The sequence below is a fragment of the Vipera ursinii genome, assembly GCF_947247035.1.
Source record: "Vipera ursinii genome assembly, chromosome: 6".
NCBI lineage: Eukaryota > Metazoa > Chordata > Lepidosauria > Squamata > Viperidae > Vipera > Vipera ursinii.
In genome coordinates this window covers 52,735,242-52,879,420 of record NC_139515.1, presented here as the reverse complement: position 1 = coordinate 52,879,420, position 144,179 = coordinate 52,735,242, and positions in this window count along the sequence as shown.

Sequence of the window (144,179 nt, the reverse complement as noted above, 5' to 3'; positions counted from 1 at the left end):
ACCAACACCTTGAACCTCACCCGAAAGACAACTGGTAACCAATGCAGCTCGCGGAGCAAAGGTGTAACATGGGAGTACCGGGAAACTCCCAAGACAACTCTCGCGGCCGCATTCTGTACCAGTTGGAGCCTCCGAGTGGTCTTCAAGGGAAGCCCCATGTAGAGAGCATTACAGTAGTCAAGGCGAGAGGTCACGAGCGCATGAGTGACCGTACACAGGGCATCCCGGTTCAGATAGGGCCGCAACTGGCGCACCAGGCGAACCTGGGCGAAAGCCCCCCTAGTCACGGCCACTATATGATCTTCCAGGGTAAGCCGTGAATCTAGGAGGACTCCCAAGTTGCGAGCCCTATCCACGGGGGGTAAGAGCTCACCCCCCATAGAAAGAGATGGAACATTTTGAATGTCCCGGGATGCCGGAATGCACAGCCACTCAGTCTTGTCAGGGTTGAGTTGAAGTCTGTTCCTCCCCATCCAGACCCGAACCGCCTCCAGGCAACGGGACATCACGGCGAGGGCATCACTGGGGTGGTTTGGGGTCGAAAAGAAAAGTTGGGTATCATCGGCATACTGATGATACCCAACTCCAAAACCACGAATGATCTCACCCAGCGGTTTCATATAGATGTTGAACAGGAGAGGCGAGAGAACCGACCCCTGAGGAACTCCACAAACGAGAGACCTAGGGGCCGATCTCTGCCCCCCTGCCAACACCGACTGCGAGCGTCCCAGGAGATAGGAGGAGAACCACTGAAGAACTGTGCCTCCCACTCCCAATCCCCTGAGACGCCGCAGCAAGATACCATGGTCGATGGTATCGAAAGCCGCTGAGAGGTCTAATAGGACTAGGACAGAGGAATATCCCCTATCCCGCGCCCTCCAGAGATCATTCACCAGAGCGACCAATGCCGTCTCCGTGCTGTACCCGGGCCTGAAACCCGATTGGTAGGGGTCCAGATAATCCGCTTCATCCAGGACCAGAGGGAGCTGATGCGCCACCACACTCTCAACAACCTTCGCAAGAAAGCGAAGGTTGGAGACTGGACGAAAGTTGTTCAAAACGGCTGGGTCCAGGGCAGGCTTCTTGAGGAGAGGTCTCACCACCGCCTCCTTCAAGACGGTGGGGAAATAACCCTCACTCAGAGAAGCAGATATAACCGCCTGGAGCCAGCCTCGTGTCCTCTCCCTAGCTGCATAAACCAGCCAGGAAGGGCACGGGTCCAACAAACATGTGGAGGAGCTCAGCCTCCTCATAATCCTGTCCACTTCATCAGGGGTCACAGAATCAAACTCTTCCCAGATAACATTGACAAGACTGCCCGTGTCCTGATCGCCTGACTCTGCCCAGCTGGAGTCCAAACCGGTCCGAATCCGAGCGATTTTATCCGACAGATGTTGACTAAATTCCTCGGCACGACCTTGCAAGGGATCCTCCCTCACCTCCTGATTAAGAAGTGAGCGAGTCACCCTAAACAAGGCGGCCGGGCGATTATCTGCGGACGCGATGAGGGTGGAGAAGTAATTACACCTCGCCACCCTCATCGCTGCGAGATAAGACCTAATATAGGTTCTTAACCGCAACCGGTCGGGTTCGGATCGGCTAGACCTCCAGCAGCTCTCTAGGCCCCGTTTCCGACGCTTCATCTCCCGGAGCTCCGCGGAAAACCATGGAGCTCGCTGGGATCTGCGCCGGGTCAGGGGCCGCAAGGGTACAACCCAGTCAAGTGCCTCAGCGGCTGCCCTTTCCCAGGCTTCCACTAAGGCATCAGCCGAGCTGTGAGCAGTGGAGTATATGTTTATAATCTTAAACATATCTAATTGGTGGTAAATGTGGCTAATTTCACTGCAACTTACATAGAGGTTATTAAATTTATTTGACTGTAATGGGAGAAAGATCAATTTTAATTCATTTGCAAGCTACAGCCTGTTTTTCATTGGGTGTTCAAATTCAGTCAGAATAAGTCCTTTATCCAACTCCTAGATCTGAGAAGCAGAAGACCAAAATTCAGCTACAGAAGACAACAAATTCAGCTAGTCTTTGACTTATGGCCACAATTGAGCCAATTTTTTTTGTTTCTAAGCAAGACAGTTGTTAAGTTACTTTTGCTGCATTTTACGACCATTCTTGCCACAGTTGTTAACTGAGTCACTGCAGTTGCTAAATTAGTAACATGATAGTTAAGTGACTCCACCTTCCCCATTGACTTTGCTTGTCAGAAGGTCACAAAAGGTGATCACATGACCCTGGGACACTGCAACAGTCATAAATATGAGTCGGTTTCCAAGCATCTGAATTTTGATCACATCATGGTGATGCTGCAACAGTCATAAGTATAGAAAAAGTCTTAGGTCACTTTTTCAGTGCCGCTGTAATTGTGAATGGTCACTAAATGAACTGTTGTAAGTCAAGGACCACTTATAGTTAATGAGCTCACTTCATATAACTTATTATGGTACCAGACAATAGCCAAATGCCTTAAGTTGTACAGTTGTAGGGGAAGAAAATGCTGGCCATTCTAACTATAATGAGGATATTTAATTCCGAACTATCTAAAGGCTGAGTACAACAGCTTCATACAGATTTTAAACAATGTGAGGGATAAAATATAAGCCTTCAAACCCCATATCTTAATAATGAGGACTCAGACAGAGTTCCTGGAATGCTACTATTAAAAACATAGTCTGTAATGTAGAGATGGAGCCAACCAAATGCCATTCTGCCAACTTCCCACTTACTGAGATTATTGGGATCAGAGGAAAAGGTCTTCCAAATCCTCACTTGATGGGGTAGCTCCTATTCTGGCTACAACTATGATGCCTGTGTCCACATAGATCTAGGTGACATTCTCTTCAAATTATTCATCATTTTTTCCCCTAGGAAATTAGAACTGCTCTGTTAGATTATATTTTCATGAGTTAATAGAAGGGATAAATTTATGATGTATGTCTCCCTTATTGCCATGTAGTACAGGGGTCCCCAACCCCTGGTCCATGGACTGGTACCAGGCCACAGCATGCCAGCAACCTATCTGCACAAACAAACAAAGCCCCATCCGTGGAATGCAGGCAGCACACAAAACCATGCACTCTCCAGTCCATGGAAAAATCTTTCTCCACGGAACCAGTCCCTGGTGCCCAAAAGGTTGGGGACCTCTGATGCAGTAAGTACAGTGGTTCCTAGCTCTTCATATATTAAGTCACACACAACACATTGTCAAGCAACCTCTTCTCTTCTTGCTTTGATTTGGAAAGGATGACTGGAAAGTTAATATTAAAGATAATAGTAACAATAAAAGTTAGTATCTGAATAATGAATAGTAATTTACTGATGTAGGGAAATAATTTAATGTACTGTTGTACCAAAGTGCTTAATGGCAGAAATGCAAATATTGTTGTAAAAGTACTTTCATTTTCCCAGAATAAAAGTTAATGTTGTCATTTAGCTCTGAGAATCAAACAACCACAATCAAACAGCAGAAGATCAATGGAACCCTGCAAGCTACAAGAGAAAGAAATTAGAATCCACATCACTTCATGTATTTTTAAAGGGGTTCTTTTCTATTATTCTTTATAAATGGCTGCTCAGTAAAAGAGGTACAAAATATAAGGAAATAAATGCTTCCTTGTAAAAGAATTACAACGAGTTTCCAGACAGATTCTATGCAATAATGCTTTATACTGTACTACTTGCTTCAAGTATATTAAGGCTACTTCTCTCCTTAGATTCAAAGAATTCTTACCTTCCATTCATCCAGTCTAAGTGATTCTTCTACTTTGCATGTTATGCAATGTTATCCTTGCATAAGATCTTTGGTGCATTACATGGCTGGTGATGCTATCCTATTGTTATATGAGGGCCAAAAAGCATGAAATCCTCTCAAATAATCAGGCAAGAGTTACCAGGATTCTTAAAAAAGAGTAATTGGTTGGCTTTCCAATGATGCAACAAGAGCAGAGAAATAACATTTTACTGCCCTAACCACAACAAGGTAATATGTAAGAAAAGCTCTAAGTCAGATTTCATTCAGGTTAACTCTGTGTCTTTTTCCAGCTGAGTTGTAGGCATCTCTTATACTGTTTAATCACCTATGTAGAGCAGGTATGTCAAACTCGCGACTTCACATGATGTTGCGTGATGTATTGTGACTTTTTCCCCATTGCTGGCAATTGGGTGGGTGTGCTGTCGGCGTGATGCATCCGGCCCACAGGCCGGCAGTTTGACATGCCTGACCTAGAGTTTCTCTGGAAACTAGGGGGCCTTTTGGAATCCATGTATATAGAGAGTCCACACAGGCATGATCCAGACCAAGGTCAAAGTAAACAAGTGTTCATTAAAGCCTCAGTCAAACTGGGTTCCAGAGTGCCAGGAACAACCCCAGATTCCCTCTGAAGTTATTAAATGCCCAGGGCAGATCATTGGAATAGTTTCTGCCTCCCAGAAAGGAGGTGAACTACCAGAAACAATGGAGCATGATCCATGGCAAAGGATTAAGGATAACTTTTTCCAACTCCAGATCACACTGCCATCAGCCCAAGTTAAAAGCCCGGTCTAATATATGGTCTCCTCCCTCTCTTCCTCCTTCCATTTTTCTTTTTAAAAAAACTTTATTTTTTTTTAAATGTATATAAAATATCTAATTTTAGTCCCACTCATTTTTGTAAATATATCTCATAATAAGCCTTTTTCAATCATGCTACAGCTATTTTTGTTTTTTTTCATGTTCTTTTTGAAATGCAAGACTCTTACATTTCAAAATCATAGAGTTGCTCAGAGCAAGAAACCAATTTAAAGCATCCAGGCAGGTGCTTGAGCGTTTCTAATGAAGGAGAATTACCCTCTTCTCAGGTAATTGGTTCCAACGTTTGAACAATTTAAATAGATAGAATTTTTCTTTTCTAACTTTCAATTGGAATCTGCCTTCCATTATTCTGCATTCTGCACTTTAGAATGAAAGAGAACAGGTCTTGACCTTACTTCAGGTATTTGAAAAACATTATGATACCCATCTCAGTTATTTTTCCCCCAAGGCTAAACAAGCCCAGCTCTTTCAATCTCTCTTCACAATGCTTAGTTACTGATAATCCCTCTGATTTGAGCCTGTTCCAGTTTTTCTGAAGCTTTCTTGAAATGTGAGCTCGGATCTAGGTATGATAATCAAGATGATCAAAGCAAAATGAAACGGAATTACACCCCATGATTTGCTTATTATTATTATTATTATTATTATTCCATCTATGCTGCCTAAAACTGTTTATCTTTTTTTGTAGCCGCACCATTGCTACTTCTCATTTAATTTGGAATCAATGGTTATTCCAAATTAGGTCTTTGGGTTTTATTTAGAAAAGAGATGTCTGGAATATCAAGTTATGTCTTAATCTGTTTGCAAACAAAGGAAATATATATAGTGGATTCTCGGTAAAATAAGCTGGTGAAAAGCTAAGGTTACAGCCTGGGATAGGTTCAAAAGCATGCAAATGGAAATATATAAATAGTACCACTTTGATGGTTCCATCTGCCTCAACATATAGTTATACTGGCCACATGACCACAGAAGCAACTTCAGACAATGCTGACTCCCTCAGCTAAGAAGCAGAGAGGAACACTGCACCCTAGAATCAGACACAACTAGACAAACATTTCCTTTTTTACGTGGAAGTAAGCCCCACACACAAAGTAAGCTCCAGCTTGATTTTCGAGAATGGGCCTAATATAAGCTCCCCCCTGAAAGTAAGCCCTAGTTTGGGGAGAGGCACACACCTAAAATCAAGCTAGGGTGGGGGTAGGGGGATAAAGCTGCCCCACGCACCCAGTACCCGCTTACTTTATGGGTAGACCACCACAGCCAGTCCTCACATGTCCCAACACTTGTCAAGCCATGAGGCTTGTCATGCCAGTGCTGCCACTCACCACAGGAGGTTGCACAGCACTTTGGGCCACTTCCACTACTTGCAGTAGGACGTAGCATGGTGCTTCATGCTGTTGCTGCTGCTTACGGCAAGAAGCCACATGGTGCTTCAGGCTGTTTCTGCTGCTCACGGCAGGATGCTACATGACTCTTTAGGCCATTTCTGTTGCTCATGGCAGGAGGCCGCATGGTGCTTCACGCCTTTGCCATTGCTAGCAGCAGGACTCTGCATGGCCTCCTGCCACAAGTGGCAGCAATGGCCTGAAGCACCATGAGGCTTCTTGCTAGGAGCAGCAGCAACAGCATGAAGCACTATGCGGCCTCCTGTCATGAGTAGCAGCAATGGCGCAATGCCCCACATGGCATCTATCCGCAAATGGCGGCAAGCAGCCACTGAAGAAGTCAAGCAGCGGCACAACAGGTGTCAGGGTGTGGGAGGCCTGGGTGTGGTAATCCTAAGGTAAGACACACACACACCCCAAAATAAGACCTAATGCCTCTTTTGGAGGCAAAAAATATATAAGACTGGGTCTTATTTTCAGGGAAACATGATAGTAGACCAAGTGACAATATTGCTCCCACTTCTTGATCTAGCTTAAAATAATAAAGTAAACATAATGAAAATGATTTTTTCACAACATCATAAACAAAAGTGTGGTAGTCACAGAGCTTCTTTAATTCTACAATGTTATTGTGCAATTCAAATTTCTTCTAATAAATGGATTAGGATCTGTAATAAATATATTCCTGTTTTTCACAGAATCCTGAAAAAGATACTGTGGAACTGTTTCCTTTGCTTACATCAACAACAATTAAATTCAGCAAGGGAAACTTGATGTACTTCCTTCTGTTGAAAAATGACACACAGTTAATATTTGTGCCCATAACATTCACATCATCACGTCTCTTGGCTACAAACCTCTGCAAATTCTGTGGCAATGTGTCTTTTATTATGTATAAAGCAGAGGCTTTGACTCAAGTGATTCTGTAGGTGGAAATTAAGAAATCCTTCATGTATCAAACTTTGTGAATAATGGTTCTATACAATTAATATTAAGACCACTTTGCTAATGCTTTTAGTTTAATCAATCATTATAGAGAAAACATTAGCTAACTTTAGTTCCTGGCTTGAAAGTTTAAAATACCATTTCTGATATAATGTGAATCATTTCATTTCGTTTTGATGAGTGGGTGTATTGTGGATGGCATAATGCATTTTCATTTTTTTTCTTACTGAATCCATTTTTATCTGGCTAACACAGTAAAATGTTCATATAGTTGCCCTTGTCAGCACTGCTTTCAGGCTCATTATTTCTGAATAACCAGAATGCAGTGAATGTTAGGAGAGTTGTCACCCTTTCAATGTACAGATAATTCCCTTGTACTAAAACAGAATATAAAGCAATAAGTTTCAACTGACCTAAAAAGGATGAGTATCATTTTGTGAAGACATTAGAATCTGATAGTTCTTGTGATTGATATCCACCATTCTTTTTCCAATGACAATAGTCATTGTCAATAATCAGAGGAATGGGGATCTATGTGCTTAAAAAAATGTGCATAGAAATCAGAATGCTTAATACATTGTCATTGTATTTAATCCCTGGAAATAGACTAAATTAATCATTTTGTGAATGTACAGATCTTCCTTATGACACTCATTTTATATTGTCTTAATTTTATATTTAGCCACTGGGCCAGAAAAGCTTGGATCAGGGTGAGCATCAGTGTATAACCTGACACTGAAAATTAATAATTATACATTCTGGCATGAAGCAGACATGTAGAGAAACTGGGCAAAGGAACTGATATGCATTAATTTTATTAAATGTTTATTGAAATATTTGTGGGTCAACAAAAATCATATTCACTGACATCAGATGGTAAAATAAAACATATAGCATAAGCGATGGAACTTTAAGGATGGTACTAAGCATGTTAAACTGAGTCTTAGACTGTATTTGACAGAGTTCCTTAAGCCTATATATTGTCTTATTTTAGAGTAAAGCTTGGATAAAGGTTGATTAACCATTTAACCTGCTTTGTCACTAATAGCCAGATCAAAGTAGACTACCTGGCTATGTACCTCAGCCATACAGAAACATGTGTAGTGAACCTCTTACATTAAGGAATGTCAGCAGTATGACTACAGATATGAAACAAGAATATGTAAGAACATGTTGCTTACACAATCATCATAATATAGACAATGAACTGAAGATTGCAAGCCAGACTGAGATCTGGCTTCCATGTTTCCTGATGAAAACCCTGATGCCTTGAACTTTAAAAATAATATGGCTGTGCATGTGCAGAAGCACCCGCAAGAACTGTAGCTGAAAACATGGACTTTCACAGCATTTGTATGTAGATTAAATGGTGGAGATGTTGTGGAGTTCAGAATTATCCTTAGCCACAATAATATATTTCATTAAAAACTCTGGGTAACTAGGTTAATATGAGTGACTATAAAAGCCTAGGCATTTTTCAGTTTTGCAGTTTTAAAATAAACAATCAGGCTTTCATACTATGATTTAAAATAGAAGATCTTTAGTCATTCTAACATTCACTTCAATAGTATTTCTGTCATTTAAATGTATTTTCTATATATGTTGGTTATAAAATCTAGGGGTACAAGCATTGAAGTGAGTATATTGTGATGATGCTTATGTGTTCTCTTTTAAACATTACCAAAGTTCTGACTCCAGAAATATCTCAGCAAGAATCTGTGAAATTTTGCATGGTCTGAGATATTTGCTATACCTTGACAATTCAGATTATAGTGTTAACATTAATTTGCCAAGTCTTATAGATACAAACATGTCTCCAATCCCTGGCTGCACAAACAAGTGAAGTCCCATCTGCACGCAGGCAGTATGTGAAATCACACCCCCTCTGTTCCATGGAAAAGCCTGTCTCCACAGAACCGGTCCCTGGTGCTTGAAAAGGTTGGGGGCCACTGATTTATAAGACTTGGATGCTTCCCATCTCTTATTTAGGAGCTCGCAAATACATCTGAGTAATGATGGAAGCATACCATTACTTTGTCCCTTTTATTTCTATCCATATTACGTAAAATTGTTATATTTACTCATGGGATCAAAAACACTGATCATGCAGACAAAGAAAGTTATGGCTGTTCTTCAGAAGCCGACAGTGAAGGGAGTGAATGCATTTAACCATTTTCACCTTAAAATGTCTTTCAACATGGATGGTGTTACGTATGGATGTAAATTACTTGGAGACAGTTGTAAATGAGTAACTGCTGTGTCCATTTAAACTCCAGACTGCCTGTCTGCAGAATTGTTAGTTTGTGTTTTGGGTGCGAATAACTGCTTGAATTCCATTGGTCACCACCTATCGGCGGTCCATATTAATAGAAGCTAAGCGGCAGTTAGTGCTGCTTCTGTGTTAACCAAATAAACGTGTTGTTACTTTCTCCTTCACCTCGTCAATGCCTCAAAGATCCCAGTACTTAACAGTGGTGATGAAGGTGGGATGTGCTGCTAAGGAAGACAGAGCCAAGAGTCACTAGAGGTAAGACCAGGCATCAGTGCCCTGGTAGGAACCACGTTCCCCCCTCTGCCAGCCAGAAAGCCACACTGGAGGCACCCACATCCCTAGGATCAACACAAGAAGCCCTTAGCAGCACAAGGCATTGAGAGGTCAGTAACAGCTAACCATGGCCAAGGTCAGGAAGCTGTTGGAGTTCGACGTGTTGCACCCAGAGAGGTAGAGCTCATACGTTTCACAAGTTGAGAACTATCTAAGAGCAAACCAAGTTAGTGAAGGTGGCTTAAAGGCTGCAACACTAATTTGCATGTGTGACCAGGTGATGTTCGATATAGCTGAAAACTTAGTTGCTCCAGCTACACTAGAGTCGGTCGCCTACCCTGAGCTCAAGAAAAAGCTCAAGGAGCATTTTGAGCCTAAGCTCTTCGTCATTGTATGGAGACACACATTTGAACAAAGGGAGCAGCAACCAGGAAAGTCTGCTGCTGAATTTGTGGCCACGCTACAACAAGCGTCTAGGCTCTGCAACTTCACAGACCTAGAAGAGAGGCTGGTATGTGGTTTGCAGAACAGGAACCTTCAGCAGAAGCTGTTTGCAAAGGAGACCTTGACGTTGCAGGATGCTCTGAAAGAGGTAATGGCAGAAGAAGCTGCTGGGGGAGCCGTCAAAGCCTTATGGCCCTCCAAGAACATTCCAAGCCCAGCAACCATCCACCATGAGGACTCAGAAAGAGCCAATGACCCAGACAGGGACAATGAGATCGACCGGCTGCAGAAGCTATCAGAAAGAGGGCGGCAGTCACTTGACAAGGCAGAGCCCTTTCCTAGCCATGCGGGCTGTGGGGCCAGGCATTGGTACTCAGAGTGTTTATTTATTTATTTATTTATTTATTTATTTATTTATTTATTTATTTATTTATTTATTTTTATACCGCCCTTCTCCCGAAGGACTCAGGGCGGTGTACAGGGCAATACAATAAAATACAATATTGTTCTGTACCAGCCTGCTACTGGCCCTGCAGAAAAGGCAGGGACAACCCCTTTACAAACGGCAAGAGGCTGGAATAAAGCCTGCCAAATTTATTAACATAAAACAGACACCAACCATGAAACAGGAGCTATGAAACAGGAACTATCCAAGCGGTTGCCTTCAGCAAAACAGCCCTCCCACACATTCCCCTTAAATACAGCTCAGGGCGTGGCCTCTCTCTGCCTCCTTCTGAGGTGCCCCATTGCCTTCCTCTGTTTACTCCTGATTGCCTGCCTCCTGTGTCAGGCGTCCTTGAACAGGGCCAGCTGTGGGTCATCTTCATCCATGCTGTCAGGCTCACACAGCTAGGTCTCCACCAGGTGGGAGGGGCCTGGCTGAGGGCTCTGCGGACCCTCAAAGCCATCATCAGCAAGCTCTTCAACAACCCCCTCCTCCTCCTCTGAATCGTCCGACCCAACTGCCAAACCCACAGGCTGACCCTGAATCACAACAAATATATAAAAATTAAAAGGAATATTAAATACAACAGCCCAATTCAATAAATTAATACAAAGCGTTAAAATACCCCTAAACCCATCAGACCAGGCCAGCTTGTTCAGATAAATATGTTTTTAGGTCACGTCGGAAGGAGCGAAGGTCGGGAGCCGTCCGGAGCTCCACCGGTAAATGGTTGTAAAGGTCTGGCGCGCCCACAGAGAACACCCTCCCCCTGGGGGCCACCAGTCGACACTCTTTGACTGATGGCACCCTAAGGAGGCCCTCTCTGTGGGAGTGCACTGGACAAAGGGAAGTTGATGCCGGCAGCAGGTGCTCCCGTAAGTAACCCAGACCCATGCCATTTAGGGCTTCATAGGTCGTAACCAGCACCTTGAATCTTACCCGGAGGACAACCGGAAGCCAATGCAGCTCACGGAGTAGAGGTGTTACATGGGAGTATCAGGAAGCCCCCACCACCACTCGCGCGGCTGCATTCTGCACCAGCTGGAGCCTCCGAGTAGTCCTCAAGGGCAGCCCCATGTAGAGAGCATCCATGGATGCTGAGATGGTTCATTTTGCTTGCCGCTTATAGTTACAGTCTAATTCACAAACCGGGCAGGGAAATGGGCCATGCTGACGTGCTCAGCAGACTGCCCCTGCAAAACTAGGGCCAAATCCTGCACCTGCTGTGTGCATCCTGGCAATCCAGGGCTTGCCAGAGTCTCCCCTTCATGCTGGGGATGTGGCTGCTGAGGCAGCCTCTGACAAAACACTCACTCGCAATTTGAACTGGGTGCTCAAGGGGTGGCCAGAAGCTAGTCTGGGGGCAAACTTTCACAGCTTCAGCAGAAGAAATGATGAGCTGTCAGCTCACAAAGGCTGCATTCTTTGGGGTAGTCTCGTCATAGTTCCAAACTCCTTTAGGAATAGGGTCTTAGAATCTCTGTGTGAGGGACATCCTGGAATAGTCAGGATGAAGGCACTCATGAGAAGCTACCTGTGGTGGCCAGGGTTGGATAAGGATATTGAGGTCCAAGTACAAAGTTGACATGTTTGCCTACAATCTAGACCTGAAATGCCTCAAGCCCCAGTACATTGCTGGGAAACCACACAAACCCCATGGTCTCAAATTTATTTATTTATTTTAATTTTAATTAAATTTTTATACCGCCCTATTCCCGAAGGACTCAGGGTGGTTTACAGGGCAGAATAAAATACAATATAAAAATAATATAGAATTAAAATACATTAAATTAATTAAGCCCAATTAAAACATTTAAAAAGCTAAAACCTCTTCAGTCCAGGCCTGATAGATCGAAAAACCAGGTTTTCAGGTCCCGGCGAAACGAATACAGATCAGGGGCGGTCCTAAGTTCCACGGGTAGATCATTCCAGAGAGCAGGCACGCCCACAGAGAACGCTCTTCCCCTAGGAATAACCCGCCGGCATTCCCTAACCGGCAGTATCCTGAGAAGGCCCTCTCTGTGGGAACGCATGGGACGAAGGGAGCTTGATGCCGGCAGCAACATAGACTTTGCGGGACCATTCCAGGGACAACTGTTCCTCATTGCCATGGACAGTCACTCTAAGTGGTTAGAGGTCACACCTGTCCCTACTATGACTACTGCCAGGACCATCCAGGAACTGCACAAAATCTTTGCCACACATGGGTTACCCGATGTAATAGTATCTGACAATGGGGCTCAATTTACCACTGTGGAATTGCAGTCCTTTTTAAGGGCTAACAAGATCAGGCATGCCACTTCAGTCCCCTTTCACCCGACTTCGAATGGCCAAGTGGAACACATGGTCCGAACGACCAAAGAGTCACTAAATAGAATCATGACCGGTGATTGGCAGCATCAGCTGGCAGACTTTTTACTCTGCCAATGCACGACACCCTGCACTTCTATGGGCAGAAGCCCAGCAGAACTCAGATGGGGATGGTGCTTAACCACCAAGCTGGACCGATTGCATCCAGACCAAGTTGCCTTGGACACAGCACAGCCAAAGCCCCCTTAGAACTTGCAAGTAGGTGACCAGGTTTGGGCATGGAACTATGGTCAAGGGGCATCATGGGTGGTAGCTGTGGTTTGTAAGGTATCAGGACCATTCTCTTATAAAGTGGTCCTGGAAGATGGTAGAGTGCTATGCCGGCACATCGACCGATTACGCTGGAGGCTAGTGAACCAGTCGCTGGCTCATAACATAGTTGAGAGCCAAAATCAGGAACAGGATGACAGTGGCCTTGCATTGGAGTCTCAAAGTGCTGGTGAGACTTCCAGAGGCATGAACGGTGTACTAGCGGAAAGCGAATCACCCCTGCAGAAAGAGACTGCACCCACTGAGCAAAAATGGCAGACGACCCTGACTTACAGCTCAGCAGAAACTGTTCCACTAATGGACATTGGCTCAGGTCTACCCAGCCAGACCAGCCAAAGGGACATGGGTCTACCCATAGCGAACGGGTCCCAGAGTCCCGGTCCACCCAGCCAGGCAAGACAACTGGCAGACCAGGAATCACCAGCAGTTCTGAGATGTTCGGAGTGGTCGCAGAAGCCACCAAAGTATTTAATAAAAATAATAAGTTGGAAGGGACCTTGGAGGTCATCTAGTCCAACCCCTTGCTCAGGCAGGAAACCCTATACCATTTCAGGCAAATGGCTGTCCAGTCTCTTCTTAAAAATTTCCAGTGTTGGAGCATTCACCACTTCTGGAGGCAGGTTGTTCCACTGGTTAATTGTTCTAACTGTCAGGAAGTTTCTCCTTAGTTCTAGGTTGCTTCCCTCCTTGACTAGTTTCCATCCATTGCTTCTTGTCCTGCTTTCAGGTGCTTTGGAGAATAGCTTGACTCCCTCTTCTTTGTGGCAGCCCCTGAGATATTGGAACACTGCTATCATGTCACCCCTCACCCTTCTCTTTGTTAAACTACACATACCCAATTCCAGCAACCTTTCCCTATATGTTTTAGCCTCCAGTCCCCCAATCATCTTTGTTGCTCTTCTCTGTACCCTTTCTAGAGTCTCAACATCTTTTTTACATCATGGTGACCAAAACTGGATGCAGTATTCCAGGTGTGGCCTTACCAAAGCATTGTAAAGTGGTATTAGTACTTCACTTGATCTTGATCCTATCCCTCTGTTAATGCAGCCTAGCATTATGTTGGCTTTTTTGGCAGCTGCAGCACACTGCTGGCTCATATTGAAGTGATTGTCTACTAGGACTCTGAGATCCCTCTCACAGTTACTAGTATTGAGCAAGGTACCACCTATACTATACCTGTGCATTTGATTTTTCCTGCCTAAATGTAGAACCTTACTTTTTTCACAATTGAATTTCATTTTGTTAGATAGTGCCCAGTGTTCAAGTCTGTCCAGATCCTCCTGTATCTTAAGCCTATCTTCTGGAGTATTGGCTATTCCTGCCAGCTTGGTGTCATCTGCAAATTTGATGAGTTCCCCATCTATCCCCTCATCCAAATTGTTGATGAAGATGTTGAAGAGCACTGGGCCCAGAACAGAGCCCTGGGGCACCCCACTACACACTTCCTTCCATGTAGATGCAGTTCCATTGAGGACCACACGCTGAGTATGCCCTGTCAGCCAGCTATGAATCCATCTGGTGGTGATGCTATCTAACCCACATTTTTCTATCTTATCAAGTAGTAGGTTGTGATCTACTTTATCAAATGCCTTACTGAAGTCCAAGTAAATTATATCTACAGCATTCCTCTGGTCCACTAATTTTGTCACTTGGTCAAAGAATGTAATAAGATTTGTCTGGCATGATCTGTTTTTGACAAACCCATGTTGACTTTTAGTGATGACTTTGTTTGCATCAAGGTGTTCGCTGATTTGTTGTTTGATTTTCTTTTCCAGAATCTTCCCAGGTATTGAGGTCAGGCTGATAGGTCTGTAGTTTCCTGGATCTATTTTTTCCCCTTTTTTGAATATGGGAACTACATCAGCTCTCTTCCAGTCCTCTGGTAGTTCCCCAGTGCTCCAGGATCTTTGAAAAATATAGTTCAGTGGTTCTGAGATCACGTCTGCCAGTTCCTTGAGAACTTTGGGGTGTAATCCATCTGGTCCTGGTGATTTGGACTCGTCTAGGCTAGATAGGTGTTTGTAGGACTATGTTCAATACTTGAAATTGTGAGCTATGTAGGGGGAAGGGGTGTTATGTATGGATGTAAATTACTTGGAGACAGTTATAAATGGTTAACTGCTGTGTTCGTTTAAACTCCAGACTGCCTGTCTGCAGAATTGTTAGTTTGTGTTTTGGGCGGGAATAACTGCTTGAATTCCATTGGCCGCCGCCTATCGGTGGTCAGTATAAATAGAAGCTAAGCGGCAGTTAGTGCTGCTTCTGTGTTAACCAAATAAACGTGTTGTTACTTACACCTTCGCCTCGTCAATGCCTCAAAGATCCCAGTACTTAACAGATGTCATGTATACGGAATAACTGCTTAGTCCAGTCATTCACAGTAGCCAAGTAGATGCCACAAGCAGAGGAAGGAGCTATGCCTCTCTCCTATTATTGTTCCTCTGTGACTGACATTTGGAAGCAAGTGCTGCTTCCCCAGCAATAATAATGAGCCTTCAAGATGAATAGAACTTGATAATCTTCCATGAATTTAGCCAATTCCATTAGTTAATGAACATCACTAGGTCTTGAATTGCCTGGGTTAATTATGCACTGTGGACTATGAACTGCATGTGTTAATTATGTACTCTGTCAAAAGTCTTCTCTTTCCGCTGTTTGAAACTTACCGTTCAACCAGCTATATTAGATGACCTATGACTCAAGTGTTTTCAGAGAGGAAATTTGTCTCCATTTGCTTTCTCTGTGCTGTTTATGATTTTGTATATTTCTCTACTTTAGTTACCTTTTTTAATAAACCAAAGACTAGCCTTTTCTCATACAGCAATTGTTTGAGCCCCCTGATTCTTTGGGTTCTCTTTTTATGCACTTCTACTTCCATTTATCTTTCGAGAATATAATGGAAACTGAACATAATATTTAAGAAACAGGCGTGTCATAGCTTTCTAAAGGAGAATTACAATGTGGGTAGTACTATTTTCAACATCTTTCCTAATCAGTCCCAGCATGGAAATTGCCTTTTTCACAGTTGCCACATTTTTTTCTGGTTAGTTACAGACAGCTTATATTTTATTAGTTTAGATATAAAGTTGTGGGAGTGAAGGGGCCTTTGTCTCCATATATGTCACTTTACATTTACTTAAACTGAACAACATTTGCAAGCTGGTTGATTATTCCCCCAATTCAAGAAGATCTCATGATACCTCTACACAATTACTTTTGACAATTATCAGCCTAAATAATTTAGCATCAACTACAAGTTTGCCTAACTGGTTATCTTTAAGTCACCATATGATGTGATGGCGCCTTCTATATTTTCTTAAATGGTTGTGTTCTTCTTTATAAATTGTAGGAGGAGTCATGTTAATCTATGATAGACAGAAAATAGAGGAATCTGGCTGCCTCTCTTCAGACTTTTTTTAAAAAAAGGTATAGCCTTTTATGAACTGCAACAATTTTAATCAGATGCATGAGTGACTAACCAATGTAGGAAAGTCATTCCATGCATCTGATGAAATGAGCTGTAGTTCACAGAAACCTATGACTTTTATTAAAATTTGTTACTGTGAAAAAGTGCTGCAAGACTCTTCATCTTTATACAGTAATTGCTTTAATAAGACTTGGTTGAATGTCATGTGATTAGCAGGGGCAATGCAAGTAAACATACTGTTCATTATTTTTTCTTTAATGTGGCTTCAGTACCGATACTAATTTTAGTAAATAATAATGTAATGCAAGACAAAATACATTTTCCTTTGTTTGATACCTTTTATTCATCAGAGTTGAATATATATATATGTATTCATATATTTATAAATAAATATATATATTTATTCATCAGAGGTGAACATATATATGTTTTCTGAGGTTTTCACGGGTGTTTGTATGTGGAGGATCTTTGGTCATTCGGGTTTTTTCCCACGTGGGGAAAAAACCCGAATGACCAAAGATCCATATATATTATTATATATTATTTATTTATTTTAATTCCATTTATATCCCGCCCTTCTCCGAAGACTCAGGGCGGCTTACAAGCTTAGCAGTAGCCTTCATTCTATGTATATGCCTGCTTATTAGGGCTTTCACACACACCCCAAGCGGCATTATTAATATATATATATATATATATATATATATATATATATATATATATATATATATATATATATATATATATAATTAGCTTTGCTAAAAATGAAATGTATAATTGATCTATTTTAAATAAGAAAAAAGGACCATTCTTTAACCTGAGAACAAAATATTAGTAAATCACAATGATATATTGCTATCAGTGTGAAATTTCTTCACAGCATTACTTTGATCTGTCTGACTTCAAAGCAGAGACTTTCATTTTAATTTAAAAGTGGAATAATTCAAAAAGTTGTTGTCCCAGTTTCTTTGAAAGATATGTCAAGAATCTAAAAAGAGATCTATTGAAAAACTCGCAAAGGAAGTTATTTTTAGAATCCAGAATGTCATAAGGAAAGGAAAGCAATTCTTTCAAAACCACAAAGAGAAAGGATTCACTATCTTCAGTATAATGCTGCTTAGCAACACATATGGTCTTATCATCTTTAGTTTTTCAAATTCCTTCGTCCAGATAGTGTTGATTAATCAACAATTTAGAGGCTTATAACTACCAGACTTGCTGCTTTCCAGTTTCAGCCTACGCTGGGTCAAATTTATAATGAAAATAAATAAAGCTACTTCCATGGCCTTGCTGTATCTCTGGAGTGGACATAGACACCTACAGTATTGTCCAATGGCCTTATTTAAAATAACCTGGGCTTTTTGGAAATTATATATAAAAATATCTGTCCCAAAGATGATATATTTGTGAATCAGTCTGTGATAAAATCACTTGTATTCCCACATAGCAGTACATATTATGGATGAATCCACTGAAGTGATTAAAGCTATGGTTTGTTACATTATGTGTGATACCTTTGAATCTGTAAGTGTGAAGAAGTGGACAGGATCTTTGTACCACGATATCAGCCATTTGTCAGTTGGATGCCTGCCCAATTTGATTTATGTGAGCCACCAAGGAAAGAAGAGATATCTGCATTTGAGGGATTGCAAATACCTCTTTTAAAGGAAAAGGTTGTACCAACCATTGGTATGCTCCCTCCTGAAGGTGTCCCTTGATCCAGAAGTCCAGACCATTTTATTTCAGTCACCAACTTTCTGGAAAAGATTATTTATTTATTTTTTGTATAGATTTCATTAGTTTTTATAGGATTAGGAATAAGGTGGGGTCAGGGTTAGGGTTGGGATTTGGCTTAGGGTTAGGGTTAGGATTAGGGTTGGGGTTGGGTTGGGGTTTTTCCAAATAACATTCTCAATATTTAGCAAACAGCATAATGTCTGGGTCCATGTGTTTAACAAACAATAATAGATATAGTTAATTATCATAAACAATATGTTAATTAATCACTCAATAGCCTTCTTCTTGCTAACATATATTCAAAATTACATATCACATTCCTTTCTCTCTAACTTGTTTTTCTAGCCATTGATAAAAATTGTCGCATGTTCTAAAATACACTGAGTCTTCTTTCTCTTTAATCTTTAAAGTCAATCTATCCATTTCTTCACATTCTAGAATTTTCTTAATTAGTACTTCTTCAGCTGGTAAGTTTTCATTTTTCCAATGTTGGGCAAATACCTTTCTTGCTGCTGTTAGTATGTGCAGTATTAAATATCTGCAATCTTTCTCATAATTAGCTCCTATTATTCCTAACAAAAATAATTCTGCTTTAAAGTCTATTTGTTTTTTAGTCATTTTCTCCAACCATAAATGTATTTTAACCCCAAATCTTTTTGCTTTAGGGCACGTCCACCAGTTATGATAATAAGTACCTGGTCTTCATTTGCATTTCCAACAGTTGTTTGAAGTATTTTTAAACATTTTTGCTAATTTCACTGGCATCATATGCCATCTGTAAAACATTTTATATAAGTTTTCTTTATATACCACTGCTTTATCTAAATTTTAACTAATTTAATATTTCTTTCCCATAACTTTTGCCAATCTTCTAGTTTTACTGTATGTTATATCCAAAGTTCTTTGCCCATGTTATCATTGTTTGTTTTACTTGTTCTTCCTCCATCTTTAAGAAATCTATAGAGTTTCTTAATCAACTTTCATCTGTTTTTAGCAGTATCTGATCAAATTCTGTCTGTTATTTATAAAATCTCATTGTTCTAGCATCTTTTTCATATCTTGTTTGAATTTGCAGATATGGCCACCATGCTAGATCAATACCTTGTTCTTGTAAATCTTGTCTGTCTTCAATTTTACTTCATTGTCCAAAACATCTTTATAAGTCACATCTTTATCGTAATTAATTAAATTTTGGTAAGCAAAAGCTTCCATTGTTGAAAGCCATTCAGGTATCTTAATATAATTTTTTTCTTTTCTTTTTTCCCATTCTGAAAGAAGTGCATTCCTTATAAAATGGTTTTGAAAGTATCTATGTATTTTATTCTTCCCATACCACAGAAAGGCATGCCAACCAATCTGTAGGCCAGGTTCACCTCTTTCAAAAAATACTCTATGATTGTCAAAGAATTCCATTGCTTTAAATGGTGTGTCCAGTCTTTTCGTATCCCAGTAAATTAAAATCCCTTCTGGAATCAGCCATCTAAAGTTAACTCCTTTTTCAATTAATTTCCTCATTAGAAACTGGTATTCTCTTTGGGATTCTCTTATTCTCCTAGGAATTTGTTTGAGGACTACAATTTCTTTTTCTTTGTATTTCAAAGGTTCATCTCTTACTCTTCTCTAAATCTTGTCTCTTGTAGATCTTTTAAGAAATCTAACATGTACTTCCCTGGGAACTTTATTTCTTCTAGCATAGTTTGAGTTGACTCAATATATCTGGTCTAATTCTCCTTCCATTTGCAGTTTCCCAGTTCCTAATGCATCTGCCAATAATTTGTTTATCACGCCTAGGAGATCCTTTTCCTTATCTTCCATTATAATTAAAATCTTAAAAAAGTATGAGGCTTTTTCCATCTCTATCCCAGCTATCGAGCCTTCTAGTTCTTCTAGTTATTGAGGAGGTGGCGGATAGGAGTTATCTACAAAGGATTCTAAAAGAACTGAATTTTCTGAATCACTTGCAGCTAGGCTCCAGATCTGCATGGGATTGAAATGGTCATTTTTATAAATTACTTAAGGTGGAACTTGGATGGAAGATAACAATAACAATAACAATAACAACAGCAACAACAACAATAATATGTGATAACAACTTGACATGGGCATGACTTAAGATGGGAACCACCAAGAAAGAAACGGAAGGCTTAATACTGACTGCTCAAGAACAAGCACTACAAACTAATGCCATGAAAGCAAAGATACAAAAATCTACTGACAATCCAAATTGCTGACTTTGCAACAACAAAGTTGAAACTGTTTCATATTTAATATGTGAGTGCAGCAAGATCACGCAAACTGATTACAAAGCTAGACATGACCGAGTTGCTAAACTAATCCAGTGGGCATTGTGTAAAAAACATGACTTGCCTATGTCTGAAAAGTCGTGGGAACATAGGGTGGAAAAAGTTGTCGAGAATGAGAGGGTGAAGATCTTGTGGGACTTCTGAATACAGACAGATCACCATTTGGAACACAACATGCCAGATATCGCAGTCGTAGAGAACCGAAGTGTACAGTTGATTGATATCGCTGTACCAGGAGATGTGAGAGTCGAAGAAAAAGAACTGGAAAAAATTACGAAATACAATGACCTGGCCATCGAAACTGCGCAATTATGGATGAAACATGTAACAGTGATACCCATTGTCATCAGGGCACTGGGAAGTATGTCCAAAAACTTTGCAAAATACTTCAAGAAATTGCAGCTTCCTGCAATAACTCCAGCAAAGCTACAAAAAACTCTGCTACTCGGAATATCTTACATTTTAAGGAGATACCTGGTTGATACCTAGGATGCTGGCAGCAACCCGTGTCAACCATTAGTGCCAGTCAATTTGAGTGTTCACTTGACTGAGGTTCATGTTTAAATAATAATAATAATAATAATAATAATAATAATAATAATAATAATAATAAGAAGAAGAAGAAGAAGAAGAAGAAGAAGAAGAAGAAGAAGAAGAAGAAGAAGAAGAAGAAGAAGAAGAAGAAGAAGAAGAAGAAGAAGAAGAAGAAGAAGAAGTTGGAAGGGGCCTTGGAGGTCATCTAGTCCAACCCCCTGCTCAGGCAGGAAACCCTATACCATTTCAGACAAATGGCTGTCCAGTCTCTTTTTAAAAACTTCCAGTGTTGGAGCATTCACTGCTTCTGGAGGCAGGTTGTTCCACTGGTTAATTGTTCTAACTGTCAGGAAGTTTCTCCTTAGTTCTAGGTTGCTTCTCTCCTTGATTAGTTTCCATCTGTTGCTTCTTGTCCTGCCTACAGGTGCTTTGGAAAGTAGCTTGACTCCCTCTTCTTTGTGGCAGCCCCTTAGATATTGAAACACTGCTATCATGTCCCCCCTTGTCCTTCCCTTCATTAAACTAGACATTCCAGCAGCCGTTGCTTATATGTTTTAGCCTCCAGTCCCCTAATCATCTTTTTTTGCTCTTCTCTGTTCTCTTTCTAGAGTCCCAACATCTTTTTTATATCGTGGTGATGAAAGTGGTGGCCTTACCATGTGTGGCCTTACCAAGGCATTGTAAAGTGGTGTTAATATTTCATGTGATCTTGATTCTATCCCTCTGTTAATGTAGCCTAGCACTGTGTTGGCTTTTTTGGCAGTTACAGCACACTACTGCCTCATATTTAAGCAATTGTCCACTAGGACTCCAAGATCCCTCTCACAGTTACTACTACTGAGCAAGGTGCCACCTATACTATACCTGTGCATTTGGTTTTTCTTGCCTAAATGTAAAACCTTACTTTTTTTTACCATTGACTTTTATTTTGTTAGATACCTCCCAGTGTTCAAGTCAGTGAAGATCCTTCTGTATCTTAAGCATATCTTCTGGAGTGTTGGCTATTCCTGCCAGCTTGGTGTCGTCTGCAAATTTGATGAGTTCCCCATCTATCCCCTCATCCAAATCATTGATGAAGATGTTGAAGAGCACTGGGCCTAGAACAGAGCCCTGGGGCACCCCACTACACACTTCCCTCCCTGTAGATGCAGTTTCATTGAGGACCACATGCTGAGTACGCCCTGTCAGCCAGCTCTGAATCCATCTGGTAGTGATGCTGTCTAACCCACATTTTTCTATCTTATCAAGTAGTAGGTTGTGGTCTACTTTATCAAATGCCTTACTGAAGTCCAAGTAAATTATATCCACAGCATTCCTCTGGTCCACTAATTTTGTCACTTGGTCAAAGAATGCAAAATGGAGAAAGTGCTCTTGGTCTTGCCTGACCTCTCAATGCCATTCAGTCTCTTTTACTGTATTAAGGTATACTGAAGGCCATCTTTCAGACACTGTATTACATTTCTTCCAATCCTTCTGATCAAGCTGGTCCAGTTTGTGATAGTGTAGAATGAAAGTTTGACACTGATTTGAAGACACATACACACACATTATAGATCCAAAAACAATATTTATGAAGTTTGGAGATTTGATTTTGTTCTTTGTTAAATTCATTTATTGTTTGCATACCTACCAAAAAGCCTGTGATTTGTTCCCTAGTATTAACAGTTTACCTTATTTGGATTTTTAGAACAGTGGAGTTGTTTTTGTGGGCTCCTTGGCATTCTCTGAGCTTGATTGTTTTCTTGCAGATGTTTCATACCCAAACTAGGTAACATCAGCATGATGACGTTACCATGTTTGGATAATGAAATGTCTGCAAGAAAACAACCAAGCTGAGAGAGCATCAAAGACCACTCACTTCAACCCTTAGTTACAAATATTCTCTTTTATTGGAATTGTTATTATTTTAAAAGTTACATACCTAAACAATCTACTTCTTAAATAAATATGAATCTGCATTAAACAGCAGTAATGATAATATATACCCTCATTACATCCCTGTTTTGTCACTATGCACTTTAATCTTGTAAAAGGTGCTCTCATAAATGACAACCATGACTTGGATAATACATTAGAGTCATCATGCACTTGACTGACAATGAGAATCAAGTCTGTGTAGCCATAGCCTTGTCTAAAGCCACATAGGTCTTCCAAGTTTGGGAGATTTACAAGAGATTCTTGTATTGGCTGTAAGCACGCTCTGCACAAGGACCTTTCTCTTTATGAACAGAAGGTTGATTCCTTGATAGTTTTTACATTGTATTTTACTATCCTTTTAAAATGCAGGCACAATGTCAGTGGGTCTTTGTATCCATACCATTGAGATTAGGCTGTGAATATAATTGCATACTAGAGAGCCCCTGCTTCCACAATAACTCAACTGGGTTCTTCAGATTTGCGATTTTTGCACTGTTTGATAGCTTTAGCAATCTCTGTTTTGCTTGGCACAGATTCACATAGAAAGTAGTCCTGGATCATCCAGTTCCTGATCCAATGCCACTGATGAATCATAATCTGAGAACAATAATAATTTAATAATAAGACTATTAAATCCGTATGCCACTGAACTCTCAATGATTCTTCACAACAATAAAGCAAAGAAATTAAAGTAAAATCAGTAAAAGATAAAAGATGGCAGGTTGTTTCTGTCACTGAGCTAATGGTATCTGCAAATTCAGATTATTTCTGTCTATTAATAGAACATAATTATAATCCCGTAATTCAGAAGGTTCAACAGGAGTTAGAGACAATAAACTAAAAGGTTTTCATCACTAGATGGTATTAGATGGTATTACTAAATAAATATTTGCCATACATGCATATTATAAATTCTAATAATTATACAGAAAATGACATACAATAATACAATATTGTATTGTATTAGAACATTAGACAAAGAGACATAGTTTTACTTATGACTGAAAACTATTAAATATTTATCTATGTGATATTTACTTTATCAATTAGCCTAATACATCAAATGATCCTATTAGTTAGAAATTCAGCTGCCAAGTTCTTTAGCCACTTGGACACTTACAGAGGCAAAATCGTAGTTTTATATAGTACTGTAATATTTATATGCCTATACTAAAGATGTGAAACAGACACAACAACAATTTGCACCAAATATAAGAATACTAGTGTTGTGTAGTGGGTTTCTTGCAAGTAGGAGGCAAGACAAGAGAGTTCAAACATGAATATTGCTTTATTGTAGAACAGGAACAGAACTGAACACAGAGGCTTCTACGCAGCTACTTATATGGTTGGCCACTAGGTGGTGGCCAATAGGTTTAAAGGAACCTATTTCCACCCCAGACCCAACCAATGATCGTCCTGGAGACTGCATGTCTGGGCAGCCAGCAACCGTTACACAGACATCCTAATTAAGCAATCTCAAGCAGCATTCAAAGACACGTGAAAACAGTTCAAGTAAAAGGCCCAATACATTACAACTAGCATCAATAATTTACTGTTCAGGGATTCAGGTAACAAAGGCACTAAGCAATTTTACACTTGGCTGGAACATAATGTGTCTAGAGTGATTTCACTAAAGAAGAAACAATTATTTCTTTTAATGAAATCTCGTAAGTCTGTTGGTCAGTTTGCTCTAATCTCTCTAGATACAAAATGTTTAGAAGCCTTGAACAGTTTCTGACCATTAGAATTTAAAATTTCTTTAATAAATTCTAATAAAGTCAGGAATGTTACTAAGAGAATTATTTGGGGAATTTGGAAATGAAGAATTATTCCAGATATCTGTTTTTGAAAAGGCTATATACCATCTACCTGCTTTTGATGTAGACTAATTAAAAAGACTCAATATTATAAAATGTCATAAAATCTATATCAGAAGGGAACAATTTTAATGATGCAAATGATATAATTTCAATAAATGATAGAATCATTTGTCATTTACTTTAATTCCAAGTTAGAAACTTTTACATATAATGTGTATAGTGTGTAGTCTCTTTTTTCTTTTCTATATTTAATTGTCAAGGTCACAATTTCTTTTCCTCTTATATATATATATATCCCATATCTTATGTCAGAAGCAAAAAAGTACTTTTAGGAACACTGCAATTTGTGGTTACTTATTTCTTTTTTCTTAACGATTTATCTTAAATTTTATAAGTGAACATTTCCAATAAACGTGTTTTGAAAAGCAATTACATTTTTGAGAAAGGAGAATCAAAAATATAACTTCAAAACAATTGGCCAAAATTATTAGAGGTTTTCAGTTATGGTTAGAACCATATAATTTGACAACAAATATATTATTCCTATATTAGCCAGTTAATCACAGCACGGTGTATAACATATATGTCCTGATTAAAATTAGATTCCTGGCATTCTTCTTTTCTCTTCACTCTGACTTTAATGGAGCCTTTCCAGTGAACAGGATTTTATTCAGAAATACCTTTCCAAACATTAAAGTTATTTAATTTCAGATACAATTTCTCAATGCTACAGAAATCTATACCTCTAGTCCTTGGATGTACACAGGAAAAATATACATCTCGTACATAACCTCTTTGGAATAGTTGTCTGGTTCAACATGTCTGAAGCCCCTTTCCTTGGAAACCTATTCCAGATTTTAAGATAAATGAAGTGGAAATAAAGGAACAGACTGACAGGTATCTTCCTGTTTCCCTTCTGCCACTATTTAAGCTGTTGAATGAATTCTGCAAGAGGATCTGGTTAGTTTGAAGTGTAAAGTTATTTTTAATTTGAAATACTCTGTTCCTTGCAGACAAAATAGGGGAATGCCCACCCTCTTTCTCAAATGCATCTTAAGGAAAATATTTTTGTTTTGTGTGCCTGCTGCAAAATAATTTTTGACTTAAGAATTGGATACCATAAGTGGCCTCATAAGACTGGACAAACAGAACAAGGCATTCAGAAAAGGATGCAATTTTGGGAGCATTTATTACTTATTCTTGCTCTTTTTTTACAAACAATTGGTATGTTACTATTTTGTAACTTTCCAATAAACATTTTTGACAGCTATGATCTCATATTTGCCATATGGAAAAAATAATCTATAATAACTTTTCTAATACTGTTTTTTTTAGTTAACACATGAAATCAATGCCCTTCAAAAAATAGATCAAAGTCAAGGTGGGAAATGAATTTTCTAGTAAAAAAAATTGAGTTTAATTTCTTCATCCATTGCTCATATAAAGATCATATTCTATTCATTTTTACAATCCTTAAAATCCCTAAAACGGTATCTAGTTGTGAGTTCTAAGCCTAAAATTACAGAATGGGAATGGCTATTCCAGTGAATAAATCTTTACTCCTAGGTGTTTAGACTTGAAAACAGATACCAGTGAAATTGGGGGAAATTTCATCCAATCTGAATATCCATAGGTTAGTCTTTTCATTTCAAATTCTGTAGTGAGCAAAGAAAACAGATAAAAAAGTCAGATCACAAGTACAGTAATCACAAATGCATGATGATTTAGTCTTTTTTTCTGCAAAATCTACATGCATGATTAAGATGTAATAGAGTGCCAAAAAAATAGGATCACATGTTTAAATTAACACCAAATTCTACTAGGTCCCTTGTGTGTTAAAATTTCTAATTTTTTAATATTTTTTTATCCATAGCTATTTTGAATATAGCTAGGAGTAAAAAAATACCATAGTGAATGATGTAATAGAAATAATGCACATACATATCTAGACCTTTTATTACAATTGGTAGGGCTTCCACACAGGAGTTACAGAACTATGGATGATCAGTACATGACAGCATATAATTTTTTCTTTATATACTATCTAATCATCTTTTCAATTTTTACAGGCCAGATATAGGAGTCTTACAATTAATTATGTTACTGTAGTAGGTGGAAACACTAAATATATTTTGTGTCATTCAATGTCAATTTTCATTATGCTGATACACCATATACACTGAGAATACACTTCTGGTTAAGCATTCTTTGAGTTGAAATCTGATCATAATGGAAAGCTCATCAGATTAGAAGTTCCAAAATACAAATTTATGTCATTTCTACAGAAAAAAGGTTCCTATTAAGTAAAAAGATTGGAGAAGGGCCCCAGCCATCAACCAAAGAACAAGAACCATAAATTGTTTCTCATTCAAGAACTTCAGGAAGTAAAAACTATATTAGCCTGAATTACAAATAAATGCAAAACTTATTCTTAGCTGTAAACAAATGTTACCCTGTTTTTCCATGCCAGATGTCCATTTGGTTGTGGGAACATGGAAGTATTCACACTACTATAAATTTTAAAATAGCAATCAACCACAACACAAAGTCTACTGAAGTTGTGTGTTCTGAAGAAGTAAAGCAAAACAAAATTATGGCAAATATGTCTCAGGAAAGAAATATATTTAAATTAAATCATTCCCATTTTAAAGTGAATCATAAAATACACATTAGAGTAATTGTTCCATGTGGAAAAACAAATGTGAGAATCCAGGTCCAGATGAAGGCAATAAACCGAGAAATATTATTGCCTTTTCAGAATAGTAATTTTGCAAATGTTTAGTAGAAGGGGAATAAAACACAATGTTGAGACCTGAAAAAAATAAAGATAAGAAGAAAAGTAATTGAAAGAAAATGCATTATGGAAAACCAATCACATTTCTCCAAATATTTTTTTTTTCCTTCAGGCAGATTAGAGGATCACAATAGAAGAAAATAACATCTAATCTCCACAAAAGAAACAATTTAAAGGTCATAAAACCTATTCTATATTAATGTGTCAAGATAAAATATATGGTAAGGATAATGTGAGAATCTAAACATTTCCCAATGATGTAATCTGAAGGAATATGTAAAGACAAGACACAGAATGGGTTGCTGCATTACTTTTTCATTTCATTGAGAACTACTTGCTAATTATAATCACCTAAAAAGGCTGCTCTAGTAAATTATTTTTATTTATTTGGAACATAGGCATTCATCACTGGACAACACATTTTTTCAAACCTTTGCTTCCTGAAAAACTTTGGTGATTATGATAGAGCCTTCAAACAAACAAAAATATAATTTCAGAATGACTGTACCATGTAGGAATCTTGAGAAATTAACTTTTAATAACTATAGTGTATTTAATTGCATAATGCTGCATGAATTCAACAAGGCTAAAAGTGTTTTGCTACTGATTTTCATTTGTACTCAGTGTCCAATAAAATTCACTGCAGTGTCCAGCAACAGTTAGCCAATAGTGATGGATTCCAGTTGCTCTGATACTGTTTTTCCATAGTGGCCATATGCTGTGAAAACTTTCACCGTATTTGTCATTGACTTTCTTTTAAATTTTCAGGAAAGCAGACTAAATGTAAATGCAGAAAATGAGTCTCCAGTAACATGTTGCACCTCATGGTCTTAGATGCTGTAAGAAATTTGTCAACCAGCTGAATGTAGTTTGATGCTCTGTAGTTGCCAAGAAAATTCTCAATGACATCTGTGAATGCTTTCCAGGTGATTTTCTCTGATGCCACTAACAGATCTTTGAACTGCTTATCATTGTTGATATATCTGATCTGTGGACCAACAAAACTGTTTTCCTTAATCTTGGCATCAATTGTTCTTGTAAACATCAAATAATGAAAACCTTCACCTTCCTTGTTTATCACTTTCACATTTTTCACATTTGAGTTTTACATGAAGGGGATGCAAAAATATCTTTGTTGGATCAATAAACATGTGCTATGTTTTTCTGTTCTGTTCTGTTCTGGAAGCAAATTCTTTCAGAGTTGCCATTTCTTTTTAATGTAATATGACTCTCTTGCATGACTGTCCCGGGTACAGCACGGAGATGGCATTGGTCGCGCTGGTGAATGATCTCTGGCGGGCCCGAGATAGAGGTTATTCCTCTGTCCTGGTCCTATTAGATCTCTCAGCGGCTTTTGATACCATCGACCATGGTATCTTACTGGGTTGTCTTGAGGGGTTGGGAGTGGGAGGCACCGTTCTGCAGTGGTTCTCCTCCTACCTCTTGGGCTGTTCGTAGACGGTGTTAGCAGGGGGGCAGAGGTCAAGCCCTAGGCCCCTTAGTTGTGGAGTGCCTCAGGGGTCGGTGCTCTCGCCCCTCCTGTTCAACATCTATATGAAGCTGCTGGGAGAGATCATCCATGGCTTCGGGGTGAAGTATCATCAATATGCTGATGATACCCAGCTTTTCATCTCCACCCCGAACCAACCCAGTGATGTCCTCGATGTGATGTCCCGTTGCCTGGAAGCGGTACAGATTTGGATGGGAAAGAACAGGCTTCGGCTCAACCCGGCCAAGACTGAGTGGCTTTACATACCGTCATCTCGTTTAGTCCAAGAGGTTCCATCTTTGATTATAGGAGGAGAGATGTTACCTCCCGTTGATAGAGCATGCAATCTGGGCATCCTCCTAGATTCACGACTCAGTTTTGAAGATCATATTGGAGTCGTAGCTAGGGGGGCATTTGCCCAGATTTGCCTAGTATACCAATTGCGCCCCTTTCTGGACCGAGATGCCCTACGTACAGTCACCCACGCACTCGTTACCTCCCGTATGGACTACTGCAATGCTCTCTACATGGGGCTGCCCTTGAAAACCACCCGGAGGCTTCAGCTGGTGCAGAATGCGGCTGCACGGGTAGTGATGGGAGCTCCCCGATACTCCCATATAACACCTCTGCTCCATGAGCTGCATTGGTTACCGGTTGCCCTCCGGGTGAGATTTAAGGTGCTGGTACTTACCTTTAAAGCCCTACATGGCTTAGGCCCGGGATACTTGCAGGACCATCTGCTACCGGGAATGAATTCCCATCGCCCAGTACACTCACACAGAGAAGGCCTCCTCAGGGTACCGTCGGCTAGACAATGTCGGCTGGCGAACCCCAGGGGAAGGGCCTTCTCTGTGGGACCGCCAGTCCTATGGAATCAGCTCCCCCCTGAGCTTCGGATGGCCCAAGATCTCCAGTCCTTTCGCCGCGGCCTCAAAACACTCCTTTTCCACCTGGCTGACCTGGACTGACAGGCATTTTAATTATGTTTACAATTTTTAATTTATTTTTAATTTTAATTTATTGCACAGATAACTTTAATTTTAATTTTATCTTAATTTCTGTACTTATTATATGTTATTGTTGTTAGCCGCCCTGAGTCCTTCGGGAGATAGGGCGGGATATAAGTCCCATTAATAAATAAATAAATAAATGCAACATCAGTACTAGATGTATCTGAACTGCATTCCAAGTAGCACAGCTACTACTTTTAGGTCTCCACAGAAATTCCAGTTGTACTTGGATGTGCTTCAACCACAGCTCCATGTTTTCATATGTTTCTTTCATGTGTGCACCATAGCCAAGAGGTACTGAAGGGTATACATTGCCATTGTGTAAAAGCAAAAGATTTCTATAAAACAGTACATGATTGGTTAAATTAAAGGTTATTTCCATGTTTAGCTGTTCATCTTTGCTGTCTAGTGAAACACCATTTACTAGGACTCAGATTGTATTACCAGTTAACCATTAATGACATTTCAGGAAGCATACAAAATATATAAGTGGGTGGCATACAGTTTAGATGAACAATTTCTGGTGCTAAGTGTGACATTTGTTAAGTGAATTTTACCCCATTTTATGACCTTTCCTGCTACATTTATTAAGTGAATCATTGGCAGTTGTTAAATTAGGAACATGGTTGTTAAATGAATATGGCTTCCCTATTGACTTTGCTTGTCAGAAAGTCACAGAAGGTGATCACATGACCCCAGGACACCGCAGCCATCATAAATATGAACCAGTTGCCAAGTATCCAAATTTTGTTTCACGAGACCATGAGGATGCTGTAATGGTCTTAAGTGTGAAAAAAAGGTTATAAGTAACTTTTTCAGTTCTGTTGTAACTTTGAACAGTCACTAAATAAACTCTAAATGACTATCAGTATTAGGAAATGCATGTATCACAGGTTTAATGTATGAAAGTACATGCCAATATTTGTACTGCTTTCACCATTAGGTTATTAAAACACAAGTCATATTTCCCCATACAAAATTATACATTGTTATTTTACTTATTCCTGGTTCGGGCTACACATTTTCTCCAGTTTCTTGATGTCTAACTGGATTTTCAAATTCATGTCTTCAGAAAAGGATGAATTATTGGGATGTCCAAGATATGTCATATCAATGACATACAGTATGTACATTGAGTTCACTTAATTTATCCTGGAGCCTTTGTATAAAGTTCAAAAACATTGAGTTTAGGTGAAGTTCTTATTTTAGAATCTCCATTGCTTTTGCATTTAGCTCAGATGCTGACTGCAACTGAAGAATAATTGATGAGTTATGGATCTCTCAAGGTTTATAATGATTCATTTACAAATTGTTGCAAACTGGGATGAGTGAATGTTAATAGCTTCTCTCCTGTAATAATATGACCATTTCAAAAAAAAATATGTCATGTTACCTTTAAAGCACTTGAACAATATGTGCTGATAGGTGATTTAAAATATTGCAATTTAACACAAATGTCAAGCTGATTAATTCAAGACAAGCTATATTAGGTACTGAAATAGATGGAGTAGCCAGAGTAATTAGAGTCATGCAAGATATAATTCATCTCTGATGAAGTATTTAGTCATTTAGAACCTTTCTTTCACATAATGCACATAAAAAAATGAAAGCACATTTTTAAAACCTGTGTTCCTGAATTATCAAACAAAGAAATAAAAAAACCCACCCCAAACTAAAAACTAGAAAACCTTGATGATATTTAACAGTTTGGTTGACATTTGTATTTTTCATGATTATCCTTGAAGATAAAGATAGACGATTTATAGATGATAGGTAACAACAACAACAATTCAACAACAACAACTGAGCCTTGGTGGAGCAGTGGGCTAATGCCTCCTTAAGTAACACCAGCTGCCTGCAATTAGTGCAGGTTCGAGTCCCACCAGGCTCAAGGTAGACTCAGCCTTCCATCCTTCTGAGGTAGGTAAAATGAGGACCCAGATTGTTGGGGACAATTAAGCTGACTTTGTAATAATGCCGCTTGGGTGTGTGTGTGTGTGTGAAAACCCTAATAAGCAGGCATATACATAGAATGAAGGCTATTGCTAAGCACATTGAGTTGTCCTTTAGATTGTAAGCCGCCCTGAGTCTTCGGAGAAGGGCGGGATATAAATGGGATTAAAATAAATAAAATAAAAAATAAAATAAAATTCTGGCTGCACAAGCCAAGCCTTAAGAACAATGCATACCAAGTCAAAACTGAGAGGACAGTAACAGACAGTAAGTGCTGCCTGTGCAAAGAAGCTGAAGAAATAGTGGACCACCTGGTTAGCTGCTGCAAGAAGATTGCACAGACTGACTGCAAGCAACAGCAGTAGCAACAATGATGCATTGGATGATCTGCAAGAAATATCATTTGCCTGCACACAAGAACTGGTGGAACCAGAAAATAGATAAGGTCATAGAATATGAAGAAACTAAATTTCTCTGAGAATTTAGAATTCAAATACATAGGCACTTGCTACATAACACCCTAGACTTAACAACTGTTAATAAGAAAGACAAGAAAGTATGGATAATGGACATGGCTATATCTGGAGAAGATAACAAAATACAAAGATCTGCAAACAGAAATAGAACGACTGTGGCAAGCAAGCAGTTAGTACCAAGAGCAGTGGTGGGATTCAAATATGTGAACAACCAGTTCTCTGTGTGGATGCTGCTTCCAGAAGTCCATTCTGGGCCTGGGCAACAAAAAATTAGCTGCCGGTTCTGCCGAAGTGGTGCGAACTGGTGGATCCCACCACTGACCAATAGTAATAGGTGCCTTGGGTGCAATCCCAAAACAACTGGAACATCCTTTGAACACCATCGGCATTGACGAATTCACCATCAGTCAATTGCAAAAGGCAGTTTTACTTGGAACAGCTTACATCCTGTGACATATTTGTAACACCATCAAACATCCACATCTGCCTATCCCAGGTCCTTGGTAAGGACTCGATAGGTAGACAAAAATGCCAAATCCAGTCTGAACATCTGGCTGATTGTGCAATTATTATTAATGATGATGATGATGGTGATAGATAATAGAATATCTCCTCTCTGAAGCTATAACTATAAACCCTAATTCCAGCCTAATTCACAACATCTGAACACATAAGAAACTCACCTGCCACATAATAGCATCTTTCACTATTGTCTAGTAAGGCAATGCTACTGGGGACAACAGTGTTGTTTCCTATAAAGCAAGTATCTTCTTAGTACCCATTGGATGGAAAGAAGGGAGATAATTTGCTTTCTCCAAAATTCTTTCACCTTGTTATTTCTCTCTGAGCAAGGTTAGCTGAATAGTTTATTGAGTAGTTTATTGCCTGCTCCATCTATCATGCTTCTTTCATAAAACTATACCTTTAAAGGGAATTGGATTTCTGCATAGGTTTTGACATATTTGAACACTGATAGTTATTTCCTTGTTGCATATTTCCTATAATGAACTACGTATTACAGCTTGTGCTATAAAATATGTTACATTCAAACATCTCTGCCACAATCAAGACCTTAAAAGCTTTCACTCCAATTAAAATAAAAGAAATTTTATCAGTAAAGTGCCTCAGGAAAAGAATTAAAAATATTGTTTCCTGAGAACATTTAGGAAATATTCTCTTGCACATCTTCATATAGAACCAACATGAAATGAGATATAATGAAATCAAGAATTCAAGCTGCAGCCCGTCACTGAAGTTTCTTTTGCTTTCTAGAAGATGTAGGGAGCCTTTGCTATTTTTGTGACTTCTCTCAACCCTGTTAACCTGGCTTTTATTAAGGAGCTTGTTTGGAATGGCAAGACTATACAAGCGATAAAAGACAATGTGTTGCTGCTATTTGAAGTGAGATGGATGTTTGCTTAAATCCCTACTAATCTTTCCCTCCAACCCCCAAGGTATCTCAGGTTACCTTGTGAGAATTATCTATACAGAAGAGAAGGAATGCAGAGAATGTAAACATGCAACCATCTCCAATCGACAGGATGAGGATAAATGACTTTTATTCATAAGGAACATTTGTATCCAGCTCACCCAAAGACTACCAACTTTTTGATATGGCTGCTGAATATCCTACATAACAAGAAATATTTTCTATCTGAGCAGCCCTTGATTTTGTAAATAGTCAGAGAGATGGTTTGTTCTGCTTTTTTTCTGGTTTGAAATTTGGGTGGTAGAAAAATCTGGAGTAGAGGCTATATACTAGGGTACAGTTTACATTCAACAATTAGATAATAGCCACAGGAGTCCCTTCCTTAATACATGCCCCTCATATTAGCATTTGGGGAGGGAGACAAAATTCAGTAACTCCCTAGACTGGCTGATTCTTCTCTCCTCTTGCTATTAAAATCTGCCTTAGATTTATACAATGGCTTCAAGTGCCAATGAGCAGAAAAGGAAATGTATTAGGGAGGAACCACTACAACTCCCAAACTTATCTTCTGAACTGAAGGATGATGATGACAACAAAGATGATATGATTGTAGCTTGTTCTTGAAAACTGCTGAGTGTGAAATGTCTCTTTAATTATCCTCTTCTGAAATTTAAATTAACACTATCACTTAGTGCCATATAGAAGCTATCCTTAACTAGCTCTAAACTGCCTAAATAGCTTAAATGCAATAATGCTGAAAATTTTGGACAAAGCTATTAAATGTTAAACTAGATAAATAAATATTTCCTTAAAGTATATTGAATGCATAGGAAGTAGGGACTCAAACGAGTCTCAGTGAAGGGAATAGCAAATAGATTGGAAGCTAAGAACACTACTACTGGGAATTATAAATATTTTCAGAATGGCCCAGTGACATCAGCAAATGTAATACACATTTTATGGAAACAATATTCTCACATACTGTGCCAAATATTAATAGAAAGGTTTACAAAGTATTTCATGCACACTTTTAGGCAAATAACAAAGCTAGTTTTTAATCTACAATTCTTAACAGTTCATTTGATATAGTGTAAATTCTGCTTCTCTTCACCCATTTAGAAATTATTTCGGTAGACTTTCATTTGCCATAATTTATTATTTTTTTTAGAAAATTAGACCAATAGCAGGTCAATTTGTTGCTTGTCCAAGATAGCTATGATTGCTTCAGTTACTAGATACATATATTATCCTAAAAAGGACTCTAAAATATATGTCATTGAAATCTTTTGTTAAAAAATATTAGGAGATTCTATTTTATACTGCATTTATTTTTATGAACATTCAAAAGAAAGAGTCTTCAAAATCTAAGTATGTTTCATTGCAGTCACTGACTAATATTGAAGTAATAAAATACCAATACAGCACATCTCTATATTCATGGAGATAGTCAAGAGTAATGTAAACTGCCAACTGTCAAAGAATTGACTTCTACCAAACAGAATAAGGTGTTCCACTGTAATGTAGTCTACTGTTAATAGAAATCATATCTTGTAAACTACAGATATAGCATTGTTCTAATGTTTTTGCCCAACAATTGTTGATGTACATAAATTAATCTGGATGCTATAAGTGTAAGAATAATATAATGGGCAAAGGCCAATTGTCAGAAAAGTCAGAATGGCAGTCAAACAGTATGCTCAAAAGCTTACTCCTATGTTCATGCATGTAATGTTGATTGATGTACAAAACATGCCTCTGTACTGATACAACTGCTGTCCTGACTTTTTAGACCCTCACAGAAGGTGCATGATTAATAGCTGTAGGAATCATAGTAGAGTTCAATGAGAACTAATAATTCAGTGGAACTCACACTGCAACCACAGTTCTGGAAAAGAGATATTTCTGAATTTACCCTCAAGAACTGCTGATACTAAGAATTATATATCTTGCATGAGATGCTTTGGTAGTATAAAACCATTCTTATGGTTTCCCAGCTTAGCTCATATACTGTCAAAGTTTTATTAATTTCATTTTGGAATTCCATGTCCAAGATCATTCATTTTAGCTTTACCAAGGATGCTTCATAACCAAAGATATCTATAGGGTAGTACTGCAATTTAACTGGATTCCAGTTCTAGGAAGTTCAATAGAAGTCAGCCATAATTAGAAGAGTTATGTATTTTGTTAGAACATTTAGCTTTAACCAATTGAAACTTGGTACTTGTTCATATTCTGGTCTCTATTTTTTTACCTTTTTTATGGAATGGTGCATTAAGCATATCATGAAACATTCCTTTAAAAATGGGATGAATCGTGTAAAATAAGTAAAATCAATGAATGGGTATAGCTGTGCCTTATAAAGAGCCTTGGTGGAGCAGTGGGCTAATGCCTCCTTAAGTAACACCAGCTGCCTGCAATTAGTGCAGGTTCGAATCCCACCAGGCTCAAGGTTGACTCAGCCTTCCATCCTTCCGAGGTAGGTAAAATGAGGACCCAGATTGTTGGGGGCAATTAAGCTGACTTTGTAATAATGCCGCTTGGGGGGTGTATGAAAGCCCTAATAAGCAGGCATATACATAGAATGAAGGCTACTGCTAAGCTTGTAAGCCGCCCTGAGTCTTCAGAGAAGAGCGGGATATAAATGGAATTAAAATAAAATAAATAAAAAATAAAATAAAAGTAAAGGAGTTGGATCTGTGATTTAGGACATACATGGTTTTACAAACTGTCTGTTGAACTCTAATATTAGTCAGATATGTTCTTTCACAATACTGTATGCACTAGGAAAAAATAAAAATTAGCAAGGTAGTTGCTAATTCTAAGCACTAATGATTTTAATGCTACTGGAAGATATTCTACACTGGAGCAGAAGAGTAGAGTAGAAGAGACAAGAAGGATAATTGAATGGGCTTTTAAGGATGTTCACTTTGTAATATATACTATATGCAGAATTTCCCTACTACTTAATGGTTGTAGGAAACATACACATCCTCAAATTGACAAAAGACAAAAGTGTCTATTTGTCTCATTTATGTTATATGTAGGGATGCAGTGGCTCAGTGGGCTAGGACGCTGAGCTTGTTGATCAGAAGGTTGGCAGTTTGGCGGGTCGAATCCCGAGTGCCACATAGCAGAGTGAGCACCTGTTACTCGTCCCAGGTTCTGCCCACCTAGCAATTCGAAAGCATGTAAAAATGCAAGTAGAAAAATAGGGACCACTACGGTGGGAAGGTAACAGCATTCCGTGCACCTTTGGCATCTAGTCATGCCGGCCACATGACCATGGAGATGTCCTCGGACAAACGCTGGCTCTTTGGCTTTGAAACGGAGATGAGCACCGGCCCCTAGAGTCAGAAACAACTAGCACGCATGTGCGGGGGAACCTTTACCTTTTTACCTTATGTTATATATAGCCAATAGAATAAAATAATCAGTTTTTATATTCTGCATGTGCAGTTCAAGGAATTGGCAATACATCAATAAAAGAAAATTGTATGATTCAGTCACTGATATTTCTGTTTAAAAGGGTCTTGAGGAGAAAGACTGAATTCTACTTGAAACCACAAAAAGTACTGGCATTAAGAGTAGTGTATAATAGAGAGAAAGTTGGTTCAGTTATTGGATTTGATATTAGACAGCTTCATATATCATCTTAAACATTCCTTTGATCGTTGTGATCCTCAGTAATATAATATTTGGAAAATTGTTGTAGCATAATATTCAAGAGATTTCCATCCTCACAGAGGATAAATTTTTCACCAATATTTTATTATTGAAGTTTTCTTATTTTAAATTATGAATATGACAGTTAAGCAATTAAAATATAGGAACATTATAAACAATAAATGTCTATGGGATGATCATGGAAATACTGCAACTTACATCAGATATGTGTGTATTGCCATATTGGTATTACAATTTACCTATGGACACCCCTCTAACTGCCAGCCATAATTTGATTTAATTCATCTGTCAAGAAAAATCATTAAAATCATTAAAATTAACTTTCTTTCTCCCACCATTCACACAACCAGGTACAAAACATTTAAGTATAAATATATAAAGTATTTTAGTAAAAAAAAAATATCAAAGTCTGTTCTTAGATGAAGTTAACAGACAATAGTGAACATGATAATATGACATCCTTTGCAAACAACTGACTTTAAAAAAAATCATTTGTTAGAATGTGTAGTAATGCTCAGGTTACGTTTGAGTAAATCACACTTTAAAGGCCAACAGAACTGAGTTCCATTTTGTGCTTCCATGTTTATTAATTGTTTCAGCTGAGTAAATTTTGTAAAATGAACTGAAGGAGCTCAAGAAGGGCCCAAAAGAAAATTAAGCTATTGTTTGATTTCATAGACAAATTGGGATACCCATGTTCACAAACTGTCTGTTGAACTCTAAGATTCTTCACTATTCAGATGTAAAGCTGCAATTCTCTCCACAACATTGAATGCACTAGGACAGACATGTCAAACACAAGGCCCGGGGGCCGGATCCGGCCCATGAAGTGGTTTCATGTGGCCCGCGAAGCCATCCTGGAAACAGTGAGGGAACGGCCCCCCACTGCCTTGGCCCTGGCCCAGAGACCCTCCTTCTGCCAGAGACCCTCAGGTCTGTCCCACTCCTGCCCAGGCCCCCATAGGCACCCTTGATGCAAACGATGTAGAGCTGGCCACGCCCACCCAGTAGGCCATATGCACTCTAGCCACACCCACCCAGTAGGCCACGCCCACCTGGCCATACCCACCCGGCCCCTTGAGGGCAACCGCAATGCTGATGCGGCCCTCAATGAAATTGAGTTTGACACCCCTGCACTAGGAAAAATTTAAAATTAGGAAGGTAGTTGCTAATTCTTAATTCTTTTCAACTGAGTTATTACGAGTGACCATAGGAGGCATCTGTATTTAATTCTATAGAACAAAGTATGCCCCATATTTATGCATGTGTTTCTGTTCTTCCTTGTATTGTCTCTCTATGTTTTGGGGTATATCTGTGCAGCAGAAAGCCTTGAACAAACCATTTAAGGTCCACTCTGGATCATATGCCCAGGATGAAGAATGGACAAAGGGTGAATTGAGGAGACCTGGAGCAATTCCTTCTGTCTGTACATATGGGTGAGCAGAAATGTCTCAAGACATGCAGTCCTGCAGATAACCAGACCATCTGCCGTGAAGATAAGACAAAATACTGAGAAAGTAAGAGAAGTTAACAGCAAATTGTCAAAATGGGAAATCAGAACTCATCCCTTCAGCTTCCAGCCTCTTCCTTTCCAAATGAGATCTATTAATTTGAAACATGGCTGGCAGTGCAGTGCTTTGGAGCATACAAGAGCACAAATGTTGCCCACTTCCCTGTACAATTCAGCTGCATCTTTTCCTGGGGTAATTCAAATTCATACAATTACAGTATGCTTGATGTTGGTAATGAATAAAAACTACATTAAAAGCAATCCTTTTTACAACTCTTCCTAAAGATCACTTTTAATGAAAATAATTAAGATGCGCACATACTTACAAGATAACTTTTGTTTTATAAAGTGGCTTTTCCGTTAAGCAATATTAACTTGATTCATTTGGAATAAGTAAAATTTATAAACTGTTTATAATTCTTTACTTGCTTTTTTTTCTAGCAGAATACCGTATCATTTCCCAGATAACTGTTGCTTCTCTTTTGTTCTTTTCTCTGTCCAGATAAGATAGCAACTGCTCCTATTCACTGATTAGAATCAGATTCCACCTTAAATACAGTCCTCTCTTGCAAACATGTTTTCACAGAATATGTTTGAAAGGGTTTCTAGAGAGATGTACTGTATTTTCCAAGAAGTGCATATGGAGATAGCAAAATTCCCATGAGAGCTGTGCAGGACATATAATAAGCACCTATATGTTTGAATCAGTCTTCAACTGACATGTATTTCACATATTTACCATAAATTAACTTTCAGAGTTATTTTAAGGAGCTGCTTCCTAAATGCTTTTTTTTTCTGCTGTCCCTTTTACTTACTAAGAGTCACTACATGTAATTATGGATAATAAAATGAGTCAGTAGTTGCTGGGTGCGGGTAGGATTATTTTTAAATCAGACCTACTGATTTATGGAAATGCAGTAAGTGGGTGCACAAGGGAGGAGACATTTTCTCCCACGGGAACTTTTGTAATGTAACTTCAGCTGAAATTATCTTAAACTTAGTGGCTCTCATGGGGTGAGGAGGTAGCTGTCTTTTTATAGCTCTAGAGAGATTGCCTTTGGTACAACCTCACAGGGCATGAAAATTTGCAAAGATAACACAGGACTGTGCAATTATTGGCTTCAAAAACAGGATGCCTGAATCAGACATTCCATATACCAGCTGGGCCAAGATGAGAATATTAGGATGTTCTTGCCCACATAAAGTGAGAAAGAAAGTTAAAATTAGGGAAGAGTCAAGTTGCCTGAGGTTACAAAACACCAAGAAGTTCACATAAGGTTGCTATTGAAGGAATCATCAAAGTCAATTCTATGAGTCAACCAATAATAGAATCTGAACTCAAAAGAATCAGATATGAATGAAATTAATATGAAAAGTTGAATTATTCAGGAAAATAAAAAAGATTAAGTTTTCTGGATTTAAAAAATTGAAATAGCTTGCTAAAAACTTTCCCAATAAGGTTGTTAATTTAATATGCAACTTCCCACAGTAAAATTTCTGCTTAGCTTAAGTAATGTTCACTATTACTTTTCTTAGAAATAACTTTTTAAATGCTGTGATTGGATGATGGCTAAAAAGTGAAATTTAATCCAAACATACAGAGTAGGGCTACCAAATCTGGATTGCAAAAATCCATCTGGCTTTGAAGAGATACAGAAAACATCCTTGTGCCATCTAATGATCATCTGCAGACAGCAAATCACTGGAAGCTGCTCAAATATGGCTTCATCTTGCCTGAATTCGTTCATTTGACATTAGACTATTTTTCCAGAGCCACATCTCATTTTTCTAGGTAGATGCAGTCAGGAAGCATCATCCAATCAACTGTAAGTGAAACATTGATTTATCAGTCAGGAATAAGAGAAATGAGTGAGTTATTTAGATTAAAGGAATTACCCTTATTTGAAGGATCAAGTGGAAAACCTAGTAATATACTTGAAAGAGATTTTATTGGCACCCATTTGTATCCATGCCAAAATGTATGCTGACATGGCACAAGCTTTATCTTTTTGTACGTGCATCACAACTTCACATGGAAATACGTGAAAGCATTTCTCTTGGGTCATCACAATTTACAGCACATTCCAGCACATGTTTATGGGAGATCTGGCTTTTTCCTTTTACCGTATTTTCCGGCATATAAGACAACTTTTTAACCCATGAAAATCACCTCAAAAGTTGGGGGGTCGTCTTATACGCCCAGTTGTCTTATACACCGGAAAATCAGTGGGTGGCGTCTGGCGGGAGCCGGCAGGGCAGTCCTGCACATGTGCGCACTTCCTGGCTGCTCCTTAGCAGCTGGGGAGTGCGCACGTGTGCAGGACTGCCCTGCCGGCTCCCGCCCGACGCTGTTACCTCTTGAGGCAGCTGCTGCCTCAAGAGGGAAGAGCCGGCTCCCGTCTGACGCTCTTCCCGCTTCAGGCAGCAGCTGCCTCAAGAGGGAAGAGCGTCGGACGGGAGCCGGCAGGAAAGTCCTGCACACGCGCGCGCACGCAGGACTTCCCTGCCGGCTCCCGTCCGACGCTGTTCCCTCTTGAGGCAGCTACTGCCTCAAGAGGGAAGAGCCGGCTCCCGTCCGACGCTCTTCCCTCTTGAGGCAGCAGCTGCCTCAGAGGGAAGAGTGTCGGACGGGAGCCGGCAGGGAAGTCCTGCTCCCGTCCGACGCTGCGCTTCCGCTGGGCGGTGCTGGCTGAGACGAGCCAGCAGGCAGCCGCCGTGAGCGCGGCGCTGAGGAGCAGCGGCAGGATGGCCAGCAGCCCCATGCGCAGCAGCAGCCGTCGGCTCAGCAACAGGTCCGAGTGCAGGAACCGCACCGCCAGGCTGCCCAGGAAAAGCAGCCACACCGAGAGGCTGCACGCCCAGTCCAGCTCCATGAGGGGCAGGGCGGGAAGCTGGCTGGGAAGAGGGACCGGGAGCCCGGGCCGAGCGCGCCTCGGCCGACGGTGAGAGGGAAGCGGCACATGAAAAAGAGGCTGTGGGCGGAGCTGCCCCGCCCTGCACCGAATGGGAGAAGTTCAAGGCCTTGGGGGGAAGCAGGAGGGGCACCGGCCATGGCGGGGTGGCGGCTGCCCTCCGGCACTGCCTGCCGCCCAGGAAACGCTGCGCCTCGGGGGCCGGCAGAAGCGCGGGAGCAGCGGGAGGGCCGGCGGGGCCAGTCGGGCCTTCGCCTCCTCTGCAACGGACAGGGAGGGCAGGGCATATAAGTATTTTCTGGCGTATAAGACAAAAAACCTTGAAAAACTTCTTAAAAGTAGGGGGTCGTCTTATACGCCGGGTCATCTTATACACCGGAAAATACGGTACATGAAGGCTTATTTGTCCTAGTGCTGCACATTGCAAAAGGTTTATATTCTGTAATTCTCTAGTCCATCATTGATTTAAAATCCTAAAGAAATATTTTACTTTATCATTTTAAGGATTTACATTTCCAAAGATGCCACAGTAATTACACTAAGTGAAAGTATTAGCAAAGTTGTGATGCCATGAAGTACAGTTCTGCAAATATTTACTGTATTAATGCAAGAGAAGCACAATATCTCAGAACTAGAGAAACCACAGGGGCGGTAAGTATGAAAATGTGACCATTAAGAAAAAAACTGTATGAAAATTGTATGAGTTTTCATAGGGATTTTAAAAAACAACAACAACAACAACACACACACACACACACAAGTACCAGAAACTGATACAAAAAGGAAGCAAAAATGGGAAAAGAACCTAAGCAAAATAGAATTGATAGATTAACCCATTCCTAATAGGAAAACTTTCTATTGCATGTGCTTACCCTGTAGACTGAATAATATTCTCACAACCACAAGACCTGAGGAAACACATAAGAATTAAAGATGATTGATTAGGGTCTGAGGGTATACTGTCATTTTTGTTTGTTTGTTTGGTGGCAATCCAATAGCCTGTAAATGAAAGTTCCAATGCTATCAACAAATTGGTTGAAATGTTTAGTTTCACCTAGCTGGTGAGGAGGTAGTCTGTCTCCATTTGGGGGGTCATTTATACTGTTTGCTAAGGGCTGAATTATGGATCACTATTCCTTGACTGCTACTCAGTTAATTCAATTTCTATAGCTGCCCATGTCAGTCAATGACTCTGATTAGTTTACTATTCAAAAAATATTTATTTTATTTTATTTATTTTAATTCCATTTATATCCCGCCCTTCTCCGAAGACTCAGGGCGGCTTACAAGCTTAGCAGTATATATATATTACAATTAGTATATATAGTATATATAGTATATATTACAATTAAATATATTAATTATAGTATTATAGTATATATTATTATAGTATTAGTATATATAGTATATATTACAATTAAAATACTAGAAACATTTTAAAACAATAAAAATAATAAAATATTTTTGATTATAATAGTTTTATTGATTTATTATGAAATTTATATGTGGCCTGTCTCAGCAAGAAGTGACTCTAGGCAGCTTACAACAAGTAAAAGGAACAGAAAACACATTAAAATATTACAATAATAACTATAACATTAAAATTAACCTAAAAATTGACAAGGATGTGGAAGCAGAAACTTTTTTTAATCCATTAGCCACCTTCAGTATGATTCATCCCCATCTGGGCCTGGGCCAATTGGCAGAGGTTATTCCCATTTCTAGTTCAGTAGTAAGTAATTTTTGTCCATTTTTATTCTAATAGTTTGTGGAAAGTCAGTTTGGTGCAATGGTTAAGACATCAGACTAGAAACCAGGAGACCGTGAGTTCTGGTCCTGCCTTAGGCACAAAGCCAATTGGGCCAGTCACTTTCTTTCAGCCCTTGGAAAGAGCCAGTGGCAAATAACTTCTGAAACTCTTGCCAAGGAGACTGCTGGGACTTCTCCAGTCTCCAAGAATCAGACATAATTGAATGGAAGGAAAAACAAAAATCCAAATAGTTTACAGATTCTGTAAACTATTTGAAGAATGGCATGCTCATATAGACTGGTTTTGTACTTTTTTTTCCTGATAGCATTCTTAAGATACTCTCATACTATCATGTTTCCTTGAAAGTAAGACCGATCCCAAAAATAAGTCCTAGCTTGATTTGGGGATGGGGGGGGCTAATATAAGCCCTACCACAAAAATAAACCCTAATTTTGGGGCACAGCACACACCTAAAATCAAGCTAGGGTGGGGGTGGGGGTGGAGCTGTCCAACGCACCCACACCCACTTACGTTGCTGCCACGTCTCTCCTCGCTGGCCCACTTCTGCGGCATCTTCTGCAGCCAGGCCTGCATTTCTCAGTCACAGGCCTTTCCAGAAGGCCACTGCAGCCGAGAACCAAGCTATGGGTTTAATCCATAGCTGAGTGCTGCAACCTGTAAACAGGTTGCAGCTGAGTGCTGCAACCTGTAAACATCTTTTAAAGGGACAAGTATATGTTACTTCAGTTGGATGTTTCATCAAATTTATCAATTATAAAGGACTTTATCATGCTCTTTATATTCAGAGTCTAAGGATAGGACTGGCAACTTGAAAATAAAGCAGTGGTGCTTTGGAAATTGCCCTAGTGCATGATTAGTCTTGTGTCTTCAAAATGTATTGGAATTCCAGCTCCCAGAGTTTTAGGCAGATGAAGAGAATCCATAAATACTACCCCTCCCCCTTAAATAGCCTTCAGTCATAGTGGGGACTTGATATAAAGACTCTTAATAAGCATGTGGATGAGAGAAGTTCAAAGCATTTTTTTTCACTGTTCAATAAATTGAATACAAGTATGCAAACACCAGGATTGCTCAGTTTTTCCAGGCTGGGCTTGAACTTGGAGTAGCATGACAGAAACCACATTGTAAAAAATAGTAGGCCAAGCCAGGACAAACTGTCAATCTGATTTGACTTATAGCAACTTTAACTTAAATTTTAGATATATTAAATGTAATACTGAATAGTTTTCTCTTTTGTCATATTCAAATTCAGGAACAGTTAGCAAATTTGGAAGACTCTGAATGTTTGAATGCTTTACATTGCCATGATGTGGGTACTAAATTGAGAGCCAGCTATTATTAGAGTTAATCAATTGTATCAACAACTAATCATTACCCAGCTTCAAAACTGAGCTGCAGAGTAAACAGTCTGTTGCATAATTGGAATGGTAAGAGAAAGAAGAAGCAGAAACAAAACTACTATGTATATAAAACGGGAATTGCCTCTTCTTGACAAAGGAAAAACAAATACTTTAGTGACCTTTTCTTTTTTTATTTGTTTTAGTGTACAAAAAAATTGTATTTAGTCCTGCTATGTTGTACAACTGAGAGGGTAAGCTGAGCTCAAGTCTAAAGCTTAATCAAACCACAGCAAGTTGAGTATTCAGGAACTTTTGCCAAGGTCTTATCAGTGAGGCTGACATCTGGGGTCTACAGTATGTAGCTTTCTACAAAACCTAACCTGTCTAGACATTCCTTCCATGCATGTGCTGAATATACAGGAAAAAACCATAACTTTATCCTCTGACCCCTTGTGGCTTGGAGCTGTTATCTACTTAAGGAAAGGACATATGTAGGCATTCCTTTACAGCAGACATGTCAAACACAAGGCCCGGGGGCCGGATCCGGCCGGCAAAGTGGTTTCATGTGGCCCGCGAAGCCATCCTGGAAACAGTGAGGGAATGGCCCCCACTGCCTTGGCTCTGGCCCAGATGCCCTCCTTCTGCCAGAGACCCTCAGATCTGTCCCATTCCTGCCCAGGCCCCTATAGGCACCCTTAATGCGAACGATGTAGAGCTGGCCATGCCCACCCAGTAGGCCATATGCACTCTAGCCACGCCTGCCCAGTAGGCCACGCCCACCCTGGCCACGCCCACCTGGCCCCTTGAGGGCAACCGCAATGCTAATGCGGCCCTCAATGAAATTGAGTTTGACACCCCTGCTTTACAGAGATGAATAGTGGAATATATAGTAGCATCAAATTATGGAAACTGATCATCTTTATAGAAATCGTTAGGCTACATATGCTTGAAATAAATAGGGGTTGGTCAATAACCTTGGATAGCAGGAAGGATGTCATTGTGAAAATAAACTGAAAATGTGGTTGATAAAGAGTCTTGAAATAAAGAAGAAATGAACTTAAAGATAAGGACGTGACTTGATCAGTACATAAAAAACTGTCTTCAACTGGCTGTTTTATTTCTTGACCTTTTTTAAAATACTGCCTCATAATCTCTCTAATGTTTTCAAGTAATCTAATTTAATAAGTATCAAAGAATAATAGAATAGAATAGAACTGGAAGGGACCTTGGAGGTTTTCTAGTCCAGCCCCCTGCTCAAGTAGGAGGACCTATACCATCTCAGACAAGTGACTGTCTAGCTTCTTCTTAAAAATCTCCAGTGATGGAGCACCCACGATTTCTGGGGGCAAGCTGTTCCATTGTCCTCACTGTCAGGAAGTTCCTGCTTAATTCCAGGTTGCTTCTCTCTTTGATCAGTTTCCAACCATTGTTTCTTGTCTTGCCCTCTGGTGATTTGGTGAATAACATGACCCCCTCTTCTTTGTGGCAGCCCCTGGAATACTGCTATTGTGTTTCCCTTATTTCTTCTTTTCTTTAGGCTAGCCAAACCCAAGTCCTGCAGCTGTTCTTTGTATGTTTTAGTTTCCAGGCCTTTAATCATCTTAGTTGCTCTTCTCTAAATTTTTTCCAAACTCTCAACATCTTTTTCATGATATGGTGACCAAAATTGGCTCCAGTATTCCAAGTGTGGTCTTACTAGGGTTTTATAAAGTGGTACTAAAACTTTGTGTGATCTTGATTCTATACCTCTGTTTATACAACCCAGGATTGTATTAGCTTTTTTGGCGGCTGCTGCACACTGCTGGCTCAAAGTCAAGTGATCGTCCACTTAGGACTGCAAAGTCCTTCTCACACTTACTGTTTTTAAGCCAGGCCTTGCCCAATCTGTACTTGTATCTTTGATTTTTCCTGCCGAAATGTAAAACTTTGCTTTTCTCCACATTGAAACTCATTTTGTTGGATAGGGCCCATTGTTCAAGTGTGTCAAGATCTTTTATAATAATAATAATAATAATAATAATAATAATAATAATAATAATAATAATAACAACAACAACAACAACATGTTTTTGGGAAAAAGGGATGTTAGAAAATAGAAATTTTGTAATATTGACTACAATGCTAGTTATCTTTCAAGTGACCTTGACCAACACAAGGTAATCACCTCCTTATCGCCACAAGACTCTGTAAACAAGAACATTTAGCAAAGGCAAATTGGGTCTTCTAAAGTAATCCAGAAACAATTATGGGATAATGTCATTGAAGTAACAATTGGCATTAGCCCCTAGTTTTAAATAGGTCACCATGACCAAACTGCTCACTGGAAGGAATAGTAAAACTTAAAACAGTTTGGATAACACAGTGTGAAGGAAAATATCATTGGAAAAAGATCCTGATACTTGGAAAATATGAGGGAAATTAAGAAAACCCCTGATAGAAGAAGTAAAGAAGGAGTAATAGATAGGAAAATAATGGTAAAATCCTGCCCGCAAGACCAAAAAGAGTCAGTGTAAGTGAATGAATGAACATGTGCAGCAAATATTTTAAGAATTTTTTAAAAAATTAAAATATTTTAAATATTTCTAGATGCTGTCTAAGAAGGCAGGATCACTGTCAACCCCTTGTCTGCATTCCATGTGTGTGCTTGTTTTTTTATGGTTGAAAAATAGTTTCTACTAAGCTTATCAATCTGCTAATAATATATAGATCCCACCTTAATTATCAGACCAAATATTGAACTTCACTATCTCCTTGGGATTGTAGAAATCAAGAAAAGGGATATTTGAGAAAAGTGTTCTGAGTGCAGAAGGAAGGATTTCAATTTTTGATCTCCATAGAGTGGCTTCAAAAATGAACCAATGCATCTCCAATTACTTGAAGGTGAATGTAGGATGGCATAGGGAAAAAGAATGCTGAGCTTGTCAATCTGTCTACAGTGAAAGTGAAAATTCATAGTAAAATGCACATTCTGGTAGGAATACCCTTTTAATTGTTCACTGAGATATAGCGGCACCTTGCTTTGAAACTCATTGAATTTGGTACTCAACACATTTTGATGCAAAATTTTATCCCAGTACTCATCATTTGTTTGATTCTCAATGCACAAGCTAGAATTTGTCTGTGTCAGCTGCCTTATGATTCACTACATTATTCCTTATGGGAAAAATTTCTTTGGTAGTCATCATTTTGGAAGTCATCATAACTCCTGGAACCAATTAGCAATGAGTATTGAGGTGCCTCTGTATGTAGACTGGGACCTCTGCAACCATTCACCTCTAATGACAGAAAAATCCTTCCTGTTTCTTTTAAATTAATTATGAATAGCTTGTGATTCTAGAATAAAAGTGTTCCCTAGAATAAGAGGGCTGAATGTTGGTGTTATAACTGCCAAATATCAGTTGTTCAGTTTCTTGCAATTTTTATTATAAAATACATGATAAAGAAGCTTACGATAGACAGTACATAAAAAAAGGATGAGAATTGTAAATCTTTCCAAAATTGGAGGCCAGGATGGGGGTGGGGTGGAGGGGACTCTCAGTATGGGTGATTTTATCGCTGCCCCACCCATTACAGACATTTTCCTCTCTGCCATTAGCATTAGCAATTCTTGGCAACTGAAGCTTCAACTCTGAGCCATAAACTAATTGGAAAAGAGCAGTTCTGTGTCCTGATTTGATTGAACCACCTATTTCTCAAATCTGTTTGACGACTGCCCAACATTAGATATTTCTGTCTGCTTAATGGTGATTAATTATTAGCCGGTATCTCCAGTATCCATCAAGTATTTTATTGCTGCTTTTTAAAGCACATGTGTCAGTATTACAGTTTTTCTGCAAGACTCTACAAAAGCTACCAAAGCGTGAGCAAGTAATCTGCATTTAGGGTGGGAGTAGATGTACTATAATGATTATTATACAACACATAAGTGGATAATTTTCTTTCATTAACTGACAGGTTTGCCACAGAAATGAATACAAATAGAAATCTAGCAAATCTAAGAATAATAATTTAAAAAACACTGAGTTTTGGATAGGATTAATAGTCATCCTATTCACTATTTTTGAAATTTCTAACTCTGCTTTTTTTAAAGAAAAAACAAAAAATTCTTTGCTATTGCAATTCTCATGAAATGTAATGCAAATGTTTTCATCATTTGTACAATAATGCATTTATTTTCCAGTAAATAAATGGAGAAGAAGATTCTGAAACAATTGACAAGAGATTCTGTCATGGCTACTCCAAGTACATCTCTGTCCAAGGAGGAGAAAGAGATCAGGGGCAAGGTAGCACACAAGAGCAGAAAGGCCAGATCCTACAATGTCAGATCTGAGCCCTGGAGCTAAGGCAAAACTAAACCCTGTCATTCTGACTGAGCTGTCATGAGATCGGTGGACCATCTGACCAAAAGATTATTGACAATGATATATTGAAATCCACAAGGGCAAAGTGATGGAGCATGCCACACAGCATCTTGACAGTAATTGTCTACTCAGGAGTAAGCTGTTACTCTCAAATAATTGTTTATGTAATCCAGCTGAGTGGTATTAGATATGTTCAAATGGAAACTAAAAGCTTCCATCATAAAAGGCTCTTCTGGTAAGTAACAGCTTCAATAACATCCCTGAGTAATATGTTCTGTGCTTTATTTATTTATCTCTATGCCACCATCTCAATGATGCAGTGACTCTGGGAAGCTTACAATACAATAAAAAGTTAAAAAGTGATAAAAACAGGTAAAATTAGGGGGGGAAGGAATAGAGAAGTTAAACATTAAAAATCAACGTGCAGGTAGGAATCTTCTCTAACCCATCAGCCCACTCCTAATGTAGCAGACCTGTTTTGGGGCCCCAGGTCAAGCAGCAGAGCCACATTTTGAGTCTCCTGGAAGGCCAGGAGTATAGGGGTGGACCTCACCTCCAACAGGAGAATATTCCAGAGGTCAGAGGCCACAGCAGAAAAGGCTTTGCTCCTGGACCTTGCCAGCTGAAATCCTTTGTCTGACTGATCCAAAGTAGGTCCTTTCCACTGAAAAGAGTGGGGTGGGTTAGTCCCATTAGGGTGAGATGGTTCCTTGCATACCCTGGACCCATGCAATAAATAAAGTTAATGACCAACACTTTTGAACCCAGAAGAAAGTGGCAGTCACTTCAACTCACGTAACAGTGGTATCACATGTGCCATCCAGAACTGTCCTTGCCACTGTGTTCTGTACCAGTTGTAGTTTCCAAATACTCGTCAAGGATAACCCCATGTAGTGCATGTTGCAATAATCCAACTGGGAGATGAGTGGCTGTGGAAAATCACCTTAAATTCAGGTTTTGCCTGATTACCTGGAAATCCTGTCCTTAACCAATATTTAATGATGCCATGTTGCTTATTCTCTGTTGCTGGTATAAAATTGTGATTGCACATGCCCTGACTTGGAAAAAAATAAGTGTTAACAGAAGAAGAGATACAATTGTATGACTATTAGTTTGCTTATTATTACATTGCTATCCTGTCTTTCCATTTGGAAACTCAAGGTGGCATATATCACTTTATTTTATCCCTACAACTATAAGACCATACAGCATATTTGACTGAGAGTTAGCAACTGGCCCAATTAGTTTCATAGTCAAGCAGGAAGTTAAATTTACACCTTCAGCAGAATTCTTTATCAGAATAAATTTTTCTCTACCATTATAACTGACTCTGGCAGATAAGTTCCCAATTTATTTTCTCTGGGAGGTTATTTAGATCCTTCTATTCGTAAACTAGGGACGCAGTGGCTCAGTGGGTTAGGATGCTGAGCTTGTTGATCAGAAGGTCGGCAGTTTGGCTGGTCGAATCCCAAGTGCCGCATAGCAGAGTGAGTGCCTGTTAATCATCCCACTTCTGCCAACCTCGCAATTCGAAAGCACGTAAAAATGCAAGTAGAAAAATAGGGACCACTACGGTGGGAAGGTAACAGCATTCCATGCGCCTTTGGCATCTAGTCATGCCGGCCACATGACCACGGAGAAGTCCTCGGACGAACGCTGGCTCTTCGGCTTTGAAATGGAGATGAGCACCGGCCCCTAGAGTTGGAAATGACTAGCACGCATGTGCGGGGGGAACCTTTACCTTTACCTATTCGTAAACTAGAAAATCTCTACTTCAATACCTAGCATTTGCTCTTCAAAACAACCATCACCTTTCATTTTTATATAGTACTGAAAATATTACTGTTGACTAATATAAAGTCTAACTTCAGTCAAACAACTAAATGCCTGATGAGAATATTACTATCTGGGCATGTCCATAATGTTTTCTTGCATCAATATGGACTTGATTTGGCATTGTATTCTTTTGAGATTTTTTAAAATTTTCTCAGTCTAATTAAAAACTTGATAATCTCATACTTTGGTATTGCTTCCTCTTTTCTGAGGTTAACCAAGGTCATACAAACATAGACTCTTGTGAATTTTTGCCAAGTAATGAAAGAAGCTGAAATTGCAATGCAAGTAATCATAATGAGGGTCTAACTCATCAAGATCTAATATTTTATGATCATGATAAGAAATGTTTGCCACAGAAGGTTTATTGTGCAGTTTTTAAAGTAAAGATCAATGTGGAAGACAATAACACTTTGCTGTGAGATCTGTCTGCTGCATCACAAACAGTTTGGCATTATCTACCACAGCATGTGATTATACTATTAAAAGAGCAACTACCTTTCCTGCAGACTTTAAAGTCTTTGTGCCCAGATGGATTATGATTAGCTTTTAAGGCACGCCTGCTATGTCCTGAGAAGACAGAAAACAAATCTAGATTGGTAATCTTGAAATAAGATTTTATTTGTCTCCTTGTTTAAAAAAATAGGAATTTAATTGGACTAGATTGTTGTGTTAGTGGCAGAATAAAAATGATACTAGGTAACTGGTATCATTTAATCTTTTTTTGTAAGCTACACAATTTACACCAATCTTTAACATTATTTTCATCATGTCTGTGGGCGCGCTGGATTTGTGGAACTGTTTGCCGGTTGAGCTCCGGATGGCGCCCGACCTTCGCTCCTTCCGACGCGATCTGAAGACCTACTTGTTCGAACAAGCCGGCCTGGCCTGATGGATGATGGGTTTGGATTTTAACATTGTTTTAATGTATTTTAATTCATTGTTGTTAGTTTCTGGGCATCCTGTTTAATCTCTTTTAATGTTTGTATTCTTGTATTTTTATATGTTTGCCCTGTTCACCGCCCTGAGTCCTTCGGGAGAAGGGCGGTATACAAATATTATTATTATTATTATTATTATTATTATTATTATTATTATTATTATTATTATTATTATTATTATTATTATTATGTCTTTACAACTATCTTCTATAGGAGCAATAAAACTAGAAGGAATTAGGAATACCTTCCAAACTTTCATTTTAGATGTATTATTCTTTGAGAGTGATAAATTGAAAAGTTAAAAGAAGATTTCAAAAATAAATCCTGAACTGAAAAAAGTTTTCTATAATCTGGAAAGACAGACTTCCTATTATTTTTTTGAGACTATTTTTTCTGTTCTTTATTTTCTGTTTTTACTATTCTTCTATATACATAATCTCCGTGAATTTATGCAGAATTGACTTGGGAGGCTGGTGTGTGGTGTAGTTGGTTCACATGGTATGGTAGGATGGAGGGTTTGTTGTCACTGTGTGTTGGGGGGAGAGAGCACGGGGGGGGAGGCTCAGCTAATCTCAATGTACACATGTTGTACTTTGACAATAAAGGTTTATTATTATTGTTATTTTCTCTTGTACTCAGAGTTCATTTCCCAGTTCACTCGTGGCTTACAGCATCTTCTAGGCTCATCTAATTATTATTCTGTCAAGTAACAAGTATGAGGACAGGTTTTACATCTTTTCAATGAAGAATATATGATGTTCTGAAGATACTAGTGGAAAAATGGCCATAGTGATGCTTCCTGAATAAGGATGGAGCAGATATTGACGGGAAAATTGCTTGGAAAAAAATTAATGGTAGACCAAAAAGGGGATTATTAAAAGAAATATACATGCAAATAGGTACTAATTTGGGGACTTATGCAAGTTATTTATAAATATACATACACACTATATGCATTTCCAAATTCACAAAATGATGCAGTAAAAGTCCAGAAATGAATTTATGTCATGAATGTGAAAAAATATTTTCAGAAAGACTCACCAATCCTTATTCCATAGTTCTGTTTCAATTGGGAAGAAGTTACTCTAAACTGCTTCTGAATAAGCCAAGACAAATGTGTGGAATTGGTGTAAGAAATAGATGCCGTTATTTTAACATTTTTGATGAAATTTCGTATTCATAGTGTAATATAGGAGAAGCTATTCTGGATATTTTAATTCAGTTCAGCTAAACCCAGGAGAAGGCTTAATTAAGACCATTGGAGAGGAACTGTTGTGAAATAGATAAAGGCTGGGCGAGGTAAAGGTCCAAGAGCCTGCCTTTAATTAGACAGAACTAGCCCTACTATTAGGCAAAATGAAGCAATTGCCTTTGGAATCCCATAAAGGGGAACACAATTACTTCCAAATGTTACATGTGAATCACTATCCAAGGGGCAGACAACTTTATTTTGGCTGGTGCAATCATACTTTTACAACTATTATTACTTCCAGTTTCCAATTACTCTGCAGAGGTCTTGGCAGTGATGTGGAGATGACATTGAAGGAATCAGGGCTGAACATTTTGTCTCCTTTTTCAGGCTGTGTGTGTGTGGAGGGAAGAGATGTTTTTTTTAAAAAAAGTAGAATAAGTATTTTCCCAATAGCAGTGGTTTAACATACCTATTATAGTGATTTTAAAAATGTAAAAAATCATACCATCAAAATTTTGACCAAATTTCAACAATATAATCTTGATAGTTTTTTTAGAGCCACTTGTGGCCTATGAGAAACAAAGTTAAAATCTAAGCTATTTTCTTTAATAAATAATAGAGTTTAAACGGAAGCCAAGTTATTTTTCCTGAGTTCCCTAAGTTACATAAAAATTCAATTATCTATTCTAATCTATTTCTACACCTGAAATGGGGAAATGACTAGCCCTCATGTCATTCACTTTAAACTCCAAAACTGCTGGGTCAGCCCAGTGGTTAATCTTTAATTAAATAGAATTCATATTCCAAAAAAACTTGAAGTCATGGATAAACATTATAGCCTCTTAAAAGAAGCATGTTATCTGTTATTTTGATTTGTTCTACTTTCCTGAAAATTCTTACAAGGATATACGTACAAAAGCACTTATTTCCAGCATTATGTTTCAAATAACATAACATTAAAAACAACTCCTCCTCATAGTATTATAAAAGTTGCTACAGAAAAGTGGAAAGACACCCACACTTCTATATTTTTCATCTTTCAATTAATTCTCCCCCTTCTTCTCAGTTTACTGCTTATGAACTACCAGAGTAATTAGTTGTGAAAATGAAAAACACCTAAACCTTAATCAGTTTATCAGACAAATGCAAAACTCTGTGCATGCTACTAAAATTATATTCAACCAAAAATGAAACATTATTATTCACTTGAGTACCAGTAGCCACCTCAAAATGAGCAGTGTTATTTATGGAATAATGTCCTTGCAGCATGATGTGGGTTTCTGAAATTTTCAGCTAATGTACAGCATAAGTAGTCTAAGCAAAAGGTATTTATAGTATGCCTTACATAGCTTCCACCTCTCCCTAAACAGTCCATTAAATTAAATGTTCATTGTACTTCAATCCCCAAGAAAAGAGAAGTCAACCCTTTATCAACATACAGGTGAGCTGATTTAATATGGGATTCTGGATATATTGGGATCATTCTGTTTGACTCCTTGTCATAATATAAAAGACTCTTTATCATAAGATAAAAGAAGCTGATACACATCTTAAAATTGCCTGTTTGCTCAGTTTGTTGAAATGCTAATAATAAAAGGGCTTTTTATAGGGAAAAGAGAGAAGTATGAAGTGATATGTAATTGGAATTTGCTCCCTCTGTGTGATATATTGTAGACACCATGGGCATATTTCATATGTTTTACAGTAGAGGCCAGCTTTTTAACATTTAAAAATCCATATAAATTATCTTTTCAATAAAGACCAGATTATCTACTGTATCTGGACAATTATTTCAGGTAGAAATATTCCTGTAGTTTTGGTCCCATAACTGTTCTTTTTTAATGTTATATAAAGAAAGTTACCCTGTCCAGTTGTGTCTGGCTCTAGGGGGCGGTGCTCATCTCTGTTTCACCATTGTCTGAAGACATTTCTGTGATCATGAGGCCAGCATGACTATAAGCCGAAGAGTATGGAATGTTGTTGTCTTCCCACTGAAATGGTACCTATTTATCTACTTGTATTTGAATGCTTTTGAACTGCTAGGTGGGCAGGAACTAGGGAAAGTAACAGGAGCTCACCCCATTGCACAGTGCTCAGGTCTCAAACCTGGGCTATCAGCTTTCCAGCTGAGAAGCTCAGCATCTTTAACTGCCGAACCATTATAAAAGAAGATAGAGAAATGAATTGTAAACTTGCAACAGTGGCTATAAATACATTATCTTATCTGTTTCTCGTAGGCAATTGGTTTTTTATGTTACAGTCATAGCATCAAACTAAGAATAAAGAATGGACAAATACATATAATCTGTACTGACGTAATCACAAATTTGCCAAATTTCATTTTCATGAGTCATCATGAGTCCTATATTTTGGACTATAAACTAGCCCATTTGAGATATTTTGGTTTTAAAATTCTTGCTCTATGATGGCCTGTTTTACCCAGTTAAAAATTACAGACACCAGAGTCTTAATAATATATAGATAAGCTGTAAAAACAAGGTATCACCTGATTTTTGCCAATTTGTTTCAAAGCTGTTATGTTGATATTGCTCATTAAATTTATATTCTACTTCTAGTGTTAATTAGTACTAATTCAGTCACACAAACTACTTTTAAACATTCAGACTGAACTACAGCTGGATTTTTCAAGACAGTAAATTGGGAACATGTTTCAAAAAATATGGTGGTTGACTTTTGGTGGAACAATTCTATTGCACAGTTTATGTTCTTCCAAAGTTGCATCATGCTGACAAAAACCCAGCCAATTTTAATAGTCAATGCATTTGTCTTTAGGCTTCCTTTCACATACTAGGAGACTGAATGGCATACATTAACTTATTGTCTCAGGAAAGAGCTGATTATATCATACACATAATAAATCAGGGGTTCCAACCTCCAGTAGTGGGCTGCAGCCTGTTCAAAACTGGGCCAAGGGAGAAATGGGCAAGAGCAAGCATATGAAGCTCCACTTGCATGAGTGGAGGGCTTTTGCATCATGTGCAAAGCTCCACTCACGCAAATGCAGCTTCAGGCACAAGGGCCCTGCACTCATGTGAGTGGAGCTGCACATGTCAGCACAAGCGCCCTCCACTCAAGCACTCTCAGTTTATGCAAGAGGAGCTTTGTGCACAAGTGCAAGTGTCTGCCGCTCACACGAGTAGAGCCCTGCCACTCATGCACATAGACACAGATACAGACACAGACACAGACACAGACACAGACACACAACACACACACACACACACACACCTGTGGGGCCAGGCCCCCAAGCTGAAAAGGTTGGGGACCACTGTACTAAAACATCATGAAGAAAATAAGTCATTTTCTTTTCTTTATACCTACTCCAGATATTGAATTTAAAAAAAAATCCTCCTTTGGTCTTTTATTTCTCCATAATCAACCCCCAAATTAATATTACATAAAATTCAGAATAAATTGTTTCTTAATTGAGAAAAGGATACAGAAATGCATATTGCTAATTGTTTTGCAGTGTTTTATTATTGTATCAGGGAGTCCTATCTTTGCTGGCTTTTAATTAGCTATTGAATACATTAGACATATTTGGATTTAGTGCGATTTTTACATAGCTTGCATTTTAATTCTTTGGATCGTTGCTTATTTTATTAACTTATATTACTTTAATAAATGTTATAATACCAACCTACTAAATATAGCTTGTAACAATTCCAGATTGGACATTCATATTATCTATAATATCATAACAATAACAATTTCATTGTACTTCTAACAGAAACATTCTTCATATTGAAGAGTTATTTTCCTTCATTTCTTTTTTTCTTTCTGAAACAGAAATGGAAAGCAACAGCCAGAGATTGCAAGAAGTTGCATTGCAGGGGAAAAGATATTAATTACAATGTTATCTATATTGCTATTAATGATTTTTGATGCTATTTAAACTTTTGCATGATTTGAACTTTGGATAAGATATTGTGGGGAGATGGAGGGTATTAGTTCTATTTCCTTGGAACTGTACATTTTGTGTTTGGTGGTATTTACCAACACCCAGATAATATTGGTGAGATGTTCTGAAGAGATACTGAAATGGATGCAGGGAAAGTGGAAAGGAATTTATGGAAATTGGGAAAACATTAGACACAGGCAGCCATAATGATTGGGAATGATGTGAAGTAATTCTTTGAATGCTGATTTTTTTTTTCTTACCTCTCCTCTCACACCAAGCACACGCACTTTTCTTTCAATGTATATCACTATCTCCCTGACTAATAGTCAGAAGTAAATGAATACCCTGCTTTCTCTGAACTTTGAACTCAGTTCATGTTGTGCTACAAGAATAATTGGTAAGAAGATTTTGGTGGTTTAAATGTGCTGAGTTAAGTCTGCTTAAATGATAGATATATCTAAATTCTTTAAAATATTGTATGGAATATATTTTATATTGCACCTTTTTGGTGTAATTACTTGGGCAGCTCTGCTTGATGATAAATAAATAAATAAATAAATAAATAAATAAATAAATAAATAAATAAATAAATGTCTAGAATTGCACCAGTCAACCAACTTTGGCTTCATCTTTTAGTTTTACAGATATAGAAACAGAAAGATAAGTTATTCCACATTTTATTGTTCCATAATCCTTCCAAAGAAATTTGAAGTATACCATTTGATTCTTGAACATTATTGATAAGATGAACCAATGAGTGTGCTTCCCTCCTTTTTACAAAATCCTGTTTGGTAAAAAATGTAATTCAATCAGCATCCTGCTCAAACAATTACTCATCTTGAAACAATGCATCTTTTTTCAGATTTTCATGCAATCAAGGTAAAGTCATATAGGTATATTTTTAAGCCTGAAAAATATGCACTGATTTAATGAATAGCAGAGAGATTTTGTGCCACCTTTAAATTATTTTTGAAAGATGCATAGCATTACTTTGCATCAGAAGGTCTTCATTGATTCGTGTCTTTGGAATGCTTAGCCTTAGGAAACAAATCAATCAGTCCTTCAGTTTGTGCAATAAATTAGATCTGATCATTGCTACTTTATTTAAGTGTCCCTTTAAACTTTAAACTTTAATTAACAGTTAAATATATGCCCCATGGATTCCAGTACAGTGTTATTTGATTTACCGGTAATAAGTTCTCTGGCTATCCAACCTATAGCAGTTCTCCGAGATGCTTGTCTCTAAAGAAGCAATGCCATATTGTCTACTGTTTTAAAACTCACAATACAATTATTAACCTTCTCAGTGTGCAATGTGTCATTTAAGTGATCACTCTCTTAGATGACCTTTGTTGAGACCTAGATGGCATAGTACATTTTCCCTGATCTTATCAGCAGCTTTTGATACCATCAAGTGTGGTATCTTGCTGAAACTGTCCGGAAAGAGTGTAGACAGGAGGCTTTAATTTGCAATGATTTTGATTTTCATCAGTGGACAGTTCCAGCTGTGATCCTGGAGGAGAGACTGGCTCATTTGGTCCATTATATAGAGGGTGCTGTGGGGGTCAGTCATTTCTTCCCTGCTCTTTAACAAATGTGATGTTTCAGAGTTCAGTATTATTAGTATTAATGATCCCAATTGTACGTTTCTTGACTGAGCTACAGGAAGATGCTGTCAATATTGTTTCTTTTTTGCAAAGGAAAAAAAAGCTCCTTCCTGAATATTTTAAATGAAAGGAAAAGGAAGCTTTTTTTACTAAGCTACGTATTAAATGGATAAGAGTCAACAATGGTGTGCATATTTTATGAAGGCTCTGTCTCAATGAGTTCATCTTATAAGCCACCCCAAATGTCTTTAAAAGTTTGCGATGTTATCAGGACCCTGGGGAGAAAGAACAATCTAGGTAAAGCAGAGAGAATTCCCATATCAGATTTTACTGTGCAATCATTCAGTCTCATTCAGAGATTTTTACAAGGAATTCTGTAGTTCTATTCCCCACTAGAAAACCTCAGGGTGCCACTGGTCAGAGAATGTAGATTGGTGGCCCCCAGGGGGAGGTCTTTCTCTGTGGGCGCCCCGGAGCTATGGAATCAGTTACCGGTTGAGCTCCGGACGGCGCCCGATCTTCGCTCCTTTCGCCGCGATCTGAAAACATACCTGTTCGAACAAGCCGGCCTGGCCTGAGGGGGGATTGGTGGGGTTTTTACTATCATTTTATTGGGGTTTTATTAATGTATTTATTGTTTTTTATGGGCATGTATTTAATTACCTTTTAATTTTTGTAGCTTTGTGTTTTATTCTTGCCCTGTACACCGCCCTGAGTCCTTTGGGAGAAGGGCGGTATAGAAATATTAATAAATTAAATTAAATTAAAGTTAGTCTTTTTCTATTTCTCAGATGTTTTTAGTTCCAGGAAAAATATCCTAAGAAGATAATGATCACTCATGCGGGGAGAGAATGGGGGGGGGAAGAGACCTACTCTGGCACATTCCAGAAGGATCTATTATCTTCAGGTGACGGACTGCCTGCAGGAAGCAAAATATTGAGTTTCCATGTGTCTATGGTTTTCTTTTGCCTCTTTACCAGAAAGGATAACTCCATATCACAGCACAGCCCCTGGAAAGGTAAGTTGTCATGGTTCCGACAGACAGAGACAAATAAAGCAGAACTCCGAGACTTGGAAATTCCTCAAAGAATATGTTTATTAGTTACAAAGTATCAGCAGGCCAAAGTGCAACCAAGTCAAAAGACACATGTAACAATTCCCCAATACAAAGTTAAGAGATCCCACCTCTAAAGCTATGCAAGCAACTATGTTCCCGAATACATCTTCTTGGTGGGCTTTTCACAAAATGCTCAGCAGCAATCCTGGGAGCAGCCGATGACCTTGGTTCCCATGGGACAAAATATTATTTTGACTAGCGAAGCACCTGGCAATCCCCCTTCCCCCCTTTTTATGTGCCAACCAAAAGTGAATAGTTGCACACAGTTGTCAAAGTATCAAAAGTGAAGAAAGAAAGAATGAGTTGGGGTTAGCATTAGGTAAACTGAGTTTCTGTTCACGGAAAGTGCCATGGTATATTTCCAGGAATTTAAATTTGGTGGATATACAGTAGCTTGGGTTTCCACTTCGATATTATTATTTTTATTATTTTTCATAGCAAAAAACTCATAAGAGTTGCTGGAATTATTGTTTGGTTTCTTGATCAGGAAGATAACTGTTGTTGTGGTTGTTAGCTGTGAAGTCGTGTCTGACCCATCGTGACCCCATGAACAACTTTCCTCCAGGTCTTCCTGTCCTCTACCATCTTCTGGAGTCCATTTAAGCTCATGCCTACTACTTCAGTGACTCCATCCAGCCACCTCATTCTCTGTCGTCCCCTTCTTCTCTTGCCCTCAACCTTTCCCAGCATTAGGCTCTTCTCCAGTGAGTCCTTCCTTCTCATTAGGTGGCCAAAGTATTTGAGTTTCAACTTCAGGATCTGGTCTTCTAAAGAGCAGTCAGGGTTGATCTCTTCTAGGACTGACCGGTTTGATCACCTTGCAGTCCAAGGGATTCACAGGAGTCTTCTCCAGGACCATAGTTCAAAGGCCTCAATTCTTTGGCACTCAGCCTTTCTTATGGTCCAACTTTCACTGCTATACATTGCAACTGGGAAGACCATAGCCTTCACTATACACACTTTTGTTGACAGGGTAATCTCTCTGCTTTTTAGTTTGCTGTCTAGATTTGCCATGGCTTTCCTCCCCAGGAGCAAGCGTCTTTTAATTTCTTGGCTACAGTCCCCATCTTCAATGATCTTGGAGCCCAGAAAAATAAAATCTGTCACTACCTCCATTTCTTCCCCATCTATTTGCCAGGAATTGAGAGGGCCAGATGCCATGATCTTGGTTTTCTTAATGTTAAGTTTCAAACCAACTTTTGCACTCTCCTTCTTCACCTGCAACAAGAGGCTCTTTAGTTCTTCTTCACTTTCTGCCATTAGAGTGGTATCATCTGCATATCTTAGGTTGTTGATATTGCTCCCAGCAATCTTACTTCCAACTTTTGATTCATCTAGCCCTGCCTTTCTCATGATGTGATCTGCATATAAGTTAAATAGGCAGGGTGACCATATACAGCCTTGCCGGACTCCATTCCCAATTTTGAAACAATCAGTGGTTCTGTGTCCAGTTCTCACTGTTGCTTCTTGACCCGCATATAGGTTTCTCAAGGGACAAATAAGATGGTCTGGTACTCCCATCTCTTTAAGAACTTGCCACAGTTTGTTGTAATCCACACAATCAAATGCTTTAGCATAGTCAATGAAGCATAAGTAGATATTTTTCTGGAACTCCCTAGCTTTCTCCATGATCCAGCATATGTTGGCAATTTGATCGCTAGTTCCTCTGCCTTTTCGAAATCCTTCCTGTACTTCTGGTAGTTCTCGATCCACATACTGCTGGAGTCTAGCTTGTACGATTTTAAGCATGACTTTACTAGCATGTGAAATGAGTGCATTGGTGCGATAGTTTGAACATTCTTTGGCACTGCCTTTCTTTGGAATTGGAATGTAAACTGATCTTTTCCAATCGTGTGGCCACTGTTGAGCTTTCCAAATTTGCTGGCAAATTAAGTGTAGCACTTTTACTGCATCGTCTTTTAAGATTTTGAATAGCTCCGCTGGAATACTGTCACCTCCACTAGCTTTGTTGTTGCTCAGCTTTTCTAAGGCCCACTTCACTTCACATTCTAGGATGTCTGGCTCGAGGTCAGTGACCACCTCATCGTGGTTATCAGGGATGTTAAGCTCGTTCTTGTATAGCTCTTCTGTGTAATTTTGCCACCTCTTCTTAATCTCTTCTGCCTCTGTTAGCTCCCTGCCAATTTTGGTCCTTTATCATGCCCATTTTTGCATTAAACGTTCCCTTCATCTCTCCAATTTTCTTGAAAAGATCTCTGGTCCTCCCTATACTATTGTTTTCTTCTATTTCTTTGCACTGTTCATTTAAGAAGGCATTCTTATCTCTTCTAGCTATTCTCTGGAATTCTGCATTCAATTGGGCGTATCTTTCTTTTTCTCCCTTGCCTTTCGCTTCCTTCCTTTCCTCAGCTATTTGCAAAGCTTTCTCAGACAGCCATTTTGCTTTCTTGCATTTCTTTTTCTTTGGGATGGTTTTAGTTGCTACCTCTTGCACAATGTTGCAAACCTTCGTCCATAGTTCTTCAGGCACTCTGTCTATAAGATCTAATTCCTTAAATCTATTTGTCACCTCTACTGTATATTTGTCAGGGATATGATTTAGTTCATACCTGAGTGGCCTAGTGCTTTACCCTACTTTCTTCAGTTTAAGCCTAAATTTTGCAACGAGCAGCTCATGGTCTGAGCCAAAGTCAACTCCTGGTCTTGTTTTTACTGACTGTATAGAGCTTCTCCATCTTTGGCTGCAGAGCACATAGTCAATCTGATTTCTGTGTTGACCATCTGGTGATGTCCATGTGTAGAGCCGTCTCTTGGGTTGTTGGAAAAGAGTGTTTGCTATGACCATCGTATTCTCTTGACAAAATTCTATCAGCCTGTGCCCTGCTTCATTTTGTACTCCAAGTCCAAACTTGCCTGTTATTCTGGTTATCTTTTGGCTTCCTACTTTAGTATTCCAATCCCCCATGATGTTAAGGACATTATTTTTTGGTGTTAGTTCTATAAGGTGCTGTAGGGTTTCATAGAACCGGTCAATTTCATCCTCTTCAGTACCGGTGGTTGGGGCATAGACTTGGACTACTGTGATATTGAATGGTTTGCCTTGGATTCGAACTGAGATCATTCTGTCATTTTGGGGATTGTATCCCAGTATTGCTTTTCCTACTCTTTTATTGACTATGAAGGCTACTCCATTTCTTCTGAGGGATTCTTGCCTGCAGTAGTATACCTGATGGTCATCTGAATTAAATTCACCCATTTCTGTCCATTTTAGTTTGCTGATTCCTAAGATGTCGATGTTCAGTCTTGTCATCTCTTGTTTGACTATGTCCAGCTTTCCTTGATTCATGGATCCTACATTCCAGTTTCCTATGGAGAAAAAATCTTTACAGCATCGGAGTTTCCTTTCACCACCAGATACATCCACAGCTGAGCGTCCTTTCGGCTTTGGCCCAGTCGCTTCATTTTTTCTGGTGCTACTAGTACTAGCCCTCTGCTCTTCCCCAGTAACATATTGGACACCTTCCGACCTGAGGGGCTCATCTTCCAGCGTCATATCTTTTTTCCTTTTGGTACTGTCCATGGGGTTTTCATAGCAAAGATACTGGAGTGGGTTGCCATTTCCTTCTCCAGTGGATCACATTTTGTCAAAACTCTGTGCTATGACCTGTCCATCTTGGGTGGCCCTTCACGGCATAGCTCATCGCTTCATTGAATTACACAAGCCCCTTCACCATGACAAGGCAGTAATCCATGAAGGGGAAGATAACTATACCATGGTTTAACTGTAATATTGGACCATATTCCAGTTGCACCATCAATATTTTAAATTTAAAGAAGAAAACAAAAAAGATTTGCAAAACACTGAGGAATCAATGTATGTATCTTGTATCTTGGTTTTATAGAATAAAGTTATAAAAAACCTTTTGCATAATTAAATGTGCTTATGACACATTTATCACTATAAGCTTGTAGAATTCTTATTTAATGCCTACACATTCTTTTGTCGTTCATTGATTTTAAACGTACATAGCATTGATTTATACTTGCTTAGTTAATGTCCTTTTTAGAAGTAGTTATATAAAATATACATATTTATCAGTGAAATAGGAAAGTTTATTTTAAAAAGAAAAGTTTTGGCACAAACATGTTTAATGTTGCATTTATAAAACTAACATTAAATAATAATAACATTAAATAATAATAAAAAACTTAAACTTAAAAAATGGAATATTTTGCTCTGAATTGATCATCTCAGTGATATAGATACTTCTATGCTAAGATATTAAGAGCTGTGCTGACTGATTGGTGTGCTTGTGGTTACTTATGAATTTCTATTTTATAGAACACATTGGGGTTGCGTGCAAAGAAACATACACTGTTTTGGAACTTTATTCATGTTATTATACATCTTTTATTTTACTTTATACTATTTTATCTTATTATTATGCTTTTATTTTTACTTCATCTAATGTATTATATTTTATTCTATTTCATCTCACCACAGTTCATTTTATCTCATTTCTCTGTATCTTATCTCATTTTATAATATTTTAGTATGGTTGAAGCTCGTGCTTTGATATGGTCAACTGACCAATCAATGAAGTATACTAAGACTAGTACTATTCATGTTCTAAGTAATATATCACCTGAGCAAGAATTTTACAAGCAGAAAGTATGATTCATAGATAATTGGAAAAAGAAAAACATATTCTTATATTCCCACTTTGAATCTTTCAATCTATGCTCTTTGTAAATTACCCAATTGGTAAATTACCAAATATTGGAGGAAAAATATTATTTAGTGTATAATAAAGACTGGTTTAAAAGTATGTTTCACTTTAGTGACAAAAATAAAGGTTTATATCTTAGACAAGAAAAATAAAGTATGAGCAAAGAGTCATGTCTCTGAAAGAAGGAGACCCTTCCAAAAAAGAAAGAAAGAAAGAAACCACATAAATCCAGGAAGAGTTTGGAATAGAGCATAAATATGTGTTTACATATTGAGCAAAGCCACAATTTTGTTAATTATGGTTTGTTGAATAATTAACTGTTGGTTCAGGATAGATAGATAGATAGATAGATAGATAGATAGATAGATAGATAGATAGATAGATAGACAGACAGACAGACAGACAGACAGACAGACAGACAGATAGAACAGAAAACTGTAAATTCTGTCTCAGACTAGAAAAATGACTTTTCTCATTAAACCACAAAGGTGAGGAATCTTTCCCTTCCCATGAAAATAACATGAACAATTAACTACAAATAACATCTGTTTCTGCTTAGTTTCCCGTAATCTGATTTGAGGAGGAGTACTGCATGGAGGGTGTACGGTAGATCTGTAATTGGATATTAGACAGAGGCATGGCCTTGGGAAAAATCCCAAGTGGTATTGGATCTTTTTCAGTTATGAATCGAAACAATCATTGATACCTCCCTTTCTGTTCTGCTACATGAAATCTGATATTTCTTTTGCAGCATAGGGTTGAAAAAGCTATTAGTTGACATTATTTCTCCAGCTGCTGCTAGTGGTAGCCAGAAAATGACTTTCCAGATCCAAACTCTAGATGGTGATATTCAGGCCCCAAAGAGTTTATCTGGTTCTACAAAGCTGTTAATGGTGGACACGATATAAAAACACATTGCGGAATGAACTATTGGAGTGGAATTTCATGGCTCATTAAATATACACCTTGCAGCTACCTTTGTGATTTTTGTTTGTGATAATATATGTGTATGTATGCATGGAACTGATCGAGATGATGGCTTTCAGCTGGAAGAAGTTTAAATATTCTCCTATAGCTTTTTATTTGAAAACTCCCCGAACACCGATGAAGGGACTTTGGAGAACAAGAATACAGTATCAAATAGAATTAGGTCCTCCTAATGTTTATAGTTGGTGCTTCGAAATTATCAGCATTTATGACCCTCACAGGTCTGTAAAACAAATGAAAGCTAAAGAAAGATCATGAGCACAGTTATGGTTTCACTTAATGACCACTTCACTTAATGGCCAAGTTGCTAAATGAGGAATATCTGTAGCCATGGCATTTAAGGAGAAGAAGTCAGTGGGTGTATATCCATTAACATAAGTTTATAGCATGGGTAGGCCACTAATTTCCTGGATGTATGATGGGGGCAGTTAAACCTGTTATTTCTGTACTATCTTGGGCCATCTGATGATGGCTGGTGACATTATGATATCATCACAATGGCTTGGACTAAATTTTTATGAGTTTTTTCCACTTGGTGGGATTTGAAGTTTCAAAATTCCAAAAGATGGAGAAAAATTAGAGAGGTTTGGGTGCTAAGGGTTGTTTACATCAATTCTTTTAATCTCTAAACAATGGGCCTGAATCTTTTTACTTGTCATATTCAGGGAACCTCTAAGGAAGTTCTTAAGATCCCAAAAGGGCCACATGAGGGCTTTGGATTTTCTGCCACTGTCCAGTAGCTTTCCATGTCATATGAACATAGTCGTTGCTAATTCTGATGCTTCTTTATCTATAATTAAAGTTGTACCTATATTACTTGGGGGAACATTTTTAAGAAGGAAGAAATTGTGGGAACTTCTTGTACCAATACTTCAAATGGTTTTGGAATTCTTAGACAATTGTTCCTTTGGCAGGGGCTAAACAATTGCCATGAATCATTTAGGTATCCACTGAGTGAAAGATGACAAGGTCCTGGTTAATCAATGAAACAAGTGAAGATCAGTAGGAAGAAAGACAAAGCAGTGTACACTTTTCAATCTTCTTTGATAATTGATGGTCTATCTCAAGATAATTGTTCTAATGAAAGAGTTTTCTTGATTACAGTTTCTATGACAGCAGTAGTCCTTAAAAGGATACTTTTGTTTACTTTCTAACTTCAAGGTAATGATGAGTTTCACTGGAGGGTCAAAGAACACAAAATTTTCAAAGGATGTGAGCCAACATAATTTTTGGTATGTGTTCCCAGAAATGAATATAATCATATACAACTTTGAAGGTAGTCTCATTTGAGCATCCAAATGGTGCATTCAAGTCCAGATGCCTGTCTGACTGGATCTCAATTGCATTCTCCTTGTATATGTTTGTTAAAAGACAGCTTTTCATAATGGGCTTAGTGGGTTAATCAGACTGCTAATTCACTCTGCATTGCCCCCGTTTCCAGACTCTCCAATTCCATCCTGCTCTTGGGTAAGGAGGAAGGTTGACTAATTCAACCTGTTTTTTTGAATTCTCCTCTATTAAATATGTCAGCAAGTTGCCAACATGAGTCAGAAGCCTAATCCAGCAGTCATGTTCCACGAGGTCCTGTTCTGAAACATATTCTTATCAATAGGCACCTATTTCCTACCACCCATTTCTGTCATTTTAGCCATTCTGCACAGCATAACCAAGATGAAGAGGCTGCTGTATTCTGCTGCCACTTTCCTCATCAGCCAATAAATCCTTTAGCAGAAGGAGTAGAAACCATGCAATTCATGGGGCTGTACTTGAATTAACTGGCAAGCATATGCTGCCTGGACTGAGTGCTGTTGGGACAGCTGCCACTGGCTTCTTTTCCCTTAGTGCTGCCAGTGCCTGAGTAATCCTAGAGGAAATGGGTGTAGAGCAAATTTGGCAAGCCAAGGAGCAGCATGACCAGGACCAGCTGCACTGGCTCTACCATGTACAGGTGGTGGTAGGACAGCCTTGAAGGGTGGAGGGCTCACCGATTTTCCTCCTCTATCTCTGCCACCCAAGAGGGAGGTTCAGGAAAGACACTCATCTATCTCCATTCCCTTTTTGTATTACCCTTGCCCTTTAGCCAAGATGACAATGCCTCAATAATTCTCCACCACTCTTATCTTCTCCACTTCCTTTGTAACTCTGAGTGGTTTCTGAACAAATGGACATAACCTGAGGATTACTTATAACTTGAATAGAATCTATGAACTACAAAATCAGAGGCAGTAGGAATGAAACTAGGCAAAATTTAATAGGAAAACAGCCCACAGAAAAGAGTTGCACACAATTGCCTTTAGGATGGAATGAGATGGGATGGGATGGGATGGGATGGGATGGGATGGGATGGGATGGGATGGGATGGGATGGGATGGGATGGGGTGGGGTGGGGTAGGGTAGGGTAGGGTAGGGTAGGATAGGATAGGAAATAGAATAGAATAGAATAGAATAGAATGGAATGGAATGGAATGGAATGGAATGGAATGGAATGGAATGGAATGGAATGGAATGGAATGGAATGGAATGGAATGGAATGGAATGGAGTAGAGTAGAGTAGAGTAGAGTAGAGTAGAGTAGAATAGAATAGAATAGAATAGAATAGAATAGAATAGAATAGAATAGAATAGAATAGAATAGAATAGAATAGAATAGAATAGAATAGAATAGAATTCTTTATTGGCCAAGTGTGGTTGGACACATAAGGAATTTGTCTCCAGTGCATAAGCTTTCAGTGTACATACAAATAATAGTGATAATCATGATCATATACAACATGAGAATACATTTATCATAAATCGTAAAATACAACACTTCATCATAAATCATAAGCTGCGACATTTAGTGATAGTCATAGAATACTAGCTAAGCAAACAACATAAATCATAGTAGGATACTAAAAACAATATAAATTGTAAAATACAAGCAACAAAGTTATAGACATAAGATGATAGGTAATAGGAAAGATGAGGAGAATTATAGTAATGCAGCTTTACTAAGTACTTTGACAGTGTTATAGGAATTAGTTGTTAAGCAGAATGACGGCATGGGGGATAAAACTGTCCTTATGTCTGGGTGTTCTGCTTTGCCCTATAGCAGGGGTTTTCAACCAGTGATACAGATACCAATAGTGGTATGTGAGCACCTGGCTGGTGGTACACATAGGATGGGTTGAACAGCACTGTAAACAAAAAATTAAAAGCATTTTTTTACTTACCTGCTTTCAGCTGCATTCTGTTTCTCCATTCGCTTCTTAGCCTTCGCCACGCATTTGTGGGACAAAAAAAAAGTTCCATGAGACTTTCTAACTTATCGATAGCCTCACAAACATGTGGGGGGGCACCAACCTTACCCTGCATGGTAGCAGGAGGGTTAACAGTGGGCACAGGGGGCCCAGGAGGAGCTGCGCAAAGCAGGCAGAGGAGAGGCTGGGCAGATTGCAGGTGCCGGCAGCGGCAGCAGTGTGGGGGCCAATTGCACGCACGAGTAGGACAGATTCTGAGTGCCTTCCAAGCACTCCACACAGGGCTTCTGAACGCCTTTTGCGCCCCATGCTTGGAGCTTCTGAGCACCTTCTGAGTGCCCCTCTTAGGGCTTTTGAGTGCCTTCCAAGCCCCCCCCCACGGGGCTTCTGAGCGCCTTGCAACCACCTTCAACCACCTTCCAAGTTCCCCGTGTGGGGCTTCTGAGCACCCCATGCAGGGCTTCTGAGCACCTTCCAAGCCCCCTGCTCAGGGCTTCCAAGCACCCCACGCAGGTGGCTTCTGAGCGCAGCTCAGCTGTAGCTGAACACACTGAGCCTGGCTTCTGAGCGCCCCGTCCTTCAGCCAAGGTTGCTAACGAAGTGCAGGTGGCCCAAACAGGCCTGCGCTCTCACATCCAAGCCCAACACATGGGCCCATCTTTTTCCGGTTGTGCTTACAGTCAGAGATCAGGCCTCACACAGAGCCAGGCACGAGCATCTTCTCCCTCCAACTGCAGCAAGAGGGCCATCCAGAACAAGGAGGTCGGTGCCAGCCCTCAGAGGCACCACCAGGGATACCCGTAGTGTCCCGCAGGCTATGCTGACAGTGGCCAGAATCCCACCCCTCGCAAGAAGGTGGAGAGGCAGCTGGCTGCTTTTCTGTGCTGGGAATGGAAGTGGGAAGTGTTCGACTTCAGGCATGGTTACTGAAGCTAAGGAACTGCATTCCTACCGTACTTCCATGTTCTTCACCTCTCTGCTTTGTTCCACTGGAGAAATCCCTGTCTTTGCAAGAGAGGCAGAAGTGATCACCCTTTTGCAAGCAGGAAATCTTGCAGGTCTCCTCACGAGGAAAACTCCAGATGAGGGGCAAGCCAGGGAAAGAGTGTGTGTGTGGGGGGGGGGGAAATCATCCCACTGCAATTCCCATGCAAGATTCTGTCAAGCCCGGACAGTCCTGGAGCTCCAGCTGCCTCTCCCTCAGGCTTGGGTTGCTTCAGCTCATTCCCCTACACTTCTCTAGGATGGTCATGTACTATCTACCATGTGCCAAAGTACCACTAGTAGTACACATACCACCAGTTGAAAAGCCGTGTTCTAAAGCATCATCAGAATGGTGTTACTTTCTCTGTCCAATTCTTCTTTACTAAACTGATTTTTTTTTAAAAAAGAATAAATTGATAAAGTATATAATCTAATGGGGATGGGGAGTATCATGTTTTTAATAACATCATAATATGGTCAATCAACACTGTACAGAACTGGAATGGGAAGCATGAGCATTCAATAGACATTTACAAAATGTGCCAGAAAGTGGATCTAATTTTTTTTCAAAATATAATCTCCATATGTTCTGTAAAATTAACTTGATTCATTCGCACTATAATTCAGAATGTCTTCTGTTCTCCACAGAATTGACTTCATATTTAAAGATTATATACTATTTCTTCATAGTTAATGTGGTCATGCTGCCTTAAACATTTTTCTCTTACATGACTATGCAGTTTGATTACTTGTTATATCAACTGCTCTACCAATGTAGCCACTGACATTTATTATTTTTCCCTTAAAGCAGCATTTATTTTGGCTTTTTCCTAAATTATGGGGTGAACTGTAGTACTTGGGTGTACTGCACTGTGTTTGTCATTGTATAATGGAAACACAGGAAATATTTTAACTAGCTGCAAAATGTATGGGTTATAAAGTACATCACATACATGCTGGCAATGATCTTAAAAGGTTTTTTTTTTCACTTTCTCCTTAGCACAATTCAATTCATCCAGTTGTGTATTCTAGAAAGGAATAGAATCATTCGGTAACAGCCTAAGTAAACCCTCCAGAAGTGGGTGGGAATGCAACTCTTAGAATTCCCATCCAATTTTGGAATTACAGACTAAAATATCTGGAGGGCACAAAGTTGAGGACAGAAGCAAAAAATTAGAAGTTGTTAAAATGTCATACACGTCTTGCAAAAAAGCTTCTAACATCCTAAAGCTAAAGGAGTCCTGTCCATTAGGATACATCTCCATTTAAGGAACAGGGATTGTTATGTTAACTTTGAATAATCAGGCCTGTGGATAGCTGCAGCCAGCAGCTGTTTGCAACTAGCCCACACAGTTGAATAAATCAAAGGCACTTTTTTAAACCACAGATTGTTTCTCTGTCTTAAGGCAACCTATCCCACAAACTGGGAAACATAAAGGCTACTCAAGTGGAAATATATTTAATAGAATATTTCTTCATCTCTGAAAAATATATTGCTACAACCTGCCTGAAATAGTGCAAAAAAACATTTTTTGGAGTTTGCAAAGTGACTTTGCTGTGGACGTAGCTATCCATTTTCTGTCCCAGTTTCTGACCGACAATTAAAATGGATTAAATCAGAAGAGGGAGCTCTCACTGCATTGTTCAATGAAAAGGAGAGGAAAGAGAATTAACATGCCAACATGCCTTGTGATAATGTTTTAAAAAAGAAATAAATATTTGTACTTGTATATACTTTTTATGTACTTTTTTTTAAGAACATACTGTTGGAAGGAAAAGAGGCAAGAGTTTGCACTCCATGTGAACCTGAACAAACTGCTTTGCCTAGCCAACTCATCCACTGAGACACTGGCAGAAAGTGCTGTGGGCAAATACTTGAGCAGTTTTAAGGGAAACCATAGGACCATATTTCAAAGGAAGACAATGTCACAAATTTCTAAAGCCACTTTAGATGAATGAATGAACCTTTATTATCCAACTACAACATGTATTCAGTGAGATTGGCTGAGCCTCCCTTCATGCCCCCTCACAACTAACAGTGACAACAAACCCACCATCTTGTTACACCATGTGAGCTAATCGCACAACACACTGGTCTCGCAAGTCAATCATACATAGCGTTATTTCCCATTCAGGACAGCCCATGGATAGAAGCTGTTCTTCAGCGTGTTGGTGTGGCTGGCTATACTTTTATATCTCCTACCTGATGGAGGAGAATAAAGAGGTACCGACCAGGGTGTGAGTCATCCCTGAGAATTTTCCTCACTCTTCCAAGGCAGCAAGCCCTGGTGATGTCATCCAGTGGTGTCAGGGGACAGCCCACGATGTTTTGTGCTGTGCTCACCACCCTCTGTAATATGTTCCTATCCACAGCTGTCAGGACAGCATACCAAACCACAATACAGTGTGAGAGGATGCTCTCTATAGTAGACTGGTAAAAAAAGGTCATTAGTCGTTGTTCTACCCTGTTCTTCTGCAAGACCCTGAGGAAGTGGAGTCTCTGTTGGGCCTTTCTGGCCACCTGGGTTGTATTGACTTTCCAGGTAAGATCTTCATAAAGGTAGACTCCACGGAATTTAGAGGAGGAGACTCTCTCCACACAGCCCTTCCCCTGACATAAAGTGGGGCAGGTTCCTCTCTTTTCCTCCATCTCCTTTGTCTAGCCGGTGTTCAGGTGCAAGTTGTTCTTTAAACACCATAAGGATAGTTTTTGTACCTCCCCCCGTACACTGTTTCATCTCTACCTGTAATGACCCACTATGGTGGTATCATCTGTGAACTTAATGATCGCAGTGGATGGGTTGGATGATACACAATCATATGTGTACAGTGAATAGAGGTAGGGGCTAAGCACACAGCCCTGTGGTGAGCCAGTGCAAAGCTTCAGGGGGGTGGATGAAACAGACCCAACCCTCACTGTTTGTAGCCGGTCCCTCAGAAAGTCTTTAATCCAATCGCAGATGGAGGGCGGGGAAGAATTCAAGTCAATTAGCTTTTTAGTAAGGATGCTTGGCAGAATAATGTTGAAAGCCGAGCTATAGTCAATGAAAAGCATCCTGACATAGCTTCCAGGTTTCTCCAGATGGCTTGCTACAGAATGCAAAGCAGTAGCTGTGGTATCATCTGTCAACCTATTCCCCCTGTAGGCAAACTGATGTTCGGTCAAGTCTGGTGGGAGGCATGTCCTAAGATGTTAGAGAACCAGTCTTTCAAAGCATTTCATCACTACAGACATTAGTGCAATAGGTCTGTAGTCATTTAGGCAATCAATTGCTGTTTTCTTCCGGACTGGGACAATGGTAGCTGCTTTCAAGCATGATGGTATACAGGCCATTTGCAAGGAGATGTTAAAGATCCTTGTCAGGACCCCTGCTAATTGATCAGCACAATTCTTAACCATTATCCCCAGCACCCCATCTGGGCATGCAGCTTTGCTGGGATTCCCAGTCTTCAATACAGCTTTCACTTGATGTTCATACAGGATGAGTGGCTGAGAGACAGAAGGCTGGCCAGCAGAGGCTACGGGGTCTGGTCTTCTCCTCTGCCAACAAGGCATCAGTATTAACCATGTTCCTCGTGTTGCCCTTATGGTTGGTTAGGTGCTGCAGTCCCTGCCACACTTGCTTCAGGTTGTTGTCTGCTAGGTGGTTCTCCACCTTTTGTTTATATTGTTTATATATATGCCTCTTCTGAGATTTGGAAATCATGTATCCATCATCTTTTGTAGCTTTGAGAGCACTGACAATGCTATTACTGACATTGTGAATGAAGTATTAAATTCTATTATACATTTTTATTTACACAGGCTTTGTTATATTCTTAATAATAGGAATATATGTAACAATAGTTATTATCATGAACATCAGTTATAGGACTGATCTGCATAATTTGATGTACAATATGCAATTTCAGTACAATTTATGGGAATAAATGCATGGCATTATACATTTTTCTTTAATTGGCATCCATATCTCAGGAAGCATTACTTATCTAAGCATACTTCTTTCAAAATAGTTGACATAATAATTTAGCAAATAATTTCAACTCTATTGGAATTAATATTAAATTTTAAAATTAAATCTATTAATTTTTTAAAGAGGGAAATAGTACAAATACAAATAGGATATTTGCTTTTGCTTCTATAGCAAATAAAAATGTTCTTTATCCCTTCATTCCTCTTAACATACTGTTTTAGGCTTGCCTGTACATCTCATAATGCACTCTTCAATGTAGTGTCCCAGCACCATTCTTTTATTCTCAGATTCAACACAAGTCTCTCTCTCTCTCTCTCTCTCCCTCTCCCTCTAATTCTTTCTCTCTCACCCATACACATACACTTATGCACACACACATATATACACGCAAATATCTCTCTCTCTCTCTCTCTCTCTCTCTCTCTGTGTGTGTGTGTGTGTGTGTGTGTGTACACTTGTATACATAATGTACTCAATTAGTGGTATCCTTAGAGAAGCATGTCCTTTTAAGTTAAGCTTGATGAATTGTAAGGATCAGATTGATAGAGCAAAAATAGATCATAAAACATAGAATCCTAGGGCTGAAAGAGACCCTGGAGTTCTTATAGCTCAGTCCCCTGCTCAAGGCAGGAGCCTTATACCATTCTACTCAAATGGTTGTCCAGTCTGTTTTTGAAAACCTCCAGTGATGGGGCATCACAAGCTATTGTATTGATTAATTGTTCTCATTGTCATAAATTTTCTTCTTACTTCTAGGTTAGATCTGTCTTTAACAAGCTTCCACCCATTACTTCTTGTCCTGCCCTCTGGTGCCTTATGGAATAAATCAATTTTCTTGTGTTTGTGACTTCCCCTCAAGTACTAGAAGACAGTTGTCAGGACCCACCTCAATCCACATCTTAGGAAATAAGAACTCTTGGATGCAAGTTTAGTCCAAAAGGAAAATGTTTACTAGGAAGGAATCAATTGTGGGAATACAAGACGGAATCTGAGAAAAGTTACATTTCAATCCTATATAAACCATTCCCATTCCAGTCCCTCCCCTCATCCATTTGGTCAGGCTGTCGTCAGTTGCTAGGTATCAGGTCCTTCCATGGGAAAGGGAACTCTCCTTGGTTTTATGGTTATTGCTTCCCTTTTCAGTTGTAAATGAAGACACAAACCAGATCTGTCTGTCCCCCTCCCTTCCCCCGTTAAAACATCCCCTGTTGTTTGAAAATCGCTTTAGTAACCATCCTCTCCCCCCCCCCCTCGGAGAGATGGCAGAATCCCCAGTAATAGCACGTTGTTCTACCTATACAATTATGAAATGTGATATAAATGGATTCTGACAATAGTTATCATCTCTCCCCAACCTTTTTCTTTGTTAAGCTAGACATACCTAGCTCTCAACCATTTATCATGCAATTTTGACCCTTTACCATCTTTGTTGTTCTTCTCTGCATACTTTCTGTAGTCTCAACATCCTTTTTGTATTGGATGTAATATTCCCAACTGTGGTCTCACTAGTGCTGTATAAAGTGGTACTATCACTTCTCGTGATCTTGAAACTATCCCTCTGTTGATGCAGCCCAGGACTGCATTGGGGTTTTTTTGGTAGCTGCAGCACTTTATTGACTAATACTTAAGCAGTGGTCCACTAGGACATGTAGTTCTCTCTCACAGTTACTACTATGTATCACCTATTATGTATCTATGTATTCAGTTTTTCCTACCTAAGTGCAAGACTTTACTTTTCTCACCACTGAACTGCATAGATAGGATCCAGTGTTCAAGCTTCTCAAGTTCCTTCTGGATCTTGAGCCTACCTTTCAAAATATTAGCAATTCTCCCACCTCCAGCTTGGTATCATCTACAATTTATTTATTTATTTATTTATTATTTATTTTAATTCCATTTATATCCCGCCCTTCTCCGAAGACTCAGGGCGGCTTACAAGCTTAGTAGTAGCCTTCATTCTATGTATATGCCTGCTTATTAGGGCTTTCACACACCCCCCAAAGCGGCATTACTACAAAGTCAGCTTAATTGCCCCCAACAATCTGGGTCCTCATTTTACCTACCTCGGAAGGATGGAAGGCTGAGTCAACCTTGAGCCTGGTGGGATGCGAACCTGCACTAATTGCAGGCAGCTGGTGTTGTTACTTAAGGAGGCATTAGCCCACTGCTCCACCAAGGCTCTTGAATTTGAAGAATTATCCTTCTATTCCCTCATCTAAATCATTTATAAAGGATCATTTATAAATGATCATCTAAATCATTTATAAAGATGTTGAAGAGTACTGGACCCAAGATAGAACCTTGAGGTACCCCACAGCATGCTTCACTCCATGTTGATGTAATTCCATTGAAGACTTCATGCTGGGTGCAATTGGTCAGCCAATTGCAAATCCATCTGGTGAAGGTGCTGTCTATTTCACATTTTTCTATCTTACCAAGACGTAGGCTGTGTTCTAGTTTGTCAAATGCCTTACTGAAGTCCAAGTGTACTATGACCACAACATTTCTTTGGACCACTACTCTAGTCACTTTATCAAAAAAGAGGTTTGTCTGGCACAATCCATTTTAATACAGAAAATTATTAATTTCACATGTAGATTTTTTTTATTTCTTGTAAGTTAAGATTTGGCCTGACAAATATTTTTATTGCTTTAGTAAAGGTAAAGGTAAAGGTTCCCCCGCACATGCGTGCTAGTCGTTTCCAACTCTAGGGGCCGGTGCTCATCTCCGTTTCAAAGCTGAAGAGTCAGCGCTTGTCCGAGGATGTCTCCATGGTCATGTGGCCAGCATGACTAGACACCAAAGGCGCATGGAACGCTGTTACCTTCCCACCATAGTGGTCCCTATTTTTCTACTTGCATTTTTACATGCTTTAGAACTGCTAGGTTGTCAGAAGCTGGGACAAGTAACAGGTGCTCACTCTGTTACGCAGCACTCGGGATTCGACCTGCCAAACTGCCGACCTTCGGATCGACAAGCTCAGCGTCCTAACCCACTGAGCCAACACGTCCCTTATTGCTTTACTTACGGAAAAAACAGAAATTCGTCACATTAAAAAATGTAGCCTGACCAAGCAATTATATTGTTCTTCAATGCCACTGCCATTCTTCTTATAAGCAGCAGGCTTTTCCTATTGAACACCAGAATCTGAAGCTGGAGGTAATGCTTTCCTTTACCTAATAGTGGGGTATCCTCATTGTTTGGTTTCTCTTAATACAGGTAATAACTATATATAATGTTAATTAGGAGTACCTGTATCTCTGGTATCCCATCCCTTTTAAAATATTTTTAGTAAATAAATCTAATGAAGAATAGATTTACTAGGAATCCTATCTGAGCATAGGTATTTATTTAGCTTCTCAGACTGAAATTTGACCAGATGCTCAAGGGAAATAAAGAAACTTAGTTTAAAAATCTTCTGCAGAAGATATTACCACCAACTAATACAATGACAGCAGAGGATAGCACTTAACTGACCTTGACTGATTACAAAAAGCTAAGCAGAGTTGGATGTGGTTACCTCTGGATATTCTATATCTGTAGACTAGGTTCCGCCCCAGGCGCCTAATGGACCCAGATCGGTTCCAGAGGGCGCTGGGGCCTATACCTATCACCCTTACCCACAGCCCAGTCGATGCCCTGGTGGAGGCCTGGGAAACGGCAGCCACCAGGGCACTCGACTGCGTTGTACCCATGCGACCTCTGACCCGACGCAGATCCCGCTGGGCCCCATGGTTCTCTGTGGAGCTCCGGGAGATGAAGCGTCGGAGACGAGGTCTAGAGAGCGGTTGGAGATCCAGCCGATCCGAATCCGACCGATTGCAGTTAAGAACCTTTATAAGGTCTTATCTTGCGGCGATAAGGACGGCGAAGTCTAACTACTTTGCCGCCCTTATCGTGTCCGCAGATAATCGCCTGGCCGCCCTGTTTAGGGTGACTCGCTCCCTCCTTAATCAGGAGGTGAGAGAGGATCCCTTGCAGGGACGAGCCGAGGAGTTTAGTCATCATCTGGCGGACAAAATCGCTCGGATCCGGACCGGCTTGGACTCTGACTGGGCAGAGTCTAATGTGGAGGAATCAGGCGGTCTTGAGCACGTTATCTGGAATGAGTTCGACCCTGTTTCCCCTGATGATGTGGACAGGATCATGGGAAGACTGAGCACCACCACCTGTTTGTTGGATCTGTGCCCCTCCTGGCTAGCTTATGCGGCTCGGGAAGGAACACGAGACTGGTTCCATGCAGTAATAACTACTTCCTTGAAGGAGGGTGTCTTTCCTGCCGCCTTGAAGGAGGCGGTGGTGAGACCCCTTCTCAAGAAGCCTGCTTTGGACCCGGCTGTTTTAAACAACTACCGTCCAGTCTCCAACCTTCGCTTTCTGGCGAAGGTTGTTGAGAGCATGGTGGCGCATCAGCTCCCTCTGTTCCTGGAGGAAACTGATTATCTGCACCCGTACCAATCGGGCTTCAGGCCCGGACACAGCACGGAGACGGCATTGGTCGCGCTGGTGAATGATCTCTGGAGGGCTAGGGACAGGGGTTGCTCCTCTGTCCTGGTCCTATTAGATCTCTCAGCGGCGTTCGATACCATCGACCATGGTATCCTACTGCGGCGTCTCAGGGGGCTGGGAGTGGGAGGCACCGTTCTACGGTGGTTCTCCTCCTACCTCCAGGGCCGCTCGCAGTCGGTGTTGACAGGAGGGCAGAGATCCGCCCCGAGGTCTCTCATTTGTGGAGTTCCTCAGGGATCGGTTCTCTCGCCTCTCCTGTTCAACATCTATATGAAGCCGCTGGGCGAGATCATTCGTGGTTTTGGGGTGGGGTATCATCAGTACGCTGATGATACCCAACTTTTTCTTTCCACCCCGAACCAACCCAGTGATACCCTCTCCGTGATGTCCCGGTGCCTGGAGGCGGTTCAGGTCTGGATGGGGAGAAACAGGCTTCGTCTCAATCCTGCCAAGACTGAGTGGCTGTGCATATCGGCATCTCGGGTTAACCAAGTTATTCCATCCTTAATGATGGGGGGTGAGGTGTTACCCCCCGTCGATAGGGCTCGCAACTTGGGTGTCCTCCTGGATTCACGGCTCAATTTCGAAGACCATATAGGAGCCGTGACCAGGGGGGCTTTTGCTCAGGTTCGCCTGGTGCGCCAGTTGCATCCCTATCTGGACCGAGACGCCCTACGCACAGTTACTCACGCGCTTGTGACCTCCCGTTTGGACTACTGTAACGCTCTCTACATGGGGCTGCCCTTGAAGACCACTCGGAGGCTTCAATTGGTGCAGAATGCGGCCGCGCGAGTTGTAATGGGGGTTTCCTGATACTCCCATGTAACATCTCTACTCCGTGAGCTGCATTGGCTTCCGGTTGCCCTCCGGGTGAAATTCAAGGTGCTGGTTATCACCTATAAAGCAATACATGGCCTGGGTCCGGGATATCTGAGGGAACACCTGCTGCCGGCATCAAACGCCCTTCGCCCAGTGCGCTCCCACAGGGAGGGTCTGCTCAGGGTCCCGCCGGTAAAAGATTGCCGGCGGGTGACACCCAGGGATAGGGCCTTCTCGGTGGGAGCGCCTGCCCTCTGGAACCAGCTGCCGGTGGAACTGAGAACTGCCCCCGACCTCCGATCATTCCGCTGGGGCCTGAAGACCTGGCTCTTCGAGCTCTCGGGCCCAGACTGAGGAGAAATTTTTAATTGGGGTTCTTTTTAATTGAGTACAGGGTCAATTTAATATTTTTTAATTTGGTTCTTAACTTTTGTATGTTGGATTTTTAATTCCCTGTAAACCGCCCTGAGTCCTTAGGGAATAGGGCGGTATATAAATGTAACTAAATAAAATAAATAAATAAATAGATTGGGGTATGGGGAAAAAAGTCCTAGAAGACAATACAGAACTCTTCCACATTGTTGTTTAAAAGAAAAAAGCCTACAAAGACATGTCACTAAAGTCGCCAACTCAAGTAAATTTGATTTGATTTGAATACCTAGCCAATCTAAACAAAAAGGGATTTTTGCTAATGCTCTCTTGTTTTTTTAACTGTTTATCAATCCTATTAATGTTGTTTTAAAGATCAAATTAATCAATATGGGGTGAAGTTGTTAGACATTTTCTTCCTGTTCCATTTAATCAGCATACACCTCTTACCATCTGTCATTAATTCTATAGAAAAGTTAAAAATAAATTCAGCAGATCTTTGAGGAACGTATGAATCAGATAATGTGCATGTATTACATATTTGTTAATTTAGGAACAGCTTATAATAAAGTGAATGGGCTTGAATTATAAAATGGTTTCAATGAATATTGAAAGATTAATTATTATTAATTATTAAGATTAATTATTGAATACAGGAAAGTGGTATATTAAAGAAGTAAAGCAAAGAATAAATGGAATGTTTAGAGAAAGCTTCAACATTGAGTAGCAAGGCAAGGTATGCAACATCCCTTGACTGTTCAGTGTAGCTATGTTTCTTTTTCTTACTTCTTGCACTAATTTTTTTTGGCTTACTATTTCTTACTCATTTTCTGCACTTTGCCTAACATTGTTTACTCCAAATGGGAATAGCATGATGGGTCTGTATGTGTAGTTGAAAAGAACAAGCAAATGCATGTGCCATCATCAATAACAATAACAGTTTAGCTGCCTGTATGTTCTTTTCTGTCATGAAGTTACTAACAATGGGAGGAGAGTAAGGGATAGGCAGGACAAGAAGCAACGGATGGGAACTAATCAAGGAGAGAAGCAATCTGGAACTAAGTTTACAGTTTACAATGCCTTGGTAAGGCCACACCTGGAATACTGCAACCAGTTTTGGTCACCACTATGTAAAAAAGATGTTGATATTCTAGAAAGGGTACAGAGAAGAGCAACAAAGATGATTGGGGGACTGGAGGCTAAAACATATAAGGAACGGTTGCTGAAATTGGGTATGTCTAGTTTAACGAAGAGAAGGGTGAGGGGTGACATGATAGCAGTGTTCCAATATCTCAGGGGCTCCCACAAAGAAGAGGGAGCCAAGCTATTCTCCAAAGCACCCAAAGGCAGGACAAGAAGCAATGGATGGAAACTAATCAAGGAGAGAAGCAACCTAGAAATAAGGAGAAACTTCCTGACAGTTAGAACAATTAACCAGTGGAACAACCTGCCTTCAGAAGCGGTGAATGCTCCAACACTGGAAGTTTTTAAGAAGAGACTGGACAGCCACTTGCCTGAAATAGTATAGGGTTTCCTGCCTGAGCATGGGGTTGGATTAGATGACCTCCAAGGTCCCTTCCAACTTATTATTATTATTATTATTATTATTATTATTATTATTATTATTATTATTATTATTATTATTATTATTATTATTATTGTTGTTATTATTATAATATAATATAATATAATATAATATAATATAATATAATATAATATAATATAATATAATATAATATAATATAATAATATAATATAATATAATATAATATAATAATATAATATAATATAATATACAGTAATATAATATAATATAATATAATATAATATAATATTATATTATATTATATTATATTATATTATATTATTATATTATATAATATAATATAATATTATATTATATTATATTATATTATATTATATTATATTATATTATATTATATTATTATATTATATTATTTATATTATATTATATTATATTATATTATATTATATTATATTATATTATATTATATTATATTATATTATATTATATTATATTATATTATATTATATTATATTATATTATATTATATTATATTATATTATATTATATTATATTATATTATATTATATTATAATATTATTACTCGCCTTACCACAGAGAAGGTCTTTTTCATGGTCCCACCAGATGTACATCCCATATTGATGGGATCCATAACATACCCTACCTTCCCATCCTAGCAGGCTAGATGAATGTAATAGGGGAGAGATCTGGCTCCAAACTATATAAGCCTTTAAAGGTGATATACAGCACCTTGAATTGTACCTAGAAGCAGATTGGCAGTCAGTATAGCTCCCACAAAAGAGTTGATACCTGTGCAAGTCTAGGCTTATACAAAATTGTTTGAGCTACTGCATCATGAATAAAAACTGGCATCATTCAAACTTAGGAATTTTCTAAGGTAGTTTGTTTATAAAAACAGTCGACAGTCCTAAAAGAAGATAGAAGCAGTTAGATGTCTGAACAGCTGATTGCTGTCGATTGCTGAGTTAAAGGATAACATTTGTCTCACATAAAAGTAATGAAACAATCAAAAGAAAAATATGATTAAATTATTTAAAATAGATAAATGAAAGATTAATTCACCTTTTGTTAAAAAAATTCTTGGAAATACTTGTTTTTATTCTACTAAACATCTGGGAAAGGGGAATTAAATGGTTTCAGTTGATATAGATGTTTGAATTACCAAGTCTGCTTTAATTAACAAACCAGTGAAGATCACAAAGTCAGTATAACGGCAAATTTTCTCTATTTAGTAGCAGGGCTATTTCAATGAACTTGTCCATTTCAAGCTGGCTTTGGACCATTTATGGGGCATAAAAAAAGTTTGTTATACTGTACTACTTTAGCTGATGGTGAAGCCAGGAACAAGTCAGAGGGAAGTAATGTTCCCAGGAGGGTTTTATACAAATAGACATGGTTTTTCCAAAGCAAGCAAGCTTTGATTTACTTATTAATCAAATTTATATGCTGCACATCTCACTGTTTCAATAACGCTGGACAGCTTACAAAATTATAAAAGGATAAAAATATAATACAAACTGATTAAATTTAATAAAATTAAATTAGAAACTAAAAATGAAAAGGGTGTGTGATGAATGTGGGGTCTTCTCTCTACCCATGGCCAACCATCTGAGGCAGGGTTTTAGGCTCTTCTGGAAGGCCAGGAGTGTGAGGGCTGACCTCAGCTCCAGCAAAAGAATATTCTAGAGGGGAGGAGGGTCATAGAAGAAAAGGCTCTTCTCCTGGACCCTGTTAGCTGAAATTCTTCTAATTAGAATTGCTTTAGATAGAATAATTTTTCACTGATTCCAATTCCTTTTTTGGAACAGCAGTTTCAGAGGCTGAGGAAGATTCTCGCAGGTTTGAGCATTGTGTATGTATGGTATGCTGCAATCTTATCTAGTCCTTTGGAAACTGGCAGTAAGATCGTCCAAATATGTTGATTGTGAGGTTATCAATAAGCTTATGATGTCTGCTTTTTCCATCAAATCTCAGAGAAGCTATCAAATGCCAGCTCCACACAGATTCTTAACCGCACAATGGGCACCATTCCATTTATTGGTTTCAGTGCATGAGTCTTCATGCATTGTCTATTTTTCCAAGGGGAGCCCACATTTCAGGGAGCCCAAAACCATTGGTGCTCCACTGTAGAAGTGGTGTTTTCTATATTATACTGTTTCTAGACTTCATAGGTGGGCCAAAAAGGGCACACTGATGCATATGAGGGAGGTGACCTGAAATTATATGTTCTGTTTCAGCTCCTTTTAGTTCTGCCAATTCCTATGGAATCAACCCTCCTATCTGCCCATAAAGTCTTCTTTCACCCTTCAATCTTTTTTGGACTACAAGTACAACAATATCTCCAGCTGAAATAGCCGCTCTCTGTTTTCCATTAATGAACGAGGCAGTCAAACCTACTTAATCAAAACAGTCAGTCTATTTATGGCTTAACACCTATACTAGAAACTGCAAATGACAGAACTGCAACACAAGAGCTCAGCTCTTGTGAATGTTTCTACTTCAGTTTATTTCATTTTATTGTTGTAAATTTCTTATGATTATGCAGGTGAGCTAAGATGTGGTCAGTGCACTGGCACCTATGCTGTACTGTGTTGTGGTTCTGGTCTTTCTGTAAATATGATTATTCAATATGATGATGGGGCAATGTGCAAGTTTGTATTTGCATTCCAGAAATATTGGGCACATGAACATGTGGGACAGTGCACTCTGTCATTTTCAATGATTTTTTAGCTCCTCGTTATGGGACCATAAAACAATGATCTGCTAAAACTAATAACATGACTAAAAGCATTTGCAGTTGTCATTTATCACTCACACCATCATAGGATCACTATCTCTACTATTTATAAAGGTCAGCTGGTCAAAGCACTATAGACACAAAAAAATAACAATCACATTACTGATGCCATGGGAACTTGTGGCTTTATATGGAACATGACTGCCAATCATGTACCTTGGGCTCCAACATGATAATGCTGGGCATTTAGCAATGCGGAATGGCTCTGTGACTACATGGCATGGGGTGGGTAATTCATAGCCCACATACCACAGGTTGCCCCAGATCACATTTTGGGAACCTCCAAATCTCTGGAGATAAACATTAAAAAACAAAGAATTTTGGGAATGGCTAAAATAATTAAAATACTCCTACCCATCAATTTTTTTAAAAAAAATGCCAGGATGTAATAAGGAAAATTTATACATTTTTATTGAAATAATGAAATTGCCTGTGAACTCTACTATTTGTATCACCCCCAACATACTATGCCAAGTTTCAGCAGTGCTGGTATATCTTCTGACAAAAAGATTTACAGCTTTCATTTTTCTTCTTACTAAAGAAAATGGCTGGGATTTCTTTTCTGAACATTCAAAGCTTAGTTGCATTGAGGTGAAAGATCAGCAATTGTTTGAAGCAAAATGATAAGGAATAGTTTATCCACATAGACAAAAATCCTGGAAATGATGAAACTCTTATTTCAGCAATGAACATTTGACTAAAAGAGCACTGAATCTTTGATGTAAGTTAAAATACTTAAAACAGAGTATTATCTTACTTCCAAAATCCATCAATAACTAGTCTCCATGGTAGCCAGAAATTTTTGATTGACAAATATGATAAAAAATAGATATTCAAAAAATATGGCAAGCAGTGCATGTTGACTCGATATTTCATATAAGCCAAGTTTCATGAATCTAAAATATATGCTTTTCATTTTATAGCCTGAGAGAAAAACAAATGAATAGAAATCTACGTATAAAATAATTTAAACAATCAAATGTTCACATTGAACTCAATTGCTGACGAAAACATAAACATGTCCATTGTACTTACTTGGGAGTGATCTGAAATTGTTTTATTTATTTTATTTATTTATTTTAATCCCATTTATATCCCGCCCTTCTCCGAAGACTCAGGGCGGCTTACAATTTAAGCACAAACCAATGTGCTTAGCAATTGCCAGTGGTTTTTTACTTTTTTATTTTATTTCATTATATCTGTGTTAATCAGGTTTTCTGAGATCAGTCAGTTTTGACTAGGTTCCAATAAATCTAACATCCATGGGCATCCACAAATTATGACATATCTCATAATATCATCATACAAATGACATGACATTCATACTGTTTTAGATTTCATAATTGTGTCACTTAGAAAACAAATACCATGGGTGTGCAATTTGATTTTGATGTCATAATGGCTTACTACAACCTTTGCTGTTGATATCCAACTATTTTTTCTATCTTTAGGGATCATGGGAAAACATATAAGAAGAGTGAAATGAGACTTTTTGTTCTGACAATGAAGATGATTGATGCTATGGATAAGCAACTATATCTGACATGTAAATCCAAATATCCTGGAGAACTGAATGATTATTTTAATGAATCGGTAGATAAAGATAAGCAGATGAATACATCTAATATGGCTAAGATCAAGTTTGCAAATGGGAACTATTGAAGATATACATATCAACTTGATTATCTATTTCCTTCTGCAGATGGCTTATTTTTCTATCAGGTTTTGTTCTTTGAGTGTACAACTCACTAATGGGAAAATAAAGATTCTTGCTTAACATTGTGAGGCTTTGCTAATAATCTTTTAAATGAATGGAAATATCTAGAAAAATTTAAGATACAAACACTAATTGTACTTTGTTATTCTGTGATATGTGATGGAAAAGTGGTACTGGGAAATGTAAAATGTTCTTTAAAGTAGCAGCTGTCCTAACTAAATTATGAAACATTGACAGCCGGAAAGATATCTGGGATTCCAGATCTGAAACGCAAGTTTATAAAGGACAAAAGCTCCAGATGTAAAATAATAGCATACAAGCTCCCTAAAACTTTAATTACAAAGTCATTGGTTCCTTTCCAAAGTTCAGAGAAATCGGGTGAAGAGAATCCTGCTTCTGTTTTCTTACTTAACTCTGTGTCCTTGAGAATTTTCTTTCTTTCAAATTTCTCCCTATGATGCTTTGAACTTATTTGAGGGGATGAAGAATGCTACTTTTGTGTTGTCCTTTCTTACATCTCTTTTGCACTCCTGTTGTTTCCTGTGAGATTTACTTTATGTGGCAAGCAGAGACAACAGTGAGTGTGGGAGAATGATCAAGTATCTTCCTTTATCCTGTCTGAACCCTCCCTAAAAGAAAATGTGATGTTTTAGATATTCCTTGGAACCCTGCCATTTTAATCTACTCACTGTATCAGGAGGCAGTATTTTAAATACTAAAAGAAAACATTACATTAAGCATTGCTTACTGTATTAAATGGAAAACCAGGGGAGAGGGAATTTCCCCATCTAAAAGCTCTATGCAAACATGCCAGATTTTGATCCCCTCTATTACTTGCATTTGGCTGAACCCAAAGCAATTTCATTTAGCCTGATAGATTTATGTTAATGTAAAATTGTAATCTCTGTGACAGTTAAGATCAAACACCCAGGGTTCAATCTAGGTATTATCCCAAAGAAAGTAATGTAGAAATTCCAATAGACTTAAGCAGCTTTGCTAGCAGAGATGAGAAAATTCACACCTTTCTCCCCATGGCACATAACCAGAGAAAAGACAGAAGAGTAATAGCTATTTCTTTTTCCGTGTTTACAGAGGCCATAATTGGAGTGCCTTATTCAATACAGTAAGTCCTGTTCACCAACTAATGTGTGTACAATCTACCAATCAATACATAGGAAGGGAAAATTGGGATCATGCTATCCTACAATGCAAAGAAATCTAGCATTGCACATAATAATCCTTCTTTTCAAAGGCAATTAGAAGAAACAAGGAAAGTTACATCTGCTCTTGCCAATTACTCTATCAATATTTTGGGTTATTCTCAAAACTGCAACCTTGAACAAAATTATTTTCAGAGTCCATTGATTTCTAAAATATTGTTCATACTTGCCCATGTTTGCTTGGTAAACACTGCATGAAGCTTTTAAGTGTAAATGGACCAACACTGGAAGTCAGTGTGTACATCCTTTCTTCACAATGCTTTTAGAATATAATCATTGTTTTTGAATTTGTTGGTCTAGGACAGGGGTAGGCAACCTCGGCTCTTTTATGACTCATGGACTTCAACTCCCAGAATTCCTGCGTCAGCTATGCTGACTATTCAACCTATTCAAACTAGCTTCTATATTTTCTGACATAATCATATTTTTTAAAATGTTCTACCAGTGTTAACTATTTATTTCTTATTTCTACATCAATCCAGGATGATAATCCTAACTACTCACCTACAACTATGTGTTCTGTCCTATTGTATACCTTACTGTTCCAGCTACTAAATTCAATATCTAACAAACTCATCCTAGTTTCAAACCATGCCTTACCTTTTTCCCTAAAGTCTTATGCCACTTGAGTCCAGGGAAAGCAGCCAGTTTATTTGTACCATAATTATTTTTCTCTTCATACTTCTTTGTTTACCATTGTGTTTTAAACTTACAAACTATCAGCATTTTTCACTGATGCTAAAGTCATATTATATATAAATATCAAATTATGGTTGTACTGTACATATGGTAATCCATGAAAATAGAAGACATATATAGTAGGTTTTATTTAATCTTTGATAGTTCATGCATATTAAATATGTTAGAACTTTGATGTAGCATTGGAGTCCCTTCAACTGAGTGCTTGGGTTTCCATATAGATGCCGATGGCATCCACCCTACTGAGTCAAAATTGAAAGCCATTCAGATGGCACCCAGCTCCAAAACAAAGGGAGAGCTTCAGGCATTCCTAGGCCTCCTAAATTTTTACCGTGCATTTCTTCCTAACAAGGCCACAGTGGCAGAGCCGTTACACTGGCTCTTGGACAAAAATACTGCTTGGAAATGGACCAAGGTACATGAAAGCAGCTTTAAGGCATTGAAGAACCTAATGTCTACCAGTTCTAGGATCACCCATTTTAAAGAGTCGATGTCCGTGTGCCTTGTGTGTGACACATCCCCATATGGGGTGGGGGCTGTTTTAAGCCACTTGGAGAGCGATGGGACTCAAGTCCCAATTCCTTTCTATTCCAGGACACTGTCCTCCGCAGACTGTAATTACACACAAATTGATAAAGAGGCATTGGCCATAGTAGCGGGAGTAAAAAAATTCTACGACTACTTGTATGGCAGGGACTTCATGGTCTTCACAGACCATAAACTGCTATTGGAGTTATTCACTACAGACAGACACCCACATCTTATCCCCTAGTATGTACAGTTTCAGGCTAATTCACAAACCCGGCAAAGATATGGGCCATGCAGATGGCCTCAGCAGGCTTCCACTGCCTCAAATCAAGCCAGATCCAGCCCCAGCAGCCTGCATTTTGTCTATTCAGGACTTGCCGGAGTTTCCACTCCATGCTGGGGATGTAGCTGCAGAAACTGCTACAGACAAGACTCTAAGTAGAGTGCTATCCTGGGTTCACACAGGGTGGCTGGAAAACAGTCCTGCACCCAAGTTCCAAAGCTACTTCACATGTAGACACAAACTCTCAGCTCATAAGGGTTGTATTCTATGGGGGAGCAGGGTCATTGTCCCCACTTCAGTAAGGGACAGGGTATTGAAATCGCTTCATGAAGGTCATCCGGGTATTGTTTGGATGAAAGCATTGGCATGAAGCTATTTATGGTGGCCAGGATTAGATAAAGCCATTGAAGCTCAAGTACATGGGTGTTACATGTGTCAGCAGTCTAGGCCCGAAATGCCACACACTCCTGTCCATAGATGAGAGGAGGCACACACTCCCTGGTCGAGGATTCATATCGACTTCGCTGGGCCCTTTCAGGGAGAGCTATTTTTTATAGTGGTTGACAGCCACTCTAAATGGCTGGAAGTTATTCCAATCGCAAATATGACTACTGCTAGGACCATCCAGGTGCTTAGGAAACTCTTTGCAACACACGAGCTGCCAGACGTCGTAGTGTCCGATAACAAGGCCCAATTCAAAGCAGCAGAATTTCAGGCCTTCTTGAGGACTAATCTCATTAGGCACGCAACATCGGCTCCCTTTCATCCGTCCAGCAATGGGCAAGATGAATGAATGGTGTGCACTACAAAGGAGTCACTGAAGTGCATAGTGACTGGGGATTGGCACCACAGACTGGCCGATTTTTTGCTCTTCCAGCATACCACGCCATGCACGGCAACTGGCAAAAGCCCAGAAGAGCTGCACTGGGGAAGACAACTAATCATGGAACTGGACAGGTTGCACCCAGACTGGGTGGCAGCAGATGCCTCTTGCCCAAGACCTCCTAGGGGGTTGCAAGTGGGTGATTGGGTGTGTGCCCGGAACTATGGGCATGGGAACTTGTGGGTGCCAAGCAAAATCACTAAAATATTGGCCCTTCTCTCATACAAAGTGGCCCTAGATGGCGGGCGAGTCATTCGCCACCATATTCATCAGCTGATGAATCGGTTTCCAGAATGGCCACAAAGCAAGGACTTTGACTCAGGTCCAATCCACGGACCTCCAACCGGCAGCCAGGCCGAACAATTCCCATGCTCTGAGGACCCTACCAGTCAGAGCAATGAGGAGGTGTTCATAGAGGGGCAAAGCCCGGGAGTGCAACATAGGTCCCCTGATGGGGAAAGTCAACCTGAACATTACAGCTGCTGTGCTAACTCTGCACAAACAATGGACTCTGGGATGGGCCGACCTGGAATGGCCGGCCACAGAACTTCGAGTCAGCCAGACTCTATGGGACTCAAGGACCCTGGTCTACCCAGCCCGGCAGGCAACCTGGTAGACAGGAGCTGCCATGATCCCCCAGGTGATCTACAAGGGTTCACAAACCTCCTGCGTACTTACAGGATTTTGTCCTAAAATAATTTTGCTGTAATGTGTTTGTCACTGAAATTGCTGCTAGTCAAGAAAGCCTCTGTATTAGTGAAATGTGGAACAATGCTGTACTCATGCATACTACTATTTTGTATTTTGTAAATTCTGTAATTGCTGTGCTTATTTCTTTTGTTGCTTTAATGTGTGTACATTCTAGGGGGGAGGAGTGTAATGTATTGGGCTTTGTTTTACCAAGTGTATCATGTGGAGTTGATTGCTGGAAGGCTGTTTAAGCAGGGAGCTGGCTAATGGCTCCCAGCTCCTCAGACAACCCGTCTCCAGTGCCACCATTGGCTGCTTTTAGGGTGGCAATAGGTTACTTTAAACCTATTGGCCTCCACCTAGAGGCCAGGGTATAAATAGCTGCATTTGCAGCCCTGTTCCCCACTTCAGTTCCTGCAAGCAAATAAAGAATGTTTCTGACTGAACTCACTCACCTCGTCTCTTCACTCAAGCAAAGAACCCAGTACACAACACTTTGGAAGGTTTAAATGGAACCATTTACAGGTACAAAGAAATTTTTCTATGGCCATTCAAGGTGTGATTCTGTGTTTAAAATGATTAAATAAGTCAATATATTTCATTCAATGAAGTAAAAATAAATGAAAATATAATACTGTTATTTCAATACTTTGGATTTTCCCTGAACCCTATTTACTGAATCACCAAAAACAATGGACAAGAATCAATATCTCAGACACATAATGGATTACATTCTGAAAAAAATCTAAGTCACATTCTATATCACCAAAGATTATTTATTTATTGAATTTATATACCGTCCTATTCCCGTAGGACTCAGGACGGTTTACAGGACAGTTAAGACCATGAAATGCCAAATTAAAATCAATTAAAACAATTAAATAAAATTCAAGCCCCAAAAGTAAATCTAAAACCCAATTAAATTAACAACCCCACAGTCTGGACTAAACAGCTCAAAGAGCCAAGTTTTCAGGTCTCGGCGAAATGAGCAAAAGTCAGGGGCAGTCCTAAGTTCCATGGGTAGTTTGTTCCATAGGGCAGGCGCACCCACAGAGAATGCCCTTCCCCTGGGAATAACCCACCGGCATTCATTAACTGGCGGTACCCTGAGAAGGCCCTCTCTGTGGGGGTACACAGGACAATGGGAAGATGATGCCAGCAGCAGGCGTTCCCTTAGATAGTCCGGACCCAAGCCATTTAGGGCTTTATAGGTCATTACCAGCACCTTGAATCTCACCCGGAGGGCAACTGGAAGCCAATGTAGCTCACGGAGAAGAGGTGTTACACGGGAGTATCGGGAAGCTCCCATCACAACTCGCGTGGCTGAATTCTGCACCAGTTGAAGCCTTTGAGTGGTATTCAAGGGCAGCCCCATGTAGAAAGCATTGCAGTAGTCTATCTGAGAGGTCACAAGCGCATGAGTGACTGTGCGTAGGGCAACAGGAGGGGAGAGAGGACCGACCCCTGAGGAACTCCACAAATGAGAGATCTCGGGGTGGACCTCTGTCCTCCAGTCAACACCGACTGCGAGCGGCCCAGGAGGTAGGAGGAGAACCACTGTAAAACAGTGCCCCCCACTCCCAGCCCACTGAGACGCCGCAGTAGGATACCATGGTTGAAGGTATCAAAAGCCGCTGAGAGGTCTAATAGGACTAGGACAGAGGAGCAACCCCTGTCCTGAGCCTGCCAGAGATCATTCACCAGCGCGACCAGCGCTGTCTCCGTGCTATGCCTGGGCCTGAAACCCGATTGGTACGAGTCGAGATAATCAGTTTCCTCCAGGAATAGAGTGAGCTGATATGCTACCACACTCTCAACATTATACAAAGAATGATTTAAAATTAATTCATAGATGGCATTATTCCCCCATACAAGTTGCTGAAATTACTGGGAAAAAACATAACTAAATGTTGGAAATTTGGTAAAGCAGGGACTTCAAAGAAACCATTGGCTCCATATATATTTGAGAATCTTAGAAAACTTGGACTAAGGAGATTCACCAATCAAATGTACATAAGAAATTTATTGTATTTATTATTTTGTCTAGTTTTCTTTTACCTTTTTAGTTTTGCCCCTGTATGGACAGACTTTTGAATCTCAAGCTTCATCTGTCTAGTTTAGAAATTCCATCTCTGAAGAAGAACACACAGGAATGGAGGAAAACTTGGTAAGGGAACAATAAGAGGTTAGTGAAAAGCAGCCCCAGTCAGATTCAATTGTAAAGAATGCTAGGATCATCTCTGCTTTCCTGCTTTTCCAGGAGCATTTTGTAATTTGAAAACAGAGTTTTCTGTTAGGACATTTTGGTTTTCTGAAAACTTTTTCTTTTATTTTTATGCAAAACATTATACTTATGAATACAGTGTAAACTTCCTAATCCATATAGGTATCATTTTCTTGTTTTTATATAGATCTAAACTTTCCCTAGGGACGTGGTGGCTCAGTGGGTTAGGATGCTGAACTTGTCGATCAGAAGGTTGGCAGTTTGGTGGGTTGAATCCTGAGTGCCGCATAACAGAGTGAGCGCCTGTTACTCGTCCCAGCTTCTGCCAACCTAGCAGTTTGAAAGCACATAAAAATGCAAGTAGAAAAATAGGGACCACTACAGTGGGAAGGTAACAGCGTTCTGTGTGCCTTTGGCGTCTAGTCATGCCGGCCACATGACCACGGAGATGTCCTCGGACAAACGCTGGCTCTTCGGCTTTGAAACGGAGATGAGCTAGAGTTGGAAACAACTAGCACGCATGTGTGGGGGAACCTTTACCTTTACCTTAAACTTTCCCAGATATACTTTGGCATTAGAGGGGAATAATTTTTGCTTCACAATAATAGGCTACCAGGATTGATTGTTATGTGAGGATGTTAGCAACACAATGACTTTAGGAAAATAAGAATAGCAATAGTCACAAATAATTCCAGTGCATATATAACAGCAGGAACTTCATATCCACCTTACATTGATTCTTAGATAGTAAAACATGTGGCATGCAAGGCATTTGAATCGGTGGCACATATTTATGTTGATAATAAACAACCAAACAATCACCCTCATACTGTCATGCATTCATGTGTGGCTGGAGGATGCCTGCCAGGTGTGCCTGGGCTGTCTCATTGATAAGCAGGCATATACATAGAATGAAGGCTACTGCTAAGTTTGTAAGCCGCCCTGAGTCTTCAGAGAAGGGCGGGATATAAATGGAATTAAAATAAATAAATAAATAAATAAATTTGAAATCCTATGTAAGAAATAGCCCTAGCAAAGAAGGGAGCCAATCTGGTTGGTTTATTTCTGAGAGAAGGTAATCATCCAGGACTTGACTGAGAAAGAGAGAACATTTTTAGAAAATGCATGTCATGTAGGAAGCCAAGGAAGGATGTTGGACTGCTCAATAGGAACAGCTTTGAGTTTGGCATTTGAAAGGCTGAAAGATAATCCCTGGGATTTCCAGCATGGCATATTCCTTTTAGGAAGTCCCTCTGAAATGTAGAGTCTGCTGAGGCTGGTACTAATATGGAATGGTCTTGGCTTCAACAATTAGAAATCCCCAGAACAGATGCTATTTTAAGCCAATCCTGCTCACATCTACCCTCATCCCCAATTCACGGTCACTAAAGGTTAGCATGGAAGCAGGAATTATCTAATATAGCTCACACCTGAAAGTTGCAAGAACATTATTATATTGCCAGATTTTGTAAACAGATATTGACCTCAGAAAACTCTACTGTATCTGCATGCAAAATGACCAGCTTTTGCTTTCAGGTCAGTTCAGTTTTTGAATGTAAAAAAAAAAAACACTTAGGTCAATTTATGCTACATTTACTTTCCATACTGCCTCCCCAACTAGGCAACTGCTGAATAATATAACCAAATGGATGACCCACTATTCAATACATGTGAAGCAATTATGGAAAATAATTGGTTTGTATATCATTGATTAATGTGAGGATTTCCAATCTTTCTGGGTGAGAAGTCATATGTGACGATTGAGAAAACATTATTCATGCTTTCTCAAAATAACACCATAGGAGAGATTTGCCCATTCACAAAGTTTTTCCATATTTGGCATAGCCAGTCACAACATACTTTAAAAGCTGGTGAGATTTCATATTGTCAGTATGTTTCATCCTATGAGCTACCAGCATTCAACTTTCTCTTGCTTATTTTTGTCTTCTTTTCTTTTCTTATTTATTTTTATTTTATTTTAATTCCATTTATATCCCGCCCTTCTCCGAAGACTCAGGGCGGCTTACAAGCTTGGCAGTAGCCTTCATTCTATGTATATGCCTGCTTATTAGGGCTTTCACACACACCCCAAGCGGCATTATTACAAAGTCAGCTTAATTGCCCCCAACAATCTGGGTCCTTATTTTACCTACCTCGGAAGGATGGAAGGCTGAGTCAACCTTGAGCCTGGTGGGACTCGAACCTGCACTAATTGCAGGTAGCTGGTGTTACTTAAGGAGGCATTAGCCCACTGCTCCACCAAGGCTCTGTTTTCCTGTTATGCTGTAATACACTTTTTCTCTACTTTTTAAAAATTATTTTGATTAAAGAATTTTTTTAAGATATAAACAATATAAATTTTAGAGATAAAGTAAAAAATAGTAAAGAGATTAAAAAAGAAAATAAGCAAAAGAAAGGAGAAAGAAAAAGAGAGGTTATAAAGTAGATTCTGATCTTAGCCACAATTAAAAATGCATTTGTATTTAACCTCTCTCTTTAATATTGCATTGTAATTTCCTTCTTTCCATAGTTTACCCTTTCTTATCATCAAACCTATAAATCACATGTTTTTTTTTCTTTTCTTCAACAAAAAGTCCATAAGGGGTTTCCAGTCACTAATAAATGAGGTTATTGTCCTTTTCCTAATCAGACAAGTCAATTTTGCCATCTCTGCACTTTTCTTCTACTCTTTTAATGACATAGCTCTTGCAGCAACATAGTTTAAAGCCTCAGCATGATTTAATCCAGACCTGCCATTCAATTGGAGTTTAAGGGAGATGATTTGAGGAGGAAAAAATTATCAGTGGAGAAAAGCATAATTATCCCTTTGTCACTCAAGATTCTATGCCTGCTTTTTGTAAAATGAGTATAAGGAGTGAGCCCTCACATGGGATAATGTAATAACCTTCATGAGACAAGTTACAAATATTGTGCTATATTCTTTATTTCTTAGTTCCTAAATCAAATGCAGATTCAGTGTGCACTTAAACTGGCAGACCTGCACTGCAATTAATTGATCTTCATTCACTTTGATGGAAATAAGTAAACTTAGGCGTGATGGTGCCAATTTTTGCAGTCAACCATGTAAGATTCCATTTCCTTTCTCCTAGCATTGTTAATAAATCTGTTTTTGCCTCAGCTGAGAGCTGAGCTTCAGAGCTTAGCAGCTGAATATTTTTGTGAAACACGTGAGAATTTTGTTAAATAGATACAACCATAGTCTCTTGGGTACTAATAGATGGCACATTGAGCTGTTTGCTGAACCATAGCACATATAAAAGGAAATCTTTTTAGCATATTTTTATTTTACAAAAAAATAGAATACAAGTTTTTATTTCATGATAAACACATTTTTCTTTGGATTACTTTGGGATAAAGTAGGATTCAGATTTCTTAAACTTCTCCACAACTAGCTGTTATAAATAATATATTTTATAGCTATCTTGTGCTTTTTTTGTAAAAGAAAAAGGTGCCGTAACTCACACATGTCATACAACCCTTGCCTACCCTACAAGGTTCCATCCAAAAAAGGTGTCGGAACTCCGTTCTGAGCGTTCTATGAGAAAAAAAGCCCTGCTTGTAAAGATACATAATGCTCCATCCTATTTTTCCCCACAACAACCCTATGTGAATTGGACTGAGAAAGAAAATATCAGTTTCATATTATCCTAGGGATACTATTATTTTCCTACAACTTTCAACCACTAATTTAACAATAACAAATAAAAGTGTAAGTACTCCAAAAAAATTGGTTGAAAGTTGTCAAGTCATCATAGAGGTCCGTAAAAGACATGAAAACAGACACAAAATGTCATCCACACATGCATACTTTCACTGGATGAATGGATGGATAGATGGATGGATGGATGGATGGATGGATGGATGGATGGATGGAGAGAGAGAGAGAGAGATAACAACAGCAATGCTAAAGGCATTTGAAAAGCATTTTTGAGATATTTTAATAAATATATTATTTATCCAAAGGAATAATTATAAGCTCTGCTGGCCAATAGCAGTTGTTGCTGCTACTGTTCTTTGTTAAAAGAAAGTGGAGATAGGGAATAGCCATGAATTTGGGGGGCGGGGGGAGAGAAATGAAAACATTATCAAACACTTTCAGTATATCATTGCCAGTTTACAATACCAGGCCTTCCCACTGTTTTAACTTTAAACAAATTTTTATATTATAAAATAAAATCAAATTTAAATCATGGAAACCAAATAGGAATCACATGGGAACAAAGATAATGAACATTTTAATCAAACACTCCATGTCACAACATGTTGTAATTAATACATTTTCTCTGGGAAATCAATTATAACATGTTGTCACACCGTAACTGCTTCACAAAATAGCTTTTCAGTATAAAGAACAATGGATTTGTTGCATGTTGTGGCTATAGATAGTTGCTTTCCACACATTTGTTTCTTGCATTAACAAGGAAATATGAATATGAATTACTTCACTGTACTTGCCTATCCATATTACGTGTTTAATACTTTAATTTTTAACCTTTGCACGAAAATTATTGATTCATGTAGCCTTCAGGCTAGGCTGAAAATGATGTTTTGGCAATGTGGATTTGAAGAAATCATATGATAAAATGATGCTTCCTTGAGCTTTCCAAATCTCAATTTATTTCAACATAGCTGGAATTATTTATTACAAAGTTTATACACTGCCTATTTACTAATAAAAAGCCTTTAATTTAAAAACAAAAACAAGCACAAAAACAAGCACAAATTATTATTTTTTTCCAGTTCCCTTTCTAACTTTCATTTTCAGACTCAGAAACAAAACCAGACTGAACATGCTGCTTTAAAAAAGCTTTGGTTCCTAGCTTCTAGTTATAAATAAAATATGTGAAACAATTAAACTTCTGATGAGCCAATTCAGCCCTGTTGTAACAATTACAACAACAAAAAAATAATAATTACACAGAAAATATGACACATATTGTTAATGTATAGCAAACCCAAAATATCACTTTCAAGATAAATCTGTCTAGGCTTTCTTTTGCACTATTGTTGTTGTTGTTGTTGTTGTCTGTAATGATCTGCAATTAAATAAGAATCACATAACTCTGAGTCATTCAGAAAAGTCCTGGAACATCAATAGCTACAAGTAGAATTTCCTGAACGAAGGGTGCCATAATCCTGACAGGAAACCTGATATAAATAGTTATTTATAAAAGTTAACTTCCAACAAACTCCACAGAGCTAAGACAGTGCTTGACAAAAGTTAATAAGCCTTCCACATTCTTCAGCACTTCAGTGCATCCAGCGTCCCAATCAGCGATGGAGAGGCTGTATTAAAACAGATATAAATCTATTTCTAGGTTTGTAAATGAACAAGTAGCAAATATTACAGCCTCCTTCTTCATGGATTACCACTTGCATCACTCTTTCCATCTCAAGAGAGATTAGTAATAAATGCCTCACATGAGTTAATTTCCAAGTATGTCATCTTGTTTATCAGCCACAGTTGAAAGTAGAGGGAATCAAGTGCTTTCATACTAGAATATTATATTTCTGGCTATCAGCAGACAGAATTTCAAGATGACCTTCATAGTCAAATGTATGGAGATTGTCAAGAGAGGGCATTATCTTTTTGAATTGGAGTCTCTAAGCTAACTAAACACACAAGAAGAGAATTTCCAAAATACTCTCAGTAAGAGAGATTACTTGACTTCATCGTTGAGTTTGATACTCTATGAAGATAGGAAGACAAGAACCTATACTCACTAGATATCCTTTTGCAGTCCAAAAATAAAGCAAACTAAATAGAACAGATACCCAGAATTTTATTTGAGTATTAACTATCCCTTAAAATAGAAGAGAGGAAGTTGCTGAGGGGATACCAGGAACAAAAATACTTCAGAAACATAAGACAGCCTTATGAACAGATGGGAGATATTAAGTTGAATATTTATCCTGTTTATTATTAGGCTGTTTGGTATTAAAGTTGTTTTCCTGAATTGTTCTTTAAAAAGATGCATTACAATGTAAGCAAATAGCCTGATTCATATTTTTATTTAGTATTTATTACATAAGAAATGTTTCTTCAAACTCTTAATGACTGTGTTTATTAGTTCCACTAGTGTGATAGTTGTCCTGATGCTGTAGACATGTCCCCAGAGGCTTATCCAGTTTCCTCATTATTAGCCTTCCTCAAGTGCAACCAAACCATTTTATCTAAGCTATGCTTTTGAAGAATGATGACAACCTGGCTTGCCATTGTTGATGGGAATTGTCTTGTGCTGTTCTGCTAGTTTTAATGACAGAACAATTAAACCATTCAGAGTCTTGGAATTGAGGTGGTATGTTAGTAACTTGAGACAATACATCAAGAAAAACTCTGTTCCAGTTCTACTTGCTCTAGGAAAGTTGTCTATTCCTGCAGCAGTATGACCTGTTTTACTGGAAGAGCAAGACCACTGCTGCTATGTAAGGTCCAACTATCTTGTTAGTGAAGCAGAAAAAAGCTATGCTCTTGCTGTAATATGGCTGTCAATTTTTTCAGCTTATTAGTTCCTTCCAAATAAATTTCTTCTCCTAGGTCAAGCATAGCCTGTTGGCTAAGGTCTAGACTAAGATCACCTACAAAAGGCAGAAAAATAATTACAGTGATAGCCATCTTTCAGTCTCTCCTAGAAACCAGTCTCATTACCCTTGACCTGATGACAAGAAAAGAAATAGGTTTATCTGAAAATAGCTTAGATGCTAAATAAATTATTTTAAAATACTGTATGTACTAGGAATACAACTTTCCCAATCCCCTGCCATGCTGCCATGCTCCGTCATTGTGGTAGTGGTATTGGTGGTGGGTGCTCCTGGGAGGGAGCATTGGTAAACCACCCTTGTATCTTTACCAAGAAGACATGTGGATAGAAAATGCACAAGTATAATGTTTACATTCTCTTTATTTTGTTTTAGGGCTTATATGGACAACAGATCATATTTATGCAGAAACATTGAACATTCAGAAGGGTTGACAATTTTTTTAAGAATCACTGTACATACTGCTCATTTCCAGTAATGGGCTCCTATAATTATCAGAAAAAAATAGTAATTAAATAAATAAATAATAAAATAAAAACCCTATGAATTTGCCCCTGCACATTCCAAAGATGGCTAAGGGAGACATGACGTGGTGCTGAAGAATTGACTGTAGTCCATGGCCTGTGTATGACCTTTCCTGTTCAAGAAGCAAACTGGCTTTTCCACTGTGATAAAAGTGAGCCTATCTGGAAAAGGCTCTCAGTTTTTCCTTTTAAGTATTTCACAACTGCCTATGCTGAACAATAGAACTGAAACAGGTTTTTGAATGTGAGTTCCTGGAAGCCTCACTACTCCAATCAGCAACAAACTACAAAGAGCAAGTTACAGAAATATCCCTACTGATAAGAGACTGGGTTTAAGGAGATAATGGTTTTACCATCTACATTTCAAGAAATGGCAGCCATTCTTATCTAGATACTGTATTCTGACATTTATTGATAATTGACACTATTCATCAAATTGCTTACATTATATTTTATCACAAATTAAAATACAAAGGTGACTCCTTGGCTGGTCATGATATACAATAATAATAATAATAATAATAATAATAATAATAATAATAATAATAATAATAATAATAATAATAATAATAATAATAAAAACCTTTATTGTCAAAGTACAACATGTGTACATTGAGATTAGCTGAGCCTCCCCCCCCGTGCTCTCTCTCCCCAACACACAGTGACAACAAACCCTCCATCTCACCACACTATGTGAACCAACTAACTATAAATGCATCCTTAGCGTTTTCTCCTCTTCTTTCTTCCCTAGCCATGGACAACAAGCTTTATATATCTGGAGCTTTTGCAGCACAAATTGTGAACAAAAAGTTCACTTGCTCATCAATAAGTAACAATGCACAGAGCTAATTGTTACACACATGCTTTTTTGGTTTTGTATTATCACCATCTGTGACATCCAGCATCATTGAGAATAATGTTATTTTTTTAATGTCGGTGCAATGTACATGAAGATGCTTGGAAACAGCACACAAAAAGCCTACCTTGAAATCAAGTCACTCTCAAGTAAATGCTGCAAAATATGCCAGTAAATGGGATAGTAAATGGCTCAGTGGTTAAAGATGCTGAGGTGGAAAGCTGTTCAAGATCTGAGCGCTGAATGATGTTACCCCATCTCCTGCCAAGCTAGCAGTTGAAAAGCACGCAAATGTGAGTAGATAAATAGGTACCACTTTGGTGGGTAGGTAACAAAGTTCCATGCACCTCAGCATATAGTCATGTTGGCCACAAGATTGGGGAGAAAGGACAGACTTATATCATGGAAAAGAATAAATGATTAATTTATTCTTAAAAAACTACATATTTGAACTGTGAGAGTGCATGTGAGTGTGTGCATATCTTCTTAAGATGCAGTTTATAGCTTCAGAATGCATTTATATCTAGTTTTCCTTTGAATGCCCATGTGACATCTGCGTTTAAAACAAAACTTACCAATAAACAAAACACCTCCTATTGCCAGCTGAAGTTAGCGTACCAGCTGTGACATTTTTAAGAATAGCTATGCCTCATGCTCTGCTAACCTTCAGTTTAGATCACTGCAAGACACTAAATTGGGGGCTGCTTTTGAAGACAGCTCTTCAAACAGTACTTCAAGACAGCTGCAGGCAGAACCCATTTGAAGATACATTATCTTACAAATAACAAGCTTATTTTAGGGTCAGGCCAAGCAATCAGGTTAAAGTCCAAATTTTAAGTAATTTGGTGCCTGAGTCTTTTGACCAAGAATGCAAAATATGTGGTTGTAGGACAAAATGTGATTACCATTGCCACTGAATGTGTCCTGACAAATTATCAATGTTAATGTGACATAGTAAGCAATCAGAATTCCTGTTTCAATTCATTACATTTGAATTTGTTTATACCAAATCACTTTCAGGTTTTTTTCTCCTGGCCCTGCCTACTTTTTGCCTTGTATCATTCATCTGTTATAGTAAATGTTGCAGTTCAAAAAATTTATATTCCTGATTTAAAATAACTTGTCATTTTTAAGATGGCTGTCCTTACCCATGGATAGCACAAAGTAGGAGAACACCTTCTGAGTCTGCAGACCACCATCAGCCTAAAGAAGACTGGGATCAGGAATCTTTCCTAAAAATGGGAAAGAGAGAAATCTCATGGTGATTGTTCATTTCAGTCACTGTGGGATTTAGAGTGAAAAAATCTTGTGAGATTTGAGATTAATCAGTCTCATAAAAACATAAAAAGGAGACAAGTATAAAGCTAAAGTTTCAGAATAGTCTAGTTTTAGAATTGTAAGCTACCCAAAGTTATTAGTTAAGAGGGCAGCTATAGAAACTGAATAAATAAAATAAATAAAATAACTTATAAAATGGAAGAAAGCACTGTGTGGCTTAATTTAAATTGATTGAGAAAACAGTATATGTCATAAACGTTCCCCCCGGGTTTTAAGTTTACCTCCAGAAAATAACTGGAAACAAAAAAAAATCATATTTCTATGATTAATATAAAATTGGAGGAGGGTTGGGTTATTTCCTAGGAAGATAAAGATTAATCCTAGTGGTGGCTTCCGGTTTGCATGTGCAGCACTTCCACTTGATTATAAACTGATACTGGACATGATTTTGGCAATGACAGAGCAAATTAAAGCCAAACTGCAAGATAAATCTGACAACTTAAAGCCACCAAATCAAACTCTGACCTTAAATGAGGAAATGACAATCCAAAAGCAAATAGAAGAAGTGGAAACTAACACTAAAATAGGAGATTTCAAAGAACAACAAATGCAACCTGCAGAGAACCTTAAAGTCCAAATTTCAATGTCAGCTACAAAAGTTACAACTCAAAAAGCAATAGCACCTGAAGAAAGCAATACTAAGAGTGAAGACACTAAAGGCCTTCAAATTTACTATATTGAGAATTCAGCTAATCAAATGACAACCATAACACCAGTTACTACTTTCTACCTAATCCAGATGGAATTGGAAGAAGAAAAAGACTTGACTGATCTAATGACAACTATATTACATCAATCATCAAAAACTGAACCATTAAAGCAAAACTTCAATGGTTACAGTCTTTGCAAAACTGAAATTTGGATACTCTCTCTGGATTCAAATAAGGGGTATAGGAAGAAAGGGAGATACATTTGAGAATTTAAAGACGCTAAAAGGGAAGCCTGACTGGCACAAAAGGAAGGCAAGAGTTAGATTTTCAAAACTGAACTTGTTTCTTTTTTGGGATTCCTAAAGATAGAGTATAAAAATATCTTTTAATGGATTAAGGGGAATCTCTAAAAAATATAACTGATTTTACATTTAGGTTTTAGATCTGTAAGGGAAAACAAAATTAAGCTTTTAGAATATAATTCTAAACTATATTATAGAATTTGGAATGATATATCAAAACATAGTATTTTAATAATTGATGTACAGTTAAGATGACTTATAGAATATATTAGCTGTAATGATATAGATAGAAACTCATTTTGTATTTAATTTTTAAAAGAAAGTTATTAGAATCAATATATATTATAGAATTTGGAAAGATATAATATAAGATATTTTGATATAAGTGGTGAATTGTTAAGATAATAAATAGATGATATTGGTAAAAAATAAGAATGTTTTGAAATGAATAATGTAAGTTTTGTAGACAGGATAATTACTTTTTATTGAAAGAGGGAAATGTGGGTTACCCAAAAGTAATCTTTCTTTCATTTAGTATAGGCTACCTTAGATTACTTCATTGCAATTAGGTAAAACCTAAAAACAGGAGATTGATATGTATTAGTGAAAATATATTGAAAATTCTTTTAATTGACTAGGTCATAATTATAAACGTATTAATTTGACTAATTTGACTTTGTTATAACTAAGGGAAGTGGAGAGGGAATTTTTGTTGATGTAACCTGAGCTATGTACAAATAACTTGTTATTTGATATTGCCTGTAACTCATCCCAGCTTCTGCCAAACTAGCAGTTCGAAAGCACATAAAAATACAAGTAGAAAAATAAGGACCACTACAGTGGGAAGATACCAGCGTTCCGTGCACCTTTGGCGTCTAGTCATGCCGGCCACATGACCATGGAGACGTCCTCGGACAAGCGCTGGCTCTTCGGCTTTGAAACGGAGATGAGCACTGGCGCCTAGAGTTGGAAACGACTAGCACGCATGTGTGGGGGAACCTTTACCTTTACCTTACTTTTAATTACCCAACCACTGTATTGCTTCACAAATATTTGAATGTAAATAGTATAAAATTAATAAAACTTATAATAAAATTTTTTAATCCTGTTGGTCATGAGGAGGTGTGGGAGGAGCCCCTGCAGGGTCATGCCAAGGAATTTAGTCAATATGTCGCGGATAAAATCGCTCAGATTCAGGCCGGCTTGGACTCCGACTGGGCAGAGTCTGACGATGGGGAATCGAGCGATCTTGGGAATATTACTTGGGAAGAATTCAATCCTGTGACTCCGGAAGAAGTGGACAGGATCATGGGGAAGCTGAGTTCCACCACTTGTTTACTGGAGCCGTGCCCCTCCTGGCTGGTTTATGCAGCTCGGGAGGGGACACGAGGCTGGGTCCAGGCAGTAATAACTGCTTCTTTGAGAGAGGGCAGCTTCCCTGCCACCTTGAAGGAGGCGGTGGTGAGGCCCCTCCTCAAGAAGCCTGCCCTGGACATGGCCATTTTGAATAACTATTGTCCGGTCTCCAACGTTCACTTTTTAGTGAAGGTTGTTGAGAGTGTGGTGGCTCATCAGCTTCCTCTGTTCCTGGAGGAAGCGTATTATCTGGACCCCTACCAATCGGGCTTTAGGCCCGGGTACAGCACGGAGACGGCATTGGTCGCACTGGTGAATGATCTCTGGCGGGCTCGGGACAGGGGTTGCTCCTCTGTCCTAGTCCTATTAGACCTCTCAGCGGCTTTTGATACCATCAACCATGGTATCTTACTGCAGCGCCTCAGGGGATTGGGAGTGGGTGGCACTGTCTTACAGTGGTTCTCCTCCTACCTTCTGGGTCATTCGCAGTCGGTGTTGGCAGGAGGCCTCTCGTTTGTGGAGTTCCTCAGGGGTTGGTCCTCTCGCCCCTCCTGTTCAACATCTATATGAAGCCGCTGGGTGAGATCATTCGTGGTTTTGGGGTGGGATATCATCAGTATGCTGATGATACCCAGCTTTTTATTTCCACCCCAGATCAACTCAGTGATGCCCTCTCCGTGATGTCCCGTTGCCTGGAGGTGGTGAGGGTCTGGATGGGGAGGAACAGGCTTCATCTAAATCCCGACAAGACCGAGTGGCTGTGCATACCGGCATCTCAGGTTGTCCATTCTATTCCATCTTTATCTATAGGGGGTGAGGTGTTACCCCCCCATAGATAGGGCTCACAATTTTGGTGTCCTCCTTGATTCACAGCTCAATTTTGAAGATCATATAGGAGCTGTGACCAGGGGGGTTTTGCCCAGGTTCGCCTGGTGCACCAGTTGCGGCCCTATTTGGACCGAGATGCCCTACGCACAGTCACTCACCTCTCAGATAGACTACTGCAACGCTCTCTACATGGGGCTGCCCTTGAATACCACTCGGAGGCTCCAGCTGGTGCAGAATGCAGCCGCGCGAGTTGTGATGGGGGTCTCCCGATACTCCCATGTAACACCTCTGCTCCGCAAGCTGCATTGGCTTCCAGTTGTCTTCTGGGTGAGATTCAAGGTGCTGGTGATGACCTATAAAGCCCTAAATGGCATGGGTCCAGGTTATTTACGGGAGCACCTTTTGCCGGCATTAACTTCCTATCGCCCTGTGCACTCCCACAGAGAGGGCCTCCTCAGGGTGCCGTCGGTCAGGGAATGTCAACTGGCGGCCCCCAGGGGGAGAGCATTCTCTGTGGGTGCGCCTGCCCTCTGGAATCAGCTTCCAGTTGAGCTCCGGATGGCTCCCGACCTTCGCTCGTTTCGCCGCGACCTGAAGACTTGGCTATTTGAACTTGCCGGCCTGGACTGAGGGACTGGGATTTTAGATCTTAAATTTTAAAAATTTTAAATTTTAGAATGTGTTTATTGTTTAGGGCTATTTGATTTAATTTCATTTTAATTTTTATACATTTTGTGTTGTTTATAGTGTTTTAATTGCCCTGTACACCGCCCCGAGTCCCTTCGGAGAGGGGCGGTATATAAATCCAAATAAAATAAAATAAAAAAAATTTTGGTAGGATATTAGACAAAATTAGAAGATAGAATTAAGGTTCAGAAACATATAATTAGCAATGATAAAAACTAGTGAAACATAGCAGGATTTGAGAAGTTTGAGCTTGATTGCCTACATGAGATCTTTCAGTTTTGTGAATCTGTCACATCTTTCCATGCACATACAAAAGCGGCAGGCTTGTACCATTGTGTTCACCATCCTGTATGTTTTGATCCCTGCCTGTCTTCCCCATCAGTGCTGGTGTTTACATAATCATACAATTGAGGTAAGCTTCAGAATAAAATTTCACAGTGACCCTTGATGGTAATGAAGTTGTTAATTTATTCTTTAGAGAGATGAATTAGATATTTTAACTTTAGATAAACCTCAGTAGAAATTAACATCTATCATTTTGAAGGTAGAACACCCTTTCACAGACACTGTCTAAATATACAGAATTATTTATTCATAGTCTAATAAAATTTAAAATAGCTCTAGGATAGATCTAATTAATGTGCTCTGAATCTTCAGCAGCACTAAAATATTAATGCTGATAAATGTATCTGAAATCTTTTCCATAGCCACCATCATAACTGATGCCTTAACTGACATTAGCAAACTATATAAATGAAAAGCTACAATGTATGACAAAATAGAACAAAAAGGTAATAATCAATCTTTGTTTGGTATAAACTGCAAAGTACACTGGGTGATGGAATGATCTAGCATTCATAATACAAAACTGCTTGTACTTCTGGAACTGAAATGGCAAACTGACGATGAAGATAAAAGCAGAACCATTGACTGGGAGAATGAAGAATTGGATAATAATAATAATAATAATAATAATAATAATATTAATATTAATAATAATAATAATAATAATAATAATAATAATAATAATAATAATAATAATAATAATAATGTGTAATTATTGTGTAATTCCTCTCCAGACAAGGAAAGGACTTGAGATCACCCACAAGTATTTCACATATTTGCTACACATGGGAATAGCTATCTTAGTCATGTTAGGGAAGAAGAATTAATTTTATTGGAAAAGACTGACACTAATGTGAAAGTAGATATAAAAATGACAGGCTACAAGAACAATTTAGAAAAAATATACTATATTGGACATACATTTAAAACTAACTGATATTTTAATAATTAAAAGGGATTGTTGTGATTCCATGCCAGCCTGTGATCCTGGCAGCTGAATCTGGGGAATCAGAAGAGGAGGAGGAGGAGGGGCCTGGGGAGCCATCAGAGCCATCAGCTCTGATGAGTTACAAGACTTACAAAGTGAGGAAGAACCTGGCCTCTCCACTCGTGGTCAAGCTGAAAGCCAGTTGTGCTGGGAGGATGAATCAGACTCGGAGGCAGCACAGCTGGAAGACCTCAGAGATGCACATAAATGTAGATAGGTCACACAAGTAAATCAGAGAGGCAATGGGTGGACTCCAGGGGAGAAGGTGAAAGCAGTGAAAAGCCATGATTTTGGGACTGCGTAACAAAAAGGGAATGTGTGGGCAGGGCTGGTTGCTGGAGGCAACTGTTTGCAAAGAACTTCTGTGTCAAGAGATGATGGTCTGTTTATTTTACTAGTGAGTTATTTCTTGTTTTGGCTCATGCTCTGTTCTGTTTGTGGACAAGGTCTGTAACTTCAATAAAAGGGGTTTATTTATCCAGTCTACTGCTAAATTAGGGGTTGGCTTGTGAAGTAACAAGGAGGTACGTAGGCTGGGACAGAACAGGGATATGCAAATAACAAACTGAAATAATGACCTGAATAACTTTCCTAGAGTGAATTTTCAAAAGAGATTTGTTAAAACCTTGAAGAATTTTGTGAGATAGGAAAGAATAAGTGAAAAGAAATCAAGTTCTGAGACATAATTTGAAGGGACTGATGATCAAGATCATGCTGGCAGTTTAAAGTTTGACCTTGACATGGAAAAAGAGCCTTGGTGGAGCAGTGGGCTGATGCCTCCTTAAGTAACACCAGCTGCCTACAATTATTGCAGGTTCGCATCCCACCAGGCTCAAGGTTGACTCAGCCTTCCATCCTTCCGAGGTAGGTAAAATGAGGACCCAGATTGTTGAGGGCAATAAGCTGACTTTGTAATAATGCCACTTGGGGGGGTGAAAGCCCTAATAAGCAGGCATATACATAGAATGAAGGCTATTGCTAAGCACATTTGATTTGTGCTTAGATTGTAAGCCGCCCTGAGTCTTTGGAGAAGGGCGGGATATAAATGGGATTAAAATAAAAAATATTGTTAAAGTAAAAGGAAGGTATATAAAGTTGGTTTATATGATCAATATTAAAACAGATACGTTGTTTTGTCTGGTAACCCTTAATGTACTTTTGCTGATCAGGACAATGATGTTTTAAGGATTTGTTTATAGATAACAGATGAGATATGTGTTCTTTTTATTTGTTATATTCTAAAAGAAGGCGATAAGTCATTTATACTTATTGTGATGAAGTCATTTCTTTATATATTTCTCTTCTTTTTCTTTACCACATTCTTATGTTTTCTTTCTTTCCTAATTTTCTTTCTATTTTTTCTTTTCTGCACTTTCTAGTTTGTATGTTTCTTTTTAATTGTAATTTTTAATAAATGTACTATTAAAATTATATACCACTACTTGTCTTACTATTCTAATTAAAGTAAATCATTTATTTTAATGAAGAATGAATTGAATCATCTACCTTTGTAGATTTATACCAGCCAAATATATAAATAGCACAATGGTGTAGCATTTTCAAAGTAGCACTGCCAATCCATAAAGCAATGATGAGTACAGTTTTCAGAAAGACCAAGGAGCAGAATTCATATAACTAAGGCTAACTACAATATTAGAATTGCACATTTCATACCCTGGATATAACTGGCAATGTTACATGAATTATTTAAAAATAAACAACCTATTATGGAAGGGTGTTGGATGCATATAAAAACTTAAAGTTTCCTTAAATATAACATTAACAATGAAATCAAGTAATAAATGAGTACCCAGCAAGCAGATCAGGATTCATCTAAAAATTGAAAAATATGATTGGTTGGGAAAGTAGATTTTTAAAAATTGTACTTTTGAAATTGAAAGGATCTGTTTTTATAATCAAAGATTCATTATTAATTAGTATTATTGCATCAATTGGGAAGGCAAACTCAAACCATGACATCTGTTCTTCCAGTACAATATTAGCTCTCTTATATTAGTATAAGAAATAATAATTAATATAATTATAGCAAAGTCAATGATTAATTTATCTGCCACTTCAGTAATGTTTAACCTTATGTCAAAGATAACGGATCTATTTCTCTTTTGGGGGAAATTATTGGATTCAAGCATTGTTATCAAAGCTAAATGGTCTCTGTGGCTAACATAAAACCTATAACTGTATATGAACAGAGAAAGAAATAGAAAAGGAATCTTCAGTTGCTTCAAAATAGAGGAGGCAGTTATTATTAAAGAAGCAGGATGAACTTCTCAGTAGGCCTATGAAGTCCAGGTGGTAAAAATCCTGACAACCATTGATAGCAATAAAGTGTTTCCCATACATCTAATGTTCTTCCAGAATGATTCTGGTAGTGTTTAGGATCATATCCCACCTGACATTAGTTTTTAATCCATTTCTGAATTCAGTTCAGAATGGATCTTACTGAGCATACAATCAAAATGAAGTGTCAATGCTGCTAACATTGGATGTTTTTGCTTTGACAACATATGGAGATGCAGCCTTTTTCTTTCTTATGCTTTACTCTTAGAATTAGATGATGCTGGGGGAGGAGGAGGAATGTGATGGGAGTTAGTTAGTCATAATAATATTGTAATAGTGTGTGAACTCAGGATTTTTGAAATAAGAGATGATAAGAAACGGTGGGTTAGAGTAAAGGAGGGAAAGCCTGCATTTCAAACTAATTGTAGAATGTGATTTATGACTGTTAATTAGAGGAGGGAATTGTGTTTGATACTATGTGCTAAGGGGAGGGGATGACTCTTTAAGGTAAACAATGCCTCGAAGTTCTTTGGAGAGTTTCATCTGTCGGAACCATGACATGAAGCTCAGCAGGATCCTTTTCATTGTTGGCATACCAGCTATGGAACACTCAGAAATATTTGCTTGGGCAGCATCCTTTATTTTACTCTTTTCTCATCTAAAAATGGAAAATAAAAATTAAGACATCTTTGGAAATCTGAATTGGTGAAATTAGCAGGGGGGCAGGCTTTTTTAATTATACTTCATTTCTTAAAAGCTTCTTTTTCATGCTGCATGAGATGTGATGGTTTCGGTTAGTTGATTGTTCTTCCTGTTACTGTAAAAGAAACAAGGAACTTTATAGGAACAGCTTTGGAAAGGACTGGAAGGAAATTAGCCAGAGCTCACTTAGAGTTTTTTAAATGAGATTCCTGTCGCTGGAAAGTGTTCCTTCCACTGGGCAGTTCTTCAAAAGGAGAGCAGCATCTGAAATCCCCAAGAAAGTCAACACCTGCAAAAGCCTTTGGTGCAATCCCCAGAGTCTTCTAAAAGGTATAACCACCTCATAATTTGGATGCAAACAATGGATAAAGTTATTACATACATGACTGGCAAGTAATCACCCTTGTTGTTGTTAGCTGCGAAGTCGTGTCCGACCCATCGCGACCCTATGGACAACATTCCTCCAGGCCTTCCTGTCCTCTACCATCATCTGGAGTCCATTTAAGCTCACGCCTACTGCTTCAGTGACTCCATCCAGCCACCTCATTCTCTGTCGTCCCCTTCTTCTATTGCCCTCGATCTTTCCCAGCATTAGGCTCTTCTCCAGTGAGTCCTTCCTTCTCATTAGGTGGCCAAAGTATTTGAGTTTCAACTTCAGGATCTGGCCTTCTAAAGAGCAGTCAGGATTGATCTCCTCTAGGACTGACCTGTTTGATTGCCTTGCAGTCCAAGGGACTCGCAGGAGTCTTCTCCAGCACCAGAGTTCAAAGGCCTCAATTCTTTGGCGCTCAGCCTTTCTTATGGTCCAACTTTCACTGCCATAGATTGCAACTGGGAAGACCATAGCCTTGACTATACGCACTTTTGTTGACAGGGTGATGTCTCTGCTTTTTAGTGTGCTGTCTAGATTTGTCATGGCTTTCCTCCCCAGGAGCAAGCGTCTTTTAATTTCTTGGCTACAGTCCCCATCTGAAGTGATCTTGGAGCCCAGGAAAAAAAATCTGTCACTACCTCCATTTCTTCCCCATCTATTTGCCAGGAATTGAGAGGGCCAGATGCCATGATCTTGGTTTTCTTAATGTTAAGTTTCAACCCAAGTTTTGCACTCTCCTTCTTCACCCGCAACAAGAGGCTCTTTAGTTCTTCTTCACTTTCTGCCATTAGAGTGGTATCATCTGCGTATCTTAGGTTGTTGATATTTCTTCCGGCAATCTTAATTCCAACTTTTGATTCATCTAGCCCTGCCTTTCTCATGATGTGCTCTGCATATAAGTTAAATAGGCAGGGTGACAGTATACAGCCTTGCCGGACTCCTTTCCCAATTTTGAACCAATCAGTGGTTCCGTGTCCAGTTCTCACTGTTGCTTCTTGACCCGCATATAGGTTTCTCAAGAGACAAATAAGATGGTCTGGTACTCCCATCTCTTTAAGAACTTGCCACAGTTTGTTATGATCCACACAATCAAAGGCTTTAGCATAGTCAATGAAGCAGAAGTAGATGTTTTTCTGGAACTCCCTAGCTTTCTCCATGATCCAGCGTATGTTGGCAATTTGATCTCTAGTTCCTCTGCCTCTTCTAAATCCTGCCTGTAATTCTGGTAGTTCTCGATCCACATACTGCTGAAGTCTAGCTTGTAGGATTTTAAGCATGACTTTACTAGCATGAGAAATGAGTGCAATGGTGCGATAGTTTGAACATTCTTTGGCACTGCCTTTCTTTGGAATTGGAATGTAAACTGATCTTTTCCAATCCTGTGGCCACTGTTGAGTTTTCCAAATTTGCTGGCAAATTGAGTGTAGCACTTTTACTGCACTGTCTTTTAAGATTTTGAATAGCTCAGCTGGAATACTGTCACCTCCACTAGCTTTTTTGTTGCTCAGCTTTTCTAAGGCCCACTTCACTTCACATTCTAGGATGTCTGGCTCGAGGTCAGTGACCACCTCATTGTGATTATCTGGGACGTTAAGCTCATTCTTGTATAGTTCTTCTGTGTAATTTTTCCACCTCTTCTTAATCTCTTCTGCCTCTGTTAGGTCCCTGCCATTTTGGTCCTTTATCATGCCCATTTTTGCATTAAACGTTCCCTTCATCTCTCCAATTTTCTTGAAAAGATCTCTGGTCCTCCCTATTCTATTGTTTTCTTCTATTTCTTTGCACTGTTCATTTAAGAAGGCATTCTTATCTCTTCTAGCTATTCTCTGGAATTCTGCATTCAATTGGGCATATCTATGTTTTTCTCCCTTGCCTTTCGCTTCCCTCCTTTCCTCAGCTATTTGCAAAGCTTCCTCAGACAGCCATTTTGCTTTCTTGCATTTCTTTTTCTTTGGGATGGTTTTGGTTGCTACCTCTTGTACAATGTTGCGAACCTCTGTCCATAGTTCTTCAGGCACTCTGTCTATCAGATCTAATTCCTTAAATCTATTTGTCACCTCTACTGTATATTCAACAGGGATATGATTTAATTCATACCTGAGTGGCCTAGTGCTTTTCCCTACTTTCTTCAGTTTAAGCCTAAACTTTGCAAGGAGAAGCTCATGGTCTGAGCCACAGTCAGCTCCTGGTCTTGTTTTTACCGACTGTATAGAGCTTCTCCATCTTTGGCTGCAGAGCATATAGTCAATCTGATTTCTGTGTTGACCGTCTGGTGATGTCCATGTGTAGAGCCGTCTCTTTGGTTGTTGGAAAAGAGTGTTTGCTATGACCATTGTATTCTCTTGACAAAATTCTATTAGCCTGTGCCCTGCTTCATTTTGTACTCCAAGGCCAAACTTGCCTGTTATTCCAGTTATCTTTTGGCTTCCTACTTTAGCATTCCAATCCCCCATGATGATATGGACATCATTTTTTGGTGTTAGTTCTATAAGGTGCTGTAGGGCTTCGTAGAACCGGTCAATTTCATCCTCTTCAGCACTGGTGGTTGGGGCATAGATTTGGACTACTGTGATATTGAATGGTTTGCCTTGGATTCGAACTGAGATCATTCTGTCATTTTGAGGATTGTATCCCAGTATTGCTTTTCCTACTCTTTTATTGACTATGAAGGCTACTCCATTTCTTCTGAGGGATTCTTGTCCGCAGTAGTATACCTGATGGTCATCTGAATTAAATTCACCCATTCCTGTCCATTTTAGTTTGCTGATACCTAAGATGTCGATGTTCAGTCTTGTCATCTCTTGTTTGACCACGTCCAGCTTTCCTTGATTCATGGATCTTACATTCCAGGTTCCTATGGAGAAAAAATCTTTACAGCATCGGACTTTCCTTTCACCACCAGACACATCCACAGCTGAGCGTCCTTTCGGCTTTGGCCCAGTCGCTTCATTCTTTCTGGCGCTACTAGTACTAGCCCTCTGCTCTTCCCCAGTAGCATATTGGACGCCTTCCGACCTGAGGGGCTCATCTTCCAGCGTCATATCGTTTTGCCTTTTGGTACTGTCCATAGGGTTTTCATGGCAAAGATACTGGAGTGGGTTGCCATTTCCTTCTCCAGTGGATCACGTTTTGTCAGAACTCTCGGCTATGACCTGTCCGTCTTGGGTGGCCCTGCATGGCATAGCTCATAGCTTCATTGAATTATGCAAGCCCCTTTGCCACGACAAGGCAGTAATCCGTGAAGGGGAATCACCCTTACTATATTTCATTTCAGATAAATGGAAATTAAATGAAATTGAGCTTTTCATCCTGCTTGTTTGAATGTGGTCTCTGGCACTGAACTCAATGATCAAGCACAGCCCTCAGCATTGAAAAGTTCTTCTATAGGAAACCATATTTACAAAATGTCACCAATTGTAATGTTCTATTTCTTTTGTGACAAAATAAAATACTTCCTGCTATTTTCTTAATTTAGTGCTGACCATTTAAAATATTGATTCAAAGTACAAAAAGTAGAAAGAACTTCTATTCAATACAATGGAGTTTCTTGATAAGCCATCAATATAACAGAAGTAAATTATGCATTTTACATAATCTATTTTGACCTGGGGAGTATACTTTCTCTGTCATGGCACCTGACCTCAGAAACAGCATTGCCCAAGAGATCAGAATGGCTCACTCCCTGATGATGTTCTGTAAAGCATTGAAAACTTGTTTGTTTTCCCAGGCCTTGGATAAAGTGGGTGAAGAGCCTGTAAAATATTGTTTGGTTCTCTTTTACATGGTTTTTCTGTACACATATTGTTTCTTTGTTATTGTTTTATTTATTATTATGTGCACAACTATTTGGATTTGGACGTTTTAAAATATTTATAAAGAAAAAAATTCTTATTTAGCCTGTGAGTTTTATTCAATAGAGAATGCCCAATGGACAATGTTCTCGTTCTCTCTCTCTCTCTCTCTTCTTTTAAAAAATTACTCAAAAGCCAGGTGAGTTCTTTCATCTGAATGGTTTGATTAAATTGGAGAGAGATCTGATAAAATTGAATCTTTGAATTGAATTTCCAAGGCTACTCAAGAAGTTGAATCAAATCAAATGCTTACAAATTGCTTCAGAGAGATATGAAAGTGATTTAGAAATTCAGTGGGCTTCCTTCGCAAAATCTCATATACAGCCAATGAGTTTTATCACCTCTACAAATTATGTCTATCAAAGTATTGCTTTGCTTATCTCACTTTGGCTAAAATACTACAAGTTTTCTTAAAGAAAGGAAAGAGAACTCCACTTTATTCTACTGCTTTTAAAAAATCTGATTGTTTTTCCTATGTGATCCTAGTCCTCTTTCCATTTTTTTCCTTTTTATCATTATCCTTCCTTAATTCTCAATGCATTAGATCAGGGGTCTTCAAACATGGCCCTTTTATGACTTGTGGACTTCAACTCCCAGAATTCCTCAGCCACGCATGCTGGCTGAGAAATTCTGGGAGTTGAAGTTCACAAGTCATAAAAGAGCCAAGTCTGAAGAACCCTGCATTAGATTCTGTGTCCAGTATATCTGCATTTCTTCAGTGCTAGCAATTCCACTTTTATTCATTTTCTCAAACGTTTCCAAAATGAAACAAAAAATCTTTGCTTTCTTTCCATAACATGTTTGTACCTTGTCTTCATCAAACAAGTGGATTTGAGACCGTATGTTTGCTCTTTATGTCACAGTCTATTTATATGCAATAATCATAACACACACACACAAAAAAAAAAACACTTGTATGAAGCTTTTTTCATTGTTTCATAACCAGCACCTAATATTTCATTGCAGAACAGGCCAACCCTATCAATGAATGGATCAAGTAATTTTTTTAAAAAAAATACTCATGGAACAATATGATTATCACCTTTAATCTGGATTTTCTTTTCAAAGTTTTGAATATTTTTATATTTAATTTGAAAGAGGACCCTTTGTTTTACTTCAACATAACATTTCTATAAACTCTTGGTTCAACCATGGAGGCTATTTGGTTGCCCTTTCTTTGCCCCTGCTATTTATTCCTTTTAAAGAAGTGCAGAAAAATAATATACATTTTTATTGCACTGAAATAGCTGAAGCAAAAGCCACTAAATTATTATGCATACCTATTATATTTTATAGAATTGTATTCAAGGTTGATTTAATATTTTAATTATCAAATTCAGATTGAATTCTGATATCTTCAAATGTCAATTTTGATTGGAGCTTGGCTGATTGGCACATCCCTATTGTGCATTCTTATTCCAAAAATCAGAAACACATATTTATGCTAATTCAATGTGTAAAAATATATTGAGAAGAAGTTTATGATCTTTTGGAATAAGATCGCATTGGTTAGTTGCCAATGGAATAAAATTACAATGAGAAAGATGAAATAGCTGTTTGCCTAACAACTGAAAGTGTCCCACCTTCAGTGACTATTACACAATCAACCAACATTTGAGGGAACGAAGTGGTTCATGATATTGAAGCATTTCATTTCTTCTACTTTTTTTTTTTACTGTGAAAAGCTATTCTACTAATAGACCATTTCAAATACAATAAGAAGTGCTTGAAGAAATAGCAGAGAACTCAGTGACTTGTAACTATTCATAGCCTGAATTCTGAAAAGAGAATCTAGATGGAGCGGGGAACAAAATGGGGGGAAAAAACCCTGAGGAACACCTCACAGAGAACATTCTGAAGAATTTAAAGGAAAAGCAAGTGATAGCAAAACACTCACACTTTAGAAATTGAAAGTGATTTTTCTTTTTAAAAAAGTAATTGCTGTAACTATTGTTAGGTAGGAGATATAGGAATATGGCCAGCCGTACCAACAGGCTGAAAAATAGCTTTTATCCGTGGGCTGTTAGGCTTTTAAATGGGACATAATCTTATGCAGAATTGACTGGGAGGCCGGTGTGTGGTGTAGTTGGTTCACATAGTGTGGTGGGATGGAGGGTTTGTTGTCACTGTGTGTTGGGGGGAGAGAGCACAGGGGGAGGCTCAGCTAATCTCGATGTACACATGTTGTACTTTGACAATAAAGGTTTATTATTATTTAGATTTGCATTTGCCATCTGGACTGAGTATTATGTATTCTGACTGAAAAATGTGCAGGATGGCACAAATAGGCCTGATTCATTAAATTCGATTCCAGCCAATGGGTCTTAAACCCATTGGGAAGCATTTAGTTAAAGCAGATTCGAGATCATTTGAAATTTTTGTGACAACTACTTGATCCTCACATCATATAGACTTTTCCCAGTTGTCTGGAAAGACCACATTAAAAAAAGGCAGAGCTATGAGATAAATCCTTTTGAAAACGTCTATTGACTTAACAAAGCAACTTGTCCCATGGACATTTTTTCTGCAGCTCTTTAACATCTTTTAATTTTTGTATTTTGTCTTTTAACATGTATTGCCCTGTTCACTGCCCTGAGTCCTTCGGGAGAAGGGCGGTATACAAATAAAATTAATAATAATAATAATAATAATCTACATGCAACTATTGTGCAGATGCAGCTGTTGATCAGCATGGGACATCTTCCTAGATGGAATTCTCATCCAAGTCTACCAATTCCAAACTAATGGTTTATTCAAGTAATTTCTACTTGTATTTGGTTAACTACAATTACCATGGGCTAATATTCACTAGATGAATTGTTTACAAAAATGGTGATATATCAAGAATGATTTTGGGAAAAGCACATTTGAAAGATTTACCATTTGAAGTAGCCTCTTAATTTTAAGACAATTATATATATTTTAAAAAAATGAAAAAGAGAAGGAGGAGCCCCCAGTGGCTTAATAGTTAGATAAAGAAACCTAAAAAGGATTTGCTTCAATTGAACAGAGGACAGTGGAAAATTTCTACCTTCAGACTTGTAAGATTCTGTTATTATAGCCTTCCAATAAACTTGATTTAGCTTATCTAGTTGTATTTCCTGCCTGGTTTACTCAGCTATAATGTTTTGAACGTTCAAAGAAGCAATAAATAAGCTTAGAACTAGAAAGGCACCAAACCCAATGGTAATAGCCTAATATTACAAAATGTAGAGGAGGAATTTACAAAACCATTATTAAAGACAATGAATTAAATTCAAACAAGAAATACAATGCCAAGACATCAGAAAAACTAGTTGACACAAAGAAATCTCAGTCATGTAAACTCGCTAGCCAAACTGAGAAATGCATTCCTGAAATTATATCTACAGACAAGATGGATTACATTCCAAAGAGCAAGATGATGGCAGATTTGTTATAAATGTATTAGAATATTTATTTATTTATTTATTTATTTATTTATTTATTTATTTATTTATTTATTTAATTGGATTTGTATACCGCCCTATTCCCATAGGACTCAGGGCGGTTTACAGGGCAGTTAAAACCATGAATACAAAAAATTAAAAACAATTAAATTAAATTCTAGCCCCAAGAGTAAATCTTGGGTCCAATAAACAGGTGGTAGAGCTCAGCCTCCTCATGATCCTGTCCACCTCATCGGGGCTCATAGGATTGAACTCAGTCCAGATAACACTTTCAAGACCACTCGAATCCTCCCTGTCAGATTCTGTCCAATCAGAGTCCAATATGTATTAGTAATAGAATATATTAATAATAAGAAAAAGAAGGGAACAGAAATAATTTTAAAGCTTTTTATTAGTTCTTTTTTTCCTTACATTCATATGTTAGTTTTTCAACCAGCGTGCAGTCTGGGTTCAAAAGCGCTAATACATAATCAAGTACTAATCTTTGGTTCTTTCCTCTAGCCATTTGTAGAATGACTCCCAGGATTGGTAGTATTCTGTTTCTTCTTTATCTTTCAATCTCATAGTTAATCTGTCCATCTCTGCGCATTCCAATATTTTTTAAATTACTTCTTCCTCTGGTGATATTCCTTCATTTTTCCAGTATTGTGTGAAAGTTATTCTTGCTGCTGTTGTGATATGTAGAACGAAATATAAACTTTGCTTATTAATCTTTTCTGGTATTATACCAAATAAAAAAATTCAGGATTAAATGCTAGATGTTCTCCCACCATTTTTTCTAATCAAGCATGTATTTTTTTCCAATAAGCTTTTGCTTTACCACATGTCCACCAGATATAATACGTGCCTGAATTGTGCTTACATTTCCAACATCTATCTGACACATTTTTAAACAGTTTTGCTAATCTTGCTGGTGGCAGGTGCCATCTATAAATCATTTTATATAAATTTTCTTTATATGCAGTTGACATTTTCAATTTATAATTTCTCTCCCATAATTTTTGCCATTTTTCTAGTTCTATGTTATAACCAAAGTTTTTTGCCCACCTTGTCATTGTTTCTTTAGTTTGTTCACTTTCCATCTCCAAAATTAACAAAAAGTTATACATTTTCTCAGTGCTTTTTTTCTAAAAAAAAAAAAGGTGCCAGTACTCAGAGGTGGTGTCACTGGGAGTGATGCTGGTGTCTTGCTACGGCGTCGCCGCCCATCCTTTGCAACCCCGCCTCTGCGGCTCAGAGCCACATGCCATGGGGATTCCCCTCCCCACAGCCGCCATGGGGATTCCCCTCCCTGCAGTTGCCACGCCACGGCCTGTGCTCAGCCCCCACCCAGAGCTGCTCCGAACCCCGACCCAGAACTGTGTTCCTTGTGGTAGTGGTCTCTGGCACCAAACAGCCTCTTTCCAACCACATCCAGAAAAATTTGTAACAAACATTGGAATTCTCAAGGCCATGTTTGGTATCCCCCAGCAATCTGTTACTGGAAGGAAAAAGCAATCCCTGCGGTGTTACTGATCCCAAAGAAGCATTTGCATGTATGCAGGTATCCTTAGGGTGCCATAGTTATGGATGAGAAATATTGGTTACAAAGTTGGCATTTCTGGATATAATACAGATATTTTGGACTTATTTTTGTTTCTTTGCATGTTTGATATTTTTAAAAAGGCATATGCTACTGACTACACTTATGCACATATGTAACATCTTTTGCTAGGATACATGACTACTGCTTTTCCAGAATGTGAAAAGTGGAAGATTGTGACTAAACAAAATTTTAATGTACAGATAATACCACCAGAAATTATTTTAACCTTTTTAATAAATGTTGTTATTGATGTTAAGCTCACCATGGAAAACATCATATATTGTTATGTATATACTAGGTTAATTATTTAAAGACTGAAGTGCAACATAACTAGATTCTAAATAATCTATTTTCAAAACACACAACAGTCCAAATAGTAAAAGTAAAATCCAAATTAAGAATATTTCATTCTTAAGAATTGTTTAATTTAAAGTGGTTTAGTTGTAATAGATGGTTATACATTCAAAATATACTGCTCAAAAAAATAAAGGAAACACTTAAACAACACAATGTACTGTATTTAATAGTAAGATGTCTTATCTTGTGTTCCTTTTATTTTTTTGAGCAGTATAGTTTTCAAGAGTGTACAAAAGATACTATTTTTTCTAGCATCAGCTAAATTAGACATATTACATTGAGAAAAATGTTTCTCATTTCTTTCCTGTTACCTTTATTGATTTCATTGCAGAGATGTTAACATAGGAAATAGATTATTTTGTTATCTAATTTTACCTTCCAAAAGACAGAAGCAGATGAAAAATGTGAGATTCTTTCCTGTTGGCTTTTTTGAATTAGCTTTTTTAGATTCTAAAAGTTTAGTTCCTAAAGAAGTAATCTTATAAATAATTTTAATGTCCTCTTCTAGTGCAGGGTAGGCAACCTTGGCTCTTTTATGACTCAAGGACTTCAACTCCCAGAATTCCTGAGCCAGCATGGCTCAGCTTGGAAACCTCTCTCTTTCCCCTCAGCGTGGCTGGCTCAGGATTTCTGGGAGTTGAAGTCCACAAGTCATAAAAAAGAGCCAAGATTGCCTATTCCTAAAGCCAATAGAGGGAGCTTTTTTTTTTTTTTTTGCAAAAAAAAGGTGACGGAACACCGTTCTGAGCGTTCTATGAGGAAAAAAGCCCTGCATTTTTTTAATTAGTTTCTCATCAGAAGTTAACAATATCTTATCAAATACAGTTTGTTCTTTATAAAACCCATACAGTTTCACATCTTTTTCATATCTATTTTGTATTTGCAACTGTGCCCACCATGACTTTGATACCCTGATTTTCCAGTTCTTGTTTCTATTTTAATGTCCCATCAGTATTTAAGATATCTCTATATGTTTCAAATTTTTTCAAAATCTACCAAATTTGGATGTGAGAAAGCTTCTGTCGTTGAGAGCCACCCTGGGATTTTTACATATATTGTAGTTTTGATTTTTTCCCATACTGTTATCAAAGCATTTCTACTATAGTGATTTTGGAAATACTTATGAATTTTATTTTTCCCGTACCACAAAAAAGCTTGCCACCCTAGCTGCAAGTCATGTCCCTCCAAATATAACAACCTTTTATTCCTGAGATTTATCCATTCTTTCACTCATGTTAATACAGATGCTTGATAATACAAAGCCCACTCGGGTAGCCCAAAACCTCCATTTTCCTTAGCACCTTGCAGCATTTTCATCTTTATTCTAGCTTTCTTTCCTTGCCAAACAAACTTCAAAATTAATGAATTTAACTCTTGGAAGAATTTTTTCTCAAGTTTTATCGGAATTGTTAGAAATAGAAATAAAATCTTAGGCAAAATTTTCATTTTAACTGTAGCAATTCTTCCTAGTATTGACAGTTGTAAGTTCTTCCAATTTTCCAAATCTAATTTTATTTGTTTCAATAGCCTTATATAGTTGTCTTCTTTTATTGTTGAGCATTTGGCTGATAAATATATACCCAAATGTTTAACCTTTTTCACTAGCTCTATTGATTCTGACAAACTTTTTTTTGCTTATCTGTGAGATTCTTTACTATTATCTTAGTTTTTTCTTTATTTATTTTTAATCCCGCTATTTCTCCATACTGTTCTATCTTTCCCCACAATTTGGGAATCATTGCCAGGGGTTCTTCCAAAATAAATACTAAATGGTCAGCAAATGCTTGTAATTTATATGTTTCACTCTTTATCCCCAACCCTTTAATTCCTGTATCTTGTCTAATACTTTGATTTAAAACTTCCAAGGTGAAGATGAATAACAAAGGGGATAGTGGACATCTTAGAAGGCAACAGAAATATTTTAAGATACAAAGCTTTTGTCAAGTTAGAATTCACAGCAAATGGAATGCTCTCTACAAACTTTTCAATATGTAAAGTCACAAGGCAAGGTTGTCCATTTTCTCTTTTATTTATAATTGCTTAGGGGGTCCTGGCAGACAAGAACTGAAAAAGATAAATAAATATTTATTTATTAGCTCCATATGATACTAATGGCAGAATACAAAGACATTTGGCTACCTTTTCAGATATAAAATTAAATGAACAGTAAGATGATAACAAGGCATTCAGTTTCCAAAGAAAAAGACTTCATGAAAAAGGAAATTGGGATATGAGAAAAAAATATAGTGAAATATCTAGAACTTTTATTTAATAGGATATAATAATATATTTGAAAACAATTATAACAAATTATGGAATGAAATAAACAGGCTCTTGAAAGATAGAAATGTATTATTAAGATAAATATTTTATTCCAAATAGCACCAACTGGAAACTGGGGAAAAGACCAAGATTCAAATTAATTCAAGACTTAAAAGATGTAGAGTAGCATTTCCTAATCTTAGACTGGATTACGAAGCAAGTTGTCTTAATCTTATTTAAAGAATAAATTAGATAATCACCTCCATGGTTTCTTCCAATCCTGTGATTCTATGGGTTTGGTATATCTACGAGTGATTGGCAGATCACCAATCTTTTCCAACTTTCAGTATTTTAAGTTAAATGAGATGTTAAAAATTTAGAAACATCTCATTTAACTTAAAGCTAACATTCTGATAATTGCTTATCTTTTAGCTTCAGTATAATGATTAATTCATTGCCTTTGAATTAGTATATTCCCTTGGCTACTTTGATCTCTAGTAAATAAGATATAGGTTTGTATTTTTTTAATATAGAATATGTGATTTGTAATGGGGTGCAATAGGTGATTGACTGTACTGCTACAACCTTCCTCCAACTACTTAGCACTTCAGTCTGATTAGCAAACTTCAAGTTTTAAGAGTTTTTTTTCTTTTTAAAAAAGAAGACTCCACAAACCTAAACTCTCCATCCCTTTAATATTATTCTTGGTGCTAATTGAAGAAACTGACAGTTAGTACATCATCAATTATCATACTGTGCACTGGCCTTAGAAGGGTGATGAAAACTGATGCTGAGTATTTGTGAAACTTTAGGAGCTGAGAGTCAGAGTTTCTTAGGGTACAGTTGTCATTATATCAACAACTAAGGATTCAACTCAAGGCAGTGAAGTGCAAGTCAAAAAGTATGTTTAATCATGAGATAAACTAGAGAAAGAAGCTCTGGAAATAAACTACAATCAACATAAAGAGTAAACAGCATCTTTTAGCCCTAATAAGCAGGCATATACATAGAATGAAGGCTACTGCTAAGCTTGTAAGCCGCCCTGAGTCTTCGGAGAAGGGCGGGATATAAATGGAATTAAAATTAAAAATTAAAATTAAAAAATACCTACTATTTCAGAGGCTTTTTCCTACTGTGCAAAAAATATTATTTAGCCATGCCATGTTATGTCATGGCATATTGTGTCATGCCATATTGTGTCATATCATGTCATGTCATCTTAAATTAACTCAAGTCTGACCCTAGTCAAACTGCTGAATCAAGTGTCTAAGAAATTCTACCAAGGTTGTGAACTTGAAAGAAATAATCCTGCAAACATTGATTTAAAGCATCTAATCTCAAAGGAATCTAGACAATACAAAATGAAGCAACATTAAGTTGTAGTATAAATTAGTCATATAAACATATGTCCAGTTTAGAAGCTCAGCGCAAGATGTATTAATCAGGATATATATTAATCATGATTTATATTAATTTGCACAACCACATTACTGCATCAAAAAAGTACAAAACATTCATCATGTATAGGATTGACTGAACAATATGGAGAGCCTTCTTCTGTCATCATAAATTGCCATTTTAAGATTGTCATCCATAAATTGTCAGTTTACAATTTGACCAGATACCTCTCAAGAAAGAAGGTCCTGGGTTTGAGGTACCTGCAAGGCAGCTGTAAAGATTATTCTCAGCATTTATCAGATAAAAATGACACATGACGTATTGGGTCAACTAAGGCAAGGTCTGGGAAGAGTTTAAGCCTGGGGTCCTGGAAACTTTTAGTTCATTCACCTACATTTTAGATCTGTGCTCTTCCTGATTGATTAAGGGCTCCTGGGAAGTGAATATGATCTGATACATGTTTGGGTGAAAGTGTCTTTGGCAAAAAGAATGACTCAATTTTGAAGGAAGCAATTGTTCAAGAAGCTATTACTGGATCCAATAGAGCTAGATAATTTTTGTCCAATTTTTCTTTCTTAGTGAAGGTTGTTGTGAGGGCCATTTAGCTGCAGCTTTGAAGGATTTGGAGGAAATAAATTATATGAATCCTTTTCAGTCAGTTTCAAGTTGAAACATACTGAGATTCTATTGATTACACTATTAAATGATCTATGGCAGAGCTGGAATAGGGGAACTGCAAACTACCTGGTCTTTAATCTGTCAGTGACCTTCAATACCATTGGTAGATATCTTTCTGGGACTGCAAATAGGGCTAGAATGGATGATATTGTAGTTGTTCTCCTTTTCCCAGGGTTATTTCAAGTTGGTGTTGGTAGACAGAGAAAGGTCTAGCTTTAGGCCTCACTTTGCATTGTGTCTCAATGATCCATTTGTTCCCTGCTTTTGTTTAAAATCAACATGAAGATATGAGGTGAACATAAGATTAAGTATAATATAGTAATGAACCTCAGCACTTGGATGACTAAGTGATGTTATGTTCGTTCTGTTACAGTATCTGAAGGCTGTTGGGGTTCTTTGTATGACCCTAGAAGTCTTACTAGGCTTAGTAAGACCAAGTGGCTGTTTTGCCCATCTCTATACCTCCTCCCCAGATCCAGTTCTGGAGATATTCCACCTTTAGACACACACCAATTTGGAGCCAAAAGTAGCAGCTGGTCCAAAATACAGCAGCTCAGATATGTGCACCTTGCTATGCCCAAGTAATATTACTGTTTTGAGAGCTGCATTAGCTTCCTGTTTGAGAGCTTCCTGTTTGAGAGCTGCATTAGCTTCCTGTTTCTGGGTGGAATGGCACAAGATAACTCTCATAACTACCTCTGCCTTGTCACTTCTGCCCATCCAATTGCAGATTTCCTTTCTAAAACAAATAATGAGACAAAGGTAAGTATCTTTGTTGCTGTGCCTACCTTTTGAAATCAGGTTCAAGGTTCAGATGGCCTCAAACCTATTGGCCTTCCACCAAGCCATGTAGACCTGACTTTTCTCCCTTCACTGTGGTGGGATGGTAGATGAACCTGTTTGAACCTGATGTATGTGCATCTATATCAGTGTGGATGAACCTATGGTATGTGTACCAGAGGCAGCACTCAGAGCCCTCTCTGTGGGTACATGTGCCACTGCCACCAACAGCTTGTGCAGGCCACCACCCAGAGCTGCAGGCTCACCCAGCACAAAGGAGGCAAAGCAGCGAGCTAGCAAGCTCGAGGTGGTAGAGCACAACCACATCCAGCAAGCCAAAGGCCACCCTGAGCAGAGAAAGCCAGATTCCCATCAGCGCCATGGCCCTCCAGTCCCAGCTAGGATTGTGTGGCTCCTCCCCCATCTCCGCTGGGCCTGGCCAGCCATGATGCCAATAGGGACCTGGCTTTCCCCACTCGGGGTGGCCTTTTGCCTGCTGGCCCTGAGTGTGCTCTACCACCTATGTGCGGGGTCTCCTAGCCAACCGCTTTGCCTTCTTTGTGCTGGGCAAGACTGCAGCTCTGGGTGGTGGCCTAATGGACCTGCATGAATGGCTGGCAGCTGCTGTAGTACTGAGGTGCATGAGGGAAATGTGCTCCATCCATGGTGAGTGCACAGCGGCTGAAAGCATCCATCAGCAGGGGCTGTGTAGGCACCGGCAGCACACATAGTCAGGAGAGCATGTGATGTGGACTGCCAAACACGCCTACTCCATCCCATCTCCTAAGCCTCCTTGAGGGTCTTGCCCTTGGCCCACAGGTGGAACGCATTCCCCTTATGCACCTCAGTACCTACCAGAGCAACCAGCCACTCACACAGGTCCATTAGGTTGCCACCCAGAGCTGCAGGCCCATCCAGCACAAAGGAGGCAAAGTGGTCAGCTAGGAAGCCCTGTTTAGAGGTGGCAGAGCACACCCAGAGATGTGGGGGAGGCATGCAATCTTATCTGAGACTCTGGGCCATGGCGCCAATGGGTGGGGCTGCCATTCTGGGAGGCGGCAGCCTAATGGACCTGCACGAGCTGCTGGTGTTGGTGGCCCAAGGCAGGGCCAAAGTGCATCGGGTGCACAAGAGGAACAGGCTCCATGCGCAGGCCAAGGACAAGATCTGCGAGATGACCAGCAGCAACCTGCTCTCCAACCCCAAGCAAAAACAGATGGGATGGAGTAGGTGCACCCAGCGGTCTGCATCACATGCCTCCCCCCTCCCCTACTCCACCTCCTGCTGGAGGGCTGGCCCAGTATTGGCAATGGGCTGCGGAGCCCCAGAATACACCGGTCAAAAGGCCAGCAGGCTGTGGCTGCTGACGACACCATCAGCCCCCATGGGCTCACTGGGCCCTGTGGGGGGGCAATGGTGTCAGGCAGCAGCTGCCCCAGCCCTTTCCACACCTTGCCCTGTGGCAATGGTCCCCTGCCTCACCCTGCAGGTCTAGCCTCCTGCCCACACGCCCTACCTGCTAGATACCCCCTGGATCTCCCCCAATCCTGCCCAGCCCTCACAGGCATTCCCCCCTATGAGCAACATCAAAATGGCCACGTCCACCCTGGCCATGCTCACCCAGTCTGCCATGATCACCACAGCCATGCCCACCTAGTGGGCCATCCCCATCTACCCCCAAGGGCACCCCAATGCTGATGCAGCCGTGGCACTTTGCGATGAATAAGTGGGTTTTGGGTTGCAGTTTGGGCACTCGGTCTCTAAACGATTCGCCATTGCTGATCTGTATCAGCTATGTTAAAGGTAGGGAGGTGTCCTGTATTTATTATTTTATTTTTTTATTTTTGTGCGTCTCCCCAAAGCCACAAATAGTGAATGAATAAATAAATACAATAAAATAAAAATCCACCAGAAACTCAAAAACATTCTCTGCTGTATAACCACCTGTGACAATTGTAATTTCTCCAGCATAATAGTTCTATTACATAAAGAAGCTGTTGTTTGCTCAATGGTATTGCCACAAATGTGGCAGAAGGAATAAACAGCAATTACCTAATGGGTTACCAAGTGGATTATAAATGTCACTGCTCTTTTTTCCTCATGCTATTCAGAATGTTAAACATCTGGATGCAGCATCCACTTATTATCACAGTTGTATGTTTACTATAACAGTCTGAGATGATAAAAGAGGTATAGTTTTCCAATGTTATGTAGGTCATATTTAGATGCATAGTTTGTGTTTTGTGTTGGTTTTAGATTTTTTTAATGAAGCAGTTAATAGGAATGCAAACAACTGATTTGCTCAGAACCCCACAGGAAGCTTGCAACAGAAGTAAAACAAAACAAATCTGAATCTATCCTTATTTTTCAAGGCCTATATCCCAATCTAGTAAATGTTGGAGCAACACAATGGAAAACATTGACTCAGCAAGAATACAAAATTGGTTCTGCCGTAACGTGGAAAAATTAATAAATTTTGGACACAGGAAATACAATCCCACTTATTATAAATTTGCAAAAGGTAGGCTTACATACAGTATGGTTACTGGGAACTTAAGTCATACTAGCACCATTCTAAATGTCTCCCAAATTTCCCAAACTTTGTTGAGCAGCACTTGAAGGGATGTTTTCTAAAAAATTAAAAAGGGAAGTAAATTCAACTGTACCAATGAAGGAGAATATTTGTAGTTCAGGGTTGACATGAGGGGTCCTTGGTGCTCTCTGAGCTTCCTTGTTTTTTATTTATTTATTTATTTATTTTTGGGACTTATATGCCGCCCTATCTCCCAAAGGACTCAGAGTGGCTTACAACAATAAAAAACAACAATACAAAAATTAAAAACGAATTAAATAACAGCCCCAAAATAAATTAACTACAATTAAAAATTAAAACATATTTAAAAACCCATCATCAATCCAGGTCAGCCTGATGGAAGAGAAAAGTTTTGAGGTCGCGGCGAAAGGACCGGAGGTCCGGGGTCATCCGAAGCTCAAGGGGAAGCTGGTTCCAAAGGGCTGGTGCTCCCACAGAGAAGGCCCTCCCCCTGGGGGTCGCCAGCCGACATTGTCTGGCCGACGGCACCCTGAGGAGGCCCTCTCTGTGTGAGCGCACTGGGCGATGGGAAGTCGTCCCCGGTAGCAGACGGTCCTGCAAGTATCCTGGGCCTAAGCCATGTAGGGCTTTAAAGGTAAGTACCAGCACCTTAAATCTCGCCCAGAAGACAACTGGTAGCCAATGTAGCTACCAGTTTTTTGCAGACATTTCATTACCCTACTAGGTAACATCATCAGAAAAGAAGCAAGCTCAGAGAGCACCAAAGACCCCTAAATTCAACTGCCTATGACATAACATTTAGAGATATACAAGCATGGTTCAGGGGCATGGGCCTGACACAAAGGTCACTCTTCTAATAAGTCTAGGAAAACAAGACCCTCCTGTTCTTTAATAAGACCTTACTGACAGGGCTTTGTCACTGGACTTGAGGATCTAGATGTGTATCAAAGCCTGTCCAATAGTTGTGATGAGTTGATGATGCTTTTTTTTTACCTTGGTGCTGATATCATGGCATTGTTTCTTTATTGTTACATGTTTTCAATTGTTATTGGCTGCCCAGAGTCACAAATTTGAGATGGGAGACCATATGAATTAAAATCAATCATCAATAAACAAATCAATAATGACTGTGAAATTCATTTCAGATATCAATTTACTGAAAAATTGAGCAAACCTGTGTTGAAACCTACATTCTAAGCAGGGATGTGTAATCTGCCAATTTTGGGATTCATAATGCAACTGAATGAAGAAGAAAAGCAGATGTTGATATGTAAACATGTCATCTTGATAAGAGCATACTTAAATTGTGTTAACTAACCTGACCAAAACTTCAATGTCCTTTATAAATGTGAATTCTCTGTAGATATTCCCCCCCTTTTTTTAACAGCTTTCAAATGAAAAAAGGAGGGTAGTAGTAATCCCATTTCCTTTTTAAGAATATACAGCTGATTGTTGAAAATTTGTAGGTTTAGCAGCCTTTTGTAGATTACTGGCTACACTGCTTTCCAGATAGACAAAAAAAGCCATTTGCATATATGCAATATCTACTCTAGGGGAAAAGTTCAGCTAGTCATATTTACTGGGGTGATTCATGTGATTGGTTTTTTTAAAGAGAAGCTTTAAAAAAGCTTCTAGTTTTCAGAAAGCATGCTCACACAAATACAACTGTATAATAATGAAACACATACATACTTTTTTCTCTATGTATTTTAGAAACTTTAATGGCTTTGGCACAGTAGGTCTTTAATGGGACCAATTAACCAAGCAGATATTTAAAGGAAGAATTTAACTGACAAAAATAGTCATGGGAGTTTGCCCATATACTGTAGTACAGGGGTCTTCAAACTTGGCTCTTTTATGACTTGTGGACGTCAACTCCCAGAATTCCTCAGCCAGCACGCCTGGCTAAGGAATTCTGGGAGTTGACGTCCACAAGTCATAAAAGGGCCAAGTATGAAGACCCCCTGCTGTAGTATATCTGGTCCAGTTCTAATTGCAGGGCCTTCACTGGAAAGCTGCGGCTTGAGGAAAAGGAAAGACATCTTAATTGACTTCTCTAACTACTTGTTCCATAACTCAGTGTTTTTCAACCTCAGCAACTTTAAAATGTGTAGACTTCAACTGCCAGACTTCCCCAGCCAGCAGGTTGAGAAACACCGCATTATTTGTGGGAAGATCCAAAGACTTTAAACGGTTGCCAGCTGAATCTGGCCCAATTGCTTTAAGTCAGACATGTCAAACTTGCAATGTCACATGATGTCACGCAACGTATCAGGATAGTTTTGCCATTGCTGGCAATGGGATGGGTGCAGCTTCCAGATGATGCATCCGGCCCATGGTCCAGCAGTTTGACACCCCCGCAGTCTTCTCTACCACAGTGCTACATACTCTCGGCAGCTGTATTGAGACTTTATAGCTGTGCATGAAATCAAGCTGATCCATGTGTGCTAGTTGTTTCCAACTCTAGGGGCCAGTGCTCATCTCCGTTTCAAAGCCGAAGAGCCAGCGCTTGTCTGAGGATGTCTCCGTGGTCATGTGGCCAGCATGACTAGACACCAAAGGCGCACGGAACGCTGTTACCTTTCCACTGTAGTGGTCCCTATTTTTCTACTTGCATTTTTACGTGCTTTCAAACTGCTAGGTTGGCAGAAGCTGGGACGATTAACAGGTGCTCACTGTTATGCGGCACTCGGGATTCAACCCGCCAAACTGCCGACCTTCTGATCGACAAGCTCAGTGTCCTAACCCACTGATACACTGCGTCCCTACTCCTAGTTTAACAAGGAGCAAATTTGTTCTGTGTTGCTTTGGAGCAAGGTTGAAGGATGTGTGGTCTTCCAGATGTTGTTCACTACTGCTCATACTGGCTAGTACTGTGGAAATTAAGAGACTGGAAACAATTGGAAAGTCATCGTTTGGTGGATTTTTGCTTTGGTTCTGATTGCTTTAATGCAGCTTTCCCTCTCTCTGGTTCCAAAACCTGCAAGTGCTCAGATCATACCAGGATATTGTTAACATTACAGGAAGAGGTTTTTCACTCCTATCATGTGAAAATATGATAAAGTTTGCCAATGTACAAAGAGAACCTAAATGTGTATACACAATTTAAATAATTGTAGATGTCCTATGGTTTTCCAGTAGTGAAATGATCAGGGCTTTTTCTTAAATGGCCATAAACACATGAATACAATTGAAGCTTTTATTTGTATTAAGCAGGATAGAAATAGAAAGGTGTATGTCAGATTGACTCAATCTAATGCTGCCCAGCTGTGTTAGCCTAAAACTCTCATTTCCCCCCCTCACCAATATGGCCACTGGCTCTACAGGATAGAGATGATGGAAACTATAATAAGACACAGCCAAGGGTCACCATGTTAGGGGAGCGTAACAAGCATCTATGTATTGGAAATAAAATGAAAACTCGCCTTACAACCATTTGTTTAGTGACCATTTGAAATTACAATCAGTCCTGAAAAAAGTGAATTATGGCCGGTTTTCACTGATTGTAAGAAGTAGTTGTAGCTGACATAGAATTTTAAAAAATAATATCACCTAGCCACCTTAAAAACAATGCTTGTATCTAAATATGCTGTATTTCCTACTCTGTTGAGTGGCTACAATGTTTTTTGAACCTAAACCACAACTAGGAATGGTGAATTCCTACTGAGGTGGGAGAAAGAGAAAAAGATATTTGGGATAAACTTGGCACAGGAAACCCATGGTTTTGGGTGACTTCAACCTACCATCCCTGGGGGGATCATCTGAGTTAGCTCGGGAGTTCATGGCTTCCATTGCGGCCATGGACCTGATGCAGGTTAGTCAGGGTTAAACTCATGGGGGGGTCACACGCTTGATTTGGTTTTTCTATCTGGACGGTGGTTAGATGATCTGGGTGGGGGTTCTCCAATTGTTATACCCCTGTCATGGACCGATTATCATCTCCTGCGGCTGGTCTTCCGTTTTGCCACTCCCCATCGTGGGGCTGCTGAACCGAGATGGTTCCGCCCTAGGCGCTTAATGGAACCTGAGCGGTTCCAGGTGGTGCTTGGGTCCCCACCTGCCTCCTTTGCTCACAGCTCGGCTGATGCCCTAGTGGAAGCCTGGGAAAGGGCAGCCACAGAGGCACTCGACCAAGTTGTACCCATGCGGCCCTTGACCTGGTGCAGATCCCAATGGGCTCCATGGTTCTCCATGGAGCTCCGGGAGATGAAGTGTCAGAGATGGGGCCTAGAGAGCTGTTGGAGGTCCAGCCGATCTGAATCCGACCGGTTGCGACTAAGGTCGTTTACGAGATCTTATCTCATGGTGATGAGGGTGGCAAGGTCTAACCACTTTGCCACCCTCATCGCGTCTGCAGATAATTGCCCGGCCGCCCTGTTCAGGGTAACCCGCTCCCTCCTTAATCAGGAAGCAAGGGAGGAGCCCTTGCAGGGTCGTGCTGAGGAGTTTAGCCGATATCTGTTGGACAAAACCGCTCGGATTCGGACTGGTTTGGACTCCGACTGGGCAGAGTCTGACAATGAGGACACGGGCAGTCTTGTCGATGTTATCTGGGAGGAGTTCGACCCTGTGACTCCTGAAGACGTGGACAGGATCATGGGGAAGCTGAGCTCCACCACGTGTTTATTGGACCCATGTCCCTCCTGGCTGGTTTATGCGGCCCGGGATGGGACACGAGGCTGGCTCCAGGCAGTGATAACTGCTTCTTTGAGTGAGGGTAGTTTTCCCGCCACCTTGAAGGAGGCGGTGGTGAGACCCCTCCTCAAGAAGCCTGCCTTGGACCCAGCAATATTAAACAACTTTCGTCCGGTCTCCAACCTTCGCTTTCTTGCGAAGGTTGTTGACAGCGTGGTGGCGCATCAGCTCCCTTTGTTCTTGGAGGAAGCTGATTATCTGGACCCGTACCAATCGGGTTTCAGATCTGGGTACAGCACGGAGACAGCATTGGTCGCGCTGGTGAATGATCTCTGGCGGGCTCGGGACAGGGGTTGTTCCTCTGTCCTAGTCCTATTAGACCTCTCAGCGGCTTTCAATACCATCGACCATGGTATCCTGCTGCGGCGTCTCAGAGGGTTGGGAGTGGGAGGCACAGTTTTTCAGTGGTTCTCCTCCTACCTTCTGGGATGTTCACAGTCGGTGTTGGCAGGGGGGCAGAGGTCGACCTTGAGGCCTCTCCTTTGTGGAGTTCCCCAGGGATCGGTCCTCTCACCTCTCCTGTTCAACATCTATATGAAGCCTCTGGGTGAGATCATTCGTGGTTTTGGAGTTGGGTATCATCAGTATGCTTTTCATTTCAACCCCAAACCACCCCAGTGATGCCCTCGACGTGATGTCCCGTTGCCTGGAGGCGGTCCGGGTCTGGATGGGGAGGAACAGGCTTCGGCTCAACCCTGACAAGACTGAGTGGCCGTTCGTGCCGGCATCCCGGGAAATTCAGATTATTCCATCTCTTGCTATGGGGGTGAGCTATTGCCCCCTGTAGATAGGGCACGCAACTTGGGGGTCCTCCTAGACTCACAGCTCTCTTTAGAAGATCATATAGGAGCTGTGACTAGGGGGGCCTTTGCCCAGGTTCTCCTGGTGCACCAGTTGTGGCCCTATCTGAACCGGGATGCCTTGCGTACAGTCACTCATGCGCTCGTGACCTCTCGTTTGGACTACTGTAATGCTCTCTACATGGGGCTGCCCTTGAAGACCATTCGGAGACTCCAGCTGGTGCAGAATGCAGCCGCGCGAGTTGTATTGGGAATCTCCCGATACTCCCATGTTACACCTTTGCTCCGCGAGCTGCATTGGCTGCTGGTTGCCCTCTGGGTGAGATTCAAGGTGCTGGTAATGACCTACAAAGCCCTACATGGCATGGGTCTGGATTACCTACGTCAGCACCTGCTGCCGGCGTCAACCTCCCTCCGTCCAGTGCGCTCCCACAGAGAGGGCCTCCTCAGGGTGCCTCCGATCAGAGAATGTCGACTGGTGGCCCCCAGGGGGAGGGCGTTCTCTGTGGGCGCGCCAGACCTGTGGAACCGCTTGCCGGTTGAGCTCTGGATGGCCCCCGACCTTCGCTCCTTCCGGCGGGATTTAAAAACCTATTTATTTGAGCAGTCCGGCCTGGTCTGATGGGTTTGGGGTTGGGTTTTTTAATATGGTTTTAACTATTGTATATATCAGGCATAAATTATTTAATTGTTTTTTAAGTTTTGTACTTTGTTTTTTAATATTTATTGCCCTGTACACCGCCCTGAGTCCTTTGGGAGAAGGGCGGTATAAAAAGTTAATAAATAAAATAAATAAATAAAATTAGCCAGGCTTTGGGCTTTTTTTCCTTCTTTGGCCTGTGAGGACTTAATGGGTGCAAGAAATTTAATCAGCATGGCAATTCTAAACTTTGGAATATGGAGCCATCCCTTATACTATGGAGCACTACCTTATACTATGGAGTACTACCATGTTTCCCTGTAAATAAGATCTCAAAAGAGGCACTCGGTCTTATTTTAGGGGGATACCTTTTCCACAATCTCACTCACGGTGATGGCACCAACAACCCCGCCCAGCTGGCTCACTTCTTATGCAGCTGCTCACCACCACTCATGCATGTTGCCCCCAGCCTCCATTTTGCTGTCAGGGGCCTTACAGAAAGGCCTCTATAGCTGAAATCCAAGCTCCCGATTGATCCATGTGGTGCACCCCAGTCTTCAGGGGTGCCGTACCCATCAATCCTGAAGGCCTCTGATGTCGTAATGGAGGCCTGGGGGTGACACGCACACATGAGCGGTGGCAACCAACTGCAGAAGAAGAGGGCCAGAGCGGTGAGGCAGGTGTTGGGGTGTGGAAGGCCTGGCTTCAATGTCAAGCGTGTGCAGGGCATGTGGGGTAGCTCCACACACCCCATTCACACCCTAGCTTGATTTTTAGGGATCTGTCTTGCCCCAAAACTAGGGCTTATTTTTGGGGTAGGGCTTATTTTAGGGCTAGGGATTATTTGGGGGGTAGGTCTTATTTTCATGGGGAAATGGTATATTCCCCTTTCTTCACTCTCTGTTTCAAGCTGTTTTTACCTATGGCCTCTTACAGCCTTGATTTTTTTTCATATTTTCCTTGGGATAGTGATTGGCATGTTTTCTAGTGTCAACAGGCCAATAATTGTAATATTGAGCATTTGCCAGCACCCCTATCCCCCATTACATGTTATTCATCTGTGGCCTCATGAAATATCTGGGAGCCCAGAGGTCCATATGGTTTATAGTTGAGAACTATTGCTATAAATTGCAGTGGCTCCTTGGGGTTTCTGAAGATTACATCATATAATTTCTGACCTTAAAAACAATACAAGAGAAGGGAGGCATACATAACTGAGTTGAGCTACATAAACTGCTTTCATGAATCTATTTTATGAGGAAGATGTTAATGAGAAGGATGTTGACCCTATGTGTCCATATGGATCCCTTTAGACATACACCATATTTAGATACAAGCATATACTTCTTCATCCCCTTTCCTCAAAATGACCTTGAATAAATCAGAGGTTTCCAAACTTAGTATGGGAAAGTGGTCACTTGGCCATTTCTAGTCAGATGATTGAGTTACCACTGTTAAAGGTAATAGGAAACCAGCAAACTGTTTCAGCTGGATAAGTGTCCATATTGTAAGACACACTTTTACATGGCCAAAGGTTCTGTGAAATTCTTAGATCACACATTGCTCATCCATGAATTTGGGGGAAGAAATGGGTTTCAGTCTGAGTTTTTCTGCATCAGGGCATGTATCCTGCTACTAAACTGTTGTCTCTCTTCCCCAAATTTGATATTTTGGCAATGACCAAATCCCTTATTAACAGAGGGATTTTAATGGCAGGCAGCTAAGACCTCAGAAAATCTCTTTAAAAACAGGTGACAGGCATGGAGGGAGCAGTAAGGAAGGAACTTTCCCACCACACTATCCAACTGTCCTCTTGCTATCAGCTGTTTTTAGAACTATGTTTAGTGTTTTCAAAAATAGTTACCCAAACATCCATTTCACTGCACCCTTCCAAAAGGGTAAATCACCTGCTACTCAGATCCGTTGGTGCTGTCAAGCTGACTTGCCACTTTTGTCACTGCTCCAGCCCTGAAAGCCTGCTGGAAAATGTTGCGAGGATAACCATGGCAATGGGTAAAGGGTGTTTTTTTCAAGAGAGAAAAGAATCTACTGCTGCCAGGACATGGGAGGGTGGTAGGAGAAGTAAGGAGATATGGTTTAACTGCCCAGTCTCCAATCCTCTAGAACAATGTTTTCAACATCAGCTTTTTAAAGATATGTACGCTTTAGACACATTGGCTCAGTGGGTTAGGACGCTGAGTTTGTCAATCAGAAGGTCAGCAGTTTGGCGGGTTGAATCCCGAGTGCTGCGTAGCAGGATGAGCGCCTGTTACTCGTCCCAGCTTCTGCCAACCTAGCAGTTCGAAAGCACGTAAAAATGCAAGTAGAAAATTAGGGACCACTATGGTGGGAAGTTAACAGCGTTCCGTGCGCCTTTGGCATCTAGTCATGCGGCCACATGACCACAGAGACGTCCTTGGACAAGCGCTGGCTCTTCGGCTTTGAAACGGAGATGAGCACCAGCCCCTAGAGTCGGAAACAACTAGCACGCATGTGCGGGGGAACCTTTACCTTTACCTTAGGCTTTAGAATTCCCAGAATTCCCCAACCAAGATCACTGTCTGATCTGAGAGTTGGTGGATCAGGTTTGAAAGAAGTAGGTTTCCCTGCTACCAAAAGTAGAACATACTTGCGCCAGGGAAAGGAGAACCAGTGACATGGCAACTACAACCTAGTTCAACATACTTGCATAAACCATGATTTACAAATCACATTGACTGTATTAGGCCACAAATAAGGAAGTCATTTATTACTTAATAGAGACCAACTACTATCTTTAAGAGTTAGGGTTAGGTTTAGGGCTAGTCCTAACGATTTGGAGAAAAGTTCTCTCTCTGCTACAACTTCCAGATTGCCACTTGTCATGACAGAGAAACAGGTCTTATCTATAGTGATACTTGCTTCTTAGTGGTATGCCAGGCTCCAGCACTGACATTCTTGAAGTGTCTTTTATGTTGGATTTCCCAGCTATTTACTTCCTGTTGTCCATGATTATTTCTCTGTTTTTAGCTTTATTTATTATTATTTTTATTCTAAATGTCTTTATGTTTATGGCAAATGCTGTTAGACTTTCCGTAGTCTGAAGCAAAAATGCTATTTAACTACATATAGCATTTGTTTGCTTTGTTTATTTTGTAGAAACAATTATAGAAATCACATTTTACTCAATAACTGGTAGATTCTGATACTTGACATATTCATAAGAACTAGAGTTTAAAATTAATTGTGTGTTGATTCACTTCATTCAGACTTTGATTTGCAGGATCCAATCTGGCTCAGTAACTGGGACCAGAGGTTTAGTTTTCCAAGCTTTTGGACTTGTGCTGGAGCCCATTTCTCTCACCAGAATGTGTCACTTTAATTAGACTTTGATTTGTCACTTCTCTTGAATTATTTCAATTACTTGATGTATTTGGTTGGTGAGAAAAATGGACAACCTTGAATATGTATCTGAATATCACTTCTGATTCAGGCCCTGTGGCAAGTTTATTGCTTCATTGTGGAATAGTTTCTGAAACTAATCTGGCACACTTGCAATAATCTTCTTAGGCTAACCACCAAAACACTACAGAACCCAAGGTTTAAATCCCTAAAAATTGAGCAGGATTTACTTAGCTTCCAGAACTTTTAAGTTATTTTTTCATTGGCAAATTTGCCATTTAGGAAAAGATCGATGGGGGAAAAATGGCCTAGTTAGCATTAATTACTTAACTGACAGTGGGAGTACAGTATTAGCTTTTTGTTTTACACTGCTAGAATAATTCCAGTAGATTACGCACACATATACACACAGATACACATAGACATAGACACAGACACACAGACACACCCAGAGACACACCCAGACACAGACACACTTTTGGATCTTATAAAAGATGTCCATGGCAAGTTACAACTTTTGAAAAAAGAATGAATGAATTTTTGTGTAACTGAAGAGGCAGTGAAAATGACACTTCATTAAAACATGTTTATGCATATATGTACAGTTATTATCTGCTGTGAAGAAGTAATTACAAATAAGAGTGGAGGTAGTGCAGTGGTTAGAATGCTGTACTGCAGGCTACTTCTGCTGACTGCTGCTGCCAGCAGTTCGGCAGTTCAAGTTTCACCGGCTCAAGGTTGACTCAGCCTTCCATCCTTCCAAGGCCAGTAAAATGAGGACCCAGATTTTTGGGCGCAATATTCTACCTCTGTAAACAACTTAGAGAGGGCTGTAAAGCACTGTGAAGCAGTACATAAGTCTAAGTGCTATTATTATTGCTATATTAATTTGACTCTCAGAAAAAAAATATAATCTTTTGAATTATAAACCTATTAGATGGACATTGACACTAGCACAGCACAAATTCAGCAGGTTTTCTGTTTCCTTGATATAAACAGTCCTTCAAAATTGGAAAGAGCCTTTCTTGGTTTGGTGCCTTCCCTCTGGAACATCATATTCCTTAAGGTTAGATTGTCCTGATGGTCTTTTGTAAAGCAATGAGCACCTGGGTGAGTTTAGGGCCTGGGGTTTGGGATACTTGATGACCCACTGAGACATCTTTCTTGCTTGTTTTGTCTGAGTTTAATCCTTGGTGACACTGCATGTTTTTACCTGTTCATAATATTTTTATATTGCCAAAGTCCCCAAGAGTCACATTTATGAGATAGGAGACCGTCTAAATCAAATCAATCAATCCATCAATCAATCAGTGACAAAGTTATGGCACCAGTTATTCAAAGTATTGAAAACCTGATGTTACTTTCAACCTGTAATAAAAGTTGTTTATAGATATAGATTATGTATGATTGATTATAATCATATGTGGTCACCCATTGTAGAAAGTATCTAGAAACTTTATATGTGTGTCTAGGCATGAATGTAGAAGTCCTTATATGTATATGTATTATTTTGTTACTGTTGTTGTATTGTTTTCTTTTTTTTCTTTCTTCCTTTTCTTGGTTTTTATTTTTATTTCATTCTTCATCTCGACCACTGTCCTGTTTCTCTCTCTCTCTCTTTCTGTATTACAGGTGGTCCTCGATTTAGAACAGTTTCTTTAGTGACCGTTCAAAGTTACAATGGCGCTGAAAAAAGTGAGATATTTACAACCATTGCAGCATCCCCCCCTTTTTTTATTAAAGAGTTTTACAAAAACAAAACTTTACAATATATCCCCAAATCGCTCCCACCCCAAACCCACCCACTTCCCCCCCACTTCCCAGGATTATAGTTAAAATAATCATATTCTAAATAAAAATTATGCATAATATACAACTAACCAAATTCATAATGTGCTTTAACTCCCCTTTAACATAACTACAAACAAAGGACCAATAACAATATCCCACTAAAATCTACTCATAAGCTAAATGGAACCTTTTAGTCCCATATTTGTTCTGAATATAATTTATCCATCTCCTCCAAACTGAAATATATCTTTCCTGTGAATGATCTTTCAAATAAGCAGAAATCTTAGACATTTCTGCAAGATTCGAAACTTTAAACACCCATTCTTCTACAGTGGGCAAACTATCCTTCTTCCAATATTGCCCCACCAGTAACCATGCTGCTGTTATCATGTTCAACATCAAGTTAGTTTCTTTAACATCACAATCTACCACAATACCCAATAAAAACAATTGCGGAGAAAACTTTCTTTCTCTTAAAAATCTTTTGAATGTTCCACCAAATTTTGATCCAAAAAGCTTTTATATTTCTACAAGTCCACCACATGTGAAAATAGGTAGCTTCTAAACTACCACATCTCCACATCTCCAGCATCCCCCTTTTGACATGATCAAAATTCAGACGCTTCACAACTGACTCACATTTATGACAGCTGCAGTGTCCTGGGGTCACGTGATCACCTTTAGTGACTTCTGACAAGCAAAGTCAATGGAGAAGCCAGAGTGACTTAACAATCAGGTTGCTAACTTATCAACTGTAGTGATTCATCGAACAACTGTGGCAAGAAAGGTCATAAAATGGGGCAAAACTCACTTAACTGTCTCACTTAGTAACAGAAATTTTTGGCTCAATTCTGGTCGTAAGTGAAGGACTACCTGTATCTAGCAATAGCATTGATATGTTTTCTTTCTTTCTTTAGTTCTTAAAAAGAGGAGTAGGCATATGGGTTTTTTTTTTTTAACTTGGATGCTATTGATTTCATGTACACCTCGGAAAGGTAAGAACACCCACGCAGAAAACACCCTGCCAAAGTGTGTTTTGGATCGGGCTCCTGAAATCTCTGGAGGAAAGAAATCATATCACATTAATTAAGTCCATATAGCAATGACTTTACCTACGCCAAACAATAAAGGATATTCATAAAATAAAGGATTTGTTTTGTTTGAACTAATGGTGCTGTTGGGAGAACAAACATTCCTGGCATTTGGAAGGCTATAAACAATGCAAAATAAATTTCTGATGTTTCTGAACTTTACCCTTACAATGTAAACCCATGAAGTTTCCAAAGCTAAAATCAGCTAAGTTTTATTTTCCAAACTACTCCCATTTTCCCCTTGCTAAGTGCTAGTCAGGTTGACTCATAAAGTGACAACAATTACAGGGATGGAAATTATCTCAAAGTTCATCAAGGTCCTAAACAGCACAGATTTTCTCAAACTTTGTCCTTAGGAATCCAGACTTGGAGTTTGTAAAATCTTCAAAGGAGGGAGATGCAACGCCTAGCCTGTTTTTGAAAGATTGTCTCATGCTGTCTCTCCATTATTGCTCTTTGGACAAGCAATAATGGGAACGTACTGTGCAAATAGCCCTAAAAATAGCCAATTGTCATGTTATTCATATTTAAACTGACATTATAATAATTTCTCATATTGCAACAGAAACTAAGAGCAAGGCCCTAACAATCTGTAACTAGGTTCATCTACCTGCTTCAACAAAACAAAATAAATCCATCTTGAAGGAATCTGAGTCAAGGTCTGAGCCCCCAACAAGATGTAATTTCTATGTTGCATTCAAACTGAGAGCCAATGATACAAGAAGTAATGTAGAATTTCTCCCACCTGTATTTACCACTGTACAAACATGCTTGGGCAACATTTTTTTTCTGCCATGGTCCCACAATATTATTTCTATCTTGTCCCCAGTCCATTGTGGGGTCCAATTTCAATAATAATAATAATAATAATAATAATAATAATAATAATAATAATAATAACAACAACAACAACAACAACAACAACAACAACAATAACAACAACAACAACAACAACAACAACAACAACAATAATAATAATAATAATAATAATAATAATAATAATAATAATAATAATAAACCTCTTAGTCCATAACCTTCTAGGGAAGTCTGAAAATATTATCTCTTTTAGACTTTGTCATATTTTACGTTGGAAGAAAATCCAGTGACTACATTGACTTGAGATAGGATAAAAGCAGGATAAGGACTGGCAATGAACACAGCAGATATCATGCTGGTTTCACTTTCTGTGACCCAAAAAAAATGTGGAACCTAGCAATGACAAAAAAAAACCTTAGACCTAAAATCCCTTATTAAACTGAGGAGCTCCATGTGTTCATTGTATAACCCTGGAATGCATAAAAGCTAGCCATTTCTTTGTAAGGTCATGCAACTTTGCTGAATGTTATGTTTTATCACAAAAGAACAATTCTAAAACTGTGAATTTAGATTTTACATAGGTACATATGTATATATGTATGTATCAGTCTCAACTACTTTCTACTTAAAATGCACTACTCAAGAGCATTGTCTGAAAACAAAGATAAGCCTGCAGGTAGCTTTAACGACTCGCTATAAGAATGCAAATGAACAGCTATCTGCAGGACTACAAATCTTTTCATTCCCACCCACCCACCCACCCCACCATCCACTCAGGGATGAATAACCTTCTTGGATGAGAAGCTCACAAAAACAAGAAAATCCAGTTGCCTTGTGAAAAATCATCTTTGGGATAACTATGACCAGGATGACTAAGAATCTCCATAGACATCCATCCATCTATCTATCTACCCACACATCCATCCATCCATCCATCTATCTATCTATGTCATTTTTATAATATATAAAAGTATTATAATTTTAATAGCATAAAATTAAAATTTTAAACAATGAGATAAAAGTTAACACAAACTAATAGAAACTAAGGAAGAAAAAAGCAAAAAGCAAGTAAAAAGCAAAAACTGCAAGAAAATAAAAAGTTGAAGAAAATATTCTTCACAGCATTTATAAATACAAATATATTTAAACTCTTCCTCTAAAATTGCATTATACTGCTCTTCTTTCTATCTATCCATCTAATCATCAAATGCATAACATGCAAGTTCTTTTTTCATTTTTTTGCAAAAAAGTCCACAAGAGGCTTCTAGTCACCAGCAGATTTCTCTAATCAAAGAGGTTAATTTATTCATTTCAGTAAAATCTGACCACCAACCATTGTTCCATAGTGGGTATTGTTTAATCTTTCCATCTCTGTGCATACAATAATCATCCTGCAGTAATCATATATTAAAATGAATTAGATTATTATCTTGATAGCTTATGTTAGAGCCAACACTTGGGTTGTTGCATTTTTGTCTTAGTTATAAAAAACTGTTAAGACTAAGAGCAAAACTAGAAAAATAAAAAGATTCATATATATTGTAAGAAATAACGTTTTTCTTAAACTTTTAGCTTACTAAAGATAACAATAACAACTTTATTGTCACTTTGAATGTACACCAATTGGCATACATCAAAATGAAATTTCATTGCATACAGCTATCAAAGAGTCATCACCTCCGATATAAACTCCTTGTTCGTGGCCAGCTCAAGTTTCAGAACGTCCATTTTAGTCTCTAGGGAGCAAATGATGGCAAACAGGACAGATGGAAATGCTGCTCCATGTGGACTAGCTTGTATTCTTGCCCAACAACCTCACCTCCTTTCTTTTTTCTGATCCTGTCTCTTCCACCTTTTCCTTAAAGGGGCCTCACTCCTTTTCACTCCTGGAGCACGCTGACACCACCTCCAACTTCTCCAAAACCCTTTCTCTCTTCCTCTGGGCCTGCCAACAGCCTCATCCAGTTCCTTCGCTCCATAAGCCCCAGGATCTCTCCTTCTCTGCCTCCTTTGGAAGCTGCCCTGATTTGCAATAGAATCTGTTGCTGGGCCAGCAGTCAAATATCGCTGCGGCAGAACAATTTCAAAATTGTTGACTGCTTCATTCATTCATTCAGTATATGCATGTGGTACTCAATTGTAGAAGTTTGGGGCATCTTAAAGATAAAAGTATAAATTGTAATGGCATGAAATCATAAACACTAAAATTTTAAATAATCTTTAATAAAAGAAAGGACACTTTCAAATCTTGCATAACAAAAAATGTTACCTCCCTTTTTATATTTAGAACTACTGTAAGAATATGAAATTATACAGAAGTTCTAATGACTATGGGAAAATGGAATTTCACAGGATTCTTGCCAAAAGAGAAAGTGAAAGACCTTTTTTCTCTCTATAGCAACATAAACATTTAATTATCATTTAAGAGAAGAGAATATGATGGATAAGGGGAAAGTGGATTGAAACAGAGCGTGTGTCAAAGTTGCAACAAACTGAACTGAAACCATTTTTCATTTGTCTTTGTTGCCACAGTTTAGTTTAGAGATTTTAGATGAAGGACAATGAAAGGAAATGTTAAGTTTCTCAGTTAGCCAAAACAATACTTCTGTGTGAGAATCAAGGTTAGTCCTGATAAGAGTTTTGGAGGGCCGAAAAGCTGGGAGGAGAGCCTGTGTTTTGAAATAATTGGTGAATGTAATTTATAACAGCAATTTGGGGTAGAATTGCAACTTGTTACTTTGGTTCATGAGGGAGGGAATTTCAGTCTTGGGTTCACTTATGTAAGTGCCGATACTTTGTTTCCTAAATAAAATGTTCTTTAAGGAAGAAATCTTTGGCTTGAAGTTCTTTTAAATGGTTTCATCTATTGCAAGCATGTCAAACTTGCGACGCCATGTGACTTCATGCAACGTATCGCAACTTTTCTCCCATTGACGGCAATGGGGTGGGTGTGGTTTAGGTGTGACGCATCTGGCCTGCAGGCCGGCAGCTTGACATGCCTGATCTATTGGAACCATGACATTAACCCAAGATTGAAATCACCTCCCTCAGGATACAAAGTAAGTTTATGAATGAAAAATGTTGCATTTGGCTTAAATTTCAATAGACTTCAGCAAAAAATATTTCTATCTTTGTGCACTAAGAAATCAATGTATTAAAATTTTAGGTTACTGTTTGTCCAGAATGTATAAAAATTTAATATTTATCTGTGGTTACAAATCAAGCTATGAGTAAAATCCCTTTCTCCTGCATTCTAAAGTGAATTCTATATCCTAAGTGTTGACATTTGGAAATAGAGTTTGTGTGAATAAGGGATAGGTGGAAGGAAATAACATCCTGTGATTTGCAGTTGAGCTAAACATTTTCTTCTTGTTATATAAAAAAAATATGCCATATTTCTTTACACTTCTCTATAGATCAGCTTGTTATTAGAAATGGAATATACTTGCCTTTATTTAATACTCAGAGTAATTAAATGCAAAGGGAGTGATCAATACACAGGAAAATAACGGCTGCTATTTCAGAGGGGGAACCTTTGCCTGTTGAAGTATTTTCCTTGTCACTAGCTTAGGTTTACTGATTACTTTAAGTAGCATTTCCTGCTTTCATAGGTAATTAATATCTGCAGCAATACTATGTGATAATAATTAAATGAGAGAAAACACAGACAGCATCATTATTGTTGTCTGCTATGTTAGAGGTATTAAAAAGTTAATGTGTTATTGTTGTCTTCCTCCCATAATGGAAATGAATTAAAATTATAGTACTTTATAAACTGATACAAACATAGGCATGTTGCACAATATGAAAGAAAGGCAGAGAAGTGGTGAAGAAATATAAGTAGTTGTCAATTAATGACCATAATTGAGATCAGTAATTCTGTTGCTAAGTGACACAGTTGAAAAATGAAAAATCACATAACCATGCTGACTTATGATGGCAATTCCTGAAGTTCTGGCTGTATTCATTAAAGAATCATGTACGGTTGTTAAATGCAATGTCACAACCATGACTTATGAC